Source organism: Cotesia glomerata, linkage group LG6 (assembly GCF_020080835.1).
Source record: "Cotesia glomerata isolate CgM1 linkage group LG6, MPM_Cglom_v2.3, whole genome shotgun sequence".
NCBI classification, from domain to species: domain Eukaryota; kingdom Metazoa; phylum Arthropoda; class Insecta; order Hymenoptera; family Braconidae; genus Cotesia; species Cotesia glomerata.
In genome coordinates, this window is record NC_058163.1 from 26,850,352 (window position 1) to 26,994,530 (window position 144,179).

At 26.9% G+C, this 144,179-nt stretch overlaps 11 protein-coding genes and 1 pseudogene across 22 annotated transcripts; 9 read left to right on the plus strand and 3 right to left on the minus strand.

The window, feature by feature from the left end:
* Positions 1 to 624: 624 nt before the first annotated feature.
* LOC123266552 (rhophilin-2) lies at positions 625 to 50,445 on the plus strand. Of its 5 annotated transcripts, none has more exons than XM_044730847.1 (11): positions 31,279 to 31,912; positions 33,917 to 34,349; positions 38,563 to 38,678; positions 38,794 to 38,925; positions 42,334 to 42,409; positions 45,610 to 45,687; positions 45,918 to 46,671; positions 47,574 to 47,768; positions 47,845 to 48,074; positions 48,148 to 48,300; positions 49,741 to 50,445. In XM_044730847.1, exons 2-11 carry the CDS (start codon positions 34,119 to 34,121, stop codon positions 49,936 to 49,938), a joined length of 2,163 nt encoding a protein of 720 aa, XP_044586782.1. In that variant the 5' UTR covers positions 31,279 to 31,912; positions 33,917 to 34,118; the 3' UTR covers positions 49,939 to 50,445. The 5 variants fall into 5 exon arrangements, with proteins under 5 accessions (XP_044586785.1, XP_044586786.1, XP_044586782.1 ...); XM_044730848.1 differs by having other exon boundaries at positions 31,279 to 31,606; XM_044730849.1 differs by having other exon boundaries at positions 31,279 to 31,540.
* On the plus strand, positions 17,827 to 27,245 carry LOC123266553. Of its 3 annotated transcripts, none has more exons than XM_044730855.1 (2): positions 17,827 to 17,971; positions 26,346 to 27,245. In XM_044730855.1, exon 2 carries the CDS (start codon positions 26,435 to 26,437, stop codon positions 26,996 to 26,998), a length of 564 nt encoding a protein of 187 aa, XP_044586790.1. In that variant the 5' UTR covers positions 17,827 to 17,971; positions 26,346 to 26,434; the 3' UTR covers positions 26,999 to 27,245. The 3 variants fall into 3 exon arrangements, with proteins under 3 accessions (XP_044586790.1, XP_044586791.1, XP_044586789.1); XM_044730856.1 differs by lacking the exon at positions 17,827 to 17,971 and adding an exon at positions 20,476 to 20,690; XM_044730854.1 differs by lacking the exon at positions 17,827 to 17,971 and adding an exon at positions 24,462 to 24,766.
* Positions 42,965 to 45,486, minus strand: LOC123266554 (dynein axonemal assembly factor 11). The gene is given in 3 exon segments (XM_044730857.1): positions 42,965 to 43,428; positions 43,663 to 44,302; positions 45,064 to 45,486. Coding segments are annotated over 3 exon segments (1,386 nt in total). The 5' UTR covers positions 45,410 to 45,486; the 3' UTR covers positions 42,965 to 43,028.
* Positions 50,446 to 59,507: 9,062 nt separating the features above from the next.
* On the plus strand, positions 59,508 to 68,882 carry LOC123266688 (clavesin-1-like). 4 transcript variants are annotated; one of them, XM_044731049.1, is made up of 5 exons: positions 59,508 to 59,645; positions 66,096 to 66,487; positions 67,209 to 67,519; positions 68,199 to 68,292; positions 68,411 to 68,881. In XM_044731049.1, the coding sequence occupies exons 2-5, from the start codon at positions 66,103 to 66,105 to the stop codon at positions 68,560 to 68,562; spliced, it is 942 nt and encodes a 313-aa protein (XP_044586984.1). In that variant the 5' UTR covers positions 59,508 to 59,645; positions 66,096 to 66,102; the 3' UTR covers positions 68,563 to 68,881. The 4 variants fall into 4 exon arrangements, with proteins under 4 accessions (XP_044586984.1, XP_044586987.1, XP_044586986.1 ...); XM_044731052.1 differs by lacking the exon at positions 59,508 to 59,645 and adding an exon at positions 61,133 to 61,153 and having other exon boundaries at positions 68,411 to 68,882; XM_044731051.1 differs by lacking the exon at positions 59,508 to 59,645 and adding an exon at positions 62,266 to 62,419 and having other exon boundaries at positions 68,411 to 68,882.
* A 3,185-nt stretch (positions 68,883 to 72,067) lies between these two features.
* LOC123266690 (clavesin-2-like) lies at positions 72,068 to 73,876 on the plus strand. The gene is made up of 4 exons (XM_044731053.1): positions 72,068 to 72,458; positions 72,533 to 72,843; positions 73,547 to 73,640; positions 73,712 to 73,876. The coding sequence occupies exons 1-4, from the start codon at positions 72,074 to 72,076 to the stop codon at positions 73,861 to 73,863; spliced, it is 942 nt and encodes a 313-aa protein (XP_044586988.1). The 5' UTR covers positions 72,068 to 72,073; the 3' UTR covers positions 73,864 to 73,876.
* Positions 73,877 to 74,183: 307 nt separating this feature from the next.
* LOC123266692 (clavesin-2-like) lies at positions 74,184 to 76,198 on the plus strand. The gene is made up of 4 exons (XM_044731056.1): positions 74,184 to 74,625; positions 74,691 to 75,001; positions 75,797 to 75,890; positions 75,962 to 76,198. Exons 1-4 carry the CDS (start codon positions 74,241 to 74,243, stop codon positions 76,108 to 76,110), a joined length of 939 nt encoding a protein of 312 aa, XP_044586991.1. The 5' UTR covers positions 74,184 to 74,240; the 3' UTR covers positions 76,111 to 76,198.
* Positions 76,199 to 78,104: 1,906 nt separating this feature from the next.
* Positions 78,105 to 80,498, plus strand: LOC123266691 (clavesin-1-like). The gene is made up of 5 exons (XM_044731055.1): positions 78,105 to 78,226; positions 79,064 to 79,455; positions 79,676 to 79,986; positions 80,060 to 80,153; positions 80,285 to 80,498. Exons 2-5 carry the CDS (start codon positions 79,071 to 79,073, stop codon positions 80,431 to 80,433), a joined length of 939 nt encoding a protein of 312 aa, XP_044586990.1. The 5' UTR covers positions 78,105 to 78,226; positions 79,064 to 79,070; the 3' UTR covers positions 80,434 to 80,498.
* Positions 80,499 to 82,277: 1,779 nt separating this feature from the next.
* On the plus strand, positions 82,278 to 84,748 carry LOC123268095 (annotated as a pseudogene).
* A 1,593-nt stretch (positions 84,749 to 86,341) lies between these two features.
* Positions 86,342 to 91,429, minus strand: LOC123266685 (sodium/potassium/calcium exchanger 3-like). Its single transcript, XM_044731044.1, has 8 exons — positions 91,133 to 91,429; positions 90,666 to 90,884; positions 89,283 to 89,470; positions 89,061 to 89,208; positions 88,443 to 88,541; positions 88,108 to 88,368; positions 86,918 to 87,019; positions 86,342 to 86,826 (listed from the first exon to the last, which is right to left on the minus strand). Exons 1-8 carry the CDS (start codon positions 91,281 to 91,283, stop codon positions 86,492 to 86,494), a joined length of 1,503 nt encoding a protein of 500 aa, XP_044586979.1. The 5' UTR covers positions 91,284 to 91,429; the 3' UTR covers positions 86,342 to 86,491.
* A 4,024-nt stretch (positions 91,430 to 95,453) lies between these two features.
* Positions 95,454 to 113,492, plus strand: LOC123266686 (sodium/potassium/calcium exchanger 3). Of its 2 annotated transcripts, none has more exons than XM_044731045.1 (8): positions 95,454 to 95,930; positions 99,283 to 99,456; positions 101,080 to 101,273; positions 106,985 to 107,222; positions 109,189 to 109,323; positions 110,677 to 110,892; positions 112,637 to 112,738; positions 112,807 to 113,492. In XM_044731045.1, exons 1-8 carry the CDS (start codon positions 95,906 to 95,908, stop codon positions 113,148 to 113,150), a joined length of 1,428 nt encoding a protein of 475 aa, XP_044586980.1. In that variant the 5' UTR covers positions 95,454 to 95,905; the 3' UTR covers positions 113,151 to 113,492. The 2 variants fall into 2 exon arrangements, with proteins under 2 accessions (XP_044586980.1, XP_044586981.1); XM_044731046.1 differs by having other exon boundaries at positions 95,455 to 95,930; positions 101,080 to 101,267; positions 112,807 to 113,490.
* On the minus strand, positions 103,291 to 106,682 carry LOC123266687. Of its 2 annotated transcripts, XM_044731047.1 has the most exons (3): positions 106,341 to 106,647; positions 105,232 to 106,135; positions 103,291 to 103,419 (listed from the first exon to the last, which is right to left on the minus strand). In XM_044731047.1, the coding sequence occupies exons 1-2, from the start codon at positions 106,474 to 106,476 to the stop codon at positions 105,234 to 105,236; spliced, it is 1,038 nt and encodes a 345-aa protein (XP_044586982.1). In that variant the 5' UTR covers positions 106,477 to 106,647; the 3' UTR covers positions 103,291 to 103,419; positions 105,232 to 105,233. The 2 variants fall into 2 exon arrangements, with proteins under 2 accessions (XP_044586982.1, XP_044586983.1); XM_044731048.1 differs by lacking the exon at positions 103,291 to 103,419 and having other exon boundaries at positions 105,134 to 106,135; positions 106,341 to 106,682.
* Positions 113,493 to 121,138: 7,646 nt separating the features above from the next.
* On the plus strand, positions 121,139 to 143,391 carry LOC123267072 (voltage-gated potassium channel subunit beta-2). The gene is made up of 11 exons (XM_044731564.1): positions 121,139 to 121,274; positions 121,432 to 122,013; positions 123,390 to 123,638; positions 126,021 to 126,244; positions 133,504 to 133,720; positions 137,494 to 137,621; positions 137,886 to 138,092; positions 138,199 to 138,293; positions 141,264 to 141,320; positions 141,859 to 142,086; positions 142,741 to 143,391. The coding sequence occupies exons 3-11, from the start codon at positions 123,520 to 123,522 to the stop codon at positions 142,840 to 142,842; spliced, it is 1,377 nt and encodes a 458-aa protein (XP_044587499.1). The 5' UTR covers positions 121,139 to 121,274; positions 121,432 to 122,013; positions 123,390 to 123,519; the 3' UTR covers positions 142,843 to 143,391.
* The last annotated feature ends 788 nt before the right edge of the window (positions 143,392 to 144,179 follow it).

The window sequence follows — 144,179 nt, forward strand, 5'->3', positions numbered from 1 at the left end:
ATAAAAAATGAAAGGTAATAATAATTAACAAAGACCTCTATAAAATAATCCATCAGCTCCGAACAATAAATAAATTTAATAACACATTTAAATATAATGGATAATGGATATATTAAGGTGAATCCTACTCAATATAATATTAAATGTTTAATACCTGTTTCATCGACGCGCTCGAAAAGCCACCTCCACCTCCACCACTACCATCATATGATAGGATACATCATATATTGTATATCATATATTATAATATAGTAGGTGAGCAGAGGTATATTTCAAGGTATTCGGACACGGTTGAGTGTGAGAGTTGAGGTGTATTGAGTTTATATTACCTGTACCCACACACACACCTTATAATATCTACCCACACTCGAAAAATCCCATCTGCTGTAGTCTGTAGTACTATATTGCAGTATGTGTGGTATCACGTGTATTACAAACACCAACAAGTAAGGCTAACTCGAGAGAGTACGTTTTGTCGGATAGGAGCCAGGCTGCCAGAGTTTGAGACTTACCTGTATTATATAGTACCGCACAAACGCCGGACGCTCGTTCACTAACTGACACAATGCAACAAACAGTGCTCCAAAAGATTTTTTATTTTTGCTGTTAATTGTTTTTTATTTTGACTAATAAAATAAATAAATAATTAATTAATTAATGGAGTGTAAATTTAAAATAGTGGAAATAAAATAATATTCGCGCGTTACGGCCCTAGTGACCTGTTTTGAGATCAGGTTTTTATTAAATTCATTGCATTCGGCCTTGCACCTGCCTTGTCCGTTGGTTTTAATTTAAACTTCGGCAAATAAATAACTTATTTGTTAGCAAGTTTGCAAGTCACTGGAATAATTGTTGTTTAGTTTGTTTTTAAGTGAGCAACATTAGAAAGTTACGATTCGGGTCACACGTGCATTCTACCATTCGAATTTTTTTAAATAATTATTATTTTAATTTTGTTTTTTCATTTGTGCAAACGGTATTTTTTATGCCAAAATATTAGTGCATCTGTTTGATAAGTTTTGTTGTTTTGAAGAGTTCTAAGGAAAAATTAATTTTTGTTTTGTGAAAGAATAAGTGATTTTTATATTATTTTACTGATTAAAGGAAAAATATAATGAAGAGATGAATTCTCCAATTGTTTCGGGTGATATTTTGGATGACGAAGGATATAAACCGCGTTTTGTTAGGGTATGTTTTCTTTTTTATTAAATAATTTTTTATTAGTTTGTTTTTCATTTGATTATCTAAAATTTTAATTTTTAATTTTGAAATTAAGAAAATAAAATTTAAGAATTTTTCTAATTGTTGAAAATTTATTTTTTTAACTTAATAATTATAATTATAGTTATTTATATTTTTTTCAATTAAATTATCTGAAATTTTAATTTTTAATTTTGAAATTAAGAAAATAAAATTTAAATATTTTTCTAATTGTTGAAAATTTATTTTTTCAACTTAATAATTATTTATATTTTTTCAATGCATATATTGCATATTTATGCTCGACATGACCCAATCATGTCGTTAGTTAGTATTTTTATTAATTTTGTTATCTAAAATTTTAATTTTTAATTTTAAAATAAAATTTAAATATTTTTCTAATTGTTAAAAATTTATTTTTTTAACTTAATAATTATAATTGTACTTATTTATATTTTTTCAATGCATATTTATGCTCGACATGCACCCATTCCGAAATATTATTATGGATGCAGTGAAATTAGTATCAACTGTGTTAATATATTAAAATTCCTCGTGTTATTCTCATAAATATACAGAGTCTCGATAATTGTTTTAAATTATTTATTTATTACTTATTACATTACACTAATAACAATCTGGGTTTTACATTACAATGGTAACCTTCTTCATTGTCTGAAAAATGAGTTATTAAGTGCTATTTCAAGACGATATAATTTCCCGTAATTACATTTTTTTTTACGTCGAATTATGTCACTCTGTTATTATATTTTAATGTTTTTTATAATTTAATATTCTTCTAAAAAATCATTAACATTTTATCTATTTAATATTTTTTAAATTTTAATTAATTAAGTGTGAAGTAATAATAATAATAATAATAATAATAATATTTACCTTTAAAAAATTTTTTTTTACAAATGATCACAAAAAATTTGCTACTAATAATTTTTAATTAATTTCTTTGCTTTTTAAAGTCCGATAGAAATCAGATAGTTTATCGGATTTAGAAAATTTTTTACATGATATTCATTATCTTTAGAAGAATAATCAGTAATTTAGAATCTTCTTAAGAAGATTTAAAAATATTTAAAGAGCCAACTAATGAATTATCTGTATAGATATTGACAGTAATCTTTATTTAAGATAAAAATACTGAATAGGGCTTATTAGAGGTACTTTGAACATAAGATTAACGTTTTTATGTTTGATGTTTTGAGAGAGTTAATTATAAATAACTGGACAGTGAGGTCCATGCTTCAAAGTCATAGAAAGTTACATAGTTGCATGGAAGAGATAAATATTTACTATTAACTAACAGTTTTATTTTAAACTAGAATTTTTTATCATTATTATTATTTTTATTTTTATTAAAGTAAAAATATTTTTTCTAATAGAACTAAGACGAGTTAAATTTTATTTATCATAAAATATCAATTAACAACCTGGAAAAAAATACCTAAAACCTTTCCGTTCTTGAAATTAATTTAAAAGACCCGATAAATAAAAAAAATTCAAGGTCTAGATTTTAACAGGAATTTATTTAGAGGCCACTTAAATATCCACAAAAAATTTATTTAAAAAATGATTACGTCTTTTAATTTAAAGTAATTTAAAAACACACTATTTTAACTAACTATTGCTTCTTATAATTTATAACTAACTTCTAAACAATTACTTAAGTTAAATGTATGCATTTTATCCTTCTGGAATGTCAAAGTATGTCATGCTGAAAGTTATTCAACAAATAACTTGTTGCAATAAATAGAAAATCATAATCTACAAGTATTTGAAATTTGTGTTTATTAAAAATAAAATCCTACAATTATTTATTCCCAATCCAAAGTCTAAAGTTTTTTCATCCAGCGGCCTTTGATTCACCTCACGACTCATGATTTTTATTGCGTATACACTTTTTGTTTATTAACATTTATCCTTATTTGTTTATTAATATTATGCCTATTAAATTTTTTATTTACATGTTGTAATACTCTTGCTTCTCATGGCGTTTTATTCATATCAGTCGAATCCTAATTAGATATTTCTATCCAACGAGAACTCGTATTACCCGTAATACGAGTTATTAATCTCAAAAAAACTAAATAAATAAATATCAATGGTAAACTTTCAATATTAATTATAGAAAAAAAACAAAAAAAAACCTTACGCACTTACACACAAGCAAATAAAGGTGAAAAACTTTGTATATCTTAAACTGGAATCAAATGATAAAGCGAGAAATTATAATGAGTATGACTTAAAAAAATTTATTGTCATAGAAAGTGAGCTAAACTCATATTTCACCATTGTATATTTTATTGTATATACAAGTCTAATATAAGCTTAAATTAAATATAATGTAAGCCAAAGTGCGATGGCATTATCTGTAGATTCTACAGCCGAGATTATTAGTTGATTATAAAATTAAAAAATTACAAAAGAAAAGTATAAAAGTAATAGAGAACTAAACCATTTACGTTGTTTACGGTCAACTGTGGCTTATCATTATCATCCAGAAGCCTTTTTGTTTTGGTAAAAGGATCGCTTATATATGTATATACATATAAGTACTTACGTCCATGAATATTACTCATATCATTCGAATTATCTTTTAGCTTATAATAACATAATGTGATCTCAAGTTCAATTATCAAGTATTATATTTATTTATTTATTTTTATAAGTTTTAAATGGTTGTAAGTTACTATACTTGATAATTTTATTTTAAATTACATTGCAATTTTTTAATTTTTTAAATGTAGCTCCAATTATTAGAAAATAATTATTTTTATTTAAAATTAATTTTTTTAATCAAATTTAACACAAAAATAATATTTTACACAATGACGAAACATTTTTCACTGTACTGATAGAAGGATATGTTAATATTTAATAAGCTTTATTAATTGTTAATAAACGATTTTTTAACATCATAGGATTAGATAAATATTTATTAATTGTTAATACTTATAGATTATTAGTAATTATTAATAATTATTATGAGTAATTATGAATTATTAATAATTATTAGTAATTATTACTAATTATTAATTAATAATAATTATTACTAATTATTAATTATTAGTAATTATTAGTAATTATTAATTGTTAATATTTATTAATAATTATTAATTTTTAATAATTATTAGTCATTATGCCTAATTATTAATTATTCATAATTATTAATAATTATTAGTAATTATTAATTGTTAATAATTATTAGCAATTATTAATTATTAATAATTATTAATTATTAATATTTATAAATCTACTTTCCTCGCAAATAAATATTTATTGAATATTAAAAGATATTTATTAAAATTTAATAAATCAAATAATTGTTTTTAAAGAAATCAAATTATTAATAGTTAATAAATCCTTTTATCTGCGCATAAATTTGAGTAAAATAATTAATTATATTGTGAAATTATTGTCGCAAGCCATATTTCCCAATCAAATAAAAGTATTTTGATAGCTTGTCATATATTTGATGTCTTTTAGTATAATATATAAGGCTGTGTACATTTCGATGTCATTCACGTCATCCTCAAGCCAAATCCATCATGTAGTTAATAGAAAATAAAATTGAATTTCATTAGCATACATTCATTTATATTAAAGAATTTCATTTCATAATTTTTATATGGTTGATTATTTAAAATAATACAATAATAATAACAATGAATTAAAATGACATAATCTTTTGAAAAGAATACATCCAGAAGCCGTATTCATCTTCATATTATATGTACATGATATAACAATAATAAATAACAATCATAATTTAAATAAATTTGAGCAAATAATTTATCCGATTTTTTTAAGTTCACATTAATTTAATATTTAAAAAGTTTCCTTATGAGGAATAAAATAAATAATTAAAAATAGTTTGATACAAGAATTTCCTGGTTTCGAAATAAACTTTTACTAGCATAAAAAGTTTACGTATAATATTTAAATATTCACAAAGCCATTTGACATTTATCGAAATCGAAAGTGAGAGGAACATCTTCGGGATATTCTTATTTATTTTGTATTCGACTTCTTTTCAGAGTTCAGACCTAAGACATAACATAACACTAGAAAAAAAAATAAATTAACATACCTCTCGAATCATAAATATCAACACACTCACTATTTAAAAGTAAAATTTTAAAATACGACAATGTATATCGATGTGTGAGAACAAAAAAACTTTTGTTAATAATACTCCACAAATTTATCACGCGGTGTTTCAAAACAGATTAAGAAATTTACTGTCTACAGTCTAAAGTGTGAATATAAAATCAAAGACGGGAAACTCTTGGCAAAAAAACGGAAGAATAATAAACACAAAAACAGACAATTACAAATGAAATTCTCAAGGGTACTTTAAATAGTGTGAACAAGTTATTTTTTTTATAAAACGTAACGTGGAAATAATATAACACCCGAGTTTCGCTAACTAAAACGACATTTTCGTATGTGTACTACTCATCTAGTCAAATACGAAATCAACTTATGCATTTATACGTATAAAATACCTTCTACACATGCACAATGTAAAAACAAATGAAATGTATAGTGCAATATTCAGTACAAAAGTACAATCTACTTTAGAAATTCTCTATGGAAACTATTATTCCAACTTATACCTTAAGACCATTGTTGTTTAATGCCTTATATACACAAATATATACATATGTCTGGCACGAGACGGAACAAAATAATGTTCTGAACCGATAAAAAACCGCCATTGTCATCTGGACATTTAGTTTTCTAAATAACTAATAGTGAGTTGAAGTAAGCATTAAGTAGCAGTGATTTATTTTTTTTTGTTCTTATAAAAAGAAGAAATGAAAGTGTATGCAGATTAAGGAAAAAATATTGTTTTGTATTATTGTACGGTAATATAATACAATATATTATATGATGTTACACTGTGCTGTTACTTATGATGGTGACTAATTGCAAAGAGCTATTGATTTTGACGTCATTGAGACAGGTGTTATCCAGACGAAGCACTTCCGGTAGCCATTGAGCTCGATGATGTGTGTTGCATCATGCTTGCTAATTTTTCCTACCCTGAATTTAATTTTAAGCTGATATTCTCACCTGCTTCGCTTTAATTTATTGTGTATTATATACAGCGCATTATATAATAACCTTCAATCTAGTAAAATTAGCCAGGCCCTAATCAGAGTCTTGATTTCATTTCTATTAGGGTAACTAGTTAATAATTTTATTAAACAATAAACAACTTCAACAATCCATGATTTTCAACAGGTTATGGGCCTGATATACGTTATGCATCAAAACCTGTGCAAAAAAAATTCTGATTCAAAACTTAAGATTGAAATTCATATTTTGACACAAAAATTAATTAATTTTGAGATCAATCCAAATTTGAAATTGATTTGTAGATAGAAATTAGCACGCCTATAGAACTTTCGATCCTGCTTCAGAATTTTAATGAAGACTTAAGAATATCGACGCTCTAATTAGCAAATTGTCTAACTCCATTTTAGAGAATCTTCTATTTGTACGAAAAAAACAATTAGTTCAAAATTTATTATCACTTTAAAAAACCATTTAATATCATTAATATCTAATAGAGATATAATATTTAGGTTTGAATCATTCAAATAATTTATAATTGGATTATTGCTACATCAAAATGTTAAAAAATCACCCTAAAAAATAAGGAGTTAGACAAATTGTTAATAATTAGATCGTTGATATTTAGGATTCATTTTATATATATTTTGTATACAAATCAATTTCAAATTTAGATTAATCTCAAAATTAATTCATATTTGTGTCAAAATATGAATTTCAATCGTAAATTCATTTTGAATCAGAATTTTTTTTTGCACAGGATTTAATGCATAACGTATATCAGGCCCATAACCTGTTGAAAATCATGGATTGTTGAAGTTGTTTATTGTTTAATAAAATTATTAACTAGTTACCCTAATAAAAATGAAATCGAGACTGACTAGGGTCTGGCTAATTTTCTAGATTGGAAGTTATTATATAATGCCAAGGGATGCCTTGAAAATAAAATTTGATACGAATTGATTTTGTAAAAAATCATAAATTTTTAAGTGGATACAACTTTATTGATGATAAAAATAAATAAGTTGAACCTAATTGAGCTTGTTGATAATGACAATAAATAAGTCGAAGCGAAGATAAATGATAAATCCTAATCCTAATAACCCTTCAAAGTATAATAGCAATACAATAATAGGAATTTAATAATATGTATTAAGTATATGTTTACTCAAATGGAAATTCCTGCAACTGGCCATTGATCCAAAGAACAAGAAGCGGAAGTACCGAGTACTATTGTAAAAGTAATGCTTGGATTACCACTGAGTTCAAGGTACCTGATTTTGTTATTTTTAAGGTCATCGTCTCAGTGCTTTTAAAATCCGCTGATAAATACTAAGATTTACCTTCCATTACGTACCATCATCATGTCTTTATGTTACTTTGTTTCCGAAACATAAGTGTCTTTTAAAACCTCAACAATATCCTCTCCATTGTGTCACTCACCTGACTTACGCGTGAGTCATGCACCTGCGATGAATACTTTTGTGAAGAAAAGTCGGCTCTTGCGTTGAATATCAATTGGTTTCTAACCCTAGAGCTTATAGTTGTTCACTTAATTATTCTATAAATATTATCTACGAGAAGTAAAGGCACACACGTCGCACCCACACAGATGCCAAATGAATTAATCTAACGTTCTTTTCTATTCGAAGAAAATGAAAGCTTGTTTCTTCTTTACCTTATTTATTTATTCTCCTTTGGAATACGTAACAGTATGACTCTATTTGGCTTGAGTTCATTAATAATAATCACCGATCAATTTTAATATTTTCTCTTCAATTGTTAAAATTAAATTAGCTGAAAAATCATTTTTAGAAAATTACAAATTAATTCAAATTTTGTGGTTTTAAAATTATTTAAAAAATCCTATAGTAAAAACTTTTGAAAATTACCAATTTTCCTTCATTTATAAATAAGCTCATTAATACCGTTTATAAGCGGCTAAAGTCTAATATATTATACATAGACGTAAATACACAAAAGACCATTTAATTATGGTTTTTTATTAATTGTAACAATTTTCTCTGAAAACAAAATTTCTTTCTAAAACGTTAGATAAATTTGTATCATATTTTTTGAATATTTAGATATTTTTAATCCTATATAAGCACAAAATTAATAAGAAAAAAAAATTGAAATTAGGAAAATTAGTGATTTTGGCAAGTCGAAAGCAATTTCCAACTAAGGACGTTCCCAGACAAGAAAAAGACACCAATAGGTTATGGCTATTGGTTTCTTTCTTACGTACTAATGGTGCCTTTATTTACAAACTATCGCTCACTTATTTCCACTCACATAAAGTATCGAAAGTCACTAACTTCAAACATTTTTTATAAAAAAATTAATGCTCTATGTTATTTTTGATCAAAAATACTTGTTATATCTTCAATTAATGATTCTTAGTTTTTTAAAACAATCCTAAGAAAAGTACGATTAATATTCAATAAAATGCCGGTTAGCATAGGGTTTGTATATTAAATATATACAAGTATTAAATGCTAATGTTAAAAAAATTAAAAAATTAACATTGTTACTAATATATTCGAGCTATAATTCATCGCTGAGTTTGGCATTAATAGGTGACTGAATAGTAGTTACAGACAGTGTCTCGGATAGCTTAACAGGTAGAGCCTTTGTCGCGTAACCAAAAGTTCCAGGTTCGAATCTTGGTCTGGGTCGTCCGAATTATTTTTTCAGTCAAATTATCTTTAATGTCAATTTTAGATATGAAATGTGGCTAAATTGTATATGCCTGGAGGAAAATACAGGCTAAAAAACATTACGAATAAATACAAATTGTTGTATTAGACTGGATAGCCAATTAACTTAAAATTGAAAAATTATTAAATGCTAATATTTCAAAATTTAGTGCCGTAAGGACTAATAAAAAAATCCCTGCATATAGAGGATACTTATAAGTACTCAAAATTTCAAATAAATTCTAAGAAAACAGTTTTTTCTCGGAACGTCCTTAAACGCTTTTTAAAAATCTTTCATATCAATTCCCAAAAAATTCATCTTCTATCCAATAAAAAAAAAATACACCTTTTAAATTACATCCACGCATGCTTACATTGAAATTTCAAAAAAGTAAAATATTTCTTATCACTTGGACGAAATATTCGACATTCTCATCGTGGTGAAAGGTGAGCAAAACGCCATAGCGCTTATGGTGTGTCTCATGTACAGTATATATAACCATACTTTTGCTTCTGGAGTGTATAGTAGTTTCTAGAGACACCACACACACACAATTTTACCCACGAGGCATGAGGACAAGGATGCTCTCCTACTCCAGGACTTTTTTCCGGCGTCATATATGTACTTGTATTTGTATACCCTTGCCTTATGTACAACCAGCTAGTACACCTTCTATTCGCGATTCTCATACTATATCCCTCCATACTACACCCATCAACATCAACAACAACAACAACAACAACAACAACAACATAACATTTCCCGTTCCCCACTTAAGTTGCCTTAAACAAGTCGTCTCTTTCTTTATTTTCTTTCATACCTTAAGTTCTCCCTACTGCGTAGCATCCTCTACCCAGTGGATAGGAGCATTCATGCTATAAACGCTCCTCGGCTCCTCGAGTCCAGCTCTAGCTATTGAACTCGACGTATACAACCGGTTGTCTTGCAACAATATCTTCATAAACAATCCGCACCACATAATACGTAATACTCAGTACATAATACTTCTTTACAACCAATACTACCCAACACCAATCAATACCAATACCTTTCATTCACAATTAAGTGCTTGCATTCAAATTCGTGCATGTGGTGATCAAAATTTGAAACCAAAAAGCAACAATTGGCGCCCAATTTTGTGCAGTGATCCAAATTTTGTGAATATCTGTTATTTTGGAACTTAATAATTGGAAATTAACATCATAAGCATGCTGATCCTGCCGGACATAAAGCTACAGGTATATAACCATAATTATAACTTCCGGTTCATTGCCTCGTATCTAGTTATGAGCTAATGTTGTCATTAGGCTTTTTAGATATCTACATTATTTATTTATTTAGTTTTAATGCAAAGGCATTAAGCCGAATGGCAAATTTTATATACACCGATAGTGTTCAAATAAGTACAATAAATTTTTAAGTATTAATAAAAATATATCACGTTATTATATTATTTTCCAGCATACTAATTTTTAACTATTCATTACTTAATAAAAAATCAAATAATTTAATTTTGAAAGTCTTTATAGAAAAAAAAATTAACTTTAATCAAGAGAAAAGTTCCTAAACCAAGAAAATAATTTTGAAGAGTTTCATTGTCTTGGATCAAGACAAAAAATTCTTGAATCAAGTAAAATTGACTTAAACCAAAAAAAATTTCTTAGTTTAAGAATTTTTTTACTCAAATCAAGAAGATAAAATTCTTCAAAATTATTTACTTGATTCAAGTAAATTTTTTTTCGGTGTAAATTAGTCGTTAAAAATCTACTTCAATTCTTCAAAAACTTTACAGAAAAAAAATGTTCTTAAGTATATAATTATAAGTATTTAATAATATAATAATATAATATTATTAACTTATATTTCCTTAAAAGCTTAAAAAATAAAGCGTTCAAATTTTTTCTCAATCTTGAAGTATCAAACAATTTATAATTTTATTAAATTTTTCCAGTTTGGCTTTTTTTAAGTTACTAATATGTTACTCAAATAAATTATTGTATCGCATCTTATTATACTGTTTCTGTTTTATTACTTAATTACACTTTTTAGTTATTACTTATTAATTATCCTAGACATTGTTCAATTTACCATCCGGCATATAAATCCAATAATTAAATAAATAAATAATTTAGAAGAATTTAAAATTCTTGATGTAAGAAAATTTAACTTGATTAAAAAATTTTTCGTCTTGATTCAAGCCAATTACCCTCTTCAAAATTATATTCTTGATTAAAGAATTTTTCAGTTAATTTTTTTCAGTGTTTAAATCATTCATTGTACTCAAATGATAGTTAGTAATAAGTGTGTTTGATTTTATTGTTAACTATTCGCTGAGTTTAAGTTAAAGTTGTGTAAATTCTTCGGTCGGTGCCCAGCCGTTACGCCGTTGATTACTTGAGTTCGCTGACTAGCCAGAGTAACGTCGTTCATTTATATGAGCCTAGAAAAAGAAAACCAAAGAAGATATATATACTCTAAGTATTAAGTATTAGAACTAGTCTTTGGTACTGCATAACACGCATATTACACGATAGCTTGTGTATAAAATCGCCGCCTTCATAACCATGCAATTTAAATCTTTTTATAATAACTGTTGCTATAAATGTCTGAGATCTTTAATTAGTGACCGTTCGGTTGCGACACTATTAGTAGGTTGTTTACTGTGGATTACATTATGGAAAAGTAGTGCCAGAGTACATTTAGTAGCAGAAATGTAACTAGCTTTACATTGACAGCTTTGCAGCTTAAATAATAATCATTATTGTTTTATCCGAGCGAAAAAGTGTAAATTTTTTAATTTTTCTCAATCCAACTCAAGTTTTCAATTTAATAACAATAATTATAAGATTAATAACAATAATAAGGTTTAAAAAATTTTTTAAGGATAATAAAGCATTCTAATTAACGCTCGGATGATTTTAAACGCAACGCGTGTTGTATATATACATAGTAAGTCAATGTAACTCTTTATTTCTTGAAACACTGATTGCGTGGTGTATTATTCAAGGTCGAGGAACTTGAAAGGTTCATGGTGATTACGAAGCCGTTGTACTCTTTGATAAATTATTAAATTATATATGTGCAATACATTTTAATATAAATATCAAAAATGATAATAATAATGCTTAAGACTGGAGATAATAATTAATGAGCAGAAAAATAATAGTTAATGAGTCTATAAAAACTGAATTAATGAGAGTAGATGTTTTGCTGATTACTGATTTCTTGATTAGGAAATTGATTTATCCGACGGTTATTACTGCATTACTATCGTTGGACTTTGCGGTGGGCAGAACTTACAGCACTTAACTGAGATGCTGTGAAAAACAACCCGGATAATTACTAGTGGCTTTGTGATCCTTAAGATCGTAATAATTACTTATTTTGATTTTTATTTATGTTTTAATGCTAAGCGGGTTAAATTATTGCTTATTCAAGGATGCAATTTAATAATGTAACGCTGGTTTTTATTTGTAATTACAATTACAATTACAATTACCTGATACAGGGCAATAAAATATTGTAGATCGTTTATTTTTAGTGAAATTTATTGAAGAATTAGAAGAAATGAATTCTTTTAGTGTGGAAACAATCTTAATGGCGTTAATTTTATTGCCTGTAATCCGGTCAATGAAAATTCTTTGTTTTCTTTGTTAAACTTTGTTCGTATTTAATTTTTTTATTAACTCGTAATTTCTGAACAATGAAACTACAAAGGTAAAAGCAAGCCTTTATTGATGATACAGAAAATTATAATTGATGTTATAAAAAGTATGATTTTTTGAATATATATTTGGGAATTCACTGTTCTTTGAATACTTTGTCTTTGTTGATATATTTACACTAATTAGAATTAATTTTTTTTATTTTAATTCAATCATATGCACGAAGAGATCAATTATTGACATTGACATTGCGAAAAATCTGTCGATCCAGCTGACAGCTGAAGTTCTTAATATAATAAGCAAATATAAATTCAACAGCTGAAAATAATTTTTTGGATTGTCAAAAAAAAATTTTAAGATATTAAAATTAAAATAATTATTGCTTGTTTATTTCAAAAGACAGTTCATTCTTAAATAGAATTTCAGCTAGTCACGTTATGTAGGAGCGATATGAGGCAAGATTAGTTACATTGACCAAGAATTAACTCTAATTTGTATGGCAAATTGCAATATTCATTTTCATAACACAAGAATATTAATATAATTATGAGTAATGGTTTACATATATCATAATTTCAATATATAAAATTTACTAAAAGCCACAAACAGTTTCGTAAAGCAGATAATTGATAATTTCAACAAACTAACGATTACTTTTACCAACAAATAATATTTATATTCTTCATTGAATATAAACTTTGTCACCAGAGATATAATTTGTCCTTATCTACCAGCCGATTCCGTTTCTATTGTATCCTATAAACTTCCGCAATTACTCAATACAATTTTCTTCAATAATTTGTAACTATTTTATCATAAAATTTTATTACTAAAGTATTAATTTCCAATTTCACTTTCCGCAATTTCTTTAACTTTAATTTTATCTCAAAAAGAACAATGTAATATTCTTACCAATAAAAAAAATTAAATAAAAATTTTTATTCTATTTATTTAGTACTAAATTATATTAAAAATAGAACGTTCTTAGAAGAGTAAAAAATTTTTTTTATTTTATTATATAACCCATAAAATTGAACTCTCCAGTAAGGAGACGATTGAGCGACCATGCGCCACCTGTCGGAGAATTTTAGAACTAATTTTGGTCAAAAATCAAATATAGACACATTAGGCCTCTAAAAATTTTTTTTTATGGATATTAGAAATGTCAACAAACCAACAAACGTTATACTAACTTACCGGATTTTCTCAAAGCACTTTCCATGGTTTAAAATATGCATGACCCTATAACTCGCCGAGACTTTTACAACTTCTAAACTTTCTTGTAGGTAATTATTTCAAGTACCTGATAGATTTACATACGGAATCTCAAATTGACCGATCATGGATAGAATCATAGATAAAACTTTCGAATGCATTACTACTGATTCGATAAGTATAAAAAAGAAAGAAACATAAGGAAGTTAGGTTATTGTTTTTAAAATCTTTTAATCTTTAGTGTATTGATTATACTATTTTTATTATTTTACGGCTGTCTCCTTTGTTATAGTATAGTTACTACGCTTTTCTTATCTATATTTACCTTGAGGTTGTTGAACTACTGAAGCTTGACGAAAGTGTTTTGGCTCAATGATTTTTACAGTATTTTTTCGAGAAAAGTGAAATTTTACTGTAAAATTTTTACGAGTCAATCAAAAATAATTTAATTCTAATAAGTAAAAAATCACCCGGAAAATCTAAAGAGTCATGATTTACATTTGAATCGTTTGGACTTTAAATTTAAAAAATGCTCAATCATACTTTACTTCTTCATGAATGATTTCAAGGACACCCTACCATTAACACTACTTAATGAAACATATAATTTCATTTATGTATTATTATTATTATTACCATTAACAATAATAAACATTAAACATTTGTGGGTATAAATAACAATTTACTCAAGAGATATTCTTTCTTAAAAACTTTCAAGTATGTATAATATAATAGATTAACTATTTTATGAAAGTCACGTTTTCTTCATTCTTATGGATTTCTTGATGTATTTTATTTCCGTAAATGTTAATATTTACAATGACAAATTGAAAAAAAAAAAAATTTACCATCATTACTTGCTCTTAAATTTTACCACAAATATTCTATTATTAACTTCGGAATATTTTAAATAAAAAACTTTCACATTTTAAGCCAAAACTATTTAAATTTCGACGTTCTAATTAGAGAATTGTCTAACTTCATTTTAGAGAATCTTCTATTGGTACGAAAAAAACAATTAGTTCAAAATTAATTATCACTTTAAAAAACCATTTAATACCATTAATATTTAATAGAGATGTAATATTTAGGTTTAAATCATTTAAATAATTTATAATTGGATTATTGCTACATCAAAATGTTAAAAAATCACCCTCAAAAAAATAAGGAGTTAGACAAATTGCTAATTAGACCGTCGATTTAATTAATAAAAAATTTATTAAAAATCTTTAAAGTCTTTAAATTATTGAAAATCTTTAAAAATCTCAATTATTAAAGAATTTTTTTTACAATAATTTAAAAAAAAACAGTAAAGTTTTTACTGACCTAAATTCTGTAGTTGTTATCAAAAATTCAATATTTAAGTTAAAATCGTGAGAGCAGTTCCTAGTTTGATTGCAATTTTCTCTATTATATTGAATAGCTACAATGAGAGAAAGAACATTAACAAACGGTATATCGTCCTCTTAAAAATTTATTTAATCGACAATAGAGAGCGTACCATATTTTTTATTCTCACATACAAACTATGAGAATCCTGAAAATAATTACATAATAGTAATACAGATCCCCGGAATTATGACCCGCTCGGTTTTGTTTTGTTATAATATTATTCGTCTGTAGTTATTAAGTCGCTGTACACCAGTACTGTATATTAGTCCTGTCTACACACGCTTGTGTAAGTCATTTATATATTATTATTTGCATTTATATTTATACACCAACAGTTATGAAAATTCATCATTCATTCAATGCATACCATCCGTTTTTTTATTCTCAAGGATTTCATATAACATACATTTATCCTATTTATAAATTTATAACAATATTATTATTATTATTATTATTAATTTTTTTTTAAATTAAATTCCGTTATTTTCACACATTTCTCTTTCGTCGCTGATCATCAACAATAATCTTACACGACGTTCCAGTTGAACAATAAATTGCAAAAATAAACTGGGTAATCGGTCAAGTTTTTATATAAGAAAATAAGTGGAGACAGTTGGCGGAGCAGAGAACAAACTTTCGATCAGCTATTTCCCGTATACCAATATAATAGTATAAAGCAAGTGTACGTGTAATACCTCTGCTCTTTCTCTTTTTATTTTTTTTCAGGCAGTATAACTATGTAATGCGTACACGTATGTGTGTGGACACGCGCGACATTGCTCAAAGAATGATTGGCACGTTATCCTTATGTTGACATTACTCGTTTATACATCGAGAAGGGAATTGAAAGTCCAGAATACAAATTAAATTAAATTTCTTGCTAACGAATTTCTTCAAATAAATTACTAATCTTCTCACTTTGATTCTTGGACCATCCTTTTTTCAGCAAACTTTCAATTCTCATTATTATATTTCTCTTTCCCATCATTTTTTTTTAATAAAAAAATTTATTTTAATTCTTAGTACACTTCAAAGATGATTCATTGTCAATATACGTCATTTAATGTGTCAAATGATTAAAGATAATTGATTGATTTATTTGTTTGTACACAGAGATCATAGCAGACAGTAAAAATTAAACGTCAGCAGACATTAAAGATGAGTGATAGGTAAAAGTGTCTTAAAAACTATCAAATGACTAATTCTATTAATGGAAAAATTTGTTGATATGTCTATTTATAATTTTTTTAGTTCCTAACATTAAATCATGTCTAATATGTCCATACATTGCTTGATGTATCCTAATATGACTTGATATACTCATACACTGTAAAAAAATTTAAGGCGTGAATGTGGTGGATGATTTTTAATCGATTAAATTCCTCGAAAAAAATACTTCTTATACACAGTAAAAAATTTTGCATCAAAAAAATTTCATCAATATTGTTTTTTATTTCTACAAGTGGAATTTTTTGATAAATTTTCCCTGCAATAATTTATTTGTTTAAAAATTTTAAAAATTTTCAAATCAATTAATTTAATTAAATTAAATTAATTTTGAGTAATTTCTACTTAATTAAACTTAATGATGTTAATAATTGATTATTTCTTAATTTTTTTAAGATTTTTCAACAAGACGGACAAAATAAACTTTATAAAAATTCAGTTCAATATTCCAAAGTCAAAATTTTGTTACAATTTATTCTCCGATTATTTCTAAATTTTCTCAAAATTTTTGAACAAGACTTGGACAAAATAATCATTATAAAAATTCAGTCCAAAATTCTCAAGTAAAAATTTTGTTACAATTTATTCTCCAAATTTTTAAGCAATGTATATGGGCTGATATGACCATTTAAAAAATTTTTTTCACGGCCAATGAATTAATTTTTAAATAAATGAAAATTAACGAAGAAAGGTTGATGACCTATTAAGGAGTGCCGTGACCGCATAATTCCGATGAGATTTCTTTCTTTTCTCATTTGTGTACACATATCATATGTATAAATGTCTCTTACATATATATATGTTTGTATATGATACTCTCAAGCTTAAGACTCAACATCAACCTCTTCCTTAACTCTGCCTCTGCTTTAACTACACGACGTAGATGACCGCATTCCACCTTGGTAATATACACCTATATAGTATCAAGACAACGTGTCTCATACTTGATTTGTCAAATCCAATATATGAGACATTGTGTGTTATGTAAAAAATATTAAAAAATTGTGCCCGATCACTGCAAATAATTGTATAGACAAACTGTCATTTTGTAAAAAATAAATAACACGCGTATTTACAACACGTCTCGTTCATTATGTTATTCTATCCTGTGTTTGTGTCTGGCGGATTATAATTATAATTATATATGTAATTAGATATCTAATCTCTACATCCACGGTTATGTATTCCTCATTTGTATTGTACGCTTGTGTGTATTTTATGTCTAGCTAATTAAATTCAACATTTTGTATATGGAAATTATTTTTTATCTATGAAAGATCTAATTCTGTTAATAATTATTATTAGATTTTGTAATCCCGCAGTCGATATATCCTCAATACATAATTTTAATCCTTGTGCTTGAGCTCGTATATTATAAAATAATAACTTGCATGATTACTTTCGATTTAAACAAGTAAGTAAGTGAGGTTAAGAGTGTGTTACACTGAACATTTAAATCTCAATAAATTTAACCGGTAAAAACACGGCTATCAAATCAACAAATGTATTGTTATTGGGTTAAGGTTCTTGTTTTTTATTATTCTTGCGGTCGTGTTTCATTGTCATCCGGCGATTGTATTTTTTTTTTCTTATTTATATTTATTGAACCATATTTTTCTTTCAATATTCTTAAACTTTTAAACAATATTAATTCATAAATTCATTTATATTTTCTAACCATGATTTCGAGGTTGTAATACATTATTCGTGCAAAAATTTCCCTTAAAAGGCTTTAAATTATCATATATAATTTTTCGACCAAAAATAGTACTAAAAAATTCCGACAGGTGGCGTTTAGTCGCTAAATCGTGTCCTAGCAGAAGAGTTAAGTCTTAGACTATAAGCTATAAAATATAAATTATTTTATTGAACCTCTCAAGGAGCTTATTTGACATTAAATTTTTATTTAAAACTACTAAATCAATTTTAGCTTAATTATTCACGTAAATATTTAAAAAAAAAAAATAAATAAATTGAAATATAATAAATATATATTTTATTTTTATAAATGACCATATTAGAAAATTTTTTTATGGCTATAATGAATCTTTCCTATATTAACTTTTCTTATTTCACTTTATGCTTCAATTTAATGATGCCATAAGCGACATAAATTAATTTATTAGTTATTAATTTTTCAATGATTATCTATAATTTTTCTAGCTTAGAAAAAACTTGACTCATTATCAGTATTAAAGTATCAAATTAATAATAATAATAATTTTCTAAATAATTATTTTCATTGTTTCCTAATCAACGCCTTACGATATAAATCTTCGATTGATTATGCATAAAAAACTTGAAATATTTGCATCATTATCATGAAATTCACCGTTTAATGATCAATATGTTTATTTTGATTATTTTAACAGCTATTACTCCAATCTATGATGACTTAGCATTAAATTTATAAACATGTTAAGTGTATAAGATTTTTTGTTAAGATATATATACACCTGATATCGGACTTTTAATTTTAATTTTTTAAAACTATTGATAGCTAATCAGCAAATATCAAATAAATTAATAATGAAAAAGCCAACGCCTATTTTCTATTTCTAAAAAAAGAAATTTGACCACAAATTGGCTCTTAAACGTGAGATAGTGAGATGGCCGGCCTCAATCCTCAATCTCAATTGATACTTAGTTTCTACGAACTCGTCTTATATGAGGTCACAAACATAAGTTAAATACGGTGCGCAGCATGTTATCTTAAATACGTCCTTATGATTTCCAACGCAACCTTGCATCGCTTTCCAATCTTAATTAGAAACAGCCTTGACACGTCACGGTACAAGTTAAGTGAGACATTTTGTCTCGTTCACATTGTACACGTTCAGCGACACCGCCATTCATATTATCTATATTAGTAAGAGAATAAGCGAAATGATGTGGCCAGGATAGTCATAAATAAAATCGGTTTTTTTAGTTAAATTGATCTTTCGAAAATGCTCTATCTCTAGGCACATAATTAAGAAATTTCCTTTTATCTTGTGAAATATTGACATTTTTAAAGATATAAGCTCATCCCGACATTACACTTATCGAGACCTTTCATTTGAGTACCCACGTCAATTTTTCATGTATTTATATATATTATATATATGTATATATAAAAAATATATCAAAATGCATGTGGGTACTCAAATGAAAGCTCTTGATGAGCGTTACATCAAGATGAGCTTATATCCTTAAAAATGTCAATAATTAAGAAATAACCTTGTATCTTGAGAAGTATTGACATTTTTAAAGATATAAGCTCATCCCGACATTACACTCATCAATACCTTTCATTTGAGTACCCACATGGCATTTTTCATATATTTTATATATATTGTATTTATGAAATATATAAATATATAAAATATATGAAAAATTGATGTGGGTACTCAAATGAAAGCTCTTGATGAGTGTAACATCGAGATGAGCTTACATCTTTAAAAATATCAATAATTAAGAAATGATCTTGTATCTTGTGAAATGTTGACAATTTTAAATATATAAGCTTATCCCGATGTTACACTCATTGAAACTTTTCATTCGAATACCCACATCAATTTTTCATATATTTTACATATTTATATATTTTACAAATACCATATATATAAAATATATGAAAAATGCCATGTGGGTACTCAAATGAAAGGTCTCGATGAGTGTAACATCGGGATGAGCTTATATCTTGAAAAATGCCAATAGTTTACAAGATATAAGGTCATTTCTTAATTTTTCATTATTAAATTTAATAATTTTTAATTATTATTCTTAATAATTCTTCATCGAAGAATTATGCCGTAATACATCGAATCTACGTCAACTTTCATACTCATCGCTTCTCAATTTGAGCTAGTAAAAATACCAATAAATAAAAAGATAAAATTAATAACGAGCGAAGCTATCATTATATTTTCAAATTATGAATTGATGATAGCAATGTAATGAATAATGAGTATGGATGATGATGGATAAATGGGCACCGATACTTCCGAAAGGAGATATAGATAAGAAACAACACTTGTCTTTATAGAAGAGAAGAGGGCCACTAACGGTTTAGTTATCCACATGTTATATTAAGACAGGCTCTTCACTCATTTTACTATTCTCTATCGTATTCCTCCCGGCAGCACGTTTAGTCGCTATGATATTTTTTACTTGCTCACTACACACACGATCGCTAAAATACTAACGGACTAGGTGAGCTGTGTTACTTTTTATTTTTTAATCATTACATTACTATACTCGCTATTTTTTTTTTTTTTTTCTTGTACTCATTTTGTTACACCGTAACGCGCGAAAAATGTGGAAACAAAAATATTACTATCAAGTTTAACCGGTTTGTCGAGAGAACATGTAAATTATTAAGATTTTTATACTAAACTGGATTGATTTATATTTAGAAGTAATAAAGCGTAACATTTGAAAAATAGTAGTAATTAAGAGTGAAAAATTTTTTTTTATTTGCTATCTATTTCATCGGATATGGGTGTATCATTTGCACTTACATTTATAGAAAATGAAAATAAACAATTTAAGTATAACAAGTAATGAAAGTATCGGTACAGATAAACTGATAGAAGAATTTATTTAATGTCAATTAATTAATCTATTTAAAGCAATTTATTGAATATAACTATTTTTTTTTACAGTTAATAAACTGTATTAAAAAAGCTTATTAAATATTAATTAGTCGTTATTTTATCAGCATAATACTTGACATTTAATAAAATATACTGATAACTTTTATTTATTCTCATTATTTTATGAAAGTGAGAAATTTATTATACTTAAAATTTTTTTTATCAACAATCGTAATTTTTCATTGCAATAGAAGAAACTTTTATTGATAATTGATTATTATTAATAAAACTTTTACTCTTTTTAAGCTCTGAAAAAAAAATTATTATTGCAACTTTTTAAACTAATCCATAATTTTTTATTTATTACTTATTAATATCGATTAATTATTATTTATTATCTTGTTAATATCCAAGAATTTAAACAAAATTTCCGATATTAGCATCCGAAAATAATGTCAAGAGTAAATAGAGGTTAGGAAGTATAAAACGTGAAAGTATGTCATATTTTTTAAAGAAATTGTGCTTGGTTCAATGAAAGCCGGATTTATATAAATATATATGTACATTCAATCTGTTAAAGATGAAAAGTCGGTGTTTAATTGATACCTTTCAAATAAATCGATAAAAAATTATTTTACATGTTTCTTTAGCAGCCAAAATAAAAGACTTAGGTCTTCTGAAGCGAAACAGGCTTACTAAGCCTCTTATGAGATAGAATTTGGTGATTACGCGGAACTATAAATAGTAAAAAAAATCTTGCTAATCGAGCTTCCCTGAGCAAGTTTTGTATTTTTTCTTTTATTGTTTTTTTTTTCATATGTCTATGAACGTAAAAGATACTCTTCCATGTACTTATGATAACTACCTCTACTCTATATTGCTCGCTTAAGCCATTATTATTCACTTAACAATTTGTGACAATTATTTCTGATTTTCATAACTAACAGAATAACAAACCGTTATTTAGTTTTACAAAAAAGCAGTTCTGCGACTAAATTAGTGTAAGATACCGAGCAATGTCACACAATCTGATAATTTATATAAATATCGGATCCATAGACGCGTAAGCGGAGCAAAAAAACTATCTTACAAAATAAATTTTTTTGTGCATTTTATTTTTAAGAAATAAAAAAAGCAACCGTAAAAAAGACAACCGTTGTAAAATTGCAGCCTCTTTCTATAGAGATTCTTTTAACCTTGAAAATCCACGGTTCCCGTTGCTTGTCATTCAATAAAATAACCCAAAAACGGAAAAAAAAATTTTTGCTTTGAATTCGTCCGTTTTAGCTGAAGTGGTCAATCGGTTTCCTCTTTCTCCAGACATCGTAAATAATTTTTTTTTATACCACATTTTTTCACGCAAGATAAATCTTTGTATTTGTAACATTCAAATAACAACTTATTATTTTATTTAACAATTTATTTATTTATTTATTATGTCAAAGCTAATTACCATATGGCGAATTTATAAAATTTTAAGTTAAATTTCAAATAAAAAACTTTGAATTAATAGTTTCTTGATATTCTTAATTATAGAATTCATTTTAAAAATAAATTTTATCATTTTAATTCACTGGAGGCAAAATTTTCCTCATTTTTTCAATTATATAAATGATTTTTTTAACAATAAAGTAACAATTGTCAAATATGCATCGATAATTAAAAAATTGTCTAACTTCATTTTAGAGAATCTTTCATTTGTACGGAAAAACAATTAGCTTGTGGGGGTCATATCTTCCACCATTTTTTTGTAAATTAATTTAAATAATTATTATTTATGATTATTAATTTTAATTCATTATCAGTTATGATTATTAATGTTATTTAATTATTATTTATATTTATTAACATTATTTAATTATTATTATTAGCATATAATTATTTGGTTAATTATTATTATTATTATTATTATTATTATTATTATTATTTATTAATAATAGTTAGTTAATATAGTTTTATTTAAGTTGAAGTTTTTCTACAACGATATTAAGTATTGTGTTAGAAAAGCCTTAGTTATGTCGCATCACCATAAATTATACCAGATTATAATTTACTTGGTGATGCCAAACAACTGATAAAATCTCGTCTGCTGCAAGAGCATTTTTGGGAAATTTTATTTTATTATAATTGTATTGCAAGTAATAAAATTCACATTTGCAGCTGACGAGACCCTAATAAAATTTATTCTAATAGCATGAAAAATATGTAAAATTAGTCGATAAGAAGCTTAAGGATTTTTCCCAAATATTTCCACAAAATATTCTCAATAACATACCTTTTTCTAAAGAGCAATTAAGGGATTAAAAACTCTTGTCGCCTGGCCAGCGACCGGACCCAAGACCTCACTAATTGCTCTCTATACCTATACCTATATATCTATTTCTCTCTCTCTCTCTCTCTCTATCTATCCCTTTTAACTAAAATACTTCTACTTTTCTATAATTTGAGAATCTATCCTGTACATGTACCTACGTATATCAATTCTATAATTTGTGTGTACCTAAAGAATCTTTTCTGTACATGTACCTACGTATATCAATTTTCCATACTTACATACAACTAAGTACTCCTACCCTTAATATATTTTCTATATACTTCCATCGAGTACCCCCTACCCCAGGAGAGGTCGGAGGCCGAGATGGACACTTGAAAATTTTCAGTTCGACCGAGTGACCCGTAAGCTTCGTATCGCATAATTGTAACTTCACCTCGTTTTAAGTACACGCGTGTATTAGCAATTAAATATATTTAAATGAAAATTATAGTTGTATATCTTCGTTTACTTCACTAAATAACTCAACGCCCTTACATCCCAAAAGTTCAAAATTTATTATCACTTTAAAAAACAATTTAATATCTTGTAGAAGTTAACTATTTTTGTTTGGATCATTCAAATAATTATAATTGGGTTATTGCTACATGAGAATGTTCAAAAATCACCCTTTAAAAAATAAGGAGTTAGACCAATTACTAATTAGATCGTCGACATGAAAATGTAACATTTCCCCATGGATTCTGGACCCTTTCAAATCAATCTAGAGTTTATCGAAGGTGTTAAAAATAATTGAGAAAAAAATTATCCTTCTAAATCTAATCATAAATAAATAAATCAAAATTTTCAATACTGATTAAAAATTTATTTAATACCGATCTAAAAATTCACCTATCAGCTAATTTAAACGTTTAAAAAGCTTCATTATCATTCTTATCTCTAACTCGTCAAAATAATCGCGTTATCTCTAAAATCGAGTATTATTTACTTAAATTTCTAACTTCTATCTTCGATAAAAAGATAAAAGAATGCCATCGTATTAAAAATTATGAATAATTATGAAAAGTGTCTTTAAAAATATCATCAGAAGATAAAACAGAGCACGAGATCGGATCTATCGTGGCTGATGCTGATGCAACCAAATATAGTTTGTTACACGCACGCATGATATACACTCACGACACAATATCTTGACCGTTTTCTGGATCCGTGTACAGTAAGGTAGAGACGCGGTTGCGCTCAGATGGTGGGAGCGACACATGTTTAAAATAAACAGATGTTTCTTTTGTATTCTACCTACAACTGCATCCTTTAACTCTTCAAGTTTCTCTTTTCTTCTTTCGTTTTCGTCTTGGAAGTATTGTTTATAAATAAAATATTCACGGGAAATTTTGCCGACAACGATCGTTATTGAGTTCTCAGTGAGTAAATATTTAATTTAAAAGTGTTTTCTTATTATATTTAGGAAATAATGTAATATGCAATTCTCGAGTTTTGTTTAAATGTGACTGTAAAATTAATTCAAAACAAAACATACTGTGCGTCGTGATCTGCACTGTATAATGCGTTACATACGTTGTTTCTCTGCATTCCATTAAACCGCCATTTTTGAATTTTATAATACGATCACGACAAGGTTTTTTATTAAATAAATAAATGTTTCATGTGAATTACATTATCAATACTTTTTTATTTGTAAAATTACAGTTTCTTTATGCGTTTTTGACTAAAAAAAATTTTTTTTTCTTTACTATGTGACTGTCGAGACTTGTGATCTATAAATTAATAAAATTTTGCTTTATTAAATAATGAATTTTGTTTAATTGCACTGAACTTTCTTAAATATTGACGTTTTTAAATATATAAGCTTATCATGATGTTACACTCATCAAGAGCTTTCATTTGAATACCCACATGCATTTTCATATATTTTTCATATATATATATATATATATATATATATATATATATATATATATATAAATATAAAAAATGTATTGCTTATTGATGGCCTTGAGGGAGCTTCGGCTCTAAGGACAAATAAATATATATCTATTCATATATATATATATATATATATATATATATATATATATATATATATATATATATATATATATATATATATATATATATACATATATTTTTAAATATATAAATATATATAAATATACATATATATATATATATATATATATATATATATATATATATATATATATATAAATATATAAAATATATGAAAAATTGATGTGGGTACTCAAATGAAAGGTCCTGATGAGTGTAATGTCAAGGTGAACTTATATATTAAAAATGTCAATAGTTCTCAAGATACAAGATCATTTCTTAATTATTGACATTTTTAAAGATATAAGCTCATCCCGGGGTTACACTCATCAAGAGCTTTCATCTAAGTACCCACATGGTATTTTTTATATATTTTATATATATGGTATTTATAAAATATATAAATATATAAAATATATGAAATATTGATGTGGGTACTCAAATGAAAGGTCTCGATGAGTATAACATTGAGATGAGCTTATATCTTTAAAAATGTCAATAGTTCACAAGATACCAGGTCATTTCTCAATTATTGACAGTTTTAAAAATATAAGCTCATCCTCATGTTACACTCATCGAGTCCTTTCATTTGAGTACCCACATGGCATTTTTTATATATTTTATAAATATGGTATTTGTGAAATATATAAATATATAAAATATATGAAAAATTGATGTGGGTACTCAAATGAAAGGTCTCGATGAGTGTAATGTCAGAATGAGCTTATATTCTTAAAAATGTCAATACTTTACAAGATATAAGGTCATTTCTTAATTATGTATCTTATTACCGATCTTACTGATTTTATCATATAACTATCTTGAACACAGAATCTTTCTTATTCTCTTAATAATATTGATGTTATTATTGTTATTATGACAAGATTTTTTTTTTTATTAAGAAGATGTTTTTTTTTAATGTTAATGTTGCAGAGATAAAAAATCGATTAACAAATATGGCTAGTATGGTTATTAACGAAGATTAAAATCAGTTGATAGAAGATAACTTTTGAGTAATTGTTATGGATAAAAACTTTAGCAATTACACATTGGACTTTAATTACTCGAGTAAAAGTAGAACTGAAGATGGTATCAAGGTTATCAAAGACGAAAGCGACGAAGAAGAAATATTCTTATTAAAATGCTGCCAACCGCGGATAGACGACCCGTGGTACAAATTGTACAAAAAATTATCAGACAGTCAGATAGATTACCAGTACAAAAAAAACGCAGTGAGATACTGGCGTTCCTGCAAGAGCCTTAGAACGAGAAAAGTATCTGTCGTTAAGAATGCGTTTAAGTTGGTAACCACCGAAGGTCAATTACGAAGATGGGAAAAAGAAATCGTTAAGAGTAAGCGTTGCCTCGAGAAAATGGATAAAATATCTGAGATAACTTTTAAAAAATTTTTAAACGCTCTCGACAAAAAACAATTCCCTATTAGAGACCAAGATTTACGGAGGTGGGCTCTAGCAGCTCAGAATATCATTGGCTTCTATTTTACGGTCGAAGAATCTTGGATTAAGGAGTTTCAAGAGTCGTATGGAATTGTTAAAAAGTTTATTGACATTCAAGATCAACAATGATTTTTTTTTGGTGCTAAGCTCTTTACTTACGCGGCGTAAATAATTATTTGCAATGATTTAAGTAGCCGAATTAATTCTAAATATAATAATAATCAGGTACTGGTACACGGAAAGAACAAGATTACACTGGATATAATCCCAGATTATATTCAGTGAAAAAAATTTCAGATATTAGCTAGTATAATCCAGATTACAATGAGTATAATCCAGATAACAATGAGTATAATCCAGATTACGATTAGTATAATCCAGATATCACGCAGTATAATCTGGATTTTTCTAGCTACTATTTGAAATTTTTTTTTACCACAGAAATCACTGAGTATAATCTGGGATTATATCTAGTGTCATCTTGTTCTTTCCGTGTAGGTGATAAAACTCATCGAGTAATAAAGCCTATATGACAATAAAAAAATTATTTTTTTATTGTCATATCAACATCAATTAACATGTTAAAATTTATTTAATCGTTGATTAAATTAAAAATTAATGTCATTTAAGTTGCTTAGCGAAGTTAAAAAAAAATTTTATTATAGAACTGAAGTTAATTCTCTTGTTAGGAGATAGTTCAACGATAATTCGCCCTCTGTTGGAAATTTTGAATACTACTTTTGGTCGAAAAATTACACAAGGGTATAATTAGTCAGATACATTCTTATATAGCCTTTTATAAGTAATTTTTATGTCAAGCTTTATTAAAAAAATTTTGCAGTGTAAATTAGTGTTTTTTTTTTTGTTGCTAAAACATTTATTAACATGAAAAATTGTTGGTTAAATTAAATACTCTTTATTTTATTACAAGTATCCTTTACCGGTAAAAAATTTTGCGTCATTACATCAAAAAATTTAGTGTTAAAAATTTTTGTGTTATTTATTTAACACTTTTAAGTGTAAATTTAACATTTATAAAATTTTTTGAAGCAATGAGGCAAAATTTTTTACTGTGTAACTAGGCTTAATCACCTACCGGTATCTTACAAAATAACTGATGAATTTAATTGTAAATTTATAACTATAAAATTATGAATGATCATTAATTATTATCAGTTAAGATTTTTATAAATTCAGTTCATTTTTTGTAGCGTAACTAATTTAAATAATCCAATAATTAATATTCAAAATAACGTTAATAAAAATTATTCTGCCGTTACTTTCATTAATAATAGTCTATTAAAGTAATCAATGCTTGAAAAAATTAATCACTGAAAAAAGTTAATACAAATGAATCTTGTTTCAGTTTAAATGCTCATTACACTTGTTAAAAAAAATTATTTATTTTATTTAAAAACAATTTGCTGCAATTGCAAAAAAATTTAATAATGGAAAAAAATAGTTGAATATAGAATAATTTAATTGTTTAATTAAATTTTTTTTATAAAAAATTATTAAACATGAAATAATTTTCAGAAAAAATATTTTTATAAATTTAATATTCACGGATATTGTCAAATTTGAAATAGATTCTAAGCAATAAATTCCGGCGAAATATTTAACGACTTCACAATAAAAGATAACATGATTTAGTGAAATAATAATAATAATAATAATAATAATAATAGCTGTAAAAGGCAATAAATTAATCTCTAAACATAACTGATAATTATAAAATATTTTATGCTCGCTACTGTAATAAATGAGCTAGTAATTAGGTATTACTATTGCTATTACTGTAACCATGCGAGATTAAAATGAAAGTATTAAATATTTTTAAGTATTTAATTTACTAAAAAATTAATATTGTTAAATAAATTTTTTTGTTGATTAAATATTTTTCTTAGTCAAATATTTCAGAGTTAATTTTTTTAAATAAATATTGAAGGATTAAATAATAAATAACTGAATTGAAATTATGATTTCGCAAAAAAATCTGTTGTGAGTGCTAAATATTTCTGCTATGACTAGTATAAATAAAACACGATTCATTTGATTAGCCTTGAGTGATTTTATGAGTAATTGTTAATGTTAATGGTGAGGATACACGGTATATATGTAAAAAAATAAATAGTTGATAAAAACTTCTAAATGAAATGATATTTATTGAATGAAACACGCACAAAAAATTACAGCAAATAACTACTGTGCTTGCTACCGAAAAAAATTTAATAATAGTAATTAAAGTATAAGTATAAGTACTAATGTATAAAATAATATAGAAACACGGCGTTTAATAGTTCAATAATTCATAATTGTTTATGGTTATGATTAATCGTAAAATTACACAATTACAGTGAGAAAATTTTTGTTTTAATAATTGGAATGATTACTGATGATAATTATTTAATTTTAAGAATATTAATATCGATGTTTTCATGAAATTTTGTTGTTATTATAAAATTATATTTTTTCTGTGAATCATATGTGTACTTACTCATGAATATACTTACACTTATATAATAAAACACGCCTAAAATCCAAATATAGAGTGGAATACGATTGTTGTCATCTGAATAAACATGTTATAGAAAAAATTTTTAATTAAAGGTTGAAGAGATTTTTAAACGAAATTTATTCTGTATTTTTTTAATGATTAATATTTAATTAAAATTTAAAAAGCAATAAAAATTTCCTCCAATTTATAAAGAATTTTTTTTTTATTTTTATAAAAAAATTGCGTGCTATTTATAAAAAATTCGGAAGCTTAATTAGAAAATGACGCTGAAAATAACACTAGCTAAATATCCGAAGATAATGACCGCGAGAAAATATCCAAAGGTTATATATGGAATTGATAATAAAATAACCACGCGATAAAATAAATGATTTATTGATTTTTAATATCTCTTTATAATAAGTATTCATTAAAAAATAGTAAATCACTTTTATAACTATGAAAATTATGTTTTTAATATCCCGCTAAGAAAATGAAAATATTTTTTTTTTAAAGAAAAAAAATTATCTTATTTTTAATGCAATTTCCTATAAATTTATCTAAGCATTTAGACAGTTATGAGCCATAAATATTGTATTTTTGTCGAATATTATATAAAAAAGATAATACACAAGATCTAAATTTTATTTATTATATTATTGCCGAAAGTATAAATTTTATTGACCGCATTCTTCGAATAAATAAAAATGAAAGTGAAAATAAAAAAACAAAAGTATAAGAATGAATAATAAATCGTTCAAAATTATAATATCTTAATTTGACAGGTTATAAAAATGGTTGATTCACGAATGTGCGAAAACTCACGCAAATTCCTATAGTGCTGACCGTACTCGTCAGCGGTTTTATTTTAGCGCATGCGTTTATTTATTTTCATCACGCTTGAGCTAGAAAAAAAATTGAAAATTTTAATTTAACAATATTTTTTTTATCCCGTTCTGTGTTTGTTTGAGTAATCTCTCGAGTTTTTTTTTGTAGTAGCTCATAATTTCCTGTTTCTCTGATTATTTTTTGTTGATTAAACACTTAGGCTAATAATAAACTCTGACAAAAGATATTCATTATTAATGAAAAAAAAAATTGTTTTTGTTGAAACAGTCTGGACGTTCTTGTCGTATTTCCAATAGTTCATAAATTACATCATTATTACTTATTTTGCGGCTGGGGCCGTCTTCGATCTTCTTCAATTCTACCCACATTTACCTGTGACCTACCCTAACAAAATAACTTTAAAGAAACCGCGGGAAATCCGGTCAAGGTACAGCCGGCTACCGGTCAAAGATGCTGAGTCAGAGATTAGATTTGAAATATTTTCAAAAACTCCGCTTCTTTTTTTTTATAAAATTATTTATAATTTTTTTAAACCGGAGTTTTTTTTTTTTTAATTATTTCCAAAAGCTTCTAACTTATAATCATAATTTTCAGTTTCTATCCAAAAATAATAGTCCTTACTAATTTATCCCGACAAAAAATACATAAAAAATCCACAATTTACAATTAATAATTAAAAATTCAATTCTAAGGACCAATTATCGGCTCTTAACGCAATTACCAATGATTAACGTAATTACTCCTTAACTATAACGATCTTGGCATCAGTATGCACGATGAAGAACCGGACCGAATTGTCTATTCAAATAAAAATTGTCTCCTTAATAAAAATTCATTCAACACAAGTTTATTTACAAAGTAATACAATTGAATGAAAAACTGGCCCATTTTGAAGGCATTGTACCTCACAAACATTTAAGCAGCTTACAATACGTATTATTTATTGTTATCATTAATGATTAACATTATGTTAATGTGTATCATTATTATATCGAAGTTTGATACAATTTGAGTGTACCCCCACCATAATTTGACAAAACTGAGAACAAGCTGACTCCTTTCACCAGTGTACAACAGACCATTGAGCCGCGCTGCAATATCGAACAGAAAGAACGGGCCTTACCATACTACTGTGCAGAGGACCACGGGGTCTGGGGTCTCTTGTGCTGACCGCAACCAACATCAACTCAGTTACCATCGCGGTCCAGCAAGTGACGGATCTATTCTGTTATCTGACACTTTGTTCTGATCCAAGTGAAAATATCAATAATCGGTCAATCCATCAACATTTGATCAATTTACATTTTATCAGCGATTTTTTTTAAGTAATTTTTTTTTTAATAAGTTAAAGTGTTGTATGAGAATGAGTTTATCAGGCAATGAATCCAGAGGTTTAATTAATTAATCGTCAATTAACAATTGTGCTTCTCGAATAATCATTTAATATTTGAATAATTATGTTAGTAAATTAATATTAAACGGATCGCGTGTTACATTAATGGGGCTTGCTGATAGAATACAGTGGAGTTAGTTTATATTAGATCTTGAGAAAATTCTTGCAATCCCATAGATGTCCCCAAGAAATTCTTTATACAAACGCATTCGATACAGAGAGCAACCGGTTGCCTACTTTCTTGTTCGCTCGTGCGAGTGCGCTTATGCTTTAACCGGAAGTTAACTCACGCAGTTGTCAACTTGTAAGACATTGTATTTATTCTAATATTTAAATCGTTGCTGTGTTATGGAAAACATGACCCATAGGAAACAAAAACAACAGTTACAGATACGGAATTTCAATTGTCATTGTTATCTTGCGTTTGATCTCACTGAACTTGTCGCAGTTAAAAATTTTTATTTTTGTGGATAGTTTAACACTTTTTAATTTTATATATGCTTTAGAAGCATTATTTAAAGTTGTATTTTTTTTTTTATAAAAAAATTTAATAATTTAGTCTGTTTGAAAAATACGGAAAAATTTTTTTTTTGTCAAGAAAAAATTAATTTAATTAATTTAAAAATTTTTGCAGTATAATAATTGGAAATTAATTTATTTAAATAACATAGAAAATTAATTAATTTAATTAATCAATTAATTAAATTTTAATACGAAAAGAATGATAATAAATTTAGCCAACATTTAAAAATTTTTAGAATTTTTTTTTATTGAAAAAATCATTACAAAAAAATTTTTTTTTTAATTTCATTTGTGAAAAATTTGAAAAACTGTAAGTATAATTAAAAAAAAAAATTTTTTTTTAGTTCTAATTTAATAAGTTAAAAAATAAAAAATGGCTAACTTTATTATTATACGAAAAAAATATAAAATTTGATTGTGCTTTAATAAAAGAGTCAAATTTAATTTCAATGAAAAATTTTTTTAAAAAATTCGAAAAATAAAATTTAATTATAGTTTTTGATATGGAATGTTTTTTTAAACTATTGGTTTTACTAATTTCCTCTGTTTGCCGAAATAAAAAGTTAAGTACGTGCTTAATTTTATATTATTACGATAAATGCCCAGTTTCGGTAGTTACATAAAAAAAATAAAAAAAAAGAAAAAAGTTATTGTTTCCGTACTGTCGCGGGTTCCACTTGAGCAACGACAGTCCTTCCTGATCATTAAAGTAAACATTGCTCTGGGATAAAAATCGGAATGGGCGTGAAATGAAATCGAGCTTGGATCGCATCGGCATTGTGCTCTGCGAAACTGAAGTAAAATTCTATGTAATTTAATGTATTGATTGTATTGTAATGTCGATCCAGAGGAGGAAAAAGTTAATCCGGAGGACGAGTATTTGAGCGAGCAATAAGGCACGGTTTCCTGTGTGTAGAAAGCGTGTAACCAGTGACAGAAAGACCATCCGCTAAAATGATAATCATTAATTTAATGCCAATTCCAATCTCTTCCTATTTATGTTTCAATTATTCTTTCAAGTCGCAATTATTGTGTTTTTAGTAATTGTCCGACGTGATACTGTTTAACAAAGCCGATAAATGTCGGTAATGATAATAATAATAATCAGTGTCCGTGTTTATTGTTTTGGTATTTTTAAATTCACCACTCACTAATGATTGTCATTTTATTTTTATTTCTTCGACTTGTTATGGGAAAAAAGAGTTGATTATTATCAAATCACATGTTTTTTATTAACGGTTATGAAAAGTATAGTTTTTATTTAAGAATTATTATTTTTAGTTAGCAATTACTCTTTAGTAGAAATTTTGATTATACTGTCGTTGAAATATCACTTAATTTTTAAAAATATTGCATTAAAAAATTAATATTAATAATTACGCAAAAATTTTCTGTTTTTTTTATGGAAATTTTTTATTCAAAATTAAATTTTATGTTTCTATTTATAATTTTTATAAATTTAAACTTAAGTTGCGTGAAGTTAGTTCTAAAACGGACCGATAGGTGGCGAAAAGTAGTCCAAAATTTTCACTTGCAAAGCGGTAACTAATTTAAATAAAATTTTCTTTTTATCAATGAATTATTTTTGCTGAAAATTTATCCTTCATATTTTTTATAATAATAAGAATTATGATTATTATTATTTATTATAATAAATGCTAAATAGTTAGTTCATAAAAACTATGAAATGTTTATTTAATAAATTAAACAAATACAACACTTAAAAATAAAAAAATTAATCTCGCTCTAAATTTATAATCTTATTAATTATTTTTATCTTGTTTAGTATTTGGATAGTAAATCTGGATTTAATTGTCTGATAAGTTTTAAAAGACTACATTAATGAGGGCACGTGTGAAAACTGATACTGTGAAAGTAATGAAGTGAAGTATATAGTTTATCACCTTCTCCATCCTGTGATTTATGATGATTGTTTGTTATGGAAAAATTCATCATTTTTGGAAGGATATAATGATTATGTGATAATTATGCTCAAGTGGGTGCATCACACGCCTTCACTGCCGAAAAATCACACGACAGTGATTACCAGAGACTCTCTTAAATCTAACGAAGAAGAAGAAGAGGAGGAGGAAGAAAAAATAGTTAATAATGTGCCTCAAAAAATTGAATATGACAATACGGACAATGAAGATGAGTGTAAAGATTTAGAAAAAGATGAACATATTATGATTGATATTTCATTGAAAAGACGTTTAGGGGTAAGAATAATTATTCTTCATGAATATAACTGTTTGTTCACCGATTTTTCATGGTTCATGTAATTTTTATGGCCAATTAGGAAAATTTGAATTGTGTTATAAGATGATTTTTAATGATTGAGTTTTTCATATGGATAATTAAAATTTTCAAGGATAATAATTATCTAATTTGATAGGATAATTTAAGCTAATTAATTGTGTTCTTGGAAAATTAAGTCAAAGTTAATTGGGCAGTTCGTTTTGTAATTTAAATTATTGTTCAAGTTTATATTAAGTATTGTTTTTTTTTTAATAAATTCTTTAAAGTCGTACTTATATAGTTGAACCCACATCAATTTTTCATATATTTATATATATTGTATATATAAATATATGAAAAATATATCAAAAATGCATGTGAGTACTCAAATGAAAGCTCTTGATGAGTGTAACTTCGGGATGACCTTATATCTTTAAAATATATATCACATAATTAAGAAATGTCCTTGTATCTTGTGAACTATTGACATTTTTAAAGATATAAGCTCATCCCGATGTTACACTCATCAGGACCTTTCATTTGAGTACCCACATCAATTTTTCATATATTTTATATATTTATATATATTATATATATGTATATATGACAAATATATGAAAAATGCATGTGGGTACTCAAATGAAAGCTCTTAATGAGTGTAACATCAAGATGAGCTTATATCTTAGAAAACGTCAATAGTTAAAAAAGTACAGTGCAATTTAACAAAATTCATTATTTAATAAAGCAAAATTTTATTTATTTATAATTCACAAGTCCCGGAAGTCACATAGTGACTGCAAGGTTGCTAGTTAATAATTATAAGAATTTAATTTGTATATATCGCAACAAATTAATAATTAAAATTTTAAATATTAAAATTAATAATTAGAATTAATTAAACTAGTGATATAAAAAATGAATAATTTAATAATTTTATTTCAAATAAAAAATGCAAAATTTTCACATTAAATATTTCCAACCTTGTCTATAACCCATTTTAAATGAAAAAAAAAAAAAAAAAAAACACTTGCGTTTATTTGCAAACAGTTACGCAATAATTTTAATAACAACAACCAAACGACCTTTCGAATAAATTTTATCACCAGCATTAACGTCTCAGATTTTCCTATATCGCATAAATTGCACTGCCTGAAAGCTAAACACTTAAGAAAGATTGTAATTATTCAAAGTTATATAAACAATCTATACATTATTTAGTATATGATCGATAATTTTGAGCACTATTATACGATATTATTTTATAGTGAACGGGTCAACTGGAATGTGTTATTCCCTTCACTTTTACTGCGTTACATTTAATGTCATGCACCTGTGCACACTGTGATAACAGTTACCTCAACTGTAACATTATTATTAGAATAATGATTTAATATTAAGAAAAAAAAAAAAAAAAATCATCTCTACAATCGAGCAAGTCATTATCATTAGAGCTATATGATTAATGAACTTAAAAAGATTAACTCGAAAAAAGCATCATAGCGATACAAAAAAACGTTTTCTTGATGACTCGTTACTCATCGTAAACTCATCGTACGTCCTTGTTTTTTAATCTATTACCATACATGTACTTCTACGCACTAGTACATATACCACTCTAACTCCAGTATAGTAATATATAACGAGAAATAGTAACTAGGGATAGAGTAGTAGTGTAAAGTAAGTCCATTACTGCTCGTCTTCTTAATAGCTTTCGAATGTCGATCGGTGACAGCTCTTTAAGACTTTAACTTATTATTAGCTAGAGACTTATAGTTTCTAGATTCAATTTATATCCTCTACTAAGCCTTAATGTTCACTGTAATTTCATCATACCGAATTGGTAAAAGAAATTCGTTTTTTTTTTTTTTTTTTGTCAATTTCTTGAGAAGTTTAAAAAGTGGTTTGTACTTTACAAGAAAAATAATTTATTATTATTTTTTATTGTTGCAAAAAAATAATTCGGAAATTTCCGTAAATATTTATTTCCGTTTTAAGATTGAAACATTACAGAGAAAATTTTATAAAACAGCAACTTTATTTTATGTACCACGTGCAGAGATAATAGCGCCACTTTATCAGACACAAGATAGAAAAAACTAATCGGTAAAGAAATGAGTTCATTATCGATAATGTAGATCTTTTATTGTTTTTATTAGTAAGGGCTGGTTTTTTGTTCTAAGATTAACTATAATTTTATGCAATGATTTAATATATCTATATATTTTTCATGTACATATAAGACTGAATAATTTCTTACCTATAGAATTACATCTCGGATTAAAAAACTAGCCCTGAGAATTCTAATTTGCAATATTCTTCGCATCGTATGGAAAATGTAAATTTTTTTGTTTTTTCTTATATACAGATTTTTTACTCACTAATTACATTGTAAATCCCTTCATTATACTTCATTGTATACGAATAAATTTTTTAAAGTAAAATTGAACCTGGTAGAAATAAAAAAAATATGTAAAGTATAAAGTCTGTAACCTTTGAAGTTATAATGATATAAGCTCATCCTGATGTTACACTCATCGAGAGCTTTCATTTGAGTACCAACATCAATTTTTCATATATTTTATATATTTATATATTTCACAAATACCATATATATAAAATATATGAAAAATGCCATGTAGGTACTCAAATGAAAGGTCTCGATGAGTGTAACATCAGGATGAGCTTGTACCTTTAAAAACGTCAATAATTAAAAAATGACCTTGTATCTAGTGAACTATTGCCATTTTTAAAGATATAAGCTCATCCCGATGTTACACTCATCGAGACCTTTCATTTGAGTACCCACATCAATTTTTCATATATTTATATATATTATATATTTGTATATATGAAAAATATATAAAAATGCATGTCGGTACTCAAATGAAAGCTCTTGATGAATGTAACATCGGGATGAGCTTATATCTTTAAAATATATATTATATAGTTAAGAAATGACCTTGTATCTTGTCAACTAATGATATTTTTAAAAATATAAGCTCATTCCGATGTTACACTCATCAAGATCTTTCATTTGAGTACCCACATCAATTTTTCATTTATTTATATATATTAGATATATATATGTATATATTAAAAATATATATTAAAATGCATGTGGGTACTCAAATGAAAGCTCTTGATGAGTGTAACATCGGGATGAGCTTATATCTTTAAAAATATCAATAATTAAGAAATTACCTCATATCTGGTGAACTATTGTCATTTTTAAAGATACACTGTAAAAAATTTTGCGTCATTGCGTCAAAAAATTTTGTGTTAAAAATTTTTATGTTAAATATTTAACACTTTTTTGTGTTGATTTAACACTTTTTAGTGTTGATTTAACACAATAAATGTTAAATCAACACAAAAAGTGTTAAATATTTAACATAAAATTTTTAACAAAATTTTGACGCACAATTTTTACTATAACTCACCGATGTTACACTCATCGAGACCTTTCATTTGAGTATCCACATCAATTTTTCATATATATTATATATATTTATATATATTATATATATGTATATATGAAAAATATATAAAAATGCATGTGGGTATTCAAATGAAAGCTCTTGATGAGTGTAACATCAAAACATATCTTTAAAAACGTCAATATTTAAGAAAGTAACAAAAGTCATTATTTAATAAAGCAAAATTTTACTTATTTATAGTTCACAAGTCACGTAGTGACTGCAAAATTACTAGTAAATTCTTTATTAAACTTCTAGATACTTAAACAAAAAAATAAAAAAAACCAAACTGAATCCTGATTAAAATTGAAACCGTTACGACCATAAAATGAATTTAAAATTTAATGTAATGTAAAAAAATGTAATTTTTCATACAAACCCAGAATTAATACTCGGAAATTAAAATTTTTCTCATTCTCATAAGTGTATTTGCATCTGGCTACCGTTAATACATATATATTAATAACTAAAACAGGTAGAGCTTATATTCCCGAAGAAAATGCACGTGTGTAATCAAGAGCATATCGCTCTCTAAATAACTTGAACGGTACTTATATGGTTTTAATTTTAAACGTTTTAACAACCTCAAGTTATTTTGCATTTAGCCATTAAACAACACAGTTAACACGGTTTACTTTTTATATCATATATTATACTCTTATAATTAATAATTAATATTGAAGAGCTAAATATTTATTTATCCTTTGTTTTGTTAAAGGGTTCGGATCCCAGAGTAGCAACATGTCGGGGAAAACTTCAAAACAGACGCAGCAAACTCAACCAGGAAATAAACAAAGAGCTGAGACTACGTGCTGGCGCAGAAAATCTCTTCAAGTGAGTTTATATTTGCAAAAAGATAAAAAATAATGCAAAGCGAGTCTCGAAACTCGAGTTGTATAATATTAAACTAATTTTCTTAATAAAAATAAAAATAATCCGTGACTTTCAGAGCAACCACAAACCGGAAATTAAAAGAAACAGTTGCGCTGGAGCTCAGTTTTGTTAATTCGAATCTTCAGTTGCTGAAGGAGCAGCTTGCCGAGCTTAATAGTTCCGTCGAGCTCTATCAAAATGTCGATGGGTAATTATTTATTTATCATTTTTTAACTTCCCGCTAAGAAAATTGAAAATTTTCAAAAATCGGGAAGTTATTGGTTTTACCCCGTTTTTCGAAAATCGAGTTTTCATCAGATCTCGACGTTTTGAGGTCCTAGGAAGCTTTCTTGACTATTCCCGCGAGGGTATCACTATGTCTGTATGTATGTGGGTGTGTGTGTGTGTGTGTGTGTGTGTGTAAGTATGTAAACCTTTTATAACTTTTGAACGGTTGAACCGATTTTATCGCGATTGGTGCCATTCGAAAGGGCTTCGCCAAACTTAGATTTCCTGTTAATTTGAACCGATTCGGACTGATAGATTTTGAGAAATTTGGAGAAATCTAAAAAAAAGTAGGAAAAAAAATTTTTTCTGAAGTGGTTTTTTTGGAATAACTTTTAAACGGCTCAACTGATCGATTCCAAAAACTAATCAGCTCTCAACCTTGAAAAACCACGTTGATCGCCGCTAATCCGGTCAAAATCGGTTGATTCGTTCGAGAGATATCGTGAACGAAAGAAAACCGAAAAAAGTGTTTTTTCAGAGTTACTCCGAAATTTCTAGTTTGACCAATTAAAACTTAGAAATTATTTATAAGGCTTAAAAAACTACGTAGAATGCCGCCAACCGCGTAAAAATCGGTTCATTCATTCAAAAGTTATTGCGGTATGAACATTCAAAAAATAGTGTTCTATGAAACTTCTATCAGACTTTTGAGCTCAAAAGCAGCATAGAAAAGGTATCTTTTTGAGCTCGGAGAGCTTAAAACAACACACAGATTGTACTTTTGAGCTCGAAGAGCTCAAAAAAGCGGCCAGGTATTAACGGAATTAGCGGGAAGTTGCAGGGATGGCCTTTAGGGTCAACCGTTTTCCTAATTTTTTTAAGCTGTTTGCGTCTAAAAGCCGTAGCAAATCCAATAACTTAATAACATAATTCTGTTAATAGTATAATATTGTATTATTCCGTAATCTTATTAACCGGGGAGTATAAGCCGCTGTGTAAAGACATAAAATTCGCGGTCACATTTGAGTGAGAGAATAAATAAACTGTCTTTACTAATTTGGTTTATCGAAGCTTTAAAAGTCTTCTAGCTTATAGGGATTCTGATTAGTTAAGCAATAAATTAGTTATTTTTAATGTCTTTTAGTTTGTTAAATTTTTCCAGTTGGAGTATAAATATTTTTATACGAGTAAAAAAGCTTATCAATCTTTAAAAAGAAAATCAAACTCTTTTTTCAAGTCCAAACTTATTATTTTAACAAAAAAAAATTAATTTCAATTTAAAGTTTCAATATATGTTTTCACTTTTTAACTATTTTCAATTTTTTGATAATTTTATATAAAATATCGATAGAAAAAAAAATATTTATTTACATTAGAAGAAATTATTTTATTACTAATTTATTATAAATTAATTTTATTTATACAATTCAATTTTTAAAGGCGTTGCAATTGACTGTACTACTGGCGATCAGCCAGCTAAAATTTAGAATAACTTCAGCTATCTAAGCTGTACTACAAATAAAATTTTTATTAAACTAGAAAATCGAACGCGCTTTGCGTGCTTCCGTCGACATGTTTATTGTCGACCATTTAATTAATCAACATTTTTACAAATTCAACTCATTAATATTTAACCGTTGCCGTGATAACCGTTGCCATAGTAACCGTTGCTATGGTAAATGTTATCATAGTAACCGTTGCCATGGTGACAGTTGCTATGGTAATCGTTACCATAGTAACGGTTACTATGACAATGGCTACCATAGTAACCGTTGCTATAATAACTGTTGTCATAGTAACCGTTGCTATGGTAACCATTGCCAAAGTGGTCACCATGGCAACGAAAAGCAACAACAATGAAAATGTCACATCAACTTTTTAATAAAGATATTTATTGAATATTTTGCATCTTAAATTCTATAAATATAAACTTATATATTAAACAATGTTATTAAAAATGCGAATATAGAATATTTATGTATTTTTTAGCTTGCCATTCGGCCTATGGAGCCTTGGCATAAATGTTGATTAATAAATAAATAAATACTGCTTAATATAGATATATAAAAATTTTTGGTTATGCCCAAGAAATATTTTACCCCTTCAATTTATTAGAAATAAAAAACAAGTTAAATACTAATAATGAATTACAATGAAAGCAAAAAAATATTATTCTATTGAAAAAATTGATTATATTCCTGTTTAATTGTTTGTGCAAATAAATTCAATTTTAAATTAAAAAATAATTACGAATTATCAAGTTATAAATCTTTATCAATCTTTCTTTAAAAAAAAAAAACTATATTTTCTAGTCCAAACTTATTATTTTCCAAAAAAAAATTTTTCTGTCTTAAATATTTATTCAATAGATTATCTGAGTGGAAAAAATGTATGTTACCCACGATAGTTTTGTTGACTGGATTCCATTTAAAAAAATGTAGCTTCTTGGTGAAGTTACGTGGATTATATTAAGGATCGAGCAGATACTTACTCACATTTCTTATAAACACGTAATGACGTTGAGCGTATAAAAGGCGCGAGAACGTTCCTCAGAATGAACGTAATGCTTGAGCACTTCCTCATCACTACACCTCAACAAGTTAAGCTTAAGTAAAGCTAAGCCAACTCAAGTTAACTTAAGAGTTTTCTCGTACTATGTGTATACTACTGGACGATCCATAGTTGTGAGTTTGCCGGTCCATCCGCTATGCTTCGGTTCCTGGGTCACTGTCCGCCTACTATACAATAACATCTAACATCCTTCAGCGGATACTTTACACTTCTCTGCATTCTCCATCATACATGTTCCCTTTATCCATCCCACAAATTATTTTATCCTTACCGGCAACGCCATATTGCTAATACATTTTCTTCAACTTGTTTTCCTTATACTTATATTAAGTACGCTTGGTAGCACCAGTTGATCTCATCATCGCTTCATATTATCTTTCTCGGCGTTATTAATATAATTAGACTTCTTAATACACGTATTATTGTTATTAATATTTATCAAATAAAAACATCATACAGGATGTAATTATGAGCGCGTGCTATAATACATTTTTATCTATTTCAATATTATCTAATTTATCTCTACATATATTCACAGCTTACATATATTTTTCCATAAATTATCTGATAGTTTGTTGATAAAAATTTCCCAATAAAACATTTTTTTTTTTTTTTTATATATCGCTAATATATTTCTCGTCAATTTCGTGCCGACAAGAGTTGTATTTTGTAACGGGAAGTCAAACATACGGGACCGGACAATGATTTATCGATCGTTAAGACCAACACTAAATTTTAACGGGCCAACTTTAAATTTTAGTAAATAAAAATAATTCCCAAGATAAGCTTTAAATGTATTTTTTTTTTATATTTTTAGACAAGAGCCCGTTATGCCGATGATCCCATTGGGGTTAAAGGAGACCAAGGATATTGATTTTCAAGACCCCTTCAAGGTAAGATTCACTATTTATTAATTACTAAAAGAAAACAAGAATAATTACACACTGATAAAAGGATTTGTTTATAGTTAAAAATATTTGTTAATATTTAACAAATCATTTATTAAAGACCACTTTTTAGTCCTTAACAAATATTTCTTAGTATTTAAAAAGATTTATTAAATGAACATCAGATTTATTAAATACAAACAAATCATTTTAAATACTAAGAAATATTTATTTAATACTAAAAAGCGGTCTCTAATAAATGATTTGTTAACTATTAACAAATATTTTTTGATACAAATAAATCCTTCTATCAGTGCAGTATAAAATTTTAAATCAGTCTAGAAAAATTACAGTTTGAAATAACATTTTTCTAAACTCAAACTTTGAATTTTAATATTAATATTTGAGTTCTCGTCCATATTTTAAAATTTATAGGAATTGCCTATAATTTAAAATCTTCATTTATTGTCCAAATTCCCAAGATCTAATCATTTGAATTTTAATTTTCAGAGCTTTCAATGTTAATTTTACAATGTAATTCTTATAAAATCTGCAATAATTACAATCTGAAACTAATTTTAATAATATACTGTAATTTTTCGAGTTTTCTTTTTTTTCCATGTAGCTATTCTAGCGGAGGTACATCTGGATCGTCAATAAAATCCGAACGATGTTTATCATTAAAATTATTTTCCTTGTAAATTTTAGAAAAATCCATTTCTTCATTCCTGGGTCCGATTTCTAAAAATTCTCGCCTAGAAACGACAGGTGCAAATCGGACAATCTTGCTTGATCTTGGTTTGTTGCAAGATTTAGTTGCGTAACTCAGAGGCTTAACGAGAGACGGCAAGGGGGCTAACCGCGGCATGGTTACCACTAAATTCCCTGTTGCGACATTTCTTTTTGCGACACTTGAGTCTGTGGATACTTCACACGGAAGTGATAGTTGGAGGATTTTTCCTTTTATTGTCGCTCGCACGTAGTTTGGTTGGACGTCTATATCTACATACGACGTATCCAAGTATCTAAAAGAAGAAAATTTAGTTTGCTTCCTTATAAGGAAAATCAAGAATTTTTTTAAGTAAAAGCCGTGCAAAAATTTTCTAATATAATTACAGTCAATCTCTAAAAATAACTATTTATGACCTAAAGTGGTTTTGTAACGCATAATCTGATCATATATGGCCAAAGCAAGCTTTATATAAGAATAAAAAAATATATAATGGAAAATTTTTTCACAAAAAAAAATAAATACATACCTGTAAAGAGAAATTTCAAGGACAATATTATCCCGATCATCATCATTGAGCGTGAAACTAACCTTGGCTTGATTAATATTGTAAGCGCGGCCTTCACAATTAAATAACTTCGGAATGTATTTATTTTTGTTCAATTTATTATCTTTTTTCTTGTTTTTCTTCTCGGCTATTTCGATTGTTTTGTTCGCAATAGCAACTCGATCTTCTGGCGTGTGATAACTTTTACTGTTCCAAAATTTGGAATTGTCATCTTGGTCTTGATCTCGATATTCTTCATTATCTTGATCTTGATATTCTCCATTAGCACCTTGAAGGCCGCTCGGAACTTCAGTAATCACCAATTTTTCTCGCTGATTAAAAGAGTCAATTTGCTTTTTTCTAATTTTGCAATAATCCCAGTAGCCTCTAATGACATCTCCTTCAATTTCCGCGTACCTTTGAAGCGCTTTAATCCGATCAGATCGAGTTATTTCTGTCATGTCGAGTTCTTTTAATTGCGGCAGTGTTGCTATTACGTAATCACGGTAACCCAAGTATTCTGTACAAGGATTTCCGGTTAGAAATAGTTCTTTCAAATGTTCATTACACCTAAAAATCCCACAATTCAAACATAAATATCAACACATAATACGTAATACATCATACGCCGTTACAAGATTTTATTTTATTTATTAACTGTTCAGAAATTCATTTATATATATTATATGCAAACATTTGATTCATTTATTATATTTAACTAATTTTTTTTTTTAACTTCATTAATAAATATTCTTTAATCATTAGCAATCCTATATTATCAAAAGAAGAAGAATAGTCAATTTATTATGATAATGATAAATATCAAGGCTGCATTCAAAAATGCTCTATCTTCAGATACATAATTAAGAAATGAGCTTTGTCATATATTTATATATATGAAAATATGAAAAATATATCAAAATGCATGTGGGTACTCAAATGAAAGCTCTTGATGAATGTATCATCGGAATGAGCTTATATATTTAAAAATTTCAATAATTAAGAAATGACCTTGTATCTTGTGAACTATTGACATTTTTGAAGATATAAGCTCATCCTGATGTTACACTCATCAAGACCTTTCATTTGAGTACCCACATCAATTTTTCATATATTTATATATATTATATATATGTATATATGAAAAATATATAAAAATGCATGTAGGTACTCAAATGAAAACTCTTGATAAGTGTAACATCTGGATGAGCTTATATCTTTAAAAACGTCAATATTTAAGAAAGTACAGTGCAATTTAATTAACAAAGGTCATTATTTAATAAAGCAAAATTTTATTCATTTATAGTTTACATAGTAACTGCAAGGTTACTAGTATTTATTAAATCATCTAATGTTAAAAAATTAATTTATTAACAGTTATTAAAGCATATAAAAATTACCGTAATTTTTTGACACCCCTTAAGTCTCCAATGAAATTAACAGTTAAATCTAGTTTAATCAAACTTTCAAGTCCTTCGAGGTTTTCAATAACTTCGATGTTGTTGATAGCCAGATTTAAATACTCGAGTTTTTTTAACATATTTAGATTTTCAATTTTGCTTATTATGTTGTTTTGCATCAAAAGAATTTTGAGGTTGCGCGAAAGTTTATCGATAAGTTCAATTTTTTCAATGTTTTCTTGGTGAAGGGCTATTTCTTCTAAAGTTGAAATCTCACCTTCATTGTGCTCGGAACGTTTTCGAATTAGATCCACAGTTATTCTCACCATTTTAAATTAAATAATTACTTTTAAATTAAACAACTCGAGAAAATCTACGCGTGTAAGGTTATTTTACGAGTGTAAATAGTAAATATTGATTAAGCGCTTGTAGAAGTAACCCATGGTTACGAATTAACTATATTTATATATCTGTATATTTAGTATATTGTATAGAAAAATATTTACAAAAGGTATCTTGTTTGTTTTAGGATTTTATTTTAGAACATTACAGTGAAGATGGTGAAAATTATGAAGAAGCTATTGCTGATCTTATGGAAACAAGACAGGTGATAAATTTTTAAAATTATTTATTAATAAAATTAAAAATATTTCTCAAAATTTAATGATTCATTGTAAAAAATTGTACATTTTAATTACAACAATAATTAAATTAAATTGTTTGATAAAAAAATAAATAAAATTATCAAAAAAAATAAATTTATTATCCTCAAAAAATAATAATAAAAAAAAAAAACATAATATTTTAATATTAATATTCAATTTTTTTAATTTTTAGGCGACAAGAACCCCAACCCGTGACGCAACCGGCATAGCATTACTATTTCGCTACTACAACCAATTATACTTCATCGAAAGACGATTTTTCCCACCGGATCGAAGCCTCGGGATATATTTTGAGTGGTTCGATTCATTGACAGGAGTGCCAAGCTGCCAAAGAACGGTAGCATTCGAAAAGGCCTCGATTTTATTCAACGCGGGGGCTCTGTACACGCAATTAGGAGCAAAGCAGGACAGAAGAAGCACTAAAGGACTCGACCAGGCAGTAGACGCATTTCTACGAGCCGCGGGTACCTTCCGGTACATCCATGAGAACTTTACGAACGCACCGAGCATGGATCTTGGTCCTGACATGCTGGACATGTTGGTGCAGTTGATGCTGGCTCAGGCTCGCGAGTGTCTGTTTGAAAAACTCGAATTGCAGTCACGTGAATCGAGAAACGTTGACATCTGCTTGGACCTTGCTCAAGAAGCTGCTCAAGTAGCTGCTGTCTACAATGACGTCCATGGATTAATATCACGCGAACCTGTTCGTGATTACGTACCTGAATCCTGGGTGTCTTTGGTCCTTGTCAAGCGTGAACATCATTTAGCACTCGCGCATAAACACTGCGCGGCTGGATTGCTTGCCAAGCCTATTGCGGAATTTAGGATGGAAACTAAGCTTACGCTCGAACATATCCAAGAAAGTGACGGGAAAACTCAAATGGATAATGTTATTCCCAAAGATGATAATGAACGAAGAGCTCTAGGTAATTTTATTTTGAGAGTCTTGCTTTTGGTTCAATTTTAGAAGATAAAAGAACTAATTGTTCAAACTGTACAGAGTTTATTGTACAAAAATATGTTATTTTTGATTTAACCAATATTTATATCAGGACTATATAACTAGATATGTCTTCATATAACTTTATATGCCCGTATCAAGCCTGATTTGGTCATGTATGCTCATTAGGGTGTGCCAAAATGTAATTTCCGTGGAGAGAACCTTTAAAAATTGGAATTTTAAGTTCTGCTCTTAACAGGGGCTGTGTTTCGGCATTTCCTGAGATATTTTGAGTATTTTATTTTCATAGAATTTTTTAACAGGAGCTTAGTTTGAGCATTTCCGCTGAAAATTCAAAATTTGGGCGGGTGTCCAATTAAATCTCCTGTTAAAAATTCTATGAACATCAAATAAATCCTCTCACGCTGAAATATCTCAGGAAATGCCTAAACACAGCTGCTGTTAAAAGCAGAACTCAAAACTCCAATTTTAAGAGGTTCTCCATCGAAGTTACATTTTGGCTCACCCTAATGCCCATATAAAATTTTTTGACTGTAGGTAGTGCTTAAAATCTCTAATAGATGGCGCATGATCGCTAAAGCGTCTCTTTACTAGAGAGTTGTTCTGAAGTATAAATAATTTTTGACCCTCTTTAGGGGTTTATCTAACTTGAATTTTAAATCTTATTTAGTACTGAGCAAATTTTATTTAATACTTCATATTAATTGACCAAAATTATAGAAATAATTTAATAATATATTGATTAATGTATTATAATGATATTTAATATATAACTCGATATAGTTATGAATGATGAGCTCAGAAAATTTTTTTTTACGAAGCTTGATTTGATTTAATTTATTAATAAATAGAATATTTTATCAATAGGAAGAGCACATCTACGCGAAAGTTTAGTCCTTCATGAAGAAAGCCAGAGATTACAAAGAATGTGCAGAGAACTTAAGGGCAAACAGGCGTTAGCTAAAGTATTAAAAAGAGCTCATGATGCTACTTTGAAAAATTACAACGACGCGGGAGATGAAGATGATTTACGAGAACTTCTTGACCCGCCACATATAGTTGGTAATACATTTTTATTAAGCTGTTTCTTCAGTAAAACCAAAAACTAACTTACTAAGAACGAAATAAAATATTTCAGCATCAACAAAGTTTCAACTGAGCATCACGCATCCGGATTTCGGTCAGCACGGAGTTGATGATCTTTTCAAATCACTCGGTCCCGTAGCCATATTTTCAGCTAAAAGACACTGGACAGCTCCCCGATCTATTCAACTACAACGTGGACCCGGTGGCGAGGGTTTTGGATTCAGCGTACGAGGAGATGCTCCCGTTATTATTGCTGCTGTTGACCACAATTCGTTGGCAGATGTAAGATTAATTAATTAATGTAATTATGAGTTTCGTAAATTACATTTTAATATTTTATTTTTTGATTCAACAGCTTGGTGGGATGAAGGAAGGTGATTTCATTGTGAACATCGATGACAAAGATGTCAAATGGGCCTCCCATGAACAAGTTGTGCGCTTGATCAAACAATGCGGAGATTCTATTAGTTTAAAACTCGTTACACCTATGGATAGAAATTATTTAAAGGTTATTATTGTTTTATTATTCATTTTAATAATGAAGAAATGAGCTAATTGTTTTTAAGACTAAGAAATTAATGATTATTTTTATTAAGGAAGAAATTTTATGGAAAAATTCAATGGAAACAATTATTTTAATGAAGATTCAATTGTTTCAATTATTTATTTTTATTTTATTATTATAACTAGAAAATCAAACGCGCTTTGCGCGCTTCTGTTAAAATGTTTATTATCGGCAATTTAATTAATCAATATTTTTACAAATTTTACTCATTAATATTTAACCGTTGCCATAGCAACCGTTGCTATGGCAACCATTGTCATAGTAACAGTTGTCATATTAACCGTTGCTATGGTAACCGTTGCCATAGTTACCGTTGCTATAGTAACGACGAAAAGCGACAACAATGAAAACGTCACATCAACTTTTTAATAAAGGATTAAAAAAAAAAAAATCAATTGATTTATTAATAATTTTATAATATCTTGCAAGCAGTTGAATGAATTGTTAAATTTGAATTAAAAATCTGGAGTTATAATTATAAAATCAATAGTAAATTTAAATTTAGGAAGCGATCAGTTCACTGTGCCACTTAGAATATATCGGTATTAATAATCAGGTGATAATTTTATGCTTGCTAATTTCTACGAATAGAAAGTTTATTATTAAATATTCAGATAATTATCTACTGGATATTTAAGGTATTTAATATATCTATATGTACATATATATATTCGACTCGAAGATCGGTGTTTATTGATAAAGATAGATAGTTATTATTCTAAGCCGAATACTCCGTATCCAAATTCTTGAAGAATGACTAATTTTTGATTATTACTTCTTTACCATAATATTTTATCGGTATGAGGTCTCATACCGTCAGAGAAAATTTAGGTGAAATTCACAATTAAAATTCGTTTATCGACAATTATTGTTAGAGAAAGATGTAATATTTTACTCAGTGTAACTTTTTCAATAACTGAAAAAATAATTCAGACAGCCCAGACCAGGACTCGAACCTGGATCTTTTGGTTACGCGCCAAATGCTCTGGTCTGTCTGAATTATTTTTTCAGTTATTGAAAAAGTTACACTGAGTAAAAAATTACATCTTTCTCTAACAATAATTGTCGATAAACGAATTTTAATTGTGAATTTCACCTAAATTTTTTCTGATGGTATGAGACCTCATACCGATAAAATATTATGGTGAAGAAGTAATAATCAAAAATTAGTCATTCTTCAAGAATTTGGATCGGGAGTGTTCGGCTTAGAATAATAACTATCTATCTTTATCTACTGGATAATTTTTATTGAGAATTTTTGTATCTTGATACTATTGACATTTTTTTTTTGGTAAAAAATTGTTTTTTTTTTTTTTAGTATTTATAACTGTATTTTTGAAATCAATTAATTTTTATTATAAGAATAATAATAATATTTTATAGAAACCTGTGAAGACTAGTCATCATGATAAAGGTAGCGTGTCAGCAAGTAGTTCTTCAGGAGTGTCTTCCGGTCAACCAAGTCCAGCTGGATCTGTCACAACAGCTCATGTCACTCGACGTATTCCTTGGAACCCATTTAAAAAATCAACTCAACGAGATAGTAGAGATCTTACATTTGATAACGTTATTCTCAGATGATCTCTGCACCAGATCTTAATATAATTATACAAATACTATAAAACTACTTATTATAACTACTATACTCTCACTGGGCCGTAATTTTGCAAATATTTTTTATTTCATTCTTCAATCTTATACTTTGAATGAAAATAAAAAAAATTTGCATTTAACGGATTATTATTATTCTTGCCACAATGATCCATTATTTAAAACTTTTTTTTTAAGATTAAGAATAGATATATATGTACATAACTTTGAAGATATTTTTATACACTATAAAATGGATCATTGATGGCAATTAAATAATTAATTAAAATTATTAAGCGCTAAATTTTTTATGCCAAATTTTAATCAATGAAAATTCGTTTTTTTTATATTAAATGTATGTTTTGTGTAATTTTTTAAGCTACCGCTGAAATATGCATACAAAGCCATATGTTATATTAATTTACTGTAAACTGTAAGAGTAGAAAAAATTATATAAGTTATATAAGTTGAATTTTACGATAAAGATATTTTAATTTTTAAAAATGTGTAATTAAATAAAAAAAATTGTTTAATATTATTGATAATAATATTTAATGTTTTTATAAATGTGCCAATTTTATTAAGTGAACGATTTCAAAATGATTAAATTTCATACATTTATAAACACTTGAATGCTTTGCAGTTTTTTTTATGACCGCTTTACATTAAAAAATCTATTACGACCTCAAAAATTTTCGATTTTTTAGTTTTTTATAAAAATATGGAAGCAATAAATTGCTGTCATTTTTTAAAGCCGAAATTATTCATTAAATAGTTTAAATTGTCAATGAAAATACATAAATCAGAACAGAAAAATAATTTTCTCACTAAAAATTATTTGTACTATTTTTTATGTAAAGAAAAGAATATTAAATATTATTTTACTTACCGGCAGACGGTAAATTTATGCCATGAGATATTTCTTCTCATTTATTGTGACATTATAATATTTTTAAATGAAATTTTCTAAAAATTTCTTCTTTTAAATATCAGTATCAAAAAACTTATTATAGTGAAGGTATTCTGTACAGTTTAATTTTTATCAAATTAAAAATAAAGTTAGATCAGAATTTTCGAAAGTTAAAAAAAACTGCAAATTAAATTATTTAATAGACAGAAAAAATTGTTTTGATTTGTAACTTAAAAAAGGGCTTTAAAAAAGTGTAAATATTATTAAAAAATTTATGATTGTATAAAATAAATGAAAATGATTATATAAAGAAAGTATTTTTTTTCAATCCTTAAAAATGATGCATTACACAATTTTTGAGATAAAGTAATCAAATATAAAGTTGAAAATACGTAAATTATGAATGATTTTAATACACTGATAGAAGGATTTGTTTATAGTTAAAAATATTTGTTAATATTTAATAAATCATTTATTAGAGACCACTTTTTAGTATTAAACAAATATTTTTTAGTATTTAAAATGATTTGTTTGTATTTAATAAATCTGATATTCATTTATTAAATATTAATAAATCTTTTTAAATACTAAGAAATATTCGTTAAGGACTAAAAAGCGGTCTTTAATAAATAATTTATTAAATATTAACAAATATTTTTAACTATAAACAAATCCTTCTATCGGTGTAAGTATCTTTTTACCGGTGAAAAAAAAAAGGATATATCTCTCAAGATACTGCTTACAGAGGGACGATGCACTTTCTTTACAGTTCGGGTAACTTTGTACCGGTTTTAAGGTCACTGGAGAAAGTTCAGCTGACGTTTTATTCAACAAGAAATGTTGCGAGTTTTTACTGAACAATAAGTACTGACTTTTGCGTGTACAAGTTTGCTGGGACCAAAATACTTTTCACTGAATTGAGATCGTTATTCTAATTCTAAAGTATTAAAATTACTATCTAGTGCTGGAAAATATAATACATATATATAAAATTATTTTTTGACCTTTTTTTTAACCCCATAACTTCAACAGATAATCAAATAAATAAATAGTTTTCTTCTTAAAAAATAGAGAAAATAAAATGAATCATAAAACAATAGTTTCAATAAATTGCAATTTTTTGTCCCGGTAAAAATAATTATTATATCGGATCTTTATTATCAATTTATCTCTGATACATTTGACTTTGTAAAATCTAAAAATTCTTATTGTTATTATCTTTGTTAATTATATCCAATTTTCTCTTCTTGCTCTGGTGAATTTTTCCGACACTCCTTGTCTAATTAAAGTTCTACGCACCGTTATTTTTGATTTATTAATTCATCCATATTAATACACTGACGACTCTAAGAAGTTTTTATTCGTTGGAAAATATTAAATAGGTAAAATATATTTACTCGCAATTAATAAATGATCTATTATTAATTAAGCCTGATCGATTAACTTGATAAATACATATTAACTGTTGAATAAATATTGAGACCCTTTAATAAAGTGATTATTAAAATTATTTTTTGACACTTTTTATTATCATTAGTCGATAATTGCCGTAGACAATATTATTCTATAGAATTTGATTAAATCCGGTAGATAAATAGTTTTCTTTTTAAATGATAGAGAGAAAAAATAAACGAAAAATAATAGTGGCAAAGAATTTAAAAAAAAATATGTTTTAAGAGTTATTGAATGTACTCTTCTTCCAAATTTATTAAATTTTTTCATCAATAGAGGACAATTATACTTAAAAGTAGATTAAAATTTTTTAAATTTGATATCATATACGTCATAAGTAACCGGCAGTTATTAAATATTCAAATTTATGTTTACGGATATCGGCAATCGATTAAAAACTTTATTACTCATAACCTGAGACATTATTTAATTTTTGGGTTCGTTTTTACGGTAATGTTTGAAGATTATATAATTATTTAAATTTATATTTTTATGTAGTTATTATGAAAGATTTTTTTCTGACTAATTTTACTTTGTTAAAGGAGAATAGGTTTACATAGCTAATATTGAAGAATTTATAATAATTTTTTCCAAAGGTACACGGAGAAAAATTAATTATACTACCTACTATACAAAAATAATAACTACTACTATCTAAAATGGTAATAAAATTAATTAGTAACAAAATAATAGGTGCACGGAGAAAAAAATTTTGCTATAGGAACTCTATAGTAGTTAGTTAGTTGTAAAAAGTTCCAGTAGGTTAACGTATTCTTATTCGCTCTGTGCACAACTTCAGCGCCACGGTACGTTTGAACTACAGGGGGCTATTGTAATATATTTTATTATGTATTGAATGGCTGTTAGTAATAATAATATTAAATAATAAATAAAAGAATGCTTTATTAATTAAAGGGAATATTTATAATAAATATTTGTTACCGTAAAGTGTTCTTGTGCACTAAAAAATAAAATGTAAGTATAGTTAATACCGAAAAAGTAGATGAAAATTAATTTAGCAGATATTTAATAATTTTAAAAATTTTTCTAATAAATAAATTACTGGATAAAAAATTGAGAAAAAAAATTGGACATTTAGAAAATTTAATAAATTAAAAATGCAATTTTTAAAAAAAAATTTTTCGGAAAAAATTTTTTTGTTAAATAAAATTAAAAAATGGTCAAGTGACAGCTAACTTTAATATCATAAAAAGTAGCATAGAAGTTAGCACACATAAAGATTGGTTAACGTCAGATTAAAATCAAATAAAAAGAAAATAGAAAAAAATTTTTTAAAAAATTAAAATTATAATAAAACTTGAATAAACGTGAATAAACATTTAATTATTTTTTTTTTATAAATAAATTTTGATTCAACGAAATTATCAAAATCTTTCATTGTTTCAAAATTTTACAAATTAAAAGTGCTGATTGTTTTTGAGTACAAAAAAATAGATTATGTTTGCTAACTAAAATTTACATATTAAAATTCAATAATAAAGCTGGGAAAACTTTTTTATTGATTAAATTTATCATTTTTAATTTTATTTTTTCCTTTGATTTATTTTCCAACTTGCTGTTGGAAATTTATAAAAATGACAAGCACATTTTCTACTTGTATTCTTACAACTTACAACACAACAACTTTTGTGACTCATTTTATGTATTTCTTTTTAAATAAATTTTAAATGATAATTCGCTTGTATATTTAACTAACTCGAAACATAAAAATATCCCCCCTTAGTATCGGATATAGCCACTCATGGCGCTGACGGTAAATAAGTTTTTCCCCCACCATGGCTTCGCACTGAGCGAATAGTAACAATACCGTTTGGCTCCTGCAACTCTACATCGTTGAGCTCTGAGAGCTAAACGTTATTTACCTCTCACAACTCTACAGGATCGTTCTGAGACTATAACAAATTTTTGGAAGTCTGCTTAATAATTTTTTTTACGATTTAGCATTGATAATTTAATAAATAAATGCGGCAGAATGAATTTATATTGCCAACAATAATTGTATATGACAAATAAGAATAGTATTATAATAGAAATAAAATAATAATAGAACTTATATTACAAATAAAAATTATTTGTAAAATAAAAATATGGTCGTCACAAAATTATCTTATTTTTTTAATTATATCAATAAATATTGGACATAAAATCACTACCGTATATGCACAAGAAAAGATAAATAAACGAAAGCAAATTTTATTTTGTGTTAAATGGGGTCTTTTTAATGTATTCCGATAACTTATTACTTATCACAATATATTCGACTAATAAATTAAATTAACAGTCACTGAAAATGAACCTTGAAAAACCATAAATACAAAACTGTTCTAACGAAATTTAATTTCACAAAAAAAAACCTATTTCCTTAAATAAATAAACTGGAAACTTAATTGTCCTCATATATTTTTAATAATATGGATGAGTAACAAAATAATTCTGTTTGTCATTTTAGAAAGTTATGAAATATGTGAGCGCACTCCACTACTGCGCAACGTAGGGCGCTCCCAACTTATGCCGTTTGGCTCTAAGAACAATCCCGTAGAGCTCTGAGAGCTCAACAACATTGAGTTATCAGAACTAAATAACATTATGTTACTGTAACTCTACAACGAATAGTAAACTGTGTATAGTTGTGGTAACTCTACCGTTAGGTTACCAGAACGAAATTTTTTTTTCCGTGTGGTATCATTGACAATTGTAATAGTTACCATTAATAATGGTAACGATTACTATCGAAAATAATAATTGTAATTATTATAAATTATAACTGTTACAATCAAAGATGGTAACTGTAACCATCTCAGATTGTAAAAATTCTGAAAGAAAAAATAATATCAATTTAATTAAATCCTTTATTTACATCCATATTTTAGCTACTGTACATTTTTTTCTTTGAAATATTAAAATATTTTAAATTCCCTTCAAAATTTCTTTTTGAAAATTTGATTTTTTTGATTTAAAATTTCTTTTTTGAAATTTTAATTTTTTTTTTTTAATTTGAATTTTATTGAAAATTTTGATTTTTTTGGAAATTCCAAATTCTTTTTGAAAAATTTGGCGTTGAAAATTGTTTTAGACAAATAAAAATTAATTTTTTTAATATATTAATTTTTTAATATTTTAAATTAATAAATTAATTTTTTTAATATTTTTTACTAGCTTAAGTAGTAGTTATTATTATTACTGATGGTAACTGCAACCATCAGGTTATATTAGGAATTACGATTTTGATAATAGTAGTAACTAATTAAAATAATAACAGTTATTATTACTGATTACCATCATAATAGTAGTAGTTACCATCAGGATGATAAATACTACAGTTCAGATAGTTTACTTAATTATTTAAATAATATTTACTACTATCGAATTCAGTTAATAGATTTTAACATAACTAGATAATAAACTTTCTCCGTGTATGTTAATATTTTGAAAAATGAAAACTGTCATTGCATTATTTAAGATTCTTTTCTGAACTGTAATTTATGTTAAATGCCGATAATAACAGACACGATTGTTAAGTCGTCTCATTATACTGCACATTGTAAATATGTATAAAGAAATAATTTACGTGGGCTGATAAGGTTCTATAACAAATGAATGATCAAAGAGTTGTCATCGTAGTGTAATTAGAATGTTTGGTAAGTATAGAGTAAAGAGAAATAATTACGAACCAAGAAAGATTTACTCTAGAATCGAGCAAAAGTTTTTAAATTAAGAATTTTTTTTTAATAAAATTTATAAAAATTTTTAACTATAACAATTATTTTCGCCCCCATTGCCCCGAACCCCACTGTTAATTTTTACATGAGAAATTTTTGTCGGATTAATTATTGTAGGATTAATTTTGGCAAAAATTAATTATGATGATGACAAATATTTAACTGAGAAATTATGACCTAAAAAATTTTTTCTTGATAAATAAGCGACCGTTACCTATTTTCGTAATATTTAGAAGACATACAAGCTCAAATTTTTTCTTTACAAATTTTTTTTATGTAAAAGCTACTAGTTTCTTAAAAAAAACTCTTCTTTTTCTTTTAATAAGCTAGAACTCTCTAAGAAACTGAATTACTAATTAATATCGAAAAATTTAAATTTAGACAAATTAAAAAAAAAATTACTGATAGAAAACAAATACACCTCATTGTTTGATGGCGCGACTCAGATAAGAGGTACATACATTTAATCTCAATCTGACATTGAAAAATAATACCATCTCTGAACCTCAATAAACGTTCGTATCTTTTCAGTTACTTGCTTCTTTCTATTACATTATAATTGAATAGAAGTATTACCTACATTTTATGTCTCATATGTCGTTACTATTACAATATTAAAGTTATAAAAATAATACTGTTGTAATCGTTAAAATAAAAAAGTGTTGAGTAATTAAATCATTAAAGCATCAATTTAATTAAGAATTTTTTTCTATGAATCTAAGCGACTCGTCAACATATTCAAATTATTAAATTGCTGTCTGCAAATTTCTATACAAAAATTTATGTTACAATAAATTTAAATCAATGTTAACTATAAATTATTAAATTTACTATTATTTCGGCCTTCCCCTTTACAAATAAAATGCCAAATTTTATGAAAGCTTTTTTATTATCATCATATTGATTTTTTTTAGCGACTCAACTTGTGCATTACCTTCTGACCTAATAAACTTCTTTAAAAAAAAAAATAAATTAAATTTTGTATTTATTATTTTCTTTTTTAATTTTTTTTTTCTTAAAAAAAAATAATAAAAAGTAAACGAGTAAATTTTAATCAATGGAATACTACAATTACTATAAAAAGGCGCATGTGAATATAAAAGAACTCGAGCTACCTCTCAGCTCTTCATGTTCTCTTACTAAAAAAATTCAAAAGAAAAACATTTTGTAAATATTTATCAACATTTCTTTTTTTATAAAAAAATCTAAATTTTATTTTTTCATGACTGGCATTAAACTTACAAATTCTTCATTAATTCTTTAATAAAAAAAAAAGTTATGCAATGTTTTGAAGAATTGAATGATTTTAAGCATCAGCAATAATTACAATTTTTTCTCACGAAATTATCACTTAGAGTGTATTTAATGTATTATATAAATTTTAGGCGAGATAAACGCATGAATATTGTGAAGAAATTTTAAAAGTCTAAATGGATTGTGTAACTTATTGGAAAGAGTGAGGACGACTGAGTGAAAGTTGCTATACCAGTTGGTGAACTCGGCAAACGGAATTTGATTCAAACTTCCTTTATTTAAAAATAATTTCTTTATCATTTCACTCGCTTACCTTTTTTATTATGTTTATAAGAAAATTTAATTGATATTGGGTTTTAATTTTAATTATTTATCGAGTTTCTTAGTTATGAAACGACACAACTTATTTCTTAGAATTTAATAACTAGCCGGAATAACTTGTCACAAAAATTGTCAAATTAATATAATTAGATGATTTTAAATAAAGTTAAAAAATTTTTCAACTAAGAAATTGTCCTGAGTTTGAGTAAATTTGTCTTAAACTAAGGATTTTTGATTGTGGTTTAAGAAGGTTCCTATGATAACAATTTACATTAAAAATATATGTTAAAATGTAATAAATACGTTAAAATAATGAATTTTTATGATAAAAAACAATTGTTAAAAATTTTAAACTATATACTAAAGGATCTGTAATAATTTTTTATATTTAAAAAAGACAGTTTTGTACAAAAATTCGTAATAATAATAGTTGAATATATTCACTAAGATAATATAAAAGCTTTTTTTGCCCTCCGGGCGGAAAGTGGCAACTTTCGTCCCGCTGCGCTAAACTAAGTTGCCGCTTTCCGCCTTCGTCGGACAAAAAAATAGTATACACTCCTCGGGAAGTAAATAAGAAAGCCTCAGATCACATGTTTGTTGACCTCGGCTTCGCCTCGGCCAACAATTACATGTGATCTGAGACATTTCTTACTTTACTTCCCTAGGTGTGTAATATACTATTTCTCACCTCCGGGCGGAAAGCGTCAATTTTCCTCCCGCTGCGCTAAACGGAAATGCCGCTTTCCGCCTCCGTCGAGGAGAAAAATAGTACACACACCACGGGCAGTAAATAAGAAAGCCTCAGATCACATTTAATTGTTGTCCGAGGCGAAGCCGAGGTCAATAAACATGTGATCTGAGGCTTTCTTATTTTACTGCCCTAGTTTAACTTTAACCTCAAGTAAATTTATCGAAAAATAATTAACAACCTTTTTTGTCGAGCGTTTAATTTTCTACAAAAATATCCTTTGATTTTATAATAATGTGTTTTTATTTAGCAGTTTTGCTACATTAAAGAATCGTTAAAAAATATCACAGTCAATCATACATTTATATACATATTAACAATAAATAGCTTAAACATCTATGCATAATTTAATATGATCTTTTAATTTTCTTTTAAAACTTATCAAGGATTTTTCATTTTTAACATTTAGTGGCAATTTATTATACCAGTCATATCCTTTGTAAATAATGCTCTTTTCTGCTGTATGTGTTTTTGTAAAATCAATATTTTGCCTGATTGATAACCCGTAAATTATAAATTATTTATAAAATTACAAAGCTTGGGAAAAAATCGCATTAATCAAAAGAAAATATTGAAAATTGCGATGCGGAGTTATCTTATATTAATATTAACAATTAAAAAAAAAAAACTAGTCGATTTTTTTTAACAGTCTAGAAGAAAATTTTCTATGAAAAATAATTTTTCTCTAAAATTAAAACACAAAATATAAAATATAAAATTTATACCAAACCTTGAGAATTAAATTAAATAATTAGTGTAATTATGTGTTATTGTCTTCAGAAGAGTATGTCAGGGATTTTTCTCTTCACTTAATCCATCATTACTGTTCTCAATCATTGTACATTGACAAGAAGACTATTTTTTGATATCTTTTGATACTCTCTTCATAATTTAATGAATCAACCTTCAAAAATCCAAAAAATATCGAAATTTAGATCATAAAATCTCGTACTGACGCAAAGATCTACTGCACATGTGTAGGGACGAATTATATAAGTAGAAAATATAGACAACATTGTATACTGCCGGAGAATGTGATCTCGCGGTAATCTACTGCGCATGCGTAAGTGAACAAATGCACACCATAGCAGTGGTGTGTACCTATAGTACATAGTATACAATATGTTACATATATAGAAGAAGAATATATTTGCAGAGAGTTTCAACTTGGCGGTCTTTTCAGTCGCGCGCAGGGTTACTCACGGGAAAAGTCCTGCGCGCGTTCCACCGCTCATTTTAAATACTTATTAGTGTTGACATCTGTTCTAATGTAAGTCTTTTTGCTTTTTATCTATTTAATATTAAAACATTCACTGTTAAATGTTAATATTAGACTACTGTACTATTATTTGCGGGTTTTTTAACGATAAAAATTAAATATAGCTTTGAAAAGTATGTTTTTACTGGTGACTGTCATTTGAAAGTAGGACACGTCTAATATAATTTTTTTTACCTTCATTAACGATACTTACAATTTTTATTGTTACTAAATGTAGTGTGGAGTGTATGATTTATTTATATTGCTGTTTTATTTGTATTTTAAATTATTTTTACAGAGGAAATATTGTACTGAAAGTGAAAGTGTTATCGTGAAATCACTTTTTTTCTAATTGCTCGTTGCATCGTAAAAATGAAAGCTACTTTCTGAATAAATGTAACAAATTTATTTAGATTTAACAGATTGTTTGTTAGTTTTTCAAGTAGAAGGTAATTATTTACTTTAAATTAATGACTTTTGTTGTTAATTTTAGTATAATAATTTATAATTCTTTTTTAGCACTGAAAATTAATTTTTTTAATTGCTGAAAATTAATTAAACTGTTAATAAATAATTTTTTAACATCGTAGGATTTAATAAATATTTTTTAGCAGTTGATAAATATTTATTAACAGTTAATAAGTAATTTATTAAGTACAATTTATTAAATGTTAATAAATATTTGTTAACTATTAATAAATACTTATTAACTATTAATAAATGTACTTTCTTCCCAAATAAATATTTATTGAATGTAAAAAAATATTTATTAAAATTTAATAAATTAAATAATTGTCTTCAAATAAATTAAAATATTAATAATTAATAAATCCTTCTATAAGTGTTGAATTTAAAGATAAGATTTCGTATAAATGACTAAAAATCTTTAGAGAATCTCAACAAATTTGTTTGTCTTGATCAATTTGATAAAAATCTTCAAGATGTTTTGATTCGAGATATTTTGTAACGTTTTATAATCACTTTGATTACACCTTCACACTTTACAATCTAATAAAAAATAAACACTTGATAAAATTACGTAAAAAATAGCTTATAAAAATCTGTTAAATTATTGTGGCGTAATTAAAAATTTTTATAATTGAAATTATGTCTAATAATGATGATAAATTTTATAAATAAAATAGCTTACAAAAATCTGTTAAATTATTGTGGCGTAATTACAAATTTTTATGATTGAAATTATGTCTAATAATGATGATAAATAATAATAATATTTAAAAATACGAAGCGTAATACGATTTTCCGTGAAAATGAATTCTCAAAATTTTTAATTAACTATTGAGGTTAATAAAAATATTGATTTTTTAAAAAAATATGTTAAATTGGTAAAGTGGGGGCACAGTAATTTGTGCATTGAATAATTGTAAAAAATAAGCATTTTAAAAATACAGCGATACGAGAAGTGAGGCAAGTCCCGTTATACGCTAACCGGCTTCAGTTGAACTTGTAGCATCCTGGAACCAGTCCAGCACATTTGTATTTCCGTGATAATAGATTTGGTAAATCTCAACACTTTAAATATTGTAATTATTTACAAATAATACCTCATCTATTATAATTTGTAGTTTAAAACGTGTCAATTTTGGTAAATTCATTCATATTTCAACATTATGATTTTTAAATTATAAGTATTGCGCAAATTGGCTTAATGATGTGATGAAAAATTCTTAAATAAAAACGCGGAAGTTCGAGAGTAACTCAATAAATAAACTTTTGATAACGTGTTTGTTGTAAATAATAATGTTGAATCTTCGATAAGGTAACAAATTATTTTATCACGTATTTTACACTTTAAAAAAGTGGATCATTTTATTTTTATTCTTTTAATTCTTCTATATGCACCGCAAAAAATTTTTCTTTAAAAAATTTTGTTAAAAATTTTTGTTAAATATTTAATAATTTTATGTGTAAATTTAACATTTATTCTTTTAAATTAACACAAAAAAATGTTAAATATTTAACATAAAAATTTTTAACACAAAATTTTTTGGCGTAAAATTTTTTACTGAATTATAGTTTGTAAAGTTAAAATTTTTAAATTTTATTACACAAATTTTTAATAATTTGATTCCATATGTTCAAAAAAAATAATATATTCTTAATAAATTTAGAACTAAATAAATTTAAAATGATAATTGTGAAAATATTCACTTGTAAAATATTAATAATAAAATTTGAACTATAAAAATTTAATTTTGCAAGTTTGACAAATTTTTTAAAAGTTAAAATTCTTCCGGAATAAAAGATAATTATATTACATCTAAAAATATAATTAAAATAAAAATTTCTCTCGGTGTACAAAAGAATAATGGCTTATTCATCCAAGCATCCAAAGAGAGAAAGTAAAATCAAAACACTTAATCACTAATTGTTAATTGTAATCTCAAAGCATGTGTAGAGTAACACCATAATTTGTACCAAAACGTACAATTTAATCCTCGTACTAAATGTAAATACGGACTAAACAAGTAAAAGTTTTATTGACGTGAAAATAATAGATTGTTATCTCAAATATTAAATGATAAATAAGAGGAAGTGATGTTGCTGGACGATGTTTATAGAAATAAAAAGTGGGGTAATGAAGATATTGGTCAGCGGCATGCTCAGAGACGAACTCAGTTCAGCAAAAGCTGTCTTATGGTCAAAACTTGTAATTTAGTAGCTAAGTGATCGTTGATCATTCAAGTGAGTGGTATTCTGACCGATAGTCTAAGCAATCTATTTTTTCTGCATACATATTACGAAATCCGCAGTTGGCATTGCAAGTGCGTACGGTGTGTATTGCTAAATATAGTGATTAATTTTTTTCTTCCATCCATAAACAGTGATGGTGGATTTTAGTATTTTAACATCGATATAAAATTACAAGTTATTAAATAATTTAAAAATTCAATGAAAAGAATAATTATTCATAATAATAAAAATAAATTCTTTTTCTTATTATTTTAAATTTTATAAATTTTTTGTAATTAGTTTTTACACATCATTTTTTTTTAAATTATGTGTAAACATTTTTCCAATATTTCTAAACTTTAAAGCTTTTAACTTACGAATAAATTAATAATAATAATAATAATGATTTTTAATTAGTAAGTTAAGAAATAATTGCTAATCATTAAACAATTTTATTTCTTAGCTAAAAAAATCAAGATTTTTCTTTCTTGTTAAAAAAAAAGTTTTCTAGATATGGAAAATAAATTTTAAATGAAAATTTGCAAGTTTTTTAGATAAAATTTTTTTCAACAAGAAATTTAACCTCCATGAAAAAAAAATATAAAAAAATATATGTCGAAGTACATAAATAATATATTTTAAATATATTAAAAATCTATAAATATACATAAATTATGTTGAGTAAATATATTTTTAATAACTAACTTTTGGCCGATTTTCATATATATTTCAAATATATTTTAGAAATATTAAAAATATATTTTTTTTATATTTTTAGCTATGTATTTTAAGATATATTTTGAACATATCTAAAATATATTTAAAATATATATGAAAATCGTCCAAAAGTTAGTTATTAAAAATATATTTACTATACATATTTTTTATAGATTTTTAATATATTTAAAATACATTTTTTATTTATTTCGACATATATTTTTTTTTCATGGGAGAATGGGTGAAAAAATTTAATTTTTTTAACCAAGAAATAAAATTATAGTCGAAAATTTTTATTTATTTTATTTTTATTTATTTATTAAATAAATTGCTTATCAATCTTAGCTTACAGCAATGATACCTAGTTAGACTAGTCAAATTGCACATACATTAATAAAGTTTTATCATAATATAAATAACAGAGTCATAAGTAATTAAAAAGGAGATAAAAAGTGGATATATATAGATAGTTAAATAAATAGTAAGTTAATCAGTTCGGGGAAAGAGGATAGTATTTTTAATAATATAGTTGAAAATTTTCAACAAATTAATTTCTTGTCACAACAATGTCCATTTTTTCAAAAGAAATTTTTTTTCTCAGTGCAATATTGAATATAAATATTTGTAAATTTTAAAAAATTAAAAAAATTAGTATAAAAATCACAACGAATCTCAATAAAAAATTATTATTAATAAAAAAATTAATTGATATTATAATTCTTTATTAACCTTGAGTTTTCGGAAAGAGCTAAAATTGCCAAGTATAACTAAACTTGTATATTTATAAATTCACCTTGATTTGCACAAGCCATAAAAGTCGTAAATTATTATCTGCTATTAAAAATTTTAAATCAATATTCGGTCAGTAAAAAAACAATAACTATTTAATTTTTAAATGTAAAATTACCTAAAAAAGTAAAGTAGAAAGTTGAGTCGAAAATATAAATAAAAATAATAATAACACTCTACTAAAGCATAAGCATTCGCAAAGCATAAACTTTCGTTTAGACTTCTCGAGGCCATGGCCAAATTATTTTGAAATAAATAATTAGCATCGTCACTCACCTCGCTACCTCTAATAAATATAATACAAGTTGTCCGTATCCAAGAAAGAGGATATAATTATGCCGTAAATTATCGAGCTGACATATATCCGACTAGAAATTTTAATGTAAGACCTATTGGGCCCCCACATGGGGGGTGTCACGCAAAGTCCTATGCGGCCCTCATTGGGCAATCCCTTTTAGATCCCAAGGGGGGGATCCCTATCAGAACCCAATCTAAATTTTGAAAGAAAAAATATTATGATTTTCGAAAAGATTAAAAATAATTTCGTTGGGTTATCCCTCTTAGATCCCACACAGATCTCACTGGGGAAAATTTAGAAATTGTATTTTTTTTTACGTTGGGATTTCCCATTTAGATCCCATACAGGGCCCTATTGGGAAAAACTGAATAAAAATTTTTATTTTTATGTTGGGATTGCCCGATTGGGGGCTAATTAGGCCCTTATAGGGATTTCCCAATTGGGCGTGCCTCTTCGGGACCCAATCAGGTCCAGATTTATACGCTGGGTAATTCCAAAGTAATTTCTAGTCGGGTAACTCAAAACTCTATTTCAGTAATATTACGCAAAGCCCAATTATTTGAATAGTTTTGAATCATAATATTTCATTATCAACCACTAATTATTTTCCAAGCAGCTTTGGCCTCTGAATATTTTATTAAAAACATTTGATCACTTTCCTTTTTGTGTGACATAAAGTACTTTCTACAACTTATTCAATCGTGGACATTGGTCTTACCATACTAAACATACATAATAAAAGAACAGATAATATAACGTAGTATCAACTTGGAGATTCCAAGACACAACTTTGGAAGTGCGCGTCTTGTTGTATAGGTACATAATATAATAATAAGAATAGTAATCACTTTCTGGGCCAAAAGACTTCACCAAGTTAACAATTGTTGGACCTCTATCGGTGTGATATAATAAAGTGTGCTTAGATATTCGGGCTGCGTATCTTTGTAACAGATCCGTCGTGCTTAACATTACAACTAGTTCGCTAACAATTACTATAACGTCATAATCTATATTGTTAAGAGAATAAGAAAATTTTATAACGGGTTTTAATGGTTAAATTTGATACCTTGTGAACTATTAACATTTTTAAAGATATACGCTCATCCCGATGTTATACTCATCAAGACCTTTCATTTGAGTACTCACATCAATTTTTCATATATTTATATATATATGTATATATGAAAGATATATAAAAATGCATGTGGGTACTCAAATGAAAGCTCTTGATTAGTGTAATATCGGGATGAGCTTATATCTTTAAAAATATCAATATTGATGTCAATACTTAACATAATTGAGAAATGACCTTTTATCTCGTGAACTATGGACATTTTTAAATATATTAGCTCATCCCGATGTTACACTCATCAAGACCTTTCATTTAAGTACCCACATGCATTTTGATATATTTTTCATATATACATATATATAATATATATAAATATATGAAAAATTGATGTGGGTACTCAAATGAAAGCTCTTGATGAGTGTAACATCGGGATGAGCTTATATTTTAAAAAATGTCAATATTTAAAAAAGTACAGTGCAATTTAACAAAAGTAATTATTTAATAAAGCAAAATTTTATATATTTATAGTTCACAAGTCACATGGTGACTGCAAGGTTTCTATTCAATAATAATGTATATTACATTATAATCATCGCTTTATCTGTATTTATTATTTAAAAGAATGACAAGTCGTGTTTATTTTGTAAATTATGATGTTAATATTTATGCGATTTGTAAGCGACGTTGTTTAAATATTCATTTGACATTGAACATTGATTTTTTAAAAATGAATTCATTTCACACCGTAGTTATTGCAAAGTTAAAAGCTAAGAGTTATTGCGGAAATTCATTGATAAAAAGATTAAGGAAAAAATGAGGCGGCCAAAAAAAATTTTTTAAGCGGAAAATGAATGATTTTTTTAAATGTTATTGTTATTATTATTACTTTCAGATAAAAAATGGGTATGGGCAATGAATTCGATTACAAATGTGGTCTCAGCGAAGATCTACAAACAGTTGCCTTCGAAGAATTGCGTGAAGATGAAAATGTAAGAAGCCAGGCGCTGGAGCAATTCCGATCCTGGATACTGAAGCACCCTTCAATAAAACGCTGTCGTACTGATCCTATATTTTTGCTCCGATTTTTGAGAACCAAGAAATTCAGTTTACCCATGGCACAAGAAATGCTGGAACGGTACTTAACAATCAGACAACTGTACTCCGACTGGTTCCAAAATCTGGACATAAATGACCCTGACATGGAAGCTATTATTGACAACGGATATATCGTACCGTTGTTAGAGAAAGATGAACAGGGAAGACAAGTCATTCTTACTTGTGCTGGTAAGTTTTGTTTGTTTTACACTGAGAAGCTAAAAAAATACGAGTTATGTAATAAATATTAATGACTTTTTTTTTAGTCTCTATTTAACACTTCTTTGCTCTGAGTTACATTATTATTATTATTTTTGAAGGCCACGAATCATTTTTTTAAATTAAACTTGTTTTTTTTTTTTTTTTTTTTAATAATATAAATTTTTAGTTATTAAAAAAAAATTAACTTTTGCATTTTCTTAAAAAATAACATAAAAAAATAACATTATTTCTTTTATATTATTTTTATAAAAATTATCAGCTTTTTTTTTTTTTAATATTTTCAATTCAAATTTAAATAAAATCATAAAAATACTTGTTATATATATAATAAAGTGTAAGGTAGGCGATAAAAGGAAGAAATAATTAAAGAAATTCATGAATTGATAATGTGATAAAGCAAAATATTAAAAAAGAAACAAGAGTTTAAATTAAAAATAAGAAAGTATTTTATAAATAAATCAAAAACTTGTTAAACAGTCACGTTCTATTGATTAATTATTATTATTATTATTAATATAAAAAAAAAGAATGTTTTACTGAAAACAATTATCAAAACGTGTTAAATCTAACATTATCACTGAACGTGATTTACTTGAAAAAAAAGAGCAAAGTTTAATCACTTTTAAATTGTAAATTGTTTTCAAATGAATCTGATGTGTGATTAATTAATCAATAAATAAAATCACAGGTCGATTTGATCCATACAAGTACACGTCCGCGCAAATGGTCCGAGCGCACAGCTTGGTATCCGAAGTATTGATGGACGATGAAGAGAATCAAATCCGCGGTTACACCCATGTAAATGACGAGTCTGGGCTAACCATGGGCCACGTTAGCGCTTTTTCGCTCACCGACATTCGGAACTTGCTCAGATGGATTCAAAGCAGCACACCGATGCGACATAAGCAGACGCATTTCACTAATATCCCGAATTACGCCACTAAAGTTATTGACTTTGCACTCTCGCTTCTTAATGACAAGCTCAGAGCGAGAATTATGGTAAGGGTTATCACATACTTTCTTCTTCAAAGGTGATTTTGTGTGTTAGATCTTTTTTTAACCCTTTACAAACTTTAAAAATTAAAATACCAAGTTAAAGCTCGTGTTTTCCTCAATTGAAGGGAAATATCCTAAAAATTGAAGCTTAAAAAATCAAAATTTTTCTCACTGTGAAAAAAACTCACTTTCTTGTTGAAAAAAAAAATTATTTTGAATTAGAAAAAAAAAATTTTAAGTAGACAGCTTGCGAATTTTCATCAAAAATTATTTTTTCCCAAATCTAGAAAACTTTTCTTTAACAAGAAAGTTACTCTGAGAAAAATTTTGATTTCTTCAGCTAAGAAATAAAATTGTTTTAAATTTTCAACAAATTATTTATTTATTACAAAATTGCTTATTTTTTTCAAAAGAAATTTTTCTCCGTGCATTTAACAATTTTAAAAGTAAATGCAAGTATTAATTAATGAAAAAATATTTTATTTATAACATTTGTAATGAATATCAATTTTATTTTCACTTGGGAAGCATTAATTTGTTATTTAATCGAGATATTATGTGCAATATTCGCACGAATAGATCATTTAATTATAAATAACGAAGTCATGATTATTAATTTAATAAAAATTAATTCATTTCTGATTCCATGTTAATGTTTGATTTTTTTTTTCTTCACTATTAGGTTCATACAAGTATAGAAGATTTAAAGGAAGCAATAAATCCTAAAATTCTACCTAAAGAATATGGTGGTAGTGTCCCACTTGCTGATATGATCGGTAATTATTAATTATTAATTAGTACTATTAATTATTAATTATTTATTCATGTATATTTTATAATTTTATGTCTCATTGTTGATAATTAAATCTATGAAAATAATTTTTTAATTTTTAGCTGTGTTCAAAAAAAAATTGCGTGAAAAACGTGACGAGATAAAAGCCCTTGATGATATGTACATAGAAGTTTCACCAAAAGACACGTGTTCATCAGTTTCAGACGGTCTTTGTGGTATATCCGGTTCGTTCCGAAAACTCGAGGTTGATTAACTTAATAATTGGAATTTTTATAAATTTACGTTCATTTATCAGTGATAGTTTTTTTTTATTAATTGTTAAGGATTGTTGTGTTTTTTATATTAATTTTTTAACCGATTAACTTTTACAGATTTATATTGATAAATAGTATTTTTAATCAGCATATAGTTTAAAACTGTTGCGTTGGTGGTGTCAGTTACCAAGATGACGATAAATAAATAAAATCACAATGATGATTTTTTTTATTTTTTATAATAGTGTTATTATGTAACCGATAGCTTAATAATTGTTTAAAATTTTTTTCAAAGAATTTTAATGTTTTATTTGAACACGAATTTTATTTTAAGAATGTGATAATTAGTTATTTCATTCAATTTTTTTGTTATTAATTTTGATTGATGACCGTAAAGATAAAAAGTCCTTTTATTTATAAAATATCTCATAGTTTCATTGTTAATTTAAGTATATATTTTTAAAATATAATGTTTATATGTGTAAGAAAATATAAAATTATGAATTTATAAATTTTATCACTCGTCTTTCTTATTTTGGCAGTTATCACCTTTGTATAAAAAATATCTAATCTAATCTAATCTAATTATAAATTCATTCTAGACAATTGAAATTCTTATGTAATAAAATAGGTATTATACAAATAAAAAGTGGGGTGATGGAGATATTGGTCAGTGGTATGCTCAAAAACGAACTCAGTTAAGTAAAAGTCTTATTATAAATTTTAGTTTTAAAAGCTAAGTGTTCGATAATTGATCTTTGATAATTGATGTCCGATATTCTAATAAATAGCAACTACATATTTTTTTCTGAATTATATTGCAAGTTTACGGATTTACGGTTAGTATTTTTCCATATAGTAATTATTAATTAATATTATTGGAGGTTTATCAATTATACACTGATAAAAAAATTAACTTGACTCAAGAGCCAAAATCTTGAACCAAGAATACCATTTATAAAATGATTTTCTTGATTATTATTCCTCTAATCAGGTCTAAATTTTTCTTTAATTAATTTAAATCAGGATGTTGTAGACCAAGATGATGTTATGTTTTTTATTTCATTTATTTTAAAATGCGACGTTTCGTCAGTTTTATTCTAACACTAGCAGATCGCCCCGGCTTCGCACGGGTATTTAACAAAAATGTTTAAATTAATTATGATTAAATATACGATAAAAAAATTTTTTAAATCGGTTCAGTAGATTTGGAGACTATTCAATGTAAACAAACAAACTATTAAATTTTTCCTCTTTATAATATTTGTATAGATTATATTTAATTTAATTTTTTTATTTTAAAATTAATGGTTTTAAGTTTTGATATTACGGCGAAAATATTAGGCTTGGAAAAGAAAGTAAGAGTGTGTGAATATTCGAACTAATTTGAACATTCGATTCGAATTTTGCTATTCAATTCGGACACTATTCGCACAGCCGTAATATAATAATCATGACAAATGAATTCTTTGAATGTTTTAAAGCCTAATACATCCTAATTCGCTCAAAATACGGACACAGAAGGATTAAACGTTGAAAATTATAAATGATCTTTTTAAGAGTTTTAAAACCTGATTCACACTAATTCGCCTAAATTCGCTCAAAATCAGGCACGAAAGGATCTTACGTTGGAAATTATAAATGAACTTTTTGAGAGTTTAAAACCTGATTCATACTAATTCGACGTAATTCGCGCAAATTCAGGGACACAGACGAAAAGATCGGATTCATGCTAACCCGCTTGGAAAAGGTTTATATGTTTCAAAATATATGATTAAATATATTGATATTATAATGTGATATCGCGTGCCAAAAGGTAAAAGGGCGCATAGCAAAGTATGCGCCCTTTTGGCTTTGCAAAGCTAAAAGGGCGCATAATTTTTTTTTTTTATCACCAATTGACTGGTTGACATATTCTTCGCCTAAAAATGAAGCATCGATTTCCTAAAGCTAAAAGGGCGTATGTCTCTTATTATGCGCCCTTTTAGCTTTAGGAATTTGAAAATTTTATGACCTAAAGCTAAAAGGGCCTATAAATTTTTTTTCTAAATATTTCATAAAAATGCTTATTTTTAGCCTAAAAATTAAAAAAAAAAACGGTAGAGTCGCACAAGAGAGAGGCATATTATAACTAAACATACACTCTTTTAAAATTACAATTAAAAATATTTTCAAAAAATTGCTAAATATGCATGATTGTAGTAATTTATTTTTTATTTGAAAATTATTTCAATCTCATTAGTTTTCGATTAATTTATTTATCTATTGCTTGTATAAAAATAGTTCAAAATTATTATTTTTTCAATATTGTTTAAGTACTTAACAGCCGATCTCCTCTTTTTTTCGCGTCGCACTCACTGTAAGAAACGGTATTATCCTTGTTGCACTCATAATTATAAAACTATTGCAGTTTTATGTTTTTCTTTTAAACAAATGAGAATTTCGAAAAAAACGCTCTGCTATAAAATAGGTAATTAAAAAATCTATTACGTAGCAGAGTGTTTTTTTTTTCAAAATTCTTTGTCTGAGAGAGAAATATAAAGTTACAATCGTATCGGGACCGGTAGTTAAAAAATTTTTTTTTAATCATTAAATTTTTTAATTTCATGTCTTGTGAAGCTATTTATCAAAATTTTATATAAAAACATAAATTTTTTTTATGCGCCCTTTTAGCTTTAGGCACTACTTTTCTAAAAGCTAAAAGGGAGCATGTCTTGAGTTACGCCCTTTTAGCTTCAGGATGCTCGAATTTTTTTTTTTACATATCTTTGTGTTTCGAGTGATTTTAAGAAGAATGGCAAAAAAAAATTTTTTATGCGCCCTTTTAGCATGGATCCCTACTAACCTGGAGCTATGCGCCCTTTTTGCATTAGTCACGCGATATATGGAACGATATATAAAATCATATCTATAATTTTGCCACAATAATATAAAAAAATATATTGTAAATAAATATATCATTCTCATGTATAAACCATATATTCATCAATATATTTGCTTCATGTATGCACGATCCATACGTGTATCGGTACAACTTCTTATATATTGATACCTTATACTTAAAATAATGTATGGATAAATATATGGTGTCACATATATTCTTCATATATTATACATGATATATTATATATGGTATTTATGTATTCGGTAATATAGCAATTGATATATACTAAACGATATATGGATCACCATATATTAATGAATATATTATTTAAAATTCATGGTTCCATATATAGAATAAAGTTATACTTTTCAATATAGACAATTTTGCCGCCATATATTCATCACTTATTTGCAATATATTGTATAATATATTTTTAACGATATAAAGTATTTTCATGCGGGAATTCATTGTAATTTGTCCAAATTCAGGGACACAGACGAAGAGATCTGATTCATGCTAACTCGCCGTAATTCGCGCAAATGAAGTTATAATGAAGTTATTACGTCGATATGTATCAGTTTATTAGAGAGAAATATAATTCAATAATTACAAATTGCAGATTAAATATGGGCGTGGACAATAAAATAGACTACAAATGTACCCTCAGCAAAGAAACCCAAGCAATTGCCTTGGAAGAATTACGAGAAGATGAAAACATGAGAAATCAAGCGTTGGAGCAATTCCGAGCCTGGATACTGAAGCACCCTTCAATAAAACACTGTCGTACTGATCCTGAATTTTTGCTCCGATTTTTAAGAACCAATAAGTTTAGTTTGCTCATGGCACAAGACATGCTGAAGCGTTACTTACAAGCCAGACAATTATCTTCCGATTGGTTCCAAAATTTGGACATCGATGATCCTGCTGTTGAAGCAATTATTGACAGCGGTTATATCTTCCCGTTGCCTGAAAAGGATCAGCACGGAAGACGAGTCATTATGTCGTGTATTGGTAAGCTTCATTGATATTTCATGCACTAAAAAAAAACCACGATGGATTTTACTGAAAAACAAATGATTTATCAGGTCAATTTGATCCAAATAAATATACCGGTTCGCAAATGATGAGAGCTCAGACTTTAGCGTTTGAAGCAGTTATTGGCGATGAAGAGAATCAAGTGCGTGGTTACACATATGTGTATGACTTTTCTGGGTTGACTATGAGCCATTTGAGCTTATTGTCAGTAATGGAGATTCGAAAACTGGTTAGTTGGATTCAAAATGGGATTCCGATGCAGCAGAAAATGGCGCATTTATTTAATGTTCCGAAGAACGCCACTAAAATTATCGACTTTTCTATGTCACTTCTTAATGATAAATTCAAGGACAGTATTGCGGTAAAGATTATTTTTATAAATGACAAAATTACGCGTAAAACAATTTTTTTATACGACCTGACTTGATTATAAAGCTATAAATAAAAATTAAAAAATAAATTAGTACAAATTTTCAAGTTTTTATTTGTCTAGCAATGTTTATATAAATTAACTAATGCCTAGCAATGTTTATAACAATTTAATAATTGTCTTATTAAGGAAAAATTAGTTTGATAGTTGATTAAACTAAAATCCAAAGTGAGATAAGTTCTTTAAGAAAGTCAAAAAAAATTAGTTTTTTTTTTTTCAGTTTAAATAGTTTTTTAACATCTAATAATACATTGTAGGTTCTTACAATTTACAACAATAATATAAAATTTATATAATAGTATGACTAGCTAGTTGATATCGAATTTTCAGGGAAAAAATTTTTAACAAAAAATCCTATCAAAAAAAAATATTTTTATTATATACTTTAATACCTTATAATTAACTCTCTTCAAACAAGAAGATTCTGCGACTTTGCGCCCTCCGTCGGAGATTTTCAGCACTATCTTTTATCGAAAAATTATATATGTCCAAATTTTACCATATCAAGCCTAATATGGCCATCTTAAGTCATAATTGAATATATCAGGCCATATAAAAAATTTTTTATTGAATATAATCTTAATTTTATTAAAAATCATCTCTTGACTGATATTTTATTTTTTATAATTAATAGGTTTATAAAAATATGGAAAAGTTAAAGAAAGTTATCGATCCTAAAATTCTGCCCAAAGAATACGGTGGTGATGTACCAATTGCTGACATGATTGGTACGTATCTATTTATTTTTTTTAATTGCGAAAAACTTAGAAGAATAATATATAAGTTTCTTATTTTTTAGTTGCATTTAAGGAAAAATTGCGTGAAAAACGTGAAGAGTTAAAAGCCCTTGATGATATGCACATTGAAATATCTCCAGAAGAACGCAAATCTTTACTGACAGACATTTCCGAAGGTGTTTCTGGCTCATTCCGCAAACTTGAAGATGAATAAAATATTCATTAAAAAAAAAACCCATTCAAAAAAACATTTTTGATATAAGTAAAATTGTATGTGTCGATTTGTATATGTATTAAGTCAATTAATAAATATTAATTTGCAACAAATGAGAAATTGTATTAAAATTATTTTCCAAATTAAATTTATTAAAAGGTATACATTAATTTAATTTTTTAATTATCCGTCAAACTCAAACACTTTTGTATCTATTTATATCACACTGACCAATTATTGTCAATAATTGATATTTTCTTTTCAAAAGAAATAATTCAGTGAACTGAGTTACAAACACAGGTGTTTAAATTTAGACTTCTGACTGCAAAATTTGCTGATTAAAAAAAAGTTTTTTAATTTGTAACAGTTGATACAAGATGGTTGTACAAAGCGAAATAAATTACAAGTGTAGTCTCAGTAAAGAAACGCAGAAAATTGCCTTGGAGGAATTGCGCGAAGATGAGAACATAAGAAACCAGTCATTGGAGCAATTTCGAGACTGGATACTGAAGCACCCTTTTATAAAACGGTGTCGGACTGATCCTGGATTTTTGCTCCGATTTTTGAGAACCAAGAAGTTTAGTTTGCCCATAGCACAAGCCATGCTGGAACGCTACTTACACGCCAGACAATTGTCCTCCGAATGGTTTCAAAATTTAGATATCAACGATCCTGTTATAGAAGCGATTATTGACTGCGGATATATTGTTCCGTTGCTCGAAAGGGACCAGTATGGAAGAACAGTCGTTTTGACGCGTAGTGGTAAAGTTTATTTTTGTTTTGATGTATTTAGGTGTATTTTAATGATAAACAATCAAAATTATCAGCTCAAATTGATCCACACAAATACACGAGTTATCAGATGGTAAGAGTCAATACTTTGGCATTTGAAGCATTGATATCCGATGAAGAGAATCAAGTACGAGGTTACACGTATATATACGACGATGCTGGAATAACTATGAGCCACGTAAGCTTGTTATCATTCACAGAAATTCGAAACGTACTTAGCTGGGTCCAAAATGGGATTCCGATGCGACACAAAATGTCAATCCTGGTCAATGTTCCGAATTACGCCACTAAAGTTATTGAATTTTGCGTGTCGCTTTTTACTAACAAACATCGAGAGAGAATCACGGTAAGATTTATTTTTACAAGGCTAAATTTAATACGTTAGTCTTTGTTCTTTTCATTCAATTGCACTGTAAAAAATTTTTTGTCATTGTGTAGAGTGTAAAAATTTGGGTCTAGAATATTAAACTCTACACGGAAAAAAGCAAACTGGAATAATTGCAGTATAAAATATAAAATCGATCCCGTCGTAGTCAAAACTAGAAAAATTACAGTTTGAAATAACATTTTTCTAAATTCAATTTTTGAATTTAATTTTTAGAGCTTTCAATGTAAATATTACACTCTACAATGTAATTCTTATAAAATCTGTAATAACTATAATCTGAAATTGTAATTTTTCCAGTTTTTATCACGAAGCGCTACGTTACATCATATACTGTAATTTTTTGAGTTTTCTTTATGTTGAATTGAACATTCTCATGTGTTGATTTAACACACTACACTGAAAAAAAAACTTTTGTTGAATTAACAATTTCTTGGTTCAAGAAATTCGATGACGATAAAATATTCTATTATTATTAATTATTAATTTCTGAAGAAAAGAGTATCAATATTTATCTTTCGGTAATAGATAAACAAGAGAATAGCTTTGTTTAAATTAAGTAAAAATTATTTCAATCAATTTAATAAGTTGTTGAGCTAAGAATATATGTTCTTGAAAATTTTCAAAAACATGAATTCTTGTATCAAGAGAATTTTCTTAATAAAAGTATTTTTTTTTCTCAGTGTAGAATGTGAAATTCTACACACAAATTTTTACACTTTACACAATGACGAAAAATTTTTTACTGTGTGCTAGATTTGTACAGATGTAGAGGAATTGAAAAAAAAATTCGATCCCAAAATTCTGCCCAAAGAATACGGTGGTGATGTACCACTTGCTGATATGATTGGTACGTATCTATTTATTTTTTTTAATTGCGAAAAACTTAGAAGAATAATATATAAGTTTCTTATTTTTTAGCTGCATTTAAGAAAAAATTGCGTGAAAAACGTGAAGAGTTAATAGCTCTTGATGATATGTACATAGAAGTGTCACAAAAAAACGCGTCTTCACTTACGGATATTTTTGGTAGTGTTTCTGGCTCATTCCGAAAACTTGAAGTTGATTAAAATATTAATTAACTATATATTGAATGTTATTAAGTAAAAAATCTGTTAAAAATTACAAGTGTATATTTAATGAAAAATAAATTAAAAAATTTATACAAATTTTCTTCCCCATCCTGTTTATTATGTAAAGAACTTACTGAAAAATTTTGTTTCGATGTCAGTACGTCAATTTGTATACACTGATAGAAGGATTTATTTGTATAAAAAAATATTTGTTAATAGTTAACAAATAATTTATTAGAGACGACTTTTTAGCATTAAACAAATATTTGTTAGTATTTAAAATAATTTGTTTGTATTTAATAAATCTGATATTCATTTATTAAATATTAATAAATCTTTTTAAATACTAAGAAATATTTGTTAAGGACTAAAAAGTCGTCTCTAATAAATGATTTGTTAAATATTAACAAATATTTTTAACTATAAACAAATCCTTCTATCAGTGTACTTATTAAATCAATTAATAAACAAATCTGTAATAAATTGGAAATTGTATCAGCTGTATCAAAATTACTTCTCGAATTAAATGTACCGACTGTATACATTAATAACAAGTTTGAATGTTCACCGTGATCGAAAGATTATTATCATAATTTATAATCATAGTCATCAAGACATTTCGGATACTTGCGAATGTTAACGTCCTTCTTCATTACTTCCAATCCATTAATTGTATTTTATATTTATTACTTCCAATTCTTTCATTGTTATCAACCGCTATTACTTTCAGCGCCTTAGTTATCTCCTTACTATCGTTAATGTCTAATGTTATATTGTAAAAAATGGTCGTTGAATTTTTTTGGATTGAGCATAACTTTATCAACATTAATCAGTTGATATTTCATGAAAATGTTTGTCAAATAAAGTGCGCAGAAAACATATGATTTCTTTTTACCGCAACATTTTGTTGTTAAATACTGTGTACAGCAAAGAAAGTGTTTTCGCTAAACGTAATCCGAACAAAAACAGTTTCACTGTAAAAAAGTCGCACCAAGTCCACGTTCATAAGACTATTAGGAAAAAAAATTTTTTTTTTCTTTACAAAAAGATACAAAATAAAAAAATTAAAAAATCCGAGTAACCGATATGATTGTTTATGATTTTCGGAAATTAAAAAAAATTTTATTGTAAATTTAAAAATTAAAAAAAAAATTTTAGAACGTATTTAGTGTGCGCGGTTGCAAAATATTTTACTTTTAATGAAATTCGTAAAATCTATTTACTAGCACTTTAAAAAAATCGAAATACACACTGACGCACACCAAGTACGTTCTAAAATTTTTTTAATTTTTAAATTTACAAAAAATTTTTAATTTCCGAAAATCATAAACAATCATATCGGTTACTCGGATTTTTAATTTTTATTTTGTATCTTTGTAAAGAAAAAATTTTTTTTCCTAATAGTCTTATGAACGTGGACTCGGTGCGACTTTACAGTGAAACTGTTTTGTTCAGATTTTAGTATTTTTGTAATTATAATGAAAATTTACAATTGATAACAACTTAAATCTCGTGTTGACTGCATTTTTTACTGCAAACTATCCCCTTAAAGCTACAGTTTATGTAGATGTAATTCCAGTGCACCCTGGCGGCCATAGATGCAAGCTATGAATCACTTTTTACTGTAGATGCGTGTCTATAGGAAGGATTACTACACATTTTTATTTTATCTAGTCTGTGGCGCTGATATTCCCCATCGAAAAAAAAGTCAGGATCGAAATTTCTGGGCTTACTATAGTTTGTGCTGATAAAATTTAATAATTTTAAGTGAATTAAGTGTTATAATTGATTATAATTAATTAATATCAGTAAAATAAAGTATAAATTACTTTTATAATATATTATTTTGGAAAAAGGAGAACCATATAATTAAATAAAATTTTGCAACCTCGAAATACCGTTCTGCTCACAGTAAACACAGTCGGTAGTCTGGCGCTCCGTTTACAACGGATTTGAACGGAACTTGGCGCCAGATTCTACCGAATCTGTGGATTTTATGAAGATATTAAGAAGTGGGGTACTGCATAATGATAACGGACGAAACCAGCTTGATAAAAGCTGCTTTGTGATCGAATCTTTAAATTTAGTCGCAAACTGGACGTTCATCATCAAGGTAATGTGTTTTAACTAATAATCTGACTACTAATTATTTTTCTCCCGTATCACTTGTGTGTTACTTAATAAATTAATTATTTTTTTATCGACTTTAAGATGTTTGATCAATTTATTTAATAATCTGCATGCGTATACTGATAAAAGAATTTTTTAACTGATAAATTTGTTTGCTTGGAAACAATTTATTTATTGATTAAATACAATCAATTGTTCGACGTCCATAAATAAATCGTACTATATAATTTTATAAAAAAGATACAGGACTCTAATAATATTCACTGCAAAAAAAAAATATTTTTTACTAATAATAAATTGGGTTAACTAAATAAATAATTTATCAACTTTTAATAAATATTCCCTACATAATAAATATAGTGTTAAGTAATCATTTATCAACGCTTATTAAAGCTTACAAATTCAATATTAAATAATTCTTCTATCAATGTACAATTTTTGGCTAAATGTACATAATAAAATTAAAAAGTAAGATAACATTAATGTCAAAGGTGAACCTAAAATAAAAAAACATCTAAAAGAGTAAAAGACATTAATAATAATCATAATTCGTAAACACAGTTGCTTAAATATTAACTTGACATTGGAAAATTTTTTTAAATAATTTATCTTAGCCACAATATTTAGATTCTTATCGTTTACATTTATTGCGAAAATGTAAATTGAAATGACCCAAATTCGAGACACTATGACGCAAAAAAGATTGCAATGATATTTAAATTATCCTTTACAGATTTTTGCTGATCATCAGTTAATCAACGCTGTTGACATGTAAAGTTAATGGAACAGTTTTAAATAATTTTTTAATTACAAATTGCAGATTGAACATGGTCGTGGACAATAAAATAGAATACAAATGTACCCTCAGCAAAGAAACACAAGCAATTGCCTTGGCGGAATTACGGGAAGATGAAAACATGAGAAACCAAGCGTTGGAGCAATTCCGAGCCTGGATACTAAAGCACCCTTCAATAAAACGTTGTCGGACTGATTCTTTATTTCTGCTCCGATTCTTGAGAACCAAAAAGTTCAGTTTGCCCATGGCGCAAGACATGCTAGTACGTTATTTGCAAGCCAAACAATTGTATCCCGAATGGTTTCAAAATTTGGACTTCGATGATCCTGTTATGCAAGAAATTATTGACAGCGGATTTGTCGTTCCGTCGTTGGAAAAAGATAAGCATGGAAGACAAGTTATTTTTAGTTTTTATAGTAAGTTTTATTGCCTCTAAACCTAAAATAATTTTTATAATTTAGAGAATCAGAAAAAATTTGACCTAAATTTGAACTTTTTCTTAACTTTACATTTTTTTTTTTTTTTTTGGTGATCGTCAACTTTTTATAAAAATTTTTTGGAAAAATTTTACATTTTTCATCTAATTATTGATAATTCTACAGTTTAATTATTGATAACTACAACATTGATTAACAGATCGAATTGATCCATCAAAATATGGATCGAAGGAAATAACTCGACTCTTTGCTTTAACGTTTGAAATGTTCATGGACGATGAAGAGAATCAAGTACGTGGTTACAAGCACGCGACTGACGCTTCTGGGGTAAACTTAGCCCACATGACTGCTTGGTCATTGACAGATATAAGGATAGTGTTTAGATGGCTCCAAAATAGCACACCGATGCGACATAGAGAAATGTGTTTCATCGGTATTCCGAGCTTCGCCTTTAAGGTTTTTGAGTTTACCTTGTCGCTCATGAGTGAGAAACTCAGGAGTAGAACATCGGTAATATTTCAAACAATATTTTTTTATCTTCATTACTATTGTAGACTTCTTGGTATTGTTTTTTTCTTTTTAGATTTTTAAAAATATCAAAGATTTCACGAAAACAATCGATCCTAAAATTCTACCGAAAGAGTACGGTGGTACTGTTCCACTTGCTGATATGCTTGGTATGTAATTATCATCACATATCTTAAAAATTAAAACTCGAGTTTTCTTCTTTTGAAAAAAATCATGCAAGTTACTAATAAAAATGTTATTATTGGTAATTTACTTACAATAATTATATGTGATTTTTTAGCGGTATACAAAGAGAAGTTGCGTAAAAAGAATGAAGAAATAAAAGCCCTTGATGATATGTACATCGAAATATCACCGAAAGAAAAGTCTTTAATTTCGGATAACTTCGGCGGCGTTTCTGGCTCGTTCCGAAAACTCGAGATTGATTAGTCACAAAAGTTTTTCACAAGGTTATAGACTTCTGCATTAAAAATCCCAGTCATCATGATGGTATATAAATAAATAAATAAATAAATTTAATTATCAAGTATCGCTTGATTAAAATAAATAATGGTAATTTATTGTAATTGTTTGTAAAAAATAGTTATTGTAAAAAACAATTTTAAATAGTAAAAAATTTTTAATTTGGTTGTATTATAAATAATGTTTTGGATTTTAATTTTAATAAAATTGACAAACCTCAAAGTGTACTTACTTGACTTGTACTCCAACTGTTTTACCATGCAATAGATCACGACATCCTTGCTGAAAAAAAAAACCCACTGAACAGACGCGGGTTCGAATCCCTGCGGTTACAAGGGATTAATTAATCTGTTATAAAATATTTCTCTACATAACGAATAACGAGACGTTGCTGAGTATTTTTAACAATGGTAAACTGAAAACATGAGGAAATAATGTAAAAAACAAATTAATATGCAAAAACTTCATACAATATTGACAATAATTTAAACAATTCTTTTCCATACAATTGGACACAGCTTTATCAACGAAATAGGCTTGTTCCGTTAAACTCAGTCGAATAAATCTTTTTTTGTGATCAACAGTTACAATTTAGTGATTAAGGATTCCGTTAATCGTGGAGGTAACTCGTGTTTTGTGCTCCAGAATCTGACCAAGCAAATTTGTTAATTTATTTTGTAAGTTATTACGTTATGATAATTTTTTAATGATAATTTTATACAGTATTGATTCTCTTGAACATTTAAAAAAAAAATAAATTTATAAATGAGCTTTTAAAGCTTGAGATTTTTAATTTAAAATTCGAAGTCAGCGTTACCAAAGATAAACTAAAATAAATTAATTTTTTTAATCAATTTATAATCAAATTTTTTAATTAGCAACTAACAAAAGAAAAAAAGATTACTTTGATGAAATTTTTTTTTCCAAAAAGCTCTTTCAGCTTTCTAAAATATATTTTAACGTCATTTCCTATAATTTAAGAGAAAAAAAAAGTTTTTTTTTCTAACTTTTTTACAGCAACTTTTATCGTCATTGTGCATCATAATAAATTTTTTTTCCTAAATTAAAAAAAAAAAAAATAAAAAGAGGGAGTCATTGGTTCCATGTCAGTTTTCGAAAATCAAGTTCTAATCTGATCTTCACATTTTTAATGTCCTAGGAAGTAATTTTTAATATTCCTACGAGGATGTCTGTCGGCGTGTGTGTGTGTGTATACAAACCTCTAATAACTTTTGAGCGGCTCCACTGTTTTGAACGACATTCGCGCCATTCGATAGGGTTTAGCGAAACTTAGATTTTCTCATAAATTTAAAATAACTTTTTTCTTTTTTTTTTTAACAGCTTTTAAACAGCCCATGCAAAAAAATTATGATTTAAGATTGAAATTCATTTTCCTTGCTCCAAAATTTTAATAAAGACTTAGGAATATTTAGGATTAATTTCATTTAACGATTAATTCCAAAATCTAATCAGCTCTCAAATTTAAAAAACGACGTTGACTGCTGCAAACCGCATCAAAATCGGGTAATGTGTCGAAGAGGAATCGTAAACTAACCATTCTAAAAGAGTATCTTTTTCAAATAACTTCGAAATTTATTCTCGGATTATTTTTGATGTTATAATTTTTCACCGGGAGATACAAAAACTAGAATCTTCTCAAGAGAACTATTTTTTTTATTTTGATATTATTTTTACTCAAGCGAAACCCGTCAAAAATTACTACAAAGTTTAAAAACTTTTTTTGCTACCTCAATTTTTGTTAGGAGTATATTGCTTCAACTAACAATGTATCTTTTTTGGGTGATTTGTTCATGTCTCTGGGTTCTTTCGTAGATTTATCGACAAGAAAATATTATTTTTTTAACGATATTTCATTTTCGGATAATGAAATTTTTTTTCACTTTTTCAGGGGGTACCCCATTTTGCCCGCAAAAAAAAAAAACTTTTTTTTTTCTACGGCAACTTGAAATTTGATTATTTTCCTTCAATTACGATTGAAAACGAGAAAAATCAGCATATTTAAGTCCTTAAAATCGTAATGGTTTCTTAAGTACCCCATTTTGCCCCTCCCTCCCCTAAAAATAATAACTAAAATAAAATTAAGTTATTTAAATTTCTTTACAAAATTAAAGTGTTATAGTATGTTTAAAAAACAGTTGTTTAAATATGAATGTTAATTGAATTAAAAATTTTTTTTTTTAAATCAGTTCTTTATTATATCTTATAGACAATTATTGCAATAATTTCTGATAAAACAAAATTTTTACTGTCATTTTTATAAATCACAAGTTCCAAATTTAAAAATCAGGGCAAAAATTGACAACCATTGTCTTATTTTATTGTAGATAATAAAAAATAGTTATGGACGACGAGATCGATTACAAGTGTAGTCTCAGTGAAGATACACAGGCGATTGCTTTGGAAGAATTGCGTGAAGATGATAACATAAGAAACCAAGCGTTGAAGCAATTTCGAGCCTGGATACTAAAGCACCCTTCAATAAAATGTTGTCGTACTGATTCTTTATTTCTGCTCCGATTTTTGAGAACCAAAAAGTTTAGCTTGATATCTATGATCCCGAAATAGAAGCGATTATTGACAACGGATATATGTTTCCATTGCTTGAAAGGGACCAATATGGAAGACAAGTCATTTTGATTAGCACTCATAAAGTGTTATTTTCAGTCGTTGCTACACGCAGAAAAAAATTTTGTTAAAATAACTTAAGATATGTTCTAGTAACAAATGCATTTGTTAACATAGGGATAACAAATTATATGTTAAAATAACAAAATTTAGGTTATAGCAATTTATTAATATGTTATAACAACAAAACAATTTGGTTACTATAGCAAAATCTTTAAGTAGATTCGACTAAATAATTCAGTTAGTATAACAAATTTTTTCGTTGAAACAGCAAAATTATTCTATTAAAATAACAAATAAATTTACATTAAATGTTACATTAAATTTTATAAGAATCCATAATTTAAAAATATGCTATAATCAGTGATATCTGATTTGGAAAATTTTTTAGCAACAAATTAGTTTTGTTATTGCAATAAAATGATTTCGTTAGGACAACAAATTGATTTGGTGATTTAACAGACTGGTTTGTTAGTACAACTTGAAACATTTTGTTAATGCGATTAATGGATTTGTTATTATAACTAAACTCATTTGTTACCAGAACATATTTTTTAGTTATCCCGTCTTTTGTTATTTCAACAAAATCATTTTTATGCGTGTACTTAATTGATAAATAATAAAAATTCACAGCTCGAGCCGATCCATATAGATTCGGATCTAAAGAAATAATTAGAGTCAACAGTATATTAGGTGAACTATTGATGGACATCGAAGAAAATCAAGTACGTGGTTATACGTATGTGCATATTATTACCGGAGCAACCATAGCTCACGGAACTATTTGGTCAATGTCAGACATGCGGAACTCTTTTAAATGGATGCAAAACGTCTCACCGATACGAAATAAGCAAATTCAGATCGTCAGTGTTCCAAACCATGTTCGTAAAGTTTTGGACTTTATAATATCGTTTGTAAATGAAAAACTTAGGAATAGAATTAAGGTAAAAATTATTTTATTCACTTACTTTTATTAATTTATTGAGCCATAATTATTTGCGCATTATTATAGAGAAAAGGTAGGTAAAAAAATAAATTAGTTTGTTTTGCTCCCTTTTCTTCTTTCGAGTTAGTTATATTTTGTAGTTTACGTATATAAAACATAGATGGTGCAATTTCCTAGATCCCCTTTTATATATCCCGATTTTAGCTATAGTGGTTTAAACCAACGCCTTGTATATCTTTTCTATTATTTTAATAAAAAAAAATTATATATCCCGATTAGATAAAATATGATTACTAAAATTAAAAATGATGCGAATTATTATTATTCACTTTCATTAATTGTTAATCTGACTGTTTTATTTTTAGATCTATGAAAATATAGAAGACTTCAAACAAAATATCGATCCTAAAATTTTGCCTAAAGAATTGGGCGGTGACGTATCAACCGCTGATATGATTGGTATTTTTCATTTATTTATTATTATTTGTAAAAGCAAAAATTAATTATACTTATAAAATTGATAAAAAAATTTTTGCAGCTATTTTTAAGAAAAAGTTGCGTAAAAAACGTGAAGCATTACTGGCTCTTGATGAAATGTACATAGAAGTATCGGTAGAAAGTAGGTGTTCACTATCTTCGGATGGTTTCGGCGGTATTTCCGGCTCCTTCCGAAAACTTGAAGTTGATTGAAATAAATTAATTCAATTTTAAGATTATTGTACGTTTTATATTAATTTTCTTAGATAATAATTAACATGTTGATTTTTAATTGGATAAAAAAAACTTCTAAAACTCACGTTATAATTTTATAGTATTTACTTTTGATTAATTAATTAATCAATTAGACATTTTCTTAAATTAATTATCTACAATTATAAAACAATTATTTACTAAATAACAAAAAATCTGTAAAATATCACACGTGTACATTATTTATCTATAATTTTAATAAAAAACATTTACACCATTAAAAGTAACAATGCTGATAAGTTAACTCTCCAAGGTAAGATTGATATCAATGATATCTACAATGGAATAAAAATGGATCTGTTTTTTCACAAGGTGATAACGATAATCTCATCTACTAATTCTTATCCCTCAGTTGCAATCAAAGATATAATCAACTGTTTATAATAATTAATAATGACTATCACTAAATATTATATTAACAATCAAAATTAAAATATTTTTTTGATCATTACTATTAATATTATTTTACAAAACTTTACAATAGAATAATATTATTAATAATTGATGTCACTAATTTGGTACAAAGTTAGTATCGTAAAAAACAGAATTAGTGACCGTTCTTGCGCATGTGCGAATTAGCTATACTTCCTAATCATGTTAACTAACAAAAACAATTTACAAAGTTATACTGATAGAAGAATTTATTAAATTTTAATAAATTCATTTATTTATAAATAATTTATTAAATATAAAAACTTGTAATAACTATTACTTTAGGAAGAAAAATATATTTATTAACAATTGATGAGTATTTTATTAAAAATCATTATTTTGTGTTTAATAAATAAGTTTTTAACTGTTAATAAATATTTTCTAACTACTAAAAAACATTTATTAATAATTAATTAATTTATTAATTATTAAAAAATCCTTCTATCATTGTATTTAAAGAAAAAAACTAATTTTTTAACTGTAAAAACGCCATTTTCAAGTATAGTTAGTGTCTATATTTACTAGTGTCGCCATCTGTCGGCAATTCCGGAAAACATTTTGTATGGATACGAAAAATAATTTTTTTCGTATAAAAATCTCAAATTTTTACGTAAAATTTACTAAAAAAAAATAAAGTTTCATTAAAAAATTTCTATTAAAACTGTAAAATTTTTCTGCTATTAAATTTTTGAATCCCAGAAAAAATAGACCGGAAAAAATAGACCCGAAAAAAATTTTGAAGTTATGAAAAATTCATATTATTTCAAAATGAAAATTAATCTAGTATATATTTAATAACTTTAATAATTTTTCATATAAATAAATTACTGCATAAAAAAAATTAAAAAAAAAATTGACATTTAGAAATTTTAATAATTTAGAAAAGCAATTTTTTAAAAATAATTTTTCGGTACAAATTATTTTGTTAAATAAAATTAAAAAATGGTCAAGTGACAGTTACTTTTAATATCATTATTTCAGATTTATTAAATAATAATTATTATTATTCTAATTTTTATTTTACAATAATTTTAATGAAATAATATGAATTTTTCATCTTTAAAATTTTTTCCGGGTCTATTTTTTCCGATTACCTGAATTTTGTATCCTATAAAAATTTTAAAGGCCAAAAAATTGTTGAATTATGTCTGTTGTACTCACTAATCATGGTTTTACTAATTAACTTGATTAAATACTAGAATTAACAATTAGCCTATAGTCTAAAAAGCGGCACTAAGCCGCTTAGATTTGTCAGTGAACACATGTAGGAAGATTTACTTGGAAAAAGACATTGAGTTCAGTGAGAGAAGCTATCACAAGGAAGCATGCGTACATGAACAGACAAGTAAAACCAACTTTACGGTCAAGCCTGAATTTGTTGCATGCAAATGCTACATAAAGTAAGATTAACGTTGAAAAGAGTGATATTGAACTGTAAACAAGTCCTTCGGAGTTTATTTGAACGTAATGCAGTCCCGGATTCTTTGGTACAAATGCCGCTTTTATAAACCAAGGCAATCCCAGGCATAGAAGTATATCAAAGACATTCGAGCCAATCGAATTACTGATTCCCATGGTACCGTGTCCTGAAGATTCATTCAATATTTTTAAATTTACTTCTTAGTTATTATAATTATAATTAGTTTTATTGATTATCGATTATTGATTATTGATTACCTTGATTTGTTACGATGACGCTGGAAACTGCTTCGGGAACACTCATCCCAGCGGCGAGAAAGGTTAAACCCATTACTGAGTCGGGAATCTCCAGAGTATCGCCTATAATTGACAACGAAGTTAGGTTTTCGCTTTATATTTATTGGGGATTTTATTTCTGTTTTATAGAATGACTTATAATGCAAAGGTTTATGATTAATAAAAAAAAAAAAAAAAAAAAGTTATATTAATTTGAATTTGAAATTTATTACAAAAATAAATCATTTTATATTTGATTAGTAATTTGGCAAATAAATTGATTAAATAAGATTATTTCCATTGTATTAGATACATTTCCTTCTTTTCTATTCCAGGAATATAAATTAGCAATATAATTTGAAATGACCTTGTATCATGTAAATTATTGACATTTTTGAAGATATAAGCTCATTCCGAGGTAACACTCATTGAGACCTTTCATTTGAGTACCCACATCAATTTTTCATATATTTTATATATTTATGTATATTATATATATGTTTATATGAAAAATATATCAAAAATGCATGTGGGTACTCAAATGAAAGCTTTTGATGAGTGTAACATCGGGATGAGCTTATATCTTTAAAATATATATTACATAATTAAGAAATGACCTTGTATATTGAGAACTATTGACATTTTTAAAGATATAAGCTCACACCGACATTACACTCATCGAGACCTTTCATTTGAGTACCCACATCAATTTTTCATATATTTTATATATTTATGTATATTATATATATGTTTATATGAAAAATATATCAAAAATGCATGTGGGTACTCAAATGAAAGCTTTTGATGAGTGTAACATCGGGATGAGCTTATATCTTTAAAATATATATTACATAATTAAGAAATGACCTTGTATGTTGAGAACTATTGACAACTTTAAAGATATAAGCTCTTCCCGATGTAACATTGATCAAGACCTTTCATTTGAGTACCTACATCAATTTTTCATATATTTTATATATTTATATATATTATATATATGTTTATATGAAAAATATACAAAAAATGCATGTGGGTACTCAAATGAAAGCTCTTGATGAGTGTAACATCGCGATGAGCTTATATTTCTAAAAAGCTCAATAATTAAGAAAATACAGTGCAATTTAACAAAAGTCATTTGGCCAATTTAATTTAAATAAATCTATTATATTTACCTATAATTGTAATATCCCAGCCAACGACGAATGACATAGAAGCAATCCACACGATGCACATTAAAAATGTCACAGGATACCAAGATTTAAGTGATTTCCTTCGACAATCTGGAATCGTTATCAGCAATACAAAGTTTATCGGCCACGTTAATATCCACCACAGCTTTTCCCAAAACGAGTCCGGCCAATTGGTCATGTTGACGATTTCAAGATCCTCATCTTCGATTGGCTCAAAACTGTTAACTTTTCCGTTCTCAAAATCTATGAATTGTATTAAAAGAAATTTGAATTTATATAACATTATTTATGATTATGAATTTTTGGGAAATACTTACGTTTTGGTAACAAAGGACTGTTGTCCAAATTTTTATACTCTTTTCTTTTGGACACCATTGAGCCCATACACTTGCTAATACGTTTGTTGAAGTACATTGCTAATTTATAAGCCAAAAAAATAATTAAAGATCTAATTATTAATCTAATCTTCTGCTGTAGTTAGAATTATTCTTAAAGTCTCGAACTAATTTTTGACCACAAATCAAAAATCTGTCCTTTTCAATGATGCAAAAAGAGACTACAAGCTATATCGTCGCTCTCAAATTAAATTAATTGAGACTAAACTAATATTTAATGTTGTATTGATCTCCCAAATTACAATTATAAAGTAAATGTTGGCTTAGTCTCAATTAGCTTTATCTAAAGCTTACTGAGTAGCTTTGTACGTTATAATTATAATTATAATTAGTAATAATTAATTATGATAATTATTACATTAAAAAAAAAAAAAAAAAAAAAAAAAAAAAAAAAATCTTAATTCAAGAGAAATATTTTTGATTTAATTTATATTAAATTATGAATCGAGGCTTGAATGATTTCAATTAGAGTCAATCAAAGCTAAAGCTTGAGATAACGTTTTGACTGAATTAAGTAAACAAAATTTAATTGAAACTTACTCAAAATATACAACACATAAGTGATAACGAGGATCAACCCTTCATACCATTCGACTCGCCCGTCACGAAACACTAAAATAAGCAAACCAACGGTGATTGCATAAGCTAGAGAATCTCGACTTACTGGCCACCAATCGAGCTCCAGCGCCTAGTTGAGTAAACAATGCATAAATAAATGAATTTTTAAAAATAAAATTATGGCTTGAAAATAATAAATATCACCTGGCTGGCAAAAAGGCCACAGCATGCTGGAACCGCGAGAATATTAAACACCGCAGAGCCAACAATTGTACCAATTCCTATGTCACCTTGGGTTACAAATGTTCCCACGACATTTATAAATAATTCGGGGCTGGATGATGCTGCTGCCATAAATGTTGCGCCAGCAACGTCTTCTGATACGTTTAATTCTTTAAAAAGTAAGTGAATAGGTAATTTTAGTAATTATTTTTCCTTTGAGGACTTATATTGTAAATAATAGAGAAACCTGATAACATCTGCTTTGAGAAAAAATATGAATTCATTTTCATACAAGATTAGGTTTGTATTTTTTTTTAAATCTATATTATTAAGAAATGACCTTGTATCTCGTGAACTATTGACATTTTTAAAGGTATAAGCTCAGCCCGACGTTACACTCATCAAGACCTTTCATTTAAGTACCCACATCAATTTTTCATATATTTTATATATTTATATATTTTATAAATACCATATATATTAAATAAATAAAAAATGCCATGTGGGTACTCAAATGAAAAGTCTCGATGAGTGTAACATGAGGATGAGCTTTAAAATGTCAATAATTAAAAAATGACATTGTATCTTGTGAAATATTGATATTTTTAAAGATATAAGCTCATCCCAACATTACACTCATCAAGACCTTTCATTTGAATACCCACATCAATTTTTCATATATTTATATATATTGTATATATGTATACATGAAAAATATATTTAAAAAATGCATGTGGGTACTCAAATGAAAGCTCTTGATGAGTGTAATATCAAGATGAGCTTATACCTTTAAAAACATCAATAATTAAGAAATGACATTGTATCTTGTGAACTATTGATATTTTTAAAGAGATAAGCTGATCCCGACATTACACTCATCAAGACCTTTCATTTGAATACCCACATCAATTTTTCATATATTTATATATTATATATATGTATATATGTATATATGAAAAATATATCAAAAATACATGTGTGTACTCAAATGAAAGCTCTTGATGAGTGTAACATCGGGATGAGCTTATATCTTTAAAAACATCAATATTTAAGAAAGTACCGTGCAATTTAACAGAAGTCATTATTTAATAAAGAAAAGTAAAAAATTCAATCCGTAAAGCACTGTTAAGTGCTTCGCATTATTGGTTGTGTAATACTTTAGTATTGTAACATTAAAATACCAAAAAAATCATGTCCAAAAATGAATTCAGATGTTTTGTGACAAAGCGGGAGCTAGGTTGATGGCGATACAACATTATAATTATAAATTGCGTATATAATTTAAGTAAACAAGAATAAATTATTCCCGTAAATAATGTCCGTGCCCTAATTTATCTTGAACAAAAAAAAAAAAAAAATACTTACTCTCGCATATTTTCGTAATCGAAGGAACAAAAAAGTCATCACAAACTACTGCAAGTAACAAAAATAAATAAATCGCAAGAACAATATGAATTACTATGAATCCAGAGCGTCTTTGTTCGGCAGTAAAACCGTCCGATGGAAATTCATCGATCGCTGGCGCAATACATTGATTACTTCTGTTTACCTCTGGCTCTTCAACTTGCATTAATTTACGTAATCCTAAAAATAAATCACTTTCAGTTGGACAAAAATTTTAGTCAAACAAAAAAATTATTCTTTTTTTTATAAATAAAAAAAATATCTACTTAAGCACCTTACGTATTCAGATATCAGCGATATTTTTTTATATCACTTATCGATAAAATTATTTATCTATATTCAGCACAAAAACAAAACTTTCCGATACTTTTACTGCATCAGATAAATAAATAAAAAAAAATAATATAAAATTAATGTTTTGAACTTACGGATTTCATTTCTTCCAAATATTTCAGGGTCTAATTCCGTACTTTTGACCTTGAAAAATCCACTGAGACTAATACATGTAAAATAAACCGTAGGAATACCGATAACCAGTAGCATGCGGTAGAATATTAAATGTTTATGGCGTTTTGTCATATCTTTCGATGCTTCAGCGGGCCAACAAAGGGAATTTTAATAATTAAAAAAAAACAAAACAATTTACTAATTAAAAATTTTATTTTTATTTTTTTGACTGTCAACACCTTGAAGTTCTAGCAGCTACTGATGGAAGAAGGGACGTTCGTGAATAATTCTTTTAAATATCGAGTCATTATCTTTACGATAAGATAAACCAGAGTAAGAGGCGTCAGACAAACTATCCCTTGATCGATTCTGTCAGAAAAACAATCCTCCGTCTGCCGTCTACCGTATCGTTGATTTTTAACGTTAAATATTTATCTTCTATCAATACTACGGAAAACAATAATAAATAATAAATAAATAAATAAGCAAATATCTTGACAGATATATCATTTTTTTTTTTTTTAATATAATAATAAAATATATTACTTAAGAATTTGAACGCGTTTTTGTGCTCCAGGATAAACGAGGACATGGAAGCTTGCCAACGCACTTTTGACCGCAATGCACCATTTTTTTACAGCGACCTTGAATTGTAAATACACTTGTTTTGGGTTTACACAAATATGTATAATATAATTAAATTTTCCCTTTGATTAACTCTGTTTGTTATCGATTTTATTTTTATTTTTTGTCATCGGGTTTTGGCCTTTGAAATGTAGATCAAAGAAGACGGAGCTTAAAGGAGTGTCGAATAAAGTTGAGAATATAATTGAAGTCGGTCAACGCCCCAGCAATTAGATTAACCTAGCGCACCGTCAATCACTATCAATTGTGTAGGTATTTTGTTGAAGGAATTTTTTATTTAGAAGATTCTATAAAATTTATTCAACTTTAGATTTAATTTAGTGGAAATTTTGATAAATGTTTTTTAAACTCAAGGAAGTATCAAAAATTTTTTATTTTCACAGCGAGATTTAAAATTTTTAGTGCAAAATTTATCACATAAATATATTAGTAAATTTTTTTGTAGTTGAAAATTACCTTGAGTTTCTCTTCTTCAATTTTTACTTAATTCAAATTTTTAGTAGTTTTCAAAAAAGTTCAAAATTTTTGTTTTGATTTTGATATCATGCTAAACTAGTGACTGTACCTGTATTCTAAACTAATTTTAATAAAAATGCACTAATTTTTATAACCTTTTTTATAAGTTAAAAAATTAGAATAAACAATTATTTAATTAAAAAAAATAATAATGAAAATTAAGTTAGCCGACATTTAAAAATTTTTAGCTTTTTTTTATTGAAAAATTTATTATAAAAAATTCTCATTCGTAAAAAACTTGAGAAAATTTTTATAAAATATTTTTTTCTAATTTAATTATTGGAAAAAAATCAAAAAATTAAAAACGTCGGCTAACTTTAGTATTATAAATAATTTAATAAATTTATTTTAGAATATTTTTTATACATGTAAAATTTTGCTTTATTACTGATTTACATTTGTATAAATCATCACTTGTTTTACATTCCCGCTGCATTATTAACTTTTATGCCACTACTTACGATAGAAATATATATAAAATATATACACAACATTTATAAAATACGCCACACTTTTGATATTTATGCGACTTTGTTAACTTTTACTCAAACTTTCCTTTTTTCTTTTATATTATTTTGTTATTGATAAGACACAATGTGATACTCTTTAAAGAAAAAAGTAAATACAATGTGACGTTGCTATGAGCATATATATATATATATATATAGGATCGTGGAAAATGAAATTTTTCCGACGGGGGTTCTCGGAAAACTTGAAGGTATGAACGTATTATGTTTTCAATGGACAAACATCTACAAATCTGTTATCTTATTACTATTTTTATATATAATGTGCTGTATAGACCATTGATTATCGCTGATAATTAAACTGAAATTGAATTTCGGAAGAGTGTAAAATTATTTACTTAATTTTAGTAATTTATTGTAAAAATGATTAAAGTTCAAATTTTAAGCAAAACTTATTTTAATACTAGAATTTAAATTTGCGCGCGCAAGCGCGCGCCTGACTATTGAGTTTGCATATATTTTCATGCTTATGATATATTTGACCAATCACGTTACGAATAGTTTGCTTACATGATATATTTTCATATTTTTCATCTAAATTATAAAAATGGATCGCCATATTTTAATATTTATTATACATTTTATTTTATTATTGTATTATTTTTTTTTATTATTCATTATACATTTTAATATTTATAAAATGTATTGTACTTAAAAGTTAATTTTTTCAATTATAAAACTAAATGTTTGTTTTAAACTGTAATTTTTGGGCTATTATTCTCGCTGAGTTTTGTAATTTTTGGAGTTTACTATAAAAATAATGCATACAAAAATCGGCAAACTAGCTAACGATGTCCGTGCGTTTGACTTTTACTGGAATGTACTTAAATTAAAGGTTAAAAGTTTTAAAAAGCTAAGTAAAAACGGTTGCTGTAAATATGTCACATAATTCTATTTTTATAACCCACTTTACGTATTGTTTTTATATTTAAGTCGTAACTGTTGAGGGTTTTAAGGGAAAATAGAAAAAAACATTGTAAAATGTCAATTTAATGAATAAACGCCAAATTACAATCATATTTATTTGTAACTGAAGTTTTTTTTCTATTAACATATACAACTATTTAATAATATTAATGAAATATGATTAATAATATCAATTAATGTTTTATTTGTAGGCGGAGCATGCTCTGATAGAATACAAGCAGAAAAACTCATAAATAAAAGACATTCAATTTTAATCAACAAACAGCTTTCAAACTTAATAAAAACTTTCAGCGCATCCATTTTCGGTGAAAATACGGTTGTATCTTTAAAAATAAACCTTTATCGCTACTATTATTATTTTTAAATCTACAAACAAATTTTTAATTCAACTTATTAGATTCAATGGAGCGTATGTAATTGAATTTATTAAAAAGTTATAAACTAACTGAATAATTAAATTCAACTGACCGTTCTTTTGTTATTTTAAATTTACTTTTGCATAAATATAAACTTGCTAACAACTAATCGATTATTTACAACCTTTTTATAAGCTCTAAATATAACTCTGAGTAAAATAATAATGATTTGCTATTTTTTTCCTGGGAAAATATAATTTTATTACATAATTGCCGACGTATAAGATACAAATTTTTTCTGCAAAGGTTTTTCTGAATTAATGAGTACACAGTAAAAAATTTTGCGCGCAAAAACTGATAAAAGGATTTCTTAGTATTTAAGAAGATTTTTTTGTATTTAAAAAATCATTTCTTAAACATCATTTCTTAGTATTTAAGAAATATTTCATAATATTTACAATATTTCTTAATATTTAAGGAATATTTCATAATATTTACAATATTTTTTAATATTTAAGAAATATTTCTTAGTATTTAAGAAATATTTCTTAGTATTTAAGAAATATTTCATAATATTTACAATATTTCTTAGTATTTAAGGAATATTTCATAATATTTACAATATTTTTTAATATTTAAGAAATATTTCTTAGTATTTAAGAAATATTTCATAATATTTACAATGTTTCGTAGTATTTACGAAATATTTCTGAGTATTTAAGGAATATTTCATAATATTTACAATATTTCTTAGTATTTAAGGAATATTTCATAATATTTCCAATATTTTTTAATATTTAAGAAATTTTTCTAAGTATTTAAGAAATATTTCATAATATTTACAATATTTTTTAGTATTTAAGAAATATTTCATAATATTTCCAATATTTTTTAATATTTAAGGAATATTCCATAATATTTACAATATTTCTTAGTATTTAGGAAATATTTCTTAAATACTAAGAAATCTTTCTATCAGTTCGTCATTGTGTCAAAAAATGTTGTGTTAAAAATTATTATATTAAATATTTAACACTTTCTTGTATTGATTTAACAAAATAAATATTAAATTTACACATAAAAGTGTTAAATATTAACCATAAAAATTTTTAACACTAAATTTTTTGATGCAATTACGCAAAATTTTTAACTGTGTATTTAATGAATTTAAAACAAATATTAATAAATGTAAAAGATGCTCCTAAAGCATCGGTGTCAGTAAAATGCACTCTACATAAGTACATAACGCAGTAAATCATAAGGCAAATTGTCAAAGTGGAATGGTCAAAGTTAAATGGGTTCGACTGAGAGCAATAGATAAAGTACATCTCTAAGTCTATGCAGTCCACTCGGTAGCTTCACTGATCGTCTCTCAGTAATCGCTCCACACTCGTCGCTTAGTTGTCTCTGACAAATCCAACAACCGTCAAAAAAAATCAACTATCTATTAATTTCAAATCCAACTTAACTCTCGAGACTTTATATAGAAAAAAAAATATTTTCCAAAGGACAATAATTAAAATTCGGATCGCGTATTGCCAGAGACAAAAAACTAAGAAAGACACTTAACTATCAGCTAAATAAAATAGAAGCTAGAGCAAACCTAAGGCCAGTATTAGAGAGACGAAAAGCGAGATAATAGTGTAAAAAAAAATATTTTTTCAAGCGATCGAAACGCTCAACTGGTAAACCACTCAAAGGGAGGGGCATGCAATTTAACAAACGATGTCGGACTTCGGAGTAGTTGTTAATGTAGTATGTGTGTGACAACGAGATTGACAACATGGATACGTCTGACCTAGGAGGAGGTTCGTGTTTTTATAAATTTCATTTTTTTTATCCTTTTTCGCTCCTTTCTTTTCCGGCATTCAAAAATTTTTTTCACTTCATAAAACAAATCTCAAATTAATCCTTGCAGAATTTTTTTACCCCCTAAAACATTAATTTTTTTTTTTTAAATAAAAGAAAATAAATAAAAAAAAAAAAAAAAAATGGAAACTTGATTTTTGGAAAAACGATTTTTAGAAAAAAATTTTGAAAAAATAAAATTTTTTATTGTTAAATTAATGTACAAAGTTTACTCGTGACCGTGTCAGTTAATCTTTAATGAGAGAAACGGATTACAATTAATTGAGGGCACAAAGTCGGCATAGTGTCAAAGGAAATGATTGAAGAAGCTTGCACGTGATGAATTGAGTGGGTTATTAAAATTAATAAGATTATTGTAATTAATAAATAGCGCGAGTGCAAAGTACACGAGACTTTAGTGATTATATTTTTTTACTTTTATTCGCTTGATTTTTAAATCGTTTTTGAGGGCAGTAATTTTATTTCTGGGTCCATTTTTTTTTTAACTATTGTAATAACTTCTTAACATATTGGTCTTTGGATGAGCACGTCGTGGTCGGTCTAACCAAGTTGTTGAGTCGTGTTATACCCAGTTTATACGACGTACATTAGGCATGAATGGCATCTACTCTGGTCAGTTGAATGAGAGCAATTTAACTTCTTTAGGTTGCTTAATCGGTAGGAAGTCACATCAGCCACATAGGTATATAAACTTTGCACTGACCACCTTCACATTCACAACTTGTCTGTCTCTAAGTATTTTTATAAAAATAATAAATAATATCTTGTAGTAATAAAAATAATAAAAATTAAAATTTTAGAGCTTAATTCATGATCGGTATTAAGATGTAATTATTATTAATGTTAATATTAATTTTAGTATGAAAAGGTCCGAATAAAAAAAAAATTGAACAAAAGTTAATTATTTTTTACCTTTAGTCTCTTGAGCTTAAGGAGTTTCTGGGTCACCGCAAAGATTATTAGCACGCTTTGCGCCTCCAGGCCATGCGTCAACCTATTAAGAATGTAATAGTGTCCTCTCTTCCCTTAACGTACTTTAAATAGAATAAAAATGACATCTAAGATGATCAAGCTTGGGAAAAAATGATAAACTTTTGTATTTATTGAATCACGAGGTTGTCTTTGAGATTTTAGGCTCAATAGGGAGAAGATTGTTAGCCAATAAGCAGAATCCCTGATAATTTGAAGATCTATGTGTTTGGTGTAGGATTACGTAAAACGGAATTCCACGGCTTCCGTTTCTGGGAGTGGAGCATCCGCGAGAACAGAATTGAATAGCGGTGATAACAATTATCCGACTAGTAAACTCCCGCGAGTGTGTCTAATGATTGACCCGATTTCATGTATCATCTTTCACAGGCACAAGAGTGTTTCATTTTAGTTTATTTTATTTCGGCAAGATGTTAGGGGGATTATTTTGTGCTTTATGCAATATTTTTTGGGGGTAATTGTCATAAAATATTTGATAAATCTTTTAAAATTTATACACTGATAGAAGGATTTGTTTATAGTTAAAAATATTTATTAATATTTAACAAATCATTTATTAGAGACCACTTTTTAGTCCTTAATAAAAAAGATTTATTAATATTTAATAAATGAATATCAGATTTATTAAATACAAACAAATCATTTTAAATACTAAGAAATATTTGTTTAATACTAAAAAGTGGGCTCTAATAAATGATTTGTTAACTATTGATAAATATTTTTTAATACAAATAAATATTTCTATCAGTGTAGTAGCAATTATGACAAGAAAATATTTTTATAATTAAAAATTTTATTTGTGGATACATGAGATTTGTTTTCATTTTTTTAACACGTGTTACATCAATAAATATAAAAATATTATAAAATTTTTTTTAATAATTTGAAAATAATCTTATTAAATTTATAAAAAAATTGGTCTAAATTATTCTGATTTATTTTTAACTTTTATTCGAGAATATTAAAAATATTTTTTTTCCAAAAAAAAAATTTTTTATAATCTGATGTTGGAAAATTTAAATTCTGACAAGTTTGTGTGTTTTTTGACGAATTAAACACTGAAAAAAAAATTATTATGTAAAGTATAAGGTCGTAATTTGTAACCTTTGAATTTTAAAGGTAAAAATTACATTGTACTTTGGTATGAATAATTATTATTGCTAAAAAAATGAGATTTTTCTCTAAAAAAAATTTTTTTTTAGTATTGTACACTGAAAAAAAAATTAACTCGAACCAAGAGAAAAATTATTGAACCAAGAAAATAATTTTGAAGAGGATAATTGTCTTGAATCAAGTAAAATTTACTTAAATCAAGAAAAATTTCTTAGATTAAAAATTTTTATACTCAAATCAAGAAGATTAAATTCTTCAAAATTACAGTAGCGCTCAAAAGTATTTTGACAACATTATGCGTAAGTTTTTTTCAATAATGTCAAAATACTTTTGAGCAACTATTTTTCTAATATTTTAAAAATTAAACTTTGTTTTGTTACAAACAAAAACCACTTTGACACTATTCTGTAGATTATTCAAAAGCTGTTAAAAAAATAAATAAATGATTATTGTGTTTCGTATTTATTTTTAATTAAATCATTAAATATATTTGTTGAAATACTTTCGAGCACTACTATGTATATGCTTGATTCAAGAACATTTTTTTTTTGTGCATGAGTAACAATATTTACCAAAAATGCCGATATGTAAGGATGTCTAAGAACTTAAATCTGCAAAATAAAGGAAAATCTCAACACTGCAAAACTTCAATTTATGAATTAATTAACATCGTTTAATGTACAGAACAAAGGATCTCTCTATTTTGCATGTTTACCAAACTTTTAATTTAATACAAGCTACGCTTTAATAAAGCTGGTAATTATTTTCAAATCTAAATAAAAAAGCTCACTAATACCAACTCAAAGCACTACCTTGATTATTTATATCATTATTAATTTCAATTGTCAATATTGTTCATCACCAGAAAAATAATTATGTCAAAAAAAAAAAATATTGACATCGATACTGTCGAAATTTAGTATTTGACAGGGTGTAATATATTTTAGTGAATATTAATGGACTCATTGACCTGAGTATCATCCGTACACACTGTTAGCGCGTAAAATTCGATGATATTAATTGTATTGGATTTTCGTCAAACGGTAGGTTGGGTCCGAATGGGAAAGTGTGAAATGTTTATAATTTATCGAGTTTTATTTTATATAAATGTATAAATGTTCAATATAATGTTAAAAAAATTTGATGTTTTGTAAATAAAATATATTTAGATTTTTAAAAAAATTGTAGGGGTTAATTGTACACCACCGGCAATCGAGGACTTTCCACATGACCTGTTTGATGAGAAACAACGACAAGAAGGGGCCGTGGTTGTTCACGTCATCGTCTCTCTTTACTTGTTCATCGCTTTAGCAGTAGTATGCGATAAATTCTTTGTACCTGCAGTAGAAAAAATATGTCATGGTAAGATTATTTTCTTTTTTGGTTTTTATAATAGAAATAATTCATTACATCAGTCGGAAAAATTTTAATATTCAAAATTCATCAATTATTAAATTAAAGAGTCACAAAAAAGCAAACTCACTGACAAAATATCGCTATTCAAGAATTTTATGACTTCAAAAATTAATACTAAATTTACTAATTGTCGTTATTAATTTTAACACATATTCTCATTGATATTTTCTAATTGAAAAGACAAAAAAAAATTTATTAAATCTTATTTATTTATTAAATTTATTTATTATATAAAAAATTAAAGAAAAATTAAATAAAAAATGTATTTATTAAATTTTTTGAGTAAAAAAAAATATATTTAAAATAATTTTTTTGTATTAAAAATATTTCTTTTGAATCAAGCCGTATTTATTTCGGGTTGAATTAAATTATCATTTGATAGTGAGAAAAAAGAATATATTAAAAAAATTTAAATTAATTAGCAATTTTTAAATTGATTGTTACAGCGCTTTGTTTTTAAATGCGTAAATTATGTATGAATATAAATGCAATCAAGAAGAGAGATTATTTAAATTTCAATTATTTATTCAATTAAGTTTTCGACGGTAAAATAATACTGTAATTAACTCGGATTATATTTTTAATTATATAATATTTTTTAGTGCTCATGCATACAGTTATTATAAAGTACACAAGGTCGATTAATTAAAAATAAAAAACAAATAAATGCGTAATTTTAAATAAATTAAAAAAAAAGCTCCTTAAAATTTGTTAATTTTAATCACTAAATTTCTGATAGAAATTGAAAAATAACTCTTAGCAATGTAAGAAAATACGAATACAGAAAACAAAGTATAAAGAGTATAATAATGAAAGCTAGAAAATTCTCAACAGGAAAAAATAAAAAAATTCTCAGACTTTTTTTAGAAAGAATGTCAAAGGATATCGAGGACAGAGAAGCCTTTGATATATAAAACAATTTAAAATAAGCATCGTTTCAAGAAAACGTTAGCATGACGAAGATTACTAACAAAATCTAAAGTTTCCGTCCTACTAAATGGTGCAATTTTATTTAATTGCTTGTGTCAACACCTCACTGGTCTTTATCCGTTTATCTAATAAATCTAATTATTAATAATGACAATAGTTGACTCACTCTTTTAAATTTCAGTCGTTCATTAAGAAAGTGGAAGTTTTAAAACTTTACACAATTGTTTGTTTATAAATTTACAAAAATTTTTTTAACTTCATTAATTTTCTAAATAATTTCTTATTTAAAAAAAAAAAATATCTCGAAAAATTCCAAAACAATAGAGAAAAAATTTTTAAAAATCAATTTTTTTTTTTATAATTAATTTAAAGACAGAAAATTAAGCAATGATATTTAATACGGTCCTTTATATTGACAAAACAAATCTAAAAAAAAAAAAATTGGCTTAATTAACTGATATTTCTTCGAGTTATCGCGTTTCCAAATTCCACAAAATTAGAAAAGAAGAGTTTTTTTGTTTTATAATTTTTGTTTAGATAAAAAATAGATTTTTATTTAATTGTTTGTATTTTACAATAAGATTTATTGCACATTCGACCAAATAATAAAAATATAATATTAATAATTTATTTTACTAGCATTGTCAATGTCAAAAGATGTAGCTGGCGCGACATTTATGGCAGCTGCAACATCCGCACCAGAATTATTTGTCAACGCGATTGGGACTTTTATTACCGAAGGTGACATCGGTGTAGGAACGATAGTAGGATCAGCAGTCTTTAATATCTTAGCAGTTCCTGCTTGCTGTGGGATCGGCGCCGGAATGGTGAATGTATTTTATTTTTGCGTTATTAAACCATTTCATTTCACACAAAAAAAAATTCTTGCGCTAAGAAAATTTTAAGGAAAACAAAAGTTATTTCGGAGCAAGAAAAAATCTTGACTCAAGAAACTTTGACTTGATTCAAGAAATTTTCAACCTTCCTTAATATTTTGTTGAGCCAAAAAAATTTACACTCCAAGAATTTTTTCTCAGTGTACTTACGAAATCGAGTGTTTTATCACACAGTAAAAAATTTTGCGTCAAAAAATCTTGTGTTAAATATTTTACACATTTTTGTGTTGAATATTTAACACAAAAATTTTTAACACTAAGTTTTTTGACGCAGGACGAAAAATTTTTTACTGTGCATGGAAAAAAATTATTTTTATAAATTTTATAAATAGTAACAGCAAGATCTATCGCATTATCATTAGTTACTCGCTCTTGAATACTCAAGACCTTTTACTGAGTATTTGCATCAGTCTCAATTATTTAGTTGTTATGTCACAAGAACGGTACTCGAGGATCGTTATATTACCGACACAGTGGCGAGATTTAAATACAAGCTCAAGCTCTAACTCCGTTCTAACACCGCAGATTTCAAATGAATCTTTAATATTTTTATTAAATACATGCTCTTAAACTTTAACCCTTTAATTACACTCTATAATTGTAAGATCGAGCGAGCCTGGCGAAGCCAGGCGAAGCTCGATATTAATTATATCTATAGCTTCGTTCGAAGAGATCACTAAGTAGTACCGTCCATGTACGCTTATACTTACCACATATTTAAAAGTAAAAACAAAAGCTTTACGCCCTAGCAACCGCTTTGTTTATTAATCATATAGTTTAGCTAAGATTAAATAAAGAAGAGATCGCAGGGAGGGAAAAGAATAAAATTATGAACGAAGTTAGAGGGAGTGATCTCTTCGAACGAAGCTATAGATATAATTAATATCGAGCTTCGCCTGGCTTCGCCAGGCTCGCTCGATCTTACAATTATATCTATAGCTTCGTTCTCAAGATCACTAAGTAGATGTTCAGAGCTACAGTGAACATAATTTAAATAAAATAGAACTAAATTCAAAACAGTTTACATTTTTTTTTTTTTTTTTTTTTAAATTTTAATGAACACACATAGAGGAACAAAATACAATTATGATAAAATTGTCTCAGCAAAAGTATTTTTATCAGGAATAATTGGTCGGTTATAAAATTTCTCAAAAGTCTTTGATTTATCCGACCAGCCAGCTAAGTTTTTAATAATATCTAGGTTAACGCCTTTTTTAAAAGCAGTAGAGGTAGATGCATGTCTCAAACTATGAGACGTAAAGTCATTACCTACACAGCTTTGTAAAAAAGAACGAATCCACCTACTTACAGTATCTTTCGACGCTTCTTTAAAAGGTTTAACAGTAGTAATAAATAATTTATTTGGATTAACAATTAAATCAGAAGTTTTTTCTAAATATTTTTCTAAAGTTAAAACAATACAAAGTTTTGAATTTTGTAAAAATTTTGGTAAAAGTAAGAGAGGTTGAGAGACACCTCGTCTAGAAGTCTTAATCTTATCAGATATTTCTATTTCATAATTATTACCTCTCTTCAAAATATTACACCTTTTAATAGATGCAATAGTTTGAATACGATGAGCAGTAATTAACGCCAACAAAACAGCTAATTTTGTAGTAAGAGCAGGTAAATCAAGATCATTTAAAGGGCTTAATAATTCTAATTTCTCTAACACAGGATCTAGGCTAAAAACTCGATCGTAGCGAGGCTTAGCTGGTTTTAAATTGTAAGCGCCTTTTAAAAGGCGAGAAATTAAAGGATTTTTACCAATTTCAGTAACACAAATTAAAGATAAAGCTGAACGAGCAGTGTTGAGTGTGCTGTAATTAGCACCATTATTAAATTTATCCGTTAAAAAATGAATAATGTCTTCGTCTTGCGGCTTAAAAATTTTAATATTCCTTGAATAACAAAAAATAACCCAATCACCGATTGGTTTAGAGTATTGATGTAGGGTTGAATGGGAAATAGAATTGATAAGTAAATCAACTGCGTCCTCAGTCACACCTCGTTCCTTGAAGGCCTGGCGGATAACCGTGCAGCCATCAGTGACATCTTTTGGGCAAGAGGATGTTGTACTTGTCTACAAGGAGATCGTAGAAGGTTAACATCAGGTTGAAAAATAATTGGCTGTGAGTCAAGTAATGAAAGCCATAAGGGATACCATGGCTGACCACACCAATTAGGAACTACTAAAATACCACAAGCCTGGTCTGTTTGAATTTTCTTTAATGTTTTCAAAATTAAAGAAAAAGGAGGAAAAGCAAAGAAATAAAAATTGTTCCAGTCAATAGTGAACGCGTCAATACAAAACGCTAGCGGATCACGATGCCAGGAACAATATTTCTTGCATTTTTTATTAAGATTTGATGCAAATAAATCAATTTCCGGTTTGTTAAAAAGAGAAACAATTTCTTGGTAAGCAGAAAGTGATAACTCCCATTCTGTATCAATATTACTAATTCTTGAAGCTTCATCCGCGTCCACATTTTCTTTAGATGGGATGTATGACGCAAACAGCCAAATATTCCTACTCTCGCACCAACTCCAAATTTTAAAGGTTAAATCATTCAGGTACTCGTATTTAGTACCGCTCATTTTATTAATATAAGCGATAGCCGTAGAATTATCAACTCGGAGCAAAATTTCACAGTTAGATAAATTAAAAACAAAAGTCTTCAGACCATTAAAAACAGCTAAAAGCTCAAGATAATTAATATGAAATTGTTTTTCATGGTAATTCCAATGACCATAAATTACTTGACCTTCACAAAAAGCTCCCCAGCCAGTAGATGAAGCATCAGAAAAAATAATCTTTGAGAATCTTGAATTTCTAATAGGATTTTTCGACGAATTGATATTATTTAACCACCAATCAAATTCACTGATTAAATGAAGTGGTAATTGCATGACACAATCGTAATTATAATTAAATTTTAATAATTCGAGGTAACGGTGTCTTTCAAATTTCTTTGAATGGAGCCAACCATAATTAACCGCTGGACAAGCTGCTGTAATGTTACCAACAAATTGAGAAAATTCTCTAATCGAGCAGTATGAAAGATTTTTAAATTTTAAAATTAAATCATAAAGATTAATTCTTTTTCTCTTCTGTGAGCTCCATTGTCATGTTAACTGAATTGAAAATAAAACCGAGAAATTTACAAGAAGTAGAAGGAATGAAGTTACTTTTCTTCTCATTAATTAAAAATCCCAAAGATTCTAAAAGTTCTCGCGTGACTTTAATATTTTGCGCACATAAAGCCGCAGAAGTTGCTACTAACAACCAATCATCCAAATAAACTACTGATAACCAGCCCAAAGAACGTAAAAAACTAACGATTGGCTTGCAAATTTTTGTAAAAACCCACGGAGCAGTGCTTAAACCGAAAGGTAAACAGATAAACTCGTAGAGATGATTATTCCAAATAAATCTTAAATATTTCCAGTAGTTTTATGGATTGGAATCATGAGATAAGCATCCTGTAGGTCAAAAGCTAGCCATGAAACATCCTTCTGACATCAGTTTGAGAACCGTACGGAAATCTTCCATTTTAAAATGAGAAGTGTCAGTGAATTGATTTAAATCTTTTAAATTCAGAATAAATCTCATTTTCCCATTTTTCTTAGGAACAAGAAAAATACCCGATAAAAATTGCCCATTTTCTTCTGTACATTCTTGAATAGCACCAATAGACAGAAGGTCATTAATGGCTTCCTGCATTTTAATTTTATCATTATTAGAAAAATTATCATTTGTGGGAATAAAAGATTGAGTTGGTGTCGAGTGAAAAGGAATTTTATACCCAGAAATTGTTTCTAAAATAAACGCGTCAGAGGTTATGCTAGACCAAGCGTGTAAAAAATATTTTAAACGACCAGCAATAACTCTCACCTCTACTTTTGAGTTGAAGCTGGAGGATGTTGGGCCTGATTCGTTTGGTTCCGAGCCCGGGATCGAGTTGCAATTTGATTGTTTTGTTTGTTTGGGTACGTTGGCTTGGCAAACGGAGGACGCTGGTAGCCCGTCTGATTGAAGTTTGCTCGAGGGCCAGACGGGCCCTTCCAGTTTAAAGAAGTCCGTGTAGTTGGAAAATCCTTTTTTGGAGGTTGGGGTTTAATAGATAACCCTGTTTTTTCCACGGCAACCGAATTTTTAATGCGCTTGCCAAGATCTTGACCAAAAAGAAAATCGTCAGTAATAGAATCTTCAAGGACAGATTTTCTTTTGTCATCCACACAGGGGTAAATTTGTGAGCGTCTGGATTTACAGAGCTGATGAAATGACTCACAAAAAAGAGCACTGGAGTCACATAGAAGTTGTAACAACTGGGTTTTATCGACAGGTTCAACTTCATCATTAAAAATATTACAAATTGCCTGACCAAGAGAAACTAAACCACGACCAATCAAATCTTGGTTATTTGATAGATATTTGTCACGAGATTTAGCCGTCTTGTGGAGAAGAGGCAGCAACTCCGGGTTTAAAACAGGAGATGATAAAGTACAATTACCCTTGTTGGGATATTTATCAATAATTGTCGTCTTATCATTTTTATCTAAACCTGATGAAATGATAGCTTTCCAACAGTCCGACAATTCAGGATGAATGCTGTAGGTTTTTTCCTTGTGAAGGCGTTTATCCTTGCCCAGCATTTGGAGAACGGAATTGGACAGGGAGGGAACTTCAGGACCCTTCGTCTCATGCAGTTCGCCTGACGCCTTAAGATCGTGTGTACAATCAGTTTCAGGATCAGAGTCAGAATAAACACTCTGACGACGGTCGTCATCATCTGAGTCTGCAATGAGCATAAGAGCTAGGTTAAGATAAGCGACCAGGAAATAAATAAATAAATTCCTGATGCAAAATAAAATCAGATTATAAAAATCTAATTTTACTATTTTAAAGCTTAACCCAGTCAAAATAGGTACAACAAATTCAAAATAGAAAATTGTTGCCCAAAAATGATAAAAAATTAAATAAAACAAAATATAAATAATTACCCTCAGATAAGAGGTTATCAACGGGAGATTTAGTTGATGCCTTAGCTTTTTCAAGATCAATTAAATCACGATACTTTTGTAACTTTTTTTCGAAGGATTGTAAGAGGGAATTATCCTCAGCCTTACGCTTAGACATGATGTTTAATAATCAAAAAATAACTATTTAATCAATATAAGAAGATTTTGTGATGTTTATTCAAAGCGCACAAAAAACGTAATGATTAATAAACAAAGCGGTTGCTAGGGCGTAAAGCTTTTGTTTTTACTTTTAAATATGTGGTAAGTATAAGCGTACATGGACGGTACTACTTAGTGATCTTGAGAACGAAGCTATAGATATAATTACTTCAATGCCATTTAAAATGCCAGGCTAATTATACATTTCAAAGATATATTTTATTTTTTTAACTAAAAATATTGTGTGGTAATAATAATAATTATAATATTCATGCCATAATAATTAACATTGGTTTGTTTACTATTACTATAAATATAATTTTGAAAATTCGACAAACAATTTTTTCAATTTATGTTATTGAAATTAAATATTCTCAATTTAAAAAGCAAATACTGAACAGATTGATCGTAAAAGAATGAAAATAAGATTAAACTCTAAGAAATAAAATAAATAAAATTGTAATTAGGTGGTTCCGCTGGATTGGTGGCCTGTAAGCAGAGATTGCTTAGCTTACGGCGTAACAGTTGCTATCTTAATCTGCATTATTCACGATGAGAGAGTGGAATGGTACGAGGCATTGTGCCTTGTCCTTCTGTACATCGTATACATTGCAGTAATGTACTGGGACAAATCATTCCAGCGTTGTACACGTTTTCGGACAAAGACCAGCGTGTCGTCTGCCGAAGATGTCCATATTGCACCAGGTAAGTTTATCTAATTGATTCATTTATTAATTAAATAACTTGATAACGTATCAGCTAGTTTACATCTATATATATATATAGGAGACTTTCTATAGATATAGATAGTCACTCATCACGATATCTCTGGAACTATAAGACCTAGAGACTTGAAATTTGGCAGGAATATTCCTTTTGCCAAGTAGAAGTCAGCTAAGAACGGATTTCACGAAATTCCACCCACAAGGGGGGTTGCGGGGGTGTTCACGAAAAAAAATTCATATTTTTTAATTATGGCTTTTAATAGTTCAAAACTTGGTCAGAATGTTTCAAATTACATTTAGAAATTTTTTAAAAACGAATTCTGTGACATTCCACCCCCCTGGCGTGCCCGTGCGTGGGCGTCAAATTAAGAAAAAATTCGTAAATTTCAATCTATAGCTATTAATACTTTGAAACATGGCCAGAATGCTTTTTTGGCGTTTTTGAGCTGTTAAGAATAAATTTCATTAAATTCTACCCCCACATGTCCGTGCGTGGGCGTAAAATTAAAAGAAATTGTACCTTTTAATCTATAGTAGCTAAAGGATTGAAACTTGGCCAGATTGATTTTTTTGGAGTTTTTGAGCTGTAAAGAATGAATTTTATGAAATGCACACGTATATTAACAAAATTAATATTTTTCGCGCCTGGCGTATATTGTACGCCACGCGAAGCGGGCGGGTAACGGCTAGTGATTAATAAATTAGTAGAGCTTGATATATGTAACCACTAATCTAGTAGATTAGTCTGTCGATTTATTTAACAAAAAATAGATTCTTTTAAATTACCGTTGAATTTTTTTATCAATTTTAATTTTTGATACTCAATTTTATCACAAAAAATCAAAAATATCATGTAGATTAATTATTATAAATTAATTAAAATAATTCAATTTTTAATTAAAGTTTTCATCATTATTTTTTTCAACTCTCATTAAATTATATTTTTTTTAGAAAATGTCAATTTGTTGAAAAATTATTCTAGTTCATATTAAAAATAAAATATAAAGTTTATTAAGCATAAAAAACGCTCTCGAAATAAATATAAAAATTTGTTTTTTATATTTTTTTTAACATTTATTAATTATAATATTTACAAACAATCGTAAGTCCTCATCTAATACAAAAATATTTAAATTTAGTATGATAATAACTCTTGCACACTATGGATATTTATTGTTAAATAAAAACTGTCATAAATTTAAAAAAAATGAAATTTTTTTCCCGATTTTTGACAAAAAGAAAAAAAATTGAAAGTTTAATCCAATTTTATCATGCTAAATTTTTATTCTTAATTATCATCTCAACTGTTCGATTTTTATCACCTTATTTATTTTAAAAATTTTCTAATACTAAAAATTGTAAAACTTAAATGAAACTAAAATAGAAAATAGCTTGATTAATGAAAAAAAAAAGTTCAATAGCTTATTAATTACAACCTATAAGCTAAATAAAGGTAACTTATAAATAGTACAACCGCAAATAAACAACAAAACAATAATTACACAGTTCTTAAAATAGCAGCTCACATTGAGCAGATGGATCTATGTATAAAAAAAAAATAAATATAATATTGTTAAAAGTTTATCCACGATTTTGGATAATTGATCTCCCGTGACCTGGTCACGAGAGGTATCGATCGGCCTTTAGAACTCTGCTGACTTTTCCTATTGTATATAACACCGTTGAATAATGCAGGGGTGCATGTTGCGCATGGAAAAACGATAAAAAATATTAAACATCTCCCACAAGATATTTTTCATATTTTTGCCAGTATTTTCATCCGCAGTTTGATTAATTAATTTTTAACTCAGTCTTCTGTTTTTCCTACTTTTAATCTTAAATTATTTAGCCCATGTTTCTTCATTATCTCCGTTATTTTTTATTATTTATTATTTTTATTATTAATCTTGGATTTTGCTTTCCTTTTAAAATTATTTTTGCCACAGGAGACGCCGGCGAAATTCACTTATCAAGATCCGATAAATTGCAATCGTCCGGCGATAGAGTTGAGCAAATTGCGACAATCGACGTGCCACTGCAGAACGGAGGGACGAAAAGTCAAGAGGAAAATCACGAGGCTGGTAAGCTTTTATTCATTGGGGTTACAGTTTTTTTATTGGAAATATAATTATTTAATCATAAGACGGAAGACGTGAATAAGTACTTTTATAAGCTTCCGGAGATTGTAATATTCAAATTCAATCATCCTTGAATTAAGTTAACAATTATCGGTTTTAAGTAGATGGTTCTATTCTTCGATTTGACCCTCCAATCACAAGAGATTGCGGTATGCTGAGCACCCATTCGTGAACTCAAAAATTAATATTACAATTCAATCAGCTTATATTGAACAGTAATTCTAGTTTTGCTTTATACAATTTATTTTTGAGAAGTTCGTGAGAAAGCTTCCTCGTCAATAAATTCGATGAATTCACGGATGTAATTTTTCATTAATGTTACAAATTAATCAGTATAATTTGATTAAAACCATAAATATTAAATTAAATAAATTTTATTTTGAAAATGATTAGATAAAACATCATTAAATTTTGAATCGTTCACTGAAAGAAAAAAAATCTTTTTAAAAAAACAATTTTAGATAAATGACTTGTAAATTTTCATCGAAAATTTTTTTTTTTTAATAAAAATAATAAAAAATAAATTTTTATAAATAAATATTTCATATAATCCTTTAATAAAAACTTGATGTGACGTTTTCATTGTTGTCGCTTTTCGTTGCCATGGTAATCGTTGCTATGGTAACCATCGCCATAGTAACCGTTGTTATGTTAATCGTCGCCATAGTAACCGTTGCTATGGTAATCGTTGCCATAGTAATCGTTGCTATGGTAACGGTTGCTATGGCGAATTTTTTCCATGAAAATAATCATAACTTTTATTAAAAAGTTGATGTGACGTTTTCATTGTTGTCGCTTTTCGTTGCTATGGTGACCTTTTTTGGCAATGGTTATCATAGCAACGGTTACCATGGCAACGGTTAAATATTAATGAGTAAAATTTGTGAAAATATTGATTAATTAAATTGTCGATAATAAACATTTTGACAGAAGCGCGCAAAGCGCGTTTGATTTTCTAGTTATATATAAAATACCAGAGCAGGAAATTATACTTGGCGTGAAGCGCTACCGTGCTTCTGAATAAAAGCAAATATTTTTGTAGTAATTGTTAATAACTTCTTCAAATTTTGTATAATTAATTGTGTTAAAAAATCATCTTTGTTTTAATTTAAGTACATAAGTACATAAGTGTAAAGTGAGGATTTTCGGTAATTTTTTTTGGTATTACCCATAGTAATATCAACTACAGAGTTAAATTGGAATTAGTTTAAACGTAAGAATTTTAAAAAGAATAGTTATTAAAAAAAAAAAAATTTAATTTTGAATAAAATAAAAAAAATGTTTCGGCTGTTATAGAATACGAGTATGAGTTATTGGTGTGGCCAGCGAGAGGTGGATGGATACGTAAAACAGCGTGGGTACTTACTTGGCCAATTCATTTGGTTTTTATGTGTACAATACCAGATTGTGAGAAACCTAGATTTAAAAGATGGTTCCCAGTGACGTTTCTCATGTGTATTGTGTGGATTGGATCACTTAGTTATGTTGTAGCCTGGATGATTACAATTATCGGTATGTATCCTCGAATTTTTTTTCCCTTATTTAAAGTACATTAACATAAATAATTATTAGTTAAAGTTTTTATGCCATATTAGGTCAAGTGACTAGTAGATTTTTTTATTCAAGCCCAAAGATGGATGGTCCATCTTCCCTTTTGTTCGAGAGCTATATTCTCTCTTCACTCTCTATTCTCTATATTCTCTATTCACTCTTGGATAAATAATTATCCAACATTAATTATAATTATAAATAAGTAACAATTAACACAAGCTGTTTTGTAAATTCTTGCGAATTCGTTAATGATTGTATAACGTGTGTAGGAATTAAATACGAGAGTTTAATATTCATAATTAGATTATAATTACAAAAGATTAATAAAAACACGGCATAAATCAATTAATGAAGAAAATATTAATTTTTTTTAAATAATATTCTAACAAGGTTATTTTATTACGTACATTTGTATATAAAAACGCATAGTATATTTACAGTACTCTAGTATTTCAGAGAACGAAATTTTTTCTAACTGTACATAGAAGATTTTAATTTGAGTTTCATAACGCTAGAAATTTTTTATTGAAAAAAATATTTACTTTTAATTTACGAGTCAGCAAAATTCTTCTGTATTCATATAAAATTTAATTTTGGGTTGTAATGCCATGTGGGTGCTCAAATGAAAGGTCTTGATGAATGTAACATCAGGATGAACTTATGTCTTTAAAAATATCAATAGTTCACAAGATAGTAATGTCAGTTCTTAATTATTGACACTTTTAAAGATATAAGCTCATCCTGATGTTACACTCATCAAGACCTTTCATTTGAGTACCCACATGCATTTTTGATATATTTTTCATACATACATATATATATAATATATATAAATATATGAAAAATTGATGTGGGTACTCAAATGAAAGGTTTCGACGAGTATAACATCAGGATGAGCTTATATCTTTAAAAAGGTCAATAGTTCACAAAATACAAGATCATTTTTTGATTATTGACATTTTTAGAGTTACAAACTCATTTCGATGTTACACTCATCAAGACCTTTCATTTGAGTACCCACATGGCATTTTTTATATATTTTATATATATGGTATTTGTGAAATCTATAAATATATAAAATATATGAAAAATTGATGTGGGTACTCAAATGAAAGGTCTTGATGAGTGTAATATCAGGGTGAGCTTATATCTTTAAAAATGTCAATAGTTCACAAGATACAAGGTCATTTCTTAATTATTGATATTTTTTAAGATACAAACTCATTTCGATGTTACACTCATCGAGAGCTTTCATTTGAGTACCCACATATATTTTTGATATATTTTTCATATACACATATACATAATATATATATATATATATATATATATATATATATATATATATATATATAAATATATAAAATGTATGAAAAATTGATGTGGGTACTCAAATAAAAGGTCTTGATGAGTGTAACATCAGGATGAGCTTATATCTTTAAAAATGTCAATAGTTGACAAGATACAAGATCATTTGTTAATTATGTATCTAGAGATAGAACATCTTTGAATGCAGACTAAATACTTATCATAATAATAAATTGACTATCGGTGAGAATGATATGAAACCTTGAAAACGTACAAATTCAAGTCAAGACCTTTGCAATGACACTAAATTTCACTCAAAAAACCGATTTTATCATAAGACTATCCTGGAAACAAAATTTTTCTTATTCTCTTAATAATATAGATAATTGATTTCCAGGTGACACGCTGAAAATACCAGACTCTGTAATGGGTATAACATTTTTGGCCGCCGGAACAAGTGTACCAGAAGCTGTATCAAGTGTAATTGTAGCTAAACAAGGTAAATTAATATTCAATAAAAAATAAATGAAGGAGAAAATAAATAAATAAAAAATGATAAATGTACAGGTCACGGCTCGATGGGTATCAGTAACTCAATTGGCTCAAACACATTCGACATACTCCTTTGTCTAGGTCTGCCCTGGTTAATAAAATCATCTTTTTCACCGACGCAGCCTGGACGTCACTACATAAGTATAAATTCAGGTGGTCTTGAATACAGCGCAATATCGCTTCTATCAACACTGCTGCTACTTTACATAGCATTCGCTTCGAATAAATTTCAACTTGATTTAAAAGTCGGGCGTGCTTGTCTTTGTATGTACGCAGTATTTCTCATTCTTGCCTCGCTTATCGAGCTCAACGTATTCTTCAGGGTAAATTTACCCACCTGTCAGAGGACAGTTAAGTGATAAAAAAACCACAACACAAACACTTTATTATATATATATATATATATATATATATATATATTATATATATTAATATAAATATATCAATATTGATACAATATAATGCTTGTAAAATTCCTTAAAATAATTATCACATTACAATTACTAAATTTTACAATCATTGTAAGTCGACACATTATTCTTTCATTTTAAAATATACTTTTTCTAATTTTTAAAATTTTTAATGCATTCAATTACTAATTTTATGGTAACATTTCAAATTGCGTTACTAAAGTCATAGATGGGTAGAATTTTTTATTGCAAATCAACGAAGAAATTTTAACAATGAAAATTCTCAAAAAAAAAACCTCAAGTTTATTTTTTTATTTCATCTTCGTAAAAATAAAAAATAATTTTCCGTAAAATTAATTACAAACAATTATTATTATGATTATACATAAAAATTATTTTAAAAAATTTCATTTTTTATTTATTTATTAGATTTTATTTGAAAAAATACTAAAACTTTGAAATTTTAAAAACAATTACAAGTATTAGAATAAATCTTAAATAAATTTCTATTTTTTTTTATTTAAAGGAATATTTTTGAATATTAATCTACAATCATTATTTTTTGTACATTTGTACAATTAATAAATTTATTAAAGCGCGCAGTAGCCTATCGGATCAGACCTTTGCTTACTAAAGTACTGGACCGGGTTCGAGCCCGGCGTACACCAATAAATATTTTCAATATTTAAATGTATTATTCTGCTCACAAAAAAAATAAAATAAAATAAACAATAGAACAAATAAATAAAAAAAAAAAAAAAACTTATTAATTTATAAGTTTAAAAAAAAATAAATGCGCTTTTTTAATTAAAAAAATTTTTCACACTAAATTTTCCAGAAAAAAATGTTTTTAACTTTGCTAAAATTTCTGAGTTTATTTCCAAAAAAATTTTATGCACGCTATGGCTTCAGTAACGCGATATTTTATCACTTAGATATGTTTTTTAATCATATGTTTTTTTTCAATGCAGCCTTTGATATAAAAAAGATTATTTCATCTTATTTCCTTATAATTATATTTACAATAAGAGCAGTAATAATGATAATAATAATAACAATAACAAGAAAATATTATTATTGTTGTTATTAAAATTCATTATTTGATTGTCCGTGATTTTTCATTATCTCGTTAATATTAAGACATATTATTATAATTATTATTATATGTTATATTATATCTAATCAGATTATAATTCATTAAAAATCATTTTGGCACGGCGTTAAAACAACGAACATATTATTGAATGTAATAAATTAAAAATTTCCAGTCAAATGTATACTTGAGATCTAATTTTCAAAAAAATAAAAAATTAAAGTAATTAAAACCAATAATTAACTAGTATTATAAATATAAATTTGTAATTTAAGATTAAGGATTTCCGTAATAAATTATTATTATTAAAAGTATAAATTTTTTGTTAATATTGATTCATTTATTTTCTTGTTTGTGTCGTGTTGTTGATAATTAATATTTGTTTGCGGTAAAGTTGTTTTTTTTTAAGTGTAAATCGATTTGTGAGCGACCTTGGCACGAAATTTGGAAGTGGCGCCAGTAATCTAAATCTCGAGATTCTCTAGTATGTTTACTTGCGACGCTCGTGAAGAGAAACAGAAACGGAATGAATAGAAGAGAATTGTACTCGAGAAAGATGAGGATGACATAACTGAAAAATAATATTGTGTACTTGAAAATTTATCGAACTTTATATTTATTACAGCAATTGTATTATTTTCTTTTTTCATTGTTATCACAATTTTTTTTTTTTTTATTACACTGCTTTAGATTTTTTGGAAACATTTTTGAAATTTTTTATTTTCTATATTATAAATTTATATTTCATTGCTTTTCAATCCATATGATGTCGTGTACTAAGAAATATCAAAAGTCTCATATATAAACATATGTATAATCAAATGATCATGATCATATATAATGAATAATTCTTTTTTCAGTTAATAAGTTATTATAAAAAATCAACAGATTTTTTCATTTATAATATTAATGAATATTATGAATTATAAGTACTAATAGATTGATACTTAACCTCAGTACTCGTTATATTTTTCAACTTTCTCTCTTGAAAAAAGAAAAATCCACTCTTCAATAACTCTCGAAATCCTACAACGATACTAACTTAGGGGTGTGCGATGAATAATTCGAAAAATTTCGAATAATTCCCGAATAATTCGAACAATTCGCGAATCATCGAAAAATTACTGGATCTTCTATTGTTTCCAATTTGAATTCCATTACATCGTGTATAAAAATATTATATTAATAAATTTATTTATTTACTGACTGTTACCCGCCTGCTCCACTAGGCACTTTATACACAGAAAAAAAAGTCATCTTGACTCAAGAAAATCATTTTCTTCAAAATTTACTTCTTGTTTCAAGTTATTCTGCTATCTTAGTTGAAAAAATTTATTCTTGAACTAATAATGTCATATACTTATCCCAAGTAAATCTTTCTCGTGGTTTAAGAAAGTAGCGCCAACGTTGGCGACGTGATTTTTTGGAACTAAACCAAGATTTTTTTAATAAAGAATTAAATAAAAAAAATAACCTTATGCATGATTTTTATTTTTTGTGTTCATTTAATTAGACATTTTTAATTAATTTTTAACGTGCTGATTTCCCATTATATTACTGCTTTACAGTTAAGTGTGTAGTGACAAAAATATATGTATATACAAGTATTTGCTCGACTCATACAAAGTACACGGTTAGAAATTTGTTGCGTTAATAACTCAATAACTATAAGTGACATCGACAATCAGAAAAAAGATCCTTAAAGAGGAGCAAATTTCTGAAAAAAAGTCTCGACTCTCGGAACTCTAGCTCCATAAACAATAATTTTTATTTAATGTTGAAAATGGGTTTCCGCACGGCTGCTGTCCTACTCGGGCCTCGATGCGCTCGTGTGTACATCAAGCAAGTTCAAAAACCAAGAGAATGATTTACTTGGATTAAGAGGTTTTTTTCTACACTTAAGTTGGTAAGCCTGTTGGAACTAGGGAATATTTGCTTAAACCAAGATTGACCAATACAAGAAAAAAATTTACTTAACTCAAGAATATATTTTATCTTCAGTTGAATATACTTGGATCAAGTAAATATTACTTGACTCAAGATGACTTTTTTTTCTGTGTAGAATTGTATTTTTAGATCTAGACATGAAATTCAATTGGAGTATTGTTTTGACTTGTACAGATTTCAAATTCCATCGGATTGGCCTGTACCTTTTAACCATGTAATTATTTTAGCTAATATTCATTGTAACGTTTAATATGCAATCACTGTAACATTCCCGTTGCTTTCTTTCAAAAATGAATAGTAATTGACACGAAGAAAAAAATTTTAAATGAGCATTGAAAGTTTCAGTTAAAGTAATTGCGAATTTCCCGTTAATACAAATTTTAGTATTATTAACATAAACAGTTAATTAATGAGCATTTTCAATTCTCAGTTTCTCTTCTAACGTTCAAGTCTTGAGTGTTTGTGTACAGTTGTTTGAATTGTATGTTACTTTTGAACTTAAAGTATAAATCAGACTATTGTATTCGTTTACTAAAAATTATTCGACCTCAATGATATTCAAACTCGTATATGTATAATTCCAACTGATCAGTATGCAAGTTTGAAAGGTAATCCGCTCACCACTCGTGTTTCTATCTAGTTTCAGTTGCGGCAGCTCAGGAAGTTTAGTTCTCGAAGCGCTACAGTAGATGGCTGCTTATTTTCACAGATAGAAATACATAATCTATCTACTTAACACTGTCTGAACCTCAAGATACAAATAAATTTCATCCATCATTATATTCGACATAAGTAAAATACCTTCGGCTAATTAATTAATAATTCTCATTGGTAAAATTGAATAGTGTCGTTAATTATCAAATACAATAGAACGCTAAATAATTTTGACACTATAAAATTGGGTTTTTTTTTTCACCAATAAAAAAAAATTAATTTAGTTCCACAAAAATCTTGAAATAAGAATTAATTTTAAAGGATTAGTTTATATTTAATAAGCTTTCTTAACTGTTAATAAATGATTTTTTAACATCATAGGATTTAATAAATATTTATTAACAGTTAATAAATTATTTATTTAATACGATTTATTAAATGTTAATAAATATTTGTTAATTAACAAATAAGGAATTTATTAACTGTTTAGTAAATGTTAATTAATGGTTAATGAATTAATATAAAAACAAATATTTATTTAAAATAAAAAGCAAAAATAGCAATTTTTTGGACACTTTTTATAACCCTATAATTAAAATACATAATAATAATTCAATTGACTAAATAAATTAACCTTTTTAATATTTAAAAATATAAAAGATAATTATGAGCTGTGATAGAATTTGGTATTTTACAATAAACGTTATTATAATGTAATATAATGAATGCAAATAATTTATAAAGATGATTTTTATTTATAAGCAACCTTAATATCATATGAAATTGCAAACGAAACAAATTCACTCAACAAAATATTTATTAACTGTTAATAAATATTTGTTAACTATTAATAAATACTTTTTAACTACACCGATAGAAGGATTTATTTGTATTAAATAATATTTGGTAATAGTTAACAAATCATTTATTAAAGACCACTTTTGAGTATTAAACAAATATTTCTTAATATTTAAAATTATTTGTTTGTATTTAATAAATCTTTTTAAATACTAAGAAATATTTATTAAGGACTAAAAAATGGCTTTTAATAAATGATTTGTTAAATATTAAAAAATATTTTTACTATAAACAAATCCTTCTATTAGTGTATTAATAAACGTACTGTCCTCCCAAATAAATATTTATTGAATGTTAAAAAATATTTATTAAAATTTAATAAATTAAATAATTGCCTTCAAATCAATTGAATTATTAATAGTTAATAATTCCTTCTATCAGTACACTGAGCCATAGAAATATATTTTACACGGCCATAGCAAATATTTTTTTTCACACGTAAGAAAAAAAACCATTATATTATTTACAAATAATTTATTTTTTAAAAATGCCATCTTGAGATAACAAATAAAGCTGTAGTGGATGGCTGAAGTATAAAAGAAAGAAGACGTAAAACACAAGATTTAATCTCGAAAACATATATGAGCCCTTAACACTGATCTCCGTGATCTCGAGTAGGATATTCGAACAATAGATCACACTCCTCTCAGAATCCCATTGACTCTTTTATCTCCCTCACTTTTTTAGTTGGCTTCATTCATCTAGACCTAGGCTATCCTCGTCTCTCTCTACCTTCAGTGTGCTATCGTATAATACCATACGACTGAAGAGTCCTGTATAATATGTGTGTTGGTTGTCTTTATACACACATATATATAAAACACAAGGACAAGATAGAGGATAGAGACAGGGAAGACATAGCAGGAAAAGCGTCCCATCGTATGAGGCAGAAGCAGACAGCTTGGAGCCAGGCAACCCTCCTCGACTCACCCTCTTGCTCTTGCAGTCATTTTATATATACACTACCCAGCCATACTATCCTTCCGTAACCCCTAGACCGCATCCATTTCATTCTCCGTATACCATTCGCAGCTCTAAAGGGAAGAATTTCGTTCCTGTCCGGGAATTCATCCAACTCGGTCTGTGGGTCAACGGGTTAAAATTGCAGATACTCCTATTCGGACACAGTATTCGCCCACTCAACATACCCCTACTTGTATACATATATACAACAATATACATAAAAATTCACCAGTGTATACACTGTACAGGTACTCTCATTTTACAGCACTCTAAAACGTATTTTGTTACAGTATTTTTTTATGCTTTTATAATAATAAAAAAACTTTACTACATTTTTCATAGGTTACATTTATTCTATTTTTCAAGACCTCCGAATATGAATAAATCGAAAATGTGCTGAATTTATTAAAAATTAAAATAAATCAAAATCATTAAAATTAAAATTTATTACTCACATTTTAATGGATCGAATTGTACAGAATTATTTCTTAAATTAAAGTGATTTATATTTTTTTATTGCGATGAATATAATCAATAAGTCGAGGAATAATTTAATTAGCTTCATTAGCAATCAATAACAAGACAAAATAATTTAAAATTGATATAAGAAAAAATTGGAAAATTTAAGGAGTTATTTTATTTTTTAAAAGAAATAAATTTTCAATTAGAGGGCTTCAATATATTTTTTTTTAATTTTGCCATACTATTTTAAAGTGTTAAAAAAATTTTTTATTAGATAGTATCGAAATTTTCCAACAGATGGCGCATGGTCGCTGAATCATCAAGTTATAGGAGATTTAAGTTTGAAGGATTAAGTTAAAAAACAAAAATAACTTTTTTATCAAAACCTTAAATAGAGTTTTTTTATCTGTCTTTTTCCCTAAATAAAACAGTTCACCTTCTAGTCAAACTGCTTAATTATATTATATTATAAATAAATATATTATCCAGTGGGTTATGTTGTACAAATGGGAACCAAAATTTATCATAAATATTACATACAATGTACAATTAAATTGTAACTTGTAAATTATAAATATCAAATAAAGATTTTTAAACTGAAACGGAACTTTTTTGTTAAATCTAAATAGGTTTTTATAAACTTTTTTCCTAAAAATAATAAACATGTTGTATGTTATTTTTCATAAAATATATAAAACATAAACAAATACTATATATATATTGAATGTGAGTAGAGACCAACGGTCAGAAATCATAAATATTGTAATAATTATGTTAATTATATTTTTATGATATCAATAAAAATCTTTGAAAACTGAACTTTTTTGTCTCTTTTATTGGTTGAAGTTTCATCAACTACTGAACTATTTATTGTGTAATATGTTACACAATAATTAGCCTACAAAATTCTAAAATTAAAAAAACAAAACAAAATTATAATAAATTATCCTTACATATAGCTTCTACGGCAATAAATAACCAGATCAGGCCAATTATCGCGCTATAAAAATTGGGAACGTATAACCATACAAAAAAATAATTTTATGAGTAAACAATGGAAATGCCTGCAATCACACCTGCATTCCTCACCCCAACAATTGCACCCTCCCTTGTTCAAAACCCTTTACAAGCTGAATTACCCAAACAAACTCAATTGTGAATTAGCAACCGGAAAAAAATGCCCAATTACCGGAGCCTCTTATCACCAAATTGAAGCTAAAAAGCATTGACAGGATCGAAAACATTGATAGCTCTAGCTTTCCCCTGGCCTCCTGATGAAGGCCCAATGAGTGCAGATACAAGTGTTGTTAAAAGGGTTGGTTACAGTTATAGTTATAGTTATATCAGTAGAGCATTATAGAGTGAGAGTGTGCAGTGTGGTATGTGCGACGGTGTGGCACGCGCGTCAGCGTTTGGATCTGCAATGCGGCGTTGCCGGTGAATCCGTTGGTTCCTGGCCCTCCACCCTTGCAACCCGTTCCGTCGGACAATACGACAACTTTAACTACCAACTACCCCAATCTAACCCGCCCGCGCGGTCATAGGACTGCAATACGAATTATAGAATCAAAATTTGTCGGTAAAAATTTGAATCCACCCAAATTTTTGACTATTTTAAGTTTTTAACACAAAGCAGTTGCGTGGATCCTCCTATCTCACATATGACACACAAACACAACATACAACATACAACATACAACATACAACATAGAACATAGAACATAGAACATACATGCAATTAAAATAAAGACAGAAACTGGAAGTGAGTGAATAGAGTCGATCCATGCGCTGGATGCAGAGAAGTCATGCGCCCTTGCAACTACCCTTCCTCTTCGGCTTCAATGACTACTGTCTCTCTTGCACTCACTTAGTGAGAATCTTATCCACTGCTCACCCTCTTCCCTACCTGCCCCCAAATCGACCCCCAGTGCGAACAGACCGTCCACCCCTTGTTACGGTACCTGAAGACCGCGCAGTGTTGCCTACCGTGGCAGGGGAGCACAACACTTGCCGTTTAAAAATAATTATTATTTTTACTAATTCTTTCGTTAATATAACATATGTATTGTATATGTAAATTTATATGTCCTATTTGTGTATGTGTTGCCGGATTAATTATTAATTATTAATCTTTAATCGATTATTAATAATTCATAATTCATAATTCATTAATTATTAATATTTATTTAATTATTAATATTTAATAATTTGTAAATAAAACAATGTTTATAAATGTATTTTTTATCCGGAAAGTTAAAGTGGTGAAAATAGTAATTACATATGAGGACTAAATTGAAATCACGAGCATTATATTCCCTATCGTAGGATTTTGGAGGTTTTATTATTGGTTTATAGACACTTAAAATGACGTGACGCTGGGAGACTATAATTATATTTATTAATAATTGTTATTAATTACGCGCTGTTTAATATTTATCAGTTGTTAAGAGATTGTAATTTTAAATTGAGAGACTTTAGATGGTTTGTAACTAAACGGGCCCACGCGCTTTGCTATTTGACGGCTCTGGTGATCGTGTTAAAATTTAATTATTAAATTATTAATTACGGTTTGTCATAATTACGTCATTGTTACATAGTTTTTAGAGGGATTAGAAATTGCGACATATCCGACTCATATCGACCAGACTTGTAAATAATAACAGTGTCCAATGTTTGTTTCAATTATTAAATAATAATTACAATAGTTATTAAATAATAATACTTTGATAAATAAATGTGAATAAATATTTGTGGGTGCCTCATGTTTCAATAAAATAGTGCCTAATACTTGCAATAAAAAGAAGAGGAGGATATGATATTTTAAATTCATTGTCTGTATGTGTATGTTACCTTTTTTTGTTTATTATTGTGGGTGGAAATAAATATTAACAAGATTTTTAAATATAAAAATTTTTCAAGTTTTTTTAGATTAATTTTGCGGATGTTTGGACGATGAATATTTAAAAGTTTGACCTAAATTTAGTTCGGCGCATTGACGCGATTTTTTAATTTTTCTGTGCAAACTTACAAAAGCGGGTTTTTAAAAGATATTTATTTTTTTTACTATGGTTATATTTACTGAAATTTAAAATGTAATATCACATTTGTGTTACAAATTTATCTAATTAAACTCAATTATTTGTCGAGAAGTATTTGTATATTTCGATTAATTTACTGGGTAAATTTTGAGGTCATTTAATTTAGCTTTATTTATTGAGAGTTGTGTAGTTTAATTACTCAATGTTTGGTATTTATAGTCTGTGCGTTGATTGGCAGTTCAAAAGGGCCAAATAAATATTCTGAATATTATTTTATTGGTTTTTAAAGGCGGAATATTTTTTTTTTTATTTTTTTAACTTCAATCCTCAGCAATATAAATTTGATACTTTTTTTTTGGACAGAATCGTATTTTTTTCAATTTTTGAACAAACTTTTTTGTAATTATTAAGGAAACTTTATTTTTTTTTTTTAATTTTTTTATGATTAAAATAATTAAAGTTTAAGCTTTTTAACAAGTTTTGAAAAATAATTAAATTAATAAAACTTTTAGGGAAGAAAGTTTTCAAAATCTTTATCAAAAAAAAAAAAAAATAATAAACAAATAAGCTTGTTGTAAATACACAAAAATTTGCAAAATAAATATTTTTCTTTTACGAAATTATTTTCTTAGATAATAATAATTAAATTTTATAATCAATACGAGGACGAATCAAACAGAAATCTTCGTTATCAATAAAAATAAAAATTAAAAATGAAAAAAAAAAATTTGATACTGAATTTTGTCCAAAATATTTTTCATAAAAATAACTCTCAATCAATAAATATTTTTTCTAATTTAAAACTTAAAATAGACGATATAAAATTAAATCGTTAGTGAGTGATAAATCTTCCGTGTTAACGTCACAAGTTAATGACCTTTTATTACTGCAGTAGTCCGTACTTCATAATTATATTCCGCACAATAAATAACTTTTAAATTTATTGTTCTCTTTAAAAAAAATTTTTAATGCGATACAAAGAATTATAAATTGAGCTTTTTTATATTTTAATCGGATTACGTACTTAAAAAACTTTTTAATGAACGAATAACTTCCTTTTGTTTTGTTTTGGTCTTTTGATTTTTTTTTTCTTTAATGTAAATTTGTGCTACAAAGTTTGATTTATTGTTAAAAAGAAGAATTTAGTTATAAATTTTGATTTGTTGAAAACAGATCCGTGGTGATTTAAACTGCGGACACTTTGGGGCAATTGGATGTAATTAAAAACGAATGTGCATACCACTACTGAATAGTGAGCACGCGCTGGTGCACGTTAGCGGAATCACAGCCGTTAGAATTAGTTATGTCACAATTAATGCTATGCAATCTTGCGAATACTTCAACTGCGGGAAATTATACCAACAATAACGCTAGTAGCAGCATGGAGGACGACGACTCATATCCACTGCCCACTATTTATCGGTAATTTACTTTGTTATTCTTAATTAATACCATCAAATTACTATTTTTTACCTCGTGCTATAACTTTTTTATTTCTATAACAAGACAACATTTTTTTCACAAGTAACGGCTTAACTGTAGTAATTAAAATATAATTGTACTCTTCTGTGCGGGTTATCCGATTTTTTTCATAATAAAGTCTACGGATTGCCGTAATTACCTTTAATAAATACAATCGTTGATTTTTGTGTAAAAAATTTCAATTGACTGACAAATTTCTTACTCCTTTCTTAACTATTGACATTTATAAAGATATAAGCTCATCCCGATGTTACACTCATCAAGAGCTTTTATTTGAGTACCCACATGCATTTTTATATATTTTTCATATATACATATATATATATATATATATATATATAAAATATATAAAATATATGAAAAATTGATGTGGGTATTCAAATAAAAGGTCTTGACGAGTGTAATGTCGGGGTGAGCTTATATCTTTAAAAATGTCATTAGTTGACAAGATACAAGGTCATTTCTTAATTATTAACGTTTTTAAAGATATAAGCTCATTTCGAGGTTACACTCATCGAGACCTTTTATTTGAGTACCCACATGGCTTTTTTTATATATTTTATATATATGGTGTTTGTGAAATATATAAATATATAAAATATATGAAAAATTGATGTGGGTACTCAAATGAAAGCTCTCGATGAGTGTAATATCGGGATGAGCTTATATCTTTAAAAATCTCAATAATTCACAAGATACAAGGTCATTTCTTAGTTATTGATATTTTTAAAGATATAAGCTCATCCCGATGTTACACTCATCGAGATCTTTCATTTGAATACCCACATGGCATTTTTTATATATTTTATATATATATGGTATTTGTGAAATATATAAAATATATGAAAAATTGATGTGGGTACTCAAATAGAAGGTCTCGATGAGTATAATGTCGGGGTGAGCTTATATCTTTAAAAATGTCAATAGTTCACAAGATACAAGGGCATTTCTTAATTATATATCTACAGATAGAGATTGAAAAACCTTGAAAAGGTACAAATTCAAGTCTAGATCTTTGCAATGACACTAAATTTCACTAAAAAAACCGATTTTATCATATAACGACTATCTTGGAAACAAAATTTTTCTTATTCTCATCATAATACAGATAATTTTTGTATTCTCTTTTGTAAAATTTAAGAACTCAGAAGATTTTAAAATTCTTAAAAGGAAATAAAAATATCCTTATTTTTTTTCTTCAATATAATTTCCTTGAATCAAAATTATTTTTTTTTACCAAGTAGATAGATAGATAGACAGAAGAATAGATAGCATCGTCTATTTTCTTCAGCGTAAAAACAAAAACAATAGAAAAAGTTTTCAAAAATTTTAAAGTTACTACATTTTAATATTTTTAAGAAATCATTTCTTCAATTTTTGATGAAAAGGTGAGCGGTATTATGAGAGTTTCTCAGTAAAACAGTCAAAGAAACCCGAAGTAAGAGTTTTTTATGCAAAAACATTGGATGAACCAAAAATGTCAAGCAAAGTGTGAATCGCTTGTACACTTTTTGTGTTTGATTATTTTTACATTCACATACATATATTTTTTCTTTTCAACACTGAAAAGTTTTTTGCTCAACACTGTGAACAATGCTCTTGTGAACAATTCTTTGTTGGGCTAGTGAGAACGTCATTTGTTCATGCTTTTATTTTATGTTTTATTGTTTCATTTTGTCCGCTCACTATTAGAAGTAGGTAATGTACTTTGAATTTTTTTCAACCCGTGGGTAAATATATAAATAAAAAAATTTACATCTTGAAAAAGTAATAGGTAAGAAATAAAATAATTATTTCTATTAGTTAAATTCATTTCTTTTTTTATTAACGAATTAAATACAAGCAAGCTACTATAAAATTCTCTTAAGAAAGTCTAAAAAAAAAAAACTGAATTTTTAATTTTTTGTGCAAAATAATGAAAAGTATACGAAAACTTTAGAACAATATAAATAATAATTCATGCAAGAAGGGAATATGTGCGACAATTGATGCTCAGGGTGACAAAGTTTAATTGGAGACTTCAAAGACTTCTTATAGTTACTGTCGTAGCCGGAGCTCGAGGCTCTGTCAGTTTTATTTTTTTCTTTATACTAAAAACGAGTGGAGCGAAGCGTGCCTCGAGGATTTTAATAATTTTTTTTTCTGTTATCATAAGGTAAAATTTTTATCAACGAAAAAAAAAAAAAATACGCTCTTATTTACCGGGGTAATTGATTTATATTTTTATTTCACCGTTGGTTTGTTGAAAATAAAAGCAACAGAAAAACAAAAGCTTATCAACTGGTGTTGGAAAATGTCTTTAACAATGACGGTATTTTTCAGGTGTCGTGCTCCTATAGCGAGTCTTGATTGTATGGAAGAGTTCAATGGTAGTACTGGTGGTGCAGACTCGGGGATCCATTGTAGTACGACGCAGCAAGGTACAAAAGAACAACTACTGACGAGTTGCATAACGTCCCAAAGCCAACGTTCACAACATCCATCTCCGGGTATTCGTTACCGCAACTTGGGTAAAAGCGGTCTTCGTGTTTCTAATGTTGGGTTAGGTAAGAACTCACTTACTCAGTTTACTCAATATTTATATTATTGATAGTTCGCTTTGTCTGTTAATTAAACTCGTGCTACGCCATAGAAACGGAAAATCTTTTATACTTTTATTTTTCAATTATATTTTCTTTGTTCTTATCCTTTTAAACGTTCAGTTGATGGCACCTAGCCTTATCAATCAAGTCCGTAAACTTTAAATTCCCGACAGAGGTCCCAATATAACAATAAGATTCATCAATGCGCTAGATATTAAAAAGTGCACGCCTCATAATCTCATTTTCGATGATTAAAATAAAATACTTTTAAATGTTTCGCGCTATTGTCCACCCAGAAAATAAACGTAATGCGCATGTGTTGTAAACAAACCTTATATACATAGATAGATAGATAGATAGATAGATAAACAATTTTATTTGGCTCTGGAACCTAAGCTCCCTCAAAGCCATCAATATTTAAATTACATTGGTTTACATAGGTTACAAGATTACTTAACTAATTAAAGGTTTACAATTAGATTTAATTTCAAATGTTATAAAATCCAAATAGATTATTTAATACAAACAAATAACTTAATTTAAAGTCATAATAATTCTACAAGAAAAAATATTTAAATAAGATCCAAAATAAAGATTGCAATTGTTAATTGTCATGTTCAAAAAAGTGATTGAAGCAAGCATTTTTAAATTCAACCAAATTATCTACAGCCACAGTCTCAGCTGGCAGTGCATTCCAGATACGTATGCCATGAATTAAGAATGAATTATCATACATGACACAATTAGCCTAAGGTATACGAAGATAGTCTTGTCGGACATCACCTCTACGCAGTGCTACAGGCAAAAAGTCTAGTTTTGAGCCGAATAGCTGCCGATAATTTAGTCGAATTTCCTTATAAAACAGACAACCAATTAAATAATCTCTTCTCGCTGCAAGCTTTAGCCAACAACTTTTTGAAATATGGAGTAACATGTTCATATTTTGATACTTTATAGATAAATCTAACACATGAATTCAATTTACGCTGCATCTTTAATAACAATTCGTTTGACATATTGGTATGCGCCGCACAACAATAATCAAAGAGAGGAATTATTAAAGTAGATACTAGCTTAATACGTAAACTTTCTCTAAATATTTCATTGTTTATTTTTAGCTGTGCTAGAATACTCATAACGCGATTGCACAAATTTGTTACTTGGTTCTCCCATGAGAGAGTACTATCTATAATCACCCCAAGGTATTTTACAGTGCTACTATAAGGGATAGCACACCCCTCCACAAAGATTGTGTCGGCTAGTCTGCACATAGATATAGATATACAAACGATCAGTGGATTTTTAGTTTATTGCTAATTATAAATAAACTACATTGAATTAGAACGTGATCTTCAAAAGGACTTAATTTTAAATCATACTGAAGCGTAGAAAAAATAAATGGACTTGATCAGTTAAGTTTTTGGGAAATTATCGTGAACACGCCAGTTTTTATACATACACTGATAGAAAAATTTGTTTATGGTTAAAAATGTTTGTTAATATTTAACAAATCGTTTATTAGAGACGACTTTTTAGTATTAAACAAATATTTCTTAGTATTTAAAATGATTTGTTTGTATTTAATAAATCTGATATTAATTTATTAAATACTAATAAATTTTTTTAAATACTAAGAAATATTTGTTAAGGACTAAAAAGTGGTCTCTAATAAATGATTTGTTAAATATTAACAAATATTTTTAACTATAAACAAATCCTTCTATCAGTGTAGTGTGTAGAATTTTACATTCTTATGTGTTGATTTAACACACTAGAATGTTGAATTAACGTTAGGTTGTGTAAAAACAGTCCGTAACACAAATATTTGTGTTAAATTTAACGAAAATTTTTTTACTGTGTACATTTGACAGCCGGACGTCCACGGAATAATTTTTTTGTTAATTATTTAAAAAGCAAAATGTCTTTTAAAAATGTCATAAGTGTTAAAACTAGTGTTTTTCCATTACATTTATATGTAAATAGAAACAATTTTAGTTATTCAAGAAATCACTTGATTATTGTAAGGCGAGTATAGAGCACAACTTCATTTGCTTCGCTTATGAGGCGTGCAAAAAACAAACCTAAATTTTTCTTCTGAAGGATTTTCATCTAAAAATTTATTCGGACAACAATATTTTTCGTTCACGTAATAAAAACACGAAGAATGTTATTAAACTAAAAGCTTTTTTGGAGAATAAAAATAAATACGTGTTTTTTTTATATTTAAAAAATGTTATTTCTTCCTTTATGGTCTTACTCTTAAAATACTCTTGAAATCACAGGAAAAGGTATTGATTGAGTATTGAAAAGCGTAAAGTCGATTCAACTGCCCCCCGTACAATTTATATTTTTTTTTATTTTAGTATTATATCTCAGTATCTTTTTATTTAGCTCTGTCGTAATTTTTTACTTTCCCTGTATGTAGAATACAATATCATCAGAATTGAAATTTAATTTAAAAATATGAATTGAACTCGCGAATTCCCTTGAAATTCATTGTCTGAATCGCGTATTTATACTATACCGCTTGCATATGTTTACATACTTGTATTAAGCACAATAACGTCACATAGTTCTCTGGTATATTGAATTTTTTTTCACTTGTCAATAAAATAAACTTGCAATATTGGCATCTTTTTTCATTTTTATCACTTTGACGTGTATGCGGACTGCTGCTCTAGTTATATTTTTATATGAGCATAGTTTGTTGTATTTCTATATCATCATTTTCTCTCAATTCTCGTGCATTATTATAAATTTTCTATTTCAGTGAAATAATTCATCCATAATATTATCATAGACAATATTTGCTCTCAATATTATCTTGTTTCAAAGACTCGGTCGCTCTTTGATTGTTCAAATTAATTTAGCATATTAATTTTATGCAATCTACGCACTGAAAGTTAAATTTTGTACATTTTAATAACGATGGAGGATTGGCTCATTATTTATGGCTAAACTGCACATCACATTATTCTAACAGGGTGCTATCATAGAGAATATTACCTGACAGTGTTTACTTTTATTGCACCAATAGAAATCTTGGGACAGAAACAACATTTTCCGAAATTACCAAGTTAAATATATAAACAAATATAAGTTTTTAAGTGCATATTTTGAGTCATTAAATTTTGGATTTTTTTTTTTTTAATTTAATTACTTAGACCATTAAGCCTTGCGGATAAAAGAACTAATCATCTAAGCCTCTAAAAAAATGGGATTCGCTGCTCTGAAATATTACGCTTCCGTGAACAAATAAATGTTATGAACTTTATTTTATTTTATAAAATTGGATAGAAGTTCTCACGCGTGCCAGTTAATTTTACGGAAAAAAGGAAACTTGAAAAATTACATTATAAATAGTAATAAGTGTCCCGTGGTATTAAAAACTAGAAAAATTACAGTTCGAAATGACATTTTTATATTAATTCAGACTTTGAATGTTAATTTTCAGAACTTTCAATGTAATATTTACTTTTTACGATGTCGACGTTCTAATTAGCAAATTGTCTAACTCCATTTTAGAGAATCTTCTATTTGCACAAAAAAAAAAAACAATTAGTTCAAAATATATTATCACTTTAAAAAACCATTTAATATCATTATTATCTAATAGAGATATAATATTTAGGTTTGAATTATTCAAATAATTTATAATTGGATTATTGCTACATCAAAATGTTAAAAAATCACCCTCAAAAAAATAAGGAGTTAGACAAATTGCTAATTAGACCGTTGATGTAATTCTTACAAAATCTGTAATAATTACAATCTGAAACTGTAATTTTTCTAGTTTTCATCACGGAGCGCCACGTTTACATTATATAATGTAATTTTTCTAGTTATTTTACTTATTTAAAATCTTAACTGCGGTGATAATTCTGCCTTAATATCCAATATAAGCACTTTTAATATAAACTTGTGATATTTCGGTAACGCAACTTAACAATAGAATAAAATAGTTGTTTCAATAAAATAAATATTACTTAATATTAGAATTATATTGTAAAATTAGTAGTGAATTATTGAATTTATACCCGCAGTAAATTATATCAACAGACACATTTAACATGTTTCCATGAAATAAACATTATTGAAATAATTAAATGAACTGTCATTATACACAATGTTATTAAATTTATCGTAATAATTTAAACTATTCGTAACATTTGACCCGTGATTGACATGTGGCATCACTTCTACACCACAGGGGGTGAATTTGACCCAGTTAACCACCTCGATGGCTATTTTCGTCCAAATTTAGCCGCCTCCTCCTCCTCCTATCGCAGCCAAATTACATTTAAGCTTGATTACTATATACTTATTTTTAAACTAACGATAAACAAACGGATTCTGATTAAACTGATCAATAACCAATTGGATTTATTTTTAAAAATAAACCCAATTTTTTTCCAAGTTGTTAGACTTTTACTTTGTTTATAAAAACAACAAAGAAAAATATATACTCATATTCACACTCGATCAAGCAAAATTTAGTTTCTAATTCAATTATAGCTAATCGATACATACCAGTTTTAATTATCCTCGAAAATATCGAGAAAAATGTTCCATTACTGTCATTTAAACTTTTATATAAATATATTTTACAGTATCGGTTATTGCTAATCAATTAAAAAAAAATTTAATTTTCGATAATTAAAACAGTTTTATATTGTTTAATTGTGTGTATTTGATCCAGTCTTCGTTAAGAAAGTTCAAAACTTCAGCATTAAGCAGGATCCTTATATATATATCTATAAAATATATGAATGAGTCAATCTAAAGTTTCAATAACTTTATTAAACTCGATAAAATTTCTTTTTCAATTACTTATTTCTTCAACTTTTTACCTCTATTTGTCTTTTGCTGAATTTAAGTAAATACTTTACTAATACTTATTGTTAAATTGATTCAATAAATGGATAAGTGGTATTGAAAATTTTTAAATATCAAAGAAAATATTAAGAATAAGATAAATTGTTTAAAATTTACACTTTTGAACTCGACTAAAAATCTAAGAGAAAATTATTGAATTTTAATTGATAAAAAATTATGAATATTTTATATTTTGCCATGAAAATGTTTCAAATTTTTATGTTTCATTATAAATAACAATTTTCAATTTTAACACGCTGATAAAAAGACTTATGGAATATTTAATAAATTTTAATAACTTTTAATAAATGATTTTTTAACATTAGCTGATTTAATAAATATTTATCAACAGTTAACAAGTAATTTATTAAATGCAAGTTATTTATACTTAATAAAAATTTGCTAATCGTCAAATAAATTATTTTTTTCTAATTAATTTTGAAAATGAATTAGCTTATTTTAAGACAATTTTAAATAAATAATTCTCGATTTACCGGCTGCCAAATTTGGAAACACAGTAACTGACAATTTTAAGATTTTTAAAAATTTTTATTATTAAAATAAAGTTTGTGCGCCAAATTAATAGAAAACACTTGAATATAAATATTTTTAAGAAAAAATACTTGAAATTAAGTTATCTAAAAGTTATAAAAAATGCAGCAATATTAAAAAAAATCAAGTATAAAAATTTTACAGTTACTGTATTTCAAAATTGCCCCCATGAAAAAAAAATATATTTCGAAATCTATAAAAAATATATAAATTATGTATAGTAACTATATTTTTAATAACTAACTTTTGGCCGATTTTCATCTATATTTTAAATATATTTTAGATTTATTTAAATTATATTTTTTTTTTATTTTTAGTTATGAATTTTAAAATATATCTTGAACATATTTAAAATATATAAAATATATATGAAAATCGGCCAAAAGTTAGTTATTAAAAATATATTTGCTATATACATATTTTTTTTCATGGGGGTGGGCAATAATAAGTAAGATTACAAAAAAAAATCTTTCAAGCGGATTTGAGTCACTGAAACTTGCTTCAGATACTATAATTTCATCCTACAATCTTCTTAATAATAAGCAAAATAATAATAATACATTAAATAAGAATCTTATTAACTCAAAATTCAACAAACAAGACAAATAATAACATTGTATAATTTATAATAAATTTTGAAAGTTTATTGACTGCTTATCTCCCATTTATAAATTCACATTTTGCACGCCTCATAGCGCGAAGCGCGTGAGGTTGTGCTTTATACTCGACTCGTCAAGGTCAAGCAATTTTGTGATCTTTAAATGTCTCTATCACAACCATATTACACTTATACAATAATATAAGCAGATGTACACGGAGAAAACACTTAAATTAAACGATCTTTTACTTTCTAAAATCATTTCATGTAGCTATTTTGAAAAAAAAAAACGTTTTGAAAAAAATTTTACGTGGACGTCCGGATGTCACCCCATTTTGGATGTACCAATGATTACTCCCGAACAAATGGATATTTCAAGACCGGACCTTTTTTATTAGTTTACGAATGCGATGAACTGGGTCCGTATTTCATATCAGTAGCTTAGTTTACATATTTCTTTTATAAATTGAATTTTTATTAAAATTTATTACGATATAACCGTACAAAGACAAATGAATTTTTCTTATTTGTCACGTGAAAACTGTAGCGCCACTTGATAAAGCTAGATTTTTTTAGACTGCGTGCGCATATAACAAGAAAAAAGGGCGCTGATATTTAAAAAAAAAAAAAAATACTCTGTAAGAAATTACTTAATTATAATTTTCTTTTTTTTTATCAGTTACACAATTTATTTTTTCTTAAAAAATGAATGAGCGTTATGAGGCGTGCACTTTTGAATTTTCCAAACTTTTTTTATATGAAATTCATAAGATTTATAATTTATTACGAAAATGTCAAGAACCCCCTTGACTTATGATCTTTTAAAAATAATAATAAGTTTGATAACAGACTTAACGTGGGCGTAGTAGCAGCTGTCAATATTAGTGATAAAATAACAATAGATTTGAAGTAGCAATAAACCGAATCATATTATAATGACTTTCGAATACACCGAACTAAATTGAAGTAGGTTGGAAATATTGAGAGGATATATATATAAGCCACTTGAATTTATACTATGGATCATCTTTATCAGAGATGAATCAATAGAGGTGTATGTGTAGTTGATAAACACAGTACTCTGTAGAGGGTGAGATATAATATGTAAGCGCACACATGATATGGATATGTATGGTGAGCCAATAGAAATGTGAATAATATAGTTAACCGAGAAATGTTCTCTTGACTGTTAATTTAGGTACATGGACAACATTTGGCGGGTTGGGTGGATGCACCAGCGAGGAAACAGCAGAAGCTATTGTGGCCTTGGCCTATGACAGTGGTATCAATGTGTTCGACCTTAGTGAAGCGCACAGTGGTCATAGGGCTGAAATCCAACTTGGTCGTATTCTCTTACGACGGGGCTGGAACCGCTCCAGCTACATTGTCACCACTAAAATCTACTGGAGCACCAAGTAAGTTACGAGCCACCATTATGCCATTAAGCATCCCTCAAATTGTTTTCACTAATACGATATCATGCACTTAATTTATCATTGGCTGCACTACACACACACACACACATGTACTGGATTTGACTAATAACTCGCTTAATTTATTACTGCTATTTATTTTACTCATAATTACTCTGTAGGGGTGGAATTTTTAACAAAATGCACGCCTCGGTTATAATGAAATAAAATATAGTTTTTTATAAAATTAAAAAAATTAAAAGTTGATAAAAAATTGAAATCCCGGAAAAAAGTTTAAAGTTGGAAAAAATTTATATTATTTCATTAAAATTATTATAAAATAAAAATTATAATAATAATATTTCTTTTTTTTTGTTTGTAACAAAAAATAGAGTGATCATTCTGGCGGTGCTTGTTTTTTAATTTTTTTTTAACAAACAAAATTGTCCAAAAAAATTATTTTAAAAAATTGCATTTTTTATTTTTTTCAATTTTCACATGTCAATTTTAAAAAAAAAATTTTTTTGCCATAATTTATTTGTTATAAAATTCTTAAAATTATTAAAAATATGCTAAATTAATTATGACATTAAAGTTAGCAGTCAGCTGACCATTTTTTAAGTTTTTTTTGACAAACAATTTTGTTCTAAAAAATTATTTAAGAAAAATTACATTTTTAATTTGTTAAAATTTCTTTATGTCAATTTTTTTTTTCATTTTTTTGCCATCATTTATTTGTTAAAAAGACTTTAAAAATTATTATATATCTGCTAAATTAATTTTCATAAAATTGTGGGTGTGATATAATTTTTCTTTCATAATAATTTTAATGAAATAATATTAATTTTTAAAAATTTTTTCCGGGTCTATTTTTTCCGATTACCAAAAAATTGATATTTTATAATAAATTTTAAGTTTTTAATTTTTTGTAAGAAGAGAAGAACAATTTCGGAGTATTTTTTAAGCCTTTTAGCCGCTTAAGTAAGTAATTCTGTAGAGACCGATAGGTGGCGAGAGATCGCATAGAGTTTTCGTTTGCAAAGAGATAGATCGAGTAATTAAATACTCAAAATTTTCTTTAAATTTCTTTTGAACTTCATAAAAAAAATCAAACGGATTTTTTTGCATAAATAAAAAAAAAATTTATTAAAATTTTATAAAAAACTTGTTACATTTTGAAATCAAACTAATAAAAATTGTCGCTTATAAATTTATTAGTTGTCATTTTAAATTGAGGTGTGCAAAATTAAAATTATAAATTTTTAGAATTTCTTTCACTATTGTTTTAAGAATGAGTTTCCTTTACATAAAATTTTCATCCAAAATTAATATTCACGAATGTTAAAAATATAATTGGATAAATAAAGAAAATTACAATTATCTGTAATAATTTACTTGAATTAATATAAATGTAGAGTAAAAATTCTAAAAAATTTTTGATACAGGCTTTTAAATAAAAACTGAAGACATGCATGAATTTTATTAAAAATAAAAATTTTCTACCGATTTTCAGCACAAGTACACAGTGATCTAAAAATACCATGCGTGTTACTATTTAAATATTGATACAACACCACAGCCTAAAACGAACATTTACTAAAGCAAATTTATCCAGTCATGCTACAGTATAAAAAATTAACAAGCATTTGCATCAAACAGTCGCCACCACAAAAAACTCATTCATTATTATCAGTATTATTATTATTATAATCACACAATATACTTGAATTGTAACCACACACTGTCATGTAATCAATAAAATAAAATATATATTATCAAAAATAATTCATTGATATTATCAGAATCATAAATAATACATACCTATTTCATTATTATCCAAGACCTTGATCTAAATTCATTATTTTCTCATCATATCGATTAAATCCGTCGTAATTTCTATATTGATAAGATTATTATCTATTATCACTTTAAGTTTTTCTTTGTTCATTAATGCAATTTGCGATGCTTTAAATATGTACTCTGTGTCAAGTGAGGAATTTTTTATTTTTTGCTTACCACCTCTGTCAGCTTACATATATTACCATACTAATTATCAATCATCGTCAAATTTTTCAACAGGGCGTGATATCGGCCTCTTGAAAAATTGCTAACAATTTTTTATTTTTTTTTTCTACTTGGAAAATATTAAGCACAACCTACACGCAAACTTTATCCGTTTAGCTATCTGCAAGCTTTTTAATGTGTTATACTTATTTATTTATCATTGTATTAAAACATCTATTGTTAGCGTATAGTTTCGTAATTTTCATTTTACCTTACATCAGTCTTAACATTTGAATGATATTTTTTTTATCAATATAAAAAATGTCCAATAACTACTCTGAAAAAAAATTCTAAACTGTTAATAAATTTATTTATTTGGAAACAATTTATTTATTTATTAAGAATAAATAATTGTTTTTTAATTAAGGAAACGTATGTTGATAATAAATTTATTTTGATTCAAGAATTTCTCTTTTTTATAAAGTTAATAGATATTTTTTAACTTTTAATGAATAACTAGCAATAGATAAAATTTTGCTTCATTAAATAACGATTTTTGTTAAATTGCAGTGTACTTTCTTAAATGTTGAGTTTTTCAAAGATATAAGCTCATCCCGATGTTACACTCTTCAAGAGCTTTCATTTGAGTACCCACTTGCATTTTTGATATATTTTTCATATATACATATATATAATATATATAAATATATGAAATATACAAAAAATTGATGTGGGTACTCAAATGAAAGGTCTCGATTAGTGTAATGTCAAAATGAGCTTATAACTATAAAAATGTCAATAGTTCACAAAATATAAGGTCATTTCTTAATTATGTAATACATTTTAAAGATATAAGCTCATCACAATGTTACACTCATCAAGAGCTTTCATTTGAGTACCCACATCAATTTTTGATATATTTTTCATATATACATATATATATATATAATATATATAAATATATGAAATATACAAAAAATTGATGTGGGTACTCAAATGAAAGGTCTCGATGAGTGTAATATCGGGGTGAGCTTATATCTTTAAAAATGTCAATAGTTCACAAGATACAAGGTCATTTTTTAATTATGTAATATATATTTTAAAAATATAAGCTCATCCCGATGTTACACTCATCAAGAGCTTTCATTTGAGTACCCACACGCATTTTTGATATATTTTTCACATATACATATATATATATAATATATATAAATATATGAAAAATTGATGTGAGTACTCAAATGAAAGGTCTTGAAAAGTGTAACATCGGGATGAGCTTATACCTTTAAAAATGTCAACAGTTCTTAAGATACAAGGCCATTTGTTAATTATGTATCTAGAGACAGAGAATTTTCAAATGCAGCTTAAATACTTATCATAATAAATTGACCATCGGTGAGAATGATATGAAACCTTGAAAAGGGACAAATTAAACTCAAGACTGTTGCAATAACTCAAAATTTTTCTTGTTCTTTTAATAATATGCACTATTAACTTTTAATAAATTAATAAATATTAATTTAATCATGTAAAGTTAAAAAATGAATTATTGACAGTTAGTAAAGCTCATTAAATATTAACAAATCCTTCCTCAATTAATTTTGTTTCATATAAAAAGTATATTGCATATCTAGGAAGAAATGTCTTACTTTACTGCCCTAGGTATGTAATATTCTATTCCTTGTTCCCACCACCTCCGTGACACTAAAAATGATCTGATAGATTAAAAAAAAATAACATAAGTTACATATAATTGTATCGGTGTGTCGTAGAAGTGAGGGACGAGGTCTATCCAGGAAACATATTATCGAAACCGTTCAGGCGTCCCTATCGAGGCTACAATTGTCGTATATCGACATTGTGATGATTCACAAGGTCGATCCAATGTGTCCGATGGAAGGTAAGCCAAAATTCTGCAGATAGGTTATCTCTACGCAGAACAATCAATAGTGTGCACTGTACTAGCGTTGGTTAAAGCTGATGACAAAGTAGCGTCTCAGACACCTAACTACAACCTTATCAGCCACAAAACCTGACCTAAAACTTAAATACTTCCATCACATATCCATTTTACAAATATTATTTATTTAGAATAATTGTATTGTATTGTAAAAATGTTCTCTAGTCTTTTTCTTAGAAGTATCTTTTGGCATTAATTTTTTAGAAATCGTTCGAGCTATGAATTATGTTATAAATAGAGGATGGGTGATGTATTGGGGTACGTCAAGATGGTCACCGGTTGAAATAATGGAAGCTTACTCGAATTGCAGACAGTTTAATTGCGTTACGCCAATTGTTGAACAAGCAGAGTATCATTTATTTTATAGAGATAAACCAGAACTTTATATGCCGGAATTGTACAACAAAATTGGTGATTATTTATAACAGTCACGTATTATTAAGACATTAAATAAAACTAATCACAACTTTGTCTTAAAGTTATTCTAAAGTATTAGATCTTCTCAATTGGCTTCCAGGCGTCGGTTTGATGGCGTGGTCAACCGTTACGATTGGTATGGTTTCGAAGCCCGATGAGTGCGGAGTTTCTTTTCTATCAAGATCCTCCTACAAGGTAAAGATATAATCAATTTATCTCTCATATTACTTTGTGTTAATTTGTAATAGCGGGGTGTTGAAAAGATCTTTTTTATTGCGGTCTCTAAAGTTTGTTTTCTAGAAAACGGAAACACTTCTCAAGATTACTTTATTAATTTATATCTAATTGTGCGACTTTTAAAAATTTTTTTTTTAAATTAGACGATAAAACATTTTTCATTAATTTAATTAATTTTAAAATTTATTTCTTCATAAAATATATATATCAAAAATATTCAAAATTTTTTCTGCCGAAAAAATTGTATTTTTCATTTAAAATAATTAAATAAAAGCATTTTTTAAGTGAAACTTCTTTATCGACGTATGAGAGAAATCTTATAGCAATATAAAAAAAAAAAATCGACACGATTTTCGATTACGCGACATGTTTTTTTTTTTTTTTTTTATCAAAATTCAGTATAACGACGTAAAAAATATGTCTAGTAAACATTATTAATTCTAAAAACAATTAAAAAAACAAATTAGATGGTAATTTAAAAACAAAACAAAACACAATTATAAAATAAAAATATGTATATCTTTTTTAATTATTGGTTTCTAATGATTTATTTATTCATTTTTAAATCTATAAAATCATTGCATATCTACAAGATTAATTGTCATCATATAATTGTATTACTTTGAATAGATAATTCCAACTATTTACTCATAACTTCTGTAATTGAGTAAATTATTAAATATCTGCTTTGAATTATTTTTACTAAGTTATAACATGAATATAAATATTAAAGTTCATTATATAATTTTTGTAAGCTAATTAATTAATTTTTAAATTCATTAATGGCAAAGTCTGAATAATTACAACAATGGTAATAATTTTAAAATTTATTTTTTCTAAAGACTGGTCGGCTGCCCAATTTAGAAGTCAGTAACAGCAAAATTTTTATACCTGATTTTTTTTTAGTATTGCTGCATTTTTTATAACTTTTAGACCTTAATTTCAAGTATTTTTTCTTAAAAATATTTATATTTAAGTATTTTTTATTCATAAATCAAATTTGTCATCAATTTGGCGGGAAAACTTTTTTTTAATACACTGTAAAAAAAGCGGTGTTAAAATGGACTCATTTTAACACCGCTATGTAACACCTGTGTATTAACACCGGTGTAGTGGTGCTCTTTTGCGGTGTTAAACCGGTGTAATATCGGTGTAATACCGGTGTAACAGTAGAATAAATTTACACCTATCGGAGTATGAATATTACATGATCCATAAAACACAATTAATATTCAATATTTATCAAAATGAGACAAGTAACATTTATTTAAGAATTTTCAATTTATAAAATTACGCAGAAATCGATTTAATGAATGTTATACAACAAGTTAAATAGTATTTACAATATTAAATGTTTAGGAACAATATAATAATTATTTTTATCGTAACCATGATGTTTCTCACAATATAATGGATGTTTTAAACATGACAAATCTACAGCTGTGCAAAAATAAATTATCTTTATGAAAATCATTTAAAAAACGTTCAAATTGTCGTAAAATTGTTCTGAAAATGTTTCAAATTTGTTGTAAAAACACTCTAAAACTGTCCAAAAAATATTCCAAAATTGTCTCAAAAATATCTGAAAAATGTCTCAAATGTCTTCAAAATTTGTTCTCAAATAGTTAAAAAAATGTTTTAAGATTATTCAAAAAAGGTTCCACATAAGATTTAAGGACAAAATTTCAACTAAATTGCATTGATTCTAAAATTATCTTAGAAGTATTCCGAAAATCTTAAAAAAAATACTTAAAAGTTATGAAATAATTACTAAAATCCACTATTTTAGAGTTTCCGATTATCTATATAATATCCTAAGATTGTCCTTTAATAATGGTGTTAAAGTAACACGGATTGAAAATTTATACCGAGAGAATTTCACACCACTATTTCACACTACACGGCCGTGTAAAGTGCTCTGGGTCTATTTTTACATCGAAATTTTTTACAGTGTATTTATTTTAATCAAAAATTTCTATCTACTTAATATTTTAAACTTTCTAAATTAAATATTAACTTTTTTTTATTATTTATCTTTAATTATTAAACATAAAAAGTTTAATTATAAAAATTATGTTAGTTAAAATATTATCAACGCCGGAAAATTTATAACACCGATTCAACACCGAAAAAAAATATTTACACCGCGACCGGTGTTACTGCTACACCGATTTCGGTGTTGAATTTAACACCAGAATTTTTAACACCGTACACTGCATGGACTCACACCGGTTTTTTTTTTACAGTGTAAGGAAAATTGAAAAAAAATTTTAAATGTTAGTTACTGTGTTTTGAAATAAGGCAGCCGTGGTTTTTATAATACTTTATATTTTTAGTTTGTTGGCTGTCCAGTATGGTAATAATAATGCATTCATAATTGATGAAATACAATAATTATAATAAAATCAATGATAAAATTAATTACTCATATTATTTGTATGCATGTCTATAATACTAAAATAGCTTTGATCTAAGACGGAAAAAAATTTTTTTTAAGCCTTATCTACCGAATTTCTGTGAAGTTGTAAATAGTAAAAAAATGATATAAAAAAGTTTCACTTCTTACCTGTGTACTCTGGTACACACACACATTTTTTTTTAATAAAACATTTTTGATTAATTTAATTAATTTTGAAATTTATTTCTTCATAAAATATGTAACAAAAATATTCAAAATTTTTATTGCCGAAAAAAATTCTATTTTTCATTTAAAATAATTAAATAAAATCTTTTTTCAATGAAATAATTTATTTTTCTCGGATACAATTTTTTATAAGATTAGAGAGCAATAAAAAAGAATTTTTTCACACCCTCATTTCTGGTACGTTGAACTGAAGCGTACAATTGATTTTAAGTCGAGTTACATTCTTAGTTGTTATTATTTTTGTATCCCCTGAAAAATGGTATGATTTTTTTTATTACTTACAGAATAAATACTCGTCGTTTAGTTGGACGGAGGATGAAACACAATCGTTATACAAAGAAGTATATTATTTATTAATTTTTGGATTGTTGTTGTTTGTTGTTATTAGTCTTTCCATTAAATTTCTATTGCGACATAATTTTTTTTCAAGATTGGATACGTTTCATAAAAAAATATTAAGATAGAATAATGAATAAAAAATTGAATATAAATTTTGCGATGCATGATTATGTGGAAAGACTATCATAGCTATGTCAAAAAGTAGAAAATTTTTCATTAGTTTTTACCGTAAAAATCATGGGAAAACTTTTAAACTATAACTAAGCTTGGAAAAATTTTTTTATAGCTCGCAAATTTTCGATAGTGAAAATAATAACTATATAGTTACGTGGACGCTAGATTTTTTTTAGTTATTTATTTTTTATTAAAATTTTTAGTTTATCCTGACATTTTAAATATTTAGTTTTAGTAATTTATTTTACGAAAATAGCTCCCTAGATTATAGCCCATGTTAAAATAACACTTAAACGGTAAATTTTTAATGAAAAATTGGCTTTTAGCTGAAATTATCTATATGAATAATGACAATTGTATCTTCAGAGTCGCCGTGATCCTCTGACACCAGAAATAAGAGAGCGAACAATGGATGAAGAACCACCCAGGAAACCATCGGATAAATTGCGGGATGTATGTGCGCTGGCTGATCGATTAGGATGTTCCTTTGGGCAACTGGCGATAGCGTGGTCCCTCAAAAACGAAAGCGTTCAGTGCCTTCTTCTTGGAGCGTCAAATATCGAACAGCTTTATGAAAGTTTACAAAGTTTACAGGTTTGTTATTTTTCAATACTAAAAAATTAAAATTTTGCTTTATTAAACAATGACTTTTGTTAAATTACACTGTACTTTCTTAAATATTGACGTTTTTAAAGATATAAGCTCATCCTGATGTTACACTCATCAAGAGCTTTCATTTGAGTACCCACTTGCATTTTTGATATATTTTTCATAAATACATATATATAATATGTATAAATATATAAAATATATGAAAAATTGATGTGGGTACTCAAATGAAAGGTCTCAATTAGTGTAATGTCGGGGTGAGCTTATATCTTTAAAAATGTCAATATTTCACAAGATACAAGGTCATTTCTTAATTATGTAATATATATTTTAATGATATAAGCTCATCCTGATGTTATACTCATCAAGAGCTTTCATTTGAGTACCAACATGCATTTTTGATATATTTTTCATATATACATATATATAATATGTATAAATATATAAAATATATGAAAAATTGATGTGGGTACTCAAATGAAAGGTCTCGATGAGTGTAATGTTAAGATGAGCTTATATTTTAAAAAATGTCAATATTTCACAAGATACAAGGTAATTTCTTAATTATGTACTTAGAGATAGAGCATTTTTGAATGTAGTAAAGATTTATTGTAATAAATCGACTAAAAAAAATTTCAGCTCATACCAAAACTGAATTCGAGTATGATGTTGGAAATCGAAAGGATACTAGATAATAAACCGTCCCGACCACCAATGATTTCAACCCTGGCGCTTAGATGACAATCGGCTGGGCCCCCGGGAAGCACTGGGGGCAGCGTGGATGGAGCTGGAAGTCCTAAAAGCGAAACTGGACAAAGCAATGATCAAGATAAAGATGCGACCAATAAGCTATCATTTTGTGAAATACAATGAATAGTTATTCACACTTTGTGGTGGTTTAATACTCAGGGCACCGTGGCAATTTCAGCTTTAAAGCCCGACCGCAGATTTGTAGTAATAACAGTATTACAATCTCCGATAATATTTAATAATGCTTTGTATTAAAGATGTTACGAAGCTTATACCAACCCACGACAATATTCCGGGTCACTTGAGGTATTTATAATATTAAAACAGTAATATTAATAATAATGATAACAATTGTCGATATTTGACTTTTTAATCGATAAAATTAGTTATAATTATAATAATGTACACATGTGTATACAGTATTGTCCAAATGAAGATACATTTTTTCTTCGCAATATTATTTTATTTACAATAATGTGTAATCGCAACAAACACACTCGATTTATTAAATTATAAATAATAAATTATAATAACAACATCAACAAATCTTATTAAAATTACAAGTAATTAATAATTTGAATTAAAACCAAAAGTCATTGCGTTCAAAAATTTATAGATTTAAATATTTTTTAGTTATCTTCATAGAAGAAATATATATTTATGGTAATGTGCCTGCATTGATAATTTACTAATTATAAATTGTTCGTGACTTTGGAATAAACAGACAGTGAAAACCAACTTCAATCTTTCAAGGTAAAAAATTAATTAATTATTTGTTTTATTTTTTTATAAGAGAACAATAGGTTGATAAAATGATTGCATATAACTTTTAAAATGCTATTAGATAGAGCATATATTGACGTTTAATAGAGGTTAGTAACTGAATTTGACAGGTTAATGAAAATTTAAGTTGGTAATTGACGGATGGCCTATATCATCCATAAAATTAATCTCAGCATTACATATACATTAATAAATACTAACTTTTTAATATGATGTAGATTATTAAATGTGACTAATTTATTTTGGAATTATAATTTGTTGCTGGTCTTTTTACGGTAGATCTCTCGCCAAGTATTTCTACGCCTAAAAAGGAATTTACTTTAATCAAGTAACTAATTTTGAACCATCTTTTTAATTTAAGTAGAAAAATTCTTAAACTAAGAAATTTTTCTTATCTATTATTCAATTTTAATCACATTTATTTTATTGTGGGAAAAAATTTTCATGATCTAGAACTTTAAATTAATTAATTAATTTTTCAATTAATTAATTAATTAGTTAATTAATTAATTAATTTTTCAATCAATTAATTAATTAATTAGTTA

Excerpts from the sequence above, each read along its gene's own strand:
- LOC123266553 (XM_044730855.1), top strand. The coding sequence starts at position 26,435 with ATGGATAAAAACTTTAGCAATTACACATTGGACTTTAATTACTCGAGT.
- LOC123266552 (XM_044730847.1), top strand. The coding sequence starts at position 34,119 with ATGCTCAAGTGGGTGCATCACACGCCTTCACTGCCGAAAAATCACACG. Across the intron at positions 38,679-38,793 it reads GGCGCAGAAAATCTCTTCAA|AGCAACCACAAACCGGAAAT; the intron begins GTGAGTTTATAT and ends CGTGACTTTCAG. Across the intron at positions 42,410-45,609 it reads ATTTTCAAGACCCCTTCAAG|GATTTTATTTTAGAACATTA; the intron begins GTAAGATTCACT and ends TGTTTGTTTTAG.
- LOC123266688 (XM_044731049.1), top strand. The coding sequence starts at position 66,103 with ATGGGTATGGGCAATGAATTCGATTACAAATGTGGTCTCAGCGAAGAT. Across the intron at positions 67,520-68,198 it reads AGCTCAGAGCGAGAATTATG|GTTCATACAAGTATAGAAGA; the intron begins GTAAGGGTTATC and ends CTTCACTATTAG. Across the intron at positions 68,293-68,410 it reads CCCACTTGCTGATATGATCG|CTGTGTTCAAAAAAAAATTG; the intron begins GTAATTATTAAT and ends TTTAATTTTTAG.
- LOC123266690 (XM_044731053.1), top strand. The coding sequence starts at position 72,074 with ATGGGCGTGGACAATAAAATAGACTACAAATGTACCCTCAGCAAAGAA. Across the intron at positions 72,844-73,546 it reads AATTCAAGGACAGTATTGCG|GTTTATAAAAATATGGAAAA; the intron begins GTAAAGATTATT and ends TATAATTAATAG. Across the intron at positions 73,641-73,711 it reads ACCAATTGCTGACATGATTG|TTGCATTTAAGGAAAAATTG; the intron begins GTACGTATCTAT and ends CTTATTTTTTAG.
- LOC123266692 (XM_044731056.1), top strand. The coding sequence starts at position 74,241 with ATGGTTGTACAAAGCGAAATAAATTACAAGTGTAGTCTCAGTAAAGAA. Across the intron at positions 74,626-74,690 it reads AGTCGTTTTGACGCGTAGTG|CTCAAATTGATCCACACAAA; the intron begins GTAAAGTTTATT and ends CAAAATTATCAG. Across the intron at positions 75,891-75,961 it reads ACCACTTGCTGATATGATTG|CTGCATTTAAGAAAAAATTG; the intron begins GTACGTATCTAT and ends CTTATTTTTTAG.
- LOC123266691 (XM_044731055.1), top strand. The coding sequence starts at position 79,071 with ATGGTCGTGGACAATAAAATAGAATACAAATGTACCCTCAGCAAAGAA. Across the intron at positions 79,456-79,675 it reads AGTTATTTTTAGTTTTTATA|ATCGAATTGATCCATCAAAA; the intron begins GTAAGTTTTATT and ends ATTGATTAACAG. Across the intron at positions 80,154-80,284 it reads TCCACTTGCTGATATGCTTG|CGGTATACAAAGAGAAGTTG; the intron begins GTATGTAATTAT and ends GTGATTTTTTAG.
- LOC123266685 (XM_044731044.1), bottom strand. The coding sequence starts at position 91,283 with ATGACAAAACGCCATAAACATTTAATATTCTACCGCATGCTACTGGTT. Across the intron at positions 89,471-90,665 it reads GATTACGAAAATATGCGAGA|AATTAAACGTATCAGAAGAC; the intron begins GTAAGTATTTTT and ends TACTTTTTAAAG. Across the intron at positions 88,369-88,442 it reads CAGTCCTTTGTTACCAAAAC|ATTTTGAGAACGGAAAAGTT; the intron begins GTAAGTATTTCC and ends TACAATTCATAG.
- LOC123266686 (XM_044731045.1), top strand. The coding sequence starts at position 95,906 with ATGGATACGTCTGACCTAGGAGGAG. Across the intron at positions 95,931-99,282 it reads TACGTCTGACCTAGGAGGAG|GGGTTAATTGTACACCACCG; the intron begins GTTCGTGTTTTT and ends AAAAAATTGTAG. Across the intron at positions 107,223-109,188 it reads AGATGTCCATATTGCACCAG|GAGACGCCGGCGAAATTCAC; the intron begins GTAAGTTTATCT and ends TTTTTGCCACAG.
- LOC123266687 (XM_044731047.1), bottom strand. The coding sequence starts at position 106,476 with ATGTCTAAGCGTAAGGCTGAGGATAATTCCCTCTTACAATCCTTCGAA. Across the intron at positions 106,136-106,340 it reads TGATAACCTCTTATCTGAGG|ACTCAGATGATGACGACCGT; the intron begins GTAATTATTTAT and ends TGCTCATTGCAG.
- LOC123267072 (XM_044731564.1), top strand. The coding sequence starts at position 123,520 with ATGTCACAATTAATGCTATGCAATCTTGCGAATACTTCAACTGCGGGA. Across the intron at positions 126,245-133,503 it reads TGTTTCTAATGTTGGGTTAG|GTACATGGACAACATTTGGC; the intron begins GTAAGAACTCAC and ends CTGTTAATTTAG. Across the intron at positions 138,093-138,198 it reads GGAATTGTACAACAAAATTG|GCGTCGGTTTGATGGCGTGG; the intron begins GTGATTATTTAT and ends ATTGGCTTCCAG.